Source organism: Schistocerca serialis, chromosome 9, assembly GCF_023864345.2.
Source record: "Schistocerca serialis cubense isolate TAMUIC-IGC-003099 chromosome 9, iqSchSeri2.2, whole genome shotgun sequence".
Lineage (NCBI taxonomy): Eukaryota > Metazoa > Arthropoda > Insecta > Orthoptera > Acrididae > Schistocerca > Schistocerca serialis.
In genome coordinates, this window is record NC_064646.1 from 504574009 (window position 1) to 504718187 (window position 144179).

Below are 144179 nucleotides of genomic sequence, written 5' to 3' on the forward strand. Positions count from 1 at the left end.
GCCCATGAGGTATGAGTGTCGTGGCAATATGTGCGGCAAAACCTACCAATCTCTTTCATTACTCTTCCACAAGGGTTCGAAGATGGACTATAGTTGGATATTGAAATGTGTTGTATATTTTCCGAGGCTAAAAATTCCTTAACTTCATGGCTGGTAAACTGAGGTCCATTATCAGAAAGAAAACGCATAAGTGTACTTGTAGGTATAAAATATTCTTGCAAACACTTGATCAGGGTTTGCGCATTAGCCATCTTAATTACGTATTTCGACCAACATTCTATAAGTACTAATATATAAGCCACGCCTCCCTTCCCTTTGGGTATGGGTCCAAAAAAATCGGCAGCTGTGACATCATGTAATGCTTTAGCAATAATCGGATACATCTTATACTTTACATGGGTGTTATTCTCCTTAGCTTTCTGACAGATGTCACACGTTTCAATAGTAGCAGTTACCTTACGTCCTAATCGCTTAAAATAATAAAACTTATTCATGTGAGGTATACACTTTTTCACTTCAAAGTGGCCATATCCACTAGTTTAGACTCTGCTATTTGTGGTAGACACAGCCGCCAATAGCTTGACTCTTTGCTGTTTCTCCAGAACAAGTTGTGATTTGTTACCTTCCACTGTTCCCTTTTGTTTACCGGTAATGACTTTCTTATACACATGCCATAGATCTCTGTAAAATAAGGGTCATGTTTAATATTTTCCGTTATCGTTTGGGCTAACTCGTGTACTTCCCTTGTTGGATATTCTGTTGTTATCAAATTGATCGCAAGAACTACCACAGGTCCTTCTGTACGTTGTAGATCTTTCATGTTTTGAGGTAGTCGCGACAAAGCATCGGGTACTATATTCTCTGATCCTTTTATATATTGTCTTTTAATATCATATTCTTGTAAAAACAACATCCACATCATTAGTCTACTGTGTAACAACCTACTACTCATTAGGAATGACAAAGCCTGGTGGTCGGTATGAATGTAGATTTCCCAACCCCATATCAAAGTTTGGAACTTTTGTATACTCCACACCATCGCTAGCAATTCCTTCTCGGTAGCTGTATAATTTCGTTCATGCTTATTTAAGCTTCGACTAATAAACGCTATAGATCTATGATCATATGTTTTTATCTCCCACTCCCCTTGGAATAATTATGCTGCAATACCGTAATCTGAGACATCAGTTGCTATCTTAAAAGGTTCATTAATTACGGGATGTTGTAAGATAGGCGCATTTACTAAAGCTTGTTTTAGTTTGTCAAAGGCTTCTTGGGTCCCTTGGTCCCAATTCCATGATATACCTTTACGTAATAATCTTAAAAGTCTAGGGTCGTTCATTTCTTGGCTTTGCATCTAGCGTCGTAATAACCTGCCATTCCCAGAAACCATTTTAGTTGTTTAGCGTTTCGAGGAGATGGACAGTTTTTAATACCCTCGATTCTCTTGTGGTCTAATTTAATGCCTTTTACTCCCAAGACGTGTCCTAAAAACTTTAATTCCTGCCTCGCAAAGTAAGTTTTGCTTAACTTTAAGGTGATACCCTTTTCCTTAAATTGCTCCAAAGTTTTTTCAATGTCCTACAATGTTCTTCCCAAGTAGGTGAAATAATCAAGATGTCATCCACATAACTAACTAGTTCTTTCAGTAACTCTCGTCCAATAGCCTTATCAAGAGCTCTTATAAATACCGATACTGATATATTTAGTCCAAAAGGTAGTACATTAAAGTGGTAAGATTTCGCATCGAACAAAACAGCAGTATACTTGTTTGAATCGGGATGTAACCGGATTTGCCAGTTCTCAGCCGTCAGATCAACGGAGCTAAAATACTGGTCATCCTTAAATTTAGTTAATAATTTATCTATACTAACCGATCTCTTTCGGTTTCAATATGACGGTTGAGAGTGCGTGCATCTACCACCAATTTCATTCCACCTACTAAGGGATTATTATAGACACTCATACTCCATTCTATTATATCTTGTCAATCATTTTATTAATCTCCTCCCTAACTGCTTCTTTAAGACTTATAGGTATAGGGTACGGTCGGCAAAAAAAAAAAAAAAAAAAAAAAAAAAAAAAGCGTTGTCATGTCCTTAATCTTAAATTTGCAAACATAATCGCTAACGGTGCCCGGATTCTCTGAAAATACTGAATGGTATTTAGGCAAATCCTCACTAAATCCGTTTGCTGTTCAATATTTAACACTTCAGACTCACTTACCTTTTTGTGAAAGTCGTCTCGTGGACATGCAATATTAGTTATCTGTATCTCTGGAGACAACCGAGCTGACGCGGTTAATTGGAATCTTTGGTGTTCAGATGTTTGTTTATACACATCGCTGTCCGTCACAAACTTAATGCAATGTTTGTTCTCGGGATCCCCCACATAAATGCAGTTCTCGTCGAAATTTAGTATAACATTAAAATCGGTTAACCAGTCTATACCGAACAATACGTCTCTATTTATGTCTTCCACTACCAGCAATGGTTGTCGAAACGTCATATCACTTATACGGCAGTGTGCCAATGTTTCGTATTTAACAATCTTACATTTCTTTCCAGTTATACCAACTATGTATACCCCAGCTACTGGTAAAACAGGTAAATTACTTTTAGTTTTTAATGTATTAAAGTATTCCTTGGAAATAAGAGATACTTCACTACCAGAATCGATGAATATGTCTACTTTGTGGTTTTCTGTCTCTCCTGTTATAATAGGTTGTGGTGGCGTAGTTATTTTGTTCGTTTCCTCCAGCAGTAGCCCCTCCTTGGTAGGTGCTTCATCCATAAAGGAAACCTGTACCCTCTTATTTAGGCCTCTCAATGTACTTCGACGAGCTGGGCCCCGGCCCTGGGTTCAGATCGCTCCACGTTTTCCTCATGGGTAGCAACCATGGGACGATTTCCAAACGTTGGAACTGCGTTACTCCCTGTTCCACAGCTGTTGCTGGGCACGAATTCCTGCGTAGTTACCGGACCGAGGTTGGGCGTTAATGGTCCTCTTGAGCAGCCCCCTCTATTTACATTCCTGCTAGGTCGGTGGACTCGGGCAAGATTGGATTCATAATGCTTTGACTGATCCTCCTAAAAAAATGGTTCAAATGGCTCTGAGCACTATGGGACTTAACGTCTGAGGTCATCAGTCCCCTACAACTTAGAACTACTTAAACCTTACTAACCTAAAGACATCACAAACGTCCATGCCCGAGGCTGAATTCGAACCTGCGACCGTAGCGGTCACGTGGTTCCAGACTGTAGCGCCTAGAACCGGTCGGCCACTCCGGCCGGCATTCCTCCTAAAATTTGGATTTTCTTGCGCATGCACGTTCTCGTTCCTGTTTTTATTGATTGCATCGAGTGCATATACAAAGAATAACAGTTCCTCCACAGTTTTCCACCCACTGCATAGAATATCTTTTCTAGCGTAAGTCTTATTAAAATTCTAACTAATCCTCTTCTTCCATTGGTCGATCTAAATATTTCGCCCTTGTCCAATGCCAGTCAAAATACTTGTGCAATTTACCCCAGGCATTACTATAGTACACTCCTGTAAATTGAAATAAGAACACCGTGAACTCATTGTCCCAGGAAGGGGAAACTTTATTGACACATTCCTGGGGTCAGATATATCACATGATCACACTGACAGAACCACAGGCACATAGACCACAGGCAACAGAGCATGCACAATGATGGCACTAGTACAGTGTATATCCACCTTTCGCAGCAATGCAGGCTGCTATTCTCCCATGGAGACGATCGTAGAGATGCTGGATGTAGTCCTGTGGAACGGCTTGCCATGCCATTTCCACCTGATGCCTCAGTTGGACCAGCGTTCGTGCTGGACGTGCAGACTGCGTGAGACGACGCTTCATCCAGTCCCAAACATGCTCAATGGGGGACAGATCCGGAGATCTTGCTGGCCAGGGTAGTTGACTTACACCTTCTAGAGCACGTTGGGTGGCACGGGATACATGCGGACGTGCATTGTCCTGTTGGAACAGCAAGTTCCCTTGCCGGTCTAGGAATGGTAGAACGATGGGTTCGATGACGGTTTGGATGTACCGTGCACTATTCAGTGTCCCCTCGACGATCACCAGTGGTGTACGGCCAGTGTAGGAGATCGCTCCCCACACCATGATGCCGGGTGTTGGCCCTGTGTGCCTCGGTCGTATGCAGTCCTGATTGTGGCGCTCACCTGCACGGCGCCAAACACGCATACGACCATCATTGGCACCAAGGCAGAAGCGACACTCATCGCTGAAGACGACACGTCTCCATTCGTCCCTCCATTCACGCCTGTCGCGACACCACTGGAGGCGGGCTGCACGATGTTGGGGCGTGAGCGGAAGACGGCCTAACGGTGTGCGGGACCGTAGCCCAGCTTCATGGAGACGGTTGCGAATGGTCCTCGCCGATACCCCAGGAGCAACAGTGTCCCTAATTTGCTGGGAAGTGGCGGTGCGGTCCCCTACGGCACTGCGTAGGATCCTACGGTCTTGGCGTGCATCCGTGCGTCGCTGCGGTCCGGTCCCAGGTCGACGGGCACGTGCACCTTCCGCCGACCACTGGCGACAACATCGATGTACTGTGGAGACCTCACGCCCCACGTGTTGAGCAATTCGGCGGTACGTCCACCCGGCCTCCCGCATGCCCACTATACGCCCTCGCTCAAAGTCCGTCAACTGCACATACGGTTCACGTCCACGCTGTCGCGGCATGCTACCAGTGTTAAAGACTGCGATGGAGCTCCGTATGCCACGGCAAACTGGCTGACACTGACGGCGGCGGTGCACAAATGCTGCGCAGCTAGCGCCATTCGACGGCCAACACCGCGGTTCCAGGTGTGTCCGCTGTGCCGTGCGTGTGATCATTGCTTGTACAGCCCTCTCGCAGTGTCCGGAGCAAGTATGGTGGGTCTGACACACCGGTGTCAATGTGTTCTTTTTTCCATTTCCAGGAGTGTATTTAGGATCCCACAAATCTAAAATCAACTTCTATTGTGCACTTGACGACCAATATTTTTCTTTAAACTTTTCAATATTTAGTGTGCCCCATTCTGAAGCTTCACCCCCCAAATAACCTACCGCAAACCCTATTTTCTTAGCATCCTCCCAACTTTAAAGGTATGTCTTAGTTAAACCGTTTTAAGAAATGGATGGGTTGAACCTCCCCGTCTGTTTTGCATTTAGGAAATTGTCTCGACAAGCCTGAGATTGATCCCCATTGCAAATCAGTTATCATGTCCTTATTTAGTATAATATTTTGGGAAAATGTGCCTTTCTCTACTTTCTCCTGCATAAGTTTGAATTCTTTCCTCAAAGTTTCTAAGTCTTTCTTGGTGTTATATAAATCGGAAGTTATTATAGGCGAAGAGATATCAACAATTAGTTTCTCTTCAGCCTTTCGTCCTATTAATTCTTCTACTTGTTCTTCTAAGCCATTCAAATTAATAAGCTCTGCAATCATTAATTTTTCTTTGAAGTTCTGTTCTACGGTTTCCAACCGTGATTTGACCCCTGAAATTTGCGCCTCTACTAGGGGGAGCAACTTATCTTGTTTCTGGACATTGGCTTTTAGCGTAGTTAATTCTCGTTCGACCACATCAAATGTAACATTACATACATTTTTCAAAGAGTCTATACAGCTTAAGCGTTTTCTTTGACTTACTTGTTGAAGAATGCTGGTTCTGCTTTCTTGCAGCGCCGATGTCTTCTGCTAGCACCGGACGCTTCTCCGAAGATTTCACCGTTAGGAAGGGGAAATTTTCGCTCTCTCGCTCTCTCTCCTCTTCTTATTTAAAAAATACGCTAGTCTTGGAATAACATTCAATGCGCCAGAACATGTTTAATTCCAATTTGTACAAAAAAAAAAAACAACTAAACTCTATGACGTAAGCCCACACTTTACCGGGCACCCAGAATCAGTTAATTACACATTTATGAACACAATTAATACATAGGCATTTATCGTGGCTAACTATCCACGTCCAGTCCACGTACTCTCAACAGCAGTTCAGTATCTAATAAACAGTCACTATTTCGAGCCTCACCACTTGTTTTTTAACAATACAATGCTACATTACTCTTTGCAGTCGGCCACGGAGCTTCCGGGCCGTATTTGCTTATTCTTGGCAGGTCGCGCTGAACACTTGCCAGCGCCGACGAATTATCTCCCTTCCAGTTTCACCTGCACAAACAATAAATGGGTGCAGTATCCCATGCTCATCCTTAAGCCCTGCTTTAAAATTACGCGTGTTCTAAACGGCTGGAACACTAGTGTCTCCAGACTTTCGTAAGATTCTGGGGCGCTACAGTGAGTCACCCATGAAGTGGCTCCACGGGCCTCTCTTTCCCGGTGGCCTGCCCTCCGGTGGCTATTGAATGGTATTCATGCTTATTATTATTATTATTATTGTTGTTGTTATTATCATAATATGCATCAATTACAGTAATACACATTTAGCAAAACAAAGAAATACGTATATATAAACATGAACATGTGAACTTATATACAGTACACAAGTTTTAAAACTGCTCACACTACACTCGAATGTTGATGGACTCGATCCAGCAGAGTGCCTCATAGGATGCTTGATGGTGCTTCTCGATGCCACCACAGAAGCGTCTGATTGGATATCCATTCACAATGCGGTTCATTGTTTGGTTGTCACCACAGCCACACACACTGTCACTTGAAAAAGCCCCACTTGTTCTTGTTGTATTTGCACCTACCCTCTTCAGTAAGATATCTGTTTAACTGCTCCCACACCTTCCTTGGTTGGTGGAAGCCTGGAACTGGAACTGTGGGACTGTCTACAAGTTCGTGGTTTTGGGTTCTTGTAGCTTGCCACTCACGTTTCTACTGCGTCCTGGTCGAATCCTGTGGATAGCATCTGGACTCCCATTTTATATGCTCGTCTTCTAGATTTGAGGCGATTCCTGGGCAGTGATAGCAAATTGTCATGAAGAGGGATGGAGTTGTTTTCAGAAACTTGCTGACAGAAGTTGTAAAGAGCAGTCTTTCGACGGAGGTCGGGTGGACAGATATTTGAAAGCACTGGTAGCCAGCAAGTCGGTGTAGACCGAACTGTACCACCAATTGCTCTCATAACTGAGTTCAGTTGGACGTCTACTTTCACTGCGTGAGCGCTTCAGAGCCAAACTGGTGTGCATTATTCTGCTGCAGGGTATACTAGTGCAAGGGATGCTGCTCGGAGGACTGATGTGGTTGCTAGCCATGTACTGCCTGTCAGCTTTTTCACAAGGTTCTCTCGTGTTCGTATCTTCTTGGCCAAGTTGTGTATTTTGTATGTTATTGTTCTGTCCAGAGTGACTCCCAGGTATCTTAGACTTTCGTTTTATCTGACTGTGCCAAGAGGGCCGAACTGTGGACTGATCCTTGCTGATGAAAGGCGATTAGAGAAGTGGAAAAGGCTTACCTCGGTTTTAGAAACACTTGGTATCAGTCGCCGTCTCAAAATACTCATAAAGTGTAGTAAGGTTGGTCGTTAGGTGTTCTTCACATTCAGAAAGGTCTTCACTCTGATATGAAATTGCCAGGTCATCTGCATATTGAAATTTTCGGCAGGTCAAATTCGGCAGGTCAGCTGTGTAGAGGTTGAATAACACAGGAGCAAGAACAGAGCCCTGAGGTAATCCGTCGTTGAGTACATGCCATCTGTTTTCTCTTCTCCTTGATGTGCTTTAAACCGCCTATTGCTTAACATGTTACTTAAGAAGTCTGCCTAGAGTTTTGGAAGGTCCTGCTCTTAAAAATTTCAATAATAGCATCACACCTTGTCATAAGCTGCTGACAGGTCAATGAACACTACTCCAGTTTTAAGTTTCTTTTGGTATCCAGATTCTATATGTGTAGTCAAGGAGAGCACTTGTTCGCAGCAGCTTCTATAAGGTTTGAATCCAGCTTGTTCGGTTGGTATCATAGCATTAATTTGACCTTGGATTCGGTTTAGAATCATTCTTTCCAATAGCTTGTAAGCACAGGTAAGTAGAGATATTGGGCGGAAGTGTTCTTCAGCTGTTCCCTCTTTCCCTGGCTTTTTGATAGCGATAATTTCTGCTCTTTTAATTTTTTTTTTTTTGGTAATGTTGCTGTGCATTGAATTTCGTTAAAAATGCAAACTAGCATCTTGAAGGTAATTCATGTTGATATTGTGGGTCGGTTTCTTAACTCCTTTTGGCTTGTAGACGTTCATTCTTTCTTAAAATTTCTTAATATGGTTTGTTGACCATTCACATGCATGTTCGCTATGGTCATGCCTTCTCAAAGTGTTTTTTCTTAGAAGGATTGCCATATACACTTTTGATGGACAATGGCCCACAAGTTATGTCTCAAGATTTTCAAGATTTTTGTACAAAGAGTGGCATCTGGCATGTTATGGCCCTTCCCTTTAATCCCCTGTCCAATGGAGAAGTGGAGCAGCTGATCCATACATTGAAAACCAAGATGAAAAAATATATCACTCAATCTTATCCTGAGGAAGCCCTTGATAGATTCTCGAGTTAATACAGGTTCACTCCAGTCAGCAAACGAAGCTGTTTCATGAATGCAGGCCCTGTACGTTGCTTCATCTGCTCTGGACGATGCTCAGTCACCCACTGCCGCCCATCTCACAATGGTTCCACCTGCACTCCACCGTATGGCCTCGAAGATTGGCCATCGTCCTAAGGGTATACCAGTAGTCGTCTGTAGCAATAGAGGCCACTACCTCTGCATCATGTGCACATACAATTGCTTGGTGTGAGGAAACTATGACCAGCTCCACTAAATCCATCCAAATATGATCGACAGCATACTGGAGAGTCCTCTGACCCACAGCCACCTCTGTTAAGGGCGCTGGCCCTGCAACACAGTGAAGGCCTAATTTCATTCGTGCACTGTCTTTTCTCCGGGTGCTGTTGCTGCCGTTCAGAATAGTCGGTGCTGGATCACTTCTATCTCTGCAGCCCCGGATGCTGCCGCCATCTTCCCCACTGCCTCCATCCCTTACATGGACACTGCAGAGGTGTCACAAGTGCTCCCTTACAGCCTCTCACTGGTAAGTGGACACAGCACCTGCCTGCAGCTGCACCTCCACCACTATTTCTTGGTCTCTATAATGCAAGTTCGTTCTCTTCATCAGGTATGTAACCTAGACAATCAGTTTAATTGAAGTAAGTTTTGTTCCTTTACTTATTTTATGCCCTCAATAAATGTGGAATTTAACTAAAGAAATTGCTGTATGCGCTATTTCTTTGTCACATGGCATTTGGTATATTATATTCGCTTATACACAAGCACACGTGATATAGTCTTATGTTGCCTTCCTTACCTGTCTTACCCTCACCTCTATTTTCCTCCCCACATCGTGAATAGAGTGTTGCACTTGCCCATTCCACCTCCTGTAATTACAGTATTCCTTTTATAGCCCGTGGCGCTTTTGGGCACCCCTCCCCCCACTTCACCTCCTCCACCCGCCTCCCCAGACGCTTGGTTCCGTTACTGTGACAGCTTTTCCAATACTTACCTGGTATCTTCTCCACCACTTCATCTCTGATTCCATGTCATCCCCTTACCACGTCCCACTCCCTCCTTTTACTTGTTATAGTTATCCTTGACAACTTTTCCAGCACTTTCCTAGCACAAGTCCCACATGCTTTATTCCTGATTCCATTCCACCCCCTTCCCTGCCCACCCTGCCACACAACTCTGCTCCACATTTATAAACATCCAATCATTATTTGAATCGTGCATTTAATACCTTATATTTCATGCAGTATATATCTTCTACAACATATTGGTTACGGTACATAATATTTTAATGGAAAAGTTCAGTAATTTTCTGTACCATGATTATGTATGACACATAGAGTTACTTTATAATAAGATTCGACAGATGGTTGTGTTCTGTTGTGGTTACAATTGTTCTGTAATTCTTTGATGTGTGGGTCTTGCTCGTTTGACATTGATCTTTTGGGACTGAAGGTCGCCGTAGTGGCGTCAAATTGAAAGACGGGCACCTGGTGAAAGGTCTGCCCGACGGGGGGTCCTAGCCATACGATTAAATAAATTAATGTAATTTCCTGTTAGATTTTTAGCTATTGTGTAGTTATAGTCTGTATATTTTAACACTAAATTTTTCAGAATCGTTACGTACTGAATCTTATGTGTTGTATGTTTCTGTGGGGAAGTAGGGGTGTAAGTAGTGGAAAAAGAAATGAGCGTCAGATCTCTACATTTTCCTTTTTTGCTTCTCCACAGTCTCGAATCACCTTAGTATTATCGCTGATGATCTCTGTGACGAGTGTCCTTATACTGGTAACTACCAAGCAACAAAGGAAAGTTAATGTTTGTTTTCATTATCTGAACCTGTATACCATTACCGTATCTTCACTGTCTCATTGAGAATGTTAGAAATTTAATAATTATTCATTACACAAACATTATTTCACTACAAGAAAAAGTCAATATATTTCGTAAGCTACATTCTGTCTTCTGAAATGATACATCACGAGAATTTGAGGCTGGATATTTTTATTCATTCGACATTCTCGTTTCTGGGATCACTACGATTGTGTACTGCATCAAGGAGCAGCAGCACTTCAGTGTTTCTGGAGGTTTCTTGCATAAATAAATCAACACCATGACAATAAGCAGCTTGAAGAAAGTATTAATTTATTGTAATTAACATCACTTATAAACTAAACAGAAATTAATTTGTATTTTTTGTTAGAATACAAACAAATGTGAAAAAACTTCTACAACTGGAATACCAAATATTATTAGTGTCTTATAATAACTACATCATGAAGTAGATACCTCGGAATGTGCTTCTGCCAAATATTGGCAAATCACTTGTATAAGATAAAAAAAGCTACAGTGTGCCCACAGAGGCCATTAGTGAAAGAATTTCAGAAAATCTGTGAAGGAACACCTCTGAAATTCTTTTGAGTTATAAAAATAACACACCACTCTTGCTTACTGGAGTGCAGATGCTTCACTAAAGCCAGTTTCAGTTTCGCTCAAATATTCACTGAAGGTCAATCGTTTATGAGAGTATCCTTGATTACTCCCATCACAGGCAGAAATGTTTCGCTAAAGATGGTTGCCCATCAGATAAAGTAGTAGCAAATGAATCAGTCTGTTTTGCACGGACACAAAAAGATTCTGTGGTTGACTTACTCTGGTAAAATGATATCAAAATGCTTTATGTAGATCACATAAAATGTGTAAAGTAACAGGAGATTTATTATAGTTCTCTTTCGACCTTTTGTATTTTGTTACTGTCAATCTTTAGATGCATGTTTATGACGACAAAACTCACTGTCTTTTAGATCCAATGGTGTTAATTGGCTGAATTTCACTCATACATTCTAAACGCTATTAATGATTTGGCTCAACCAATTAAAAAATATTGGACATCGTGAATCTACATTCAGTTTGATAATACAATTGTCAATGATTCAACAACACGTTTCACAGAAATTGTGTATATATATATTTCTTAGTTCATATTAAAAATTCGAACAAGCAGAAAAATGAAGGCACATTCTGCTAAAAAAATGCACATTATAGCTTTCATTTGGTTGATAAAACCGATTGCCTAATAATGCGGATCAGGGGAGACAATGCCTCTCAGATGTTACACTGAAAATGGTGACACACTTCGCTAGAAATGTCTTTTACGTGACTAATCTTTTTTCACTGTCTTCATAGCATTTAATATTGGTGTCGTAGTTTAGTGTTGTAAATAGGAGGCCTAGCATCACCCTAAGAGAACAAAAGCTGAAAAAATGAGTACAAGGTATAGCTCAAAGGTATATTGCTGTGGGTAGCGTCTGTAATCAGTGCTACCTGCTGCCAGTAATTCAGTCATCTGAAATAAAGTGATTATTTTAACAAGATCTTATGACTAATTTGCGTAGTATTTCTCTGTCACACGACTCCGATGTACGTGGCTGATCGTGATCCTGTAAGATGGATCAGACGACAATATTATTTTACGCCTTTCCCCGTGATTTCGTCGATGGTTTCTGATATGTAGTATTTCACTTTCCAGTGAATTTTACGGGATGCAAAGGTCTAAAAGACATTCACTGAACCTCGTGGGTCGGAATGAAAGCTTTCTGCATATACAGGATGTAATGAGTATATAAGTGCCGATTGTTTACATGTGCCATCTTAATATCAGCGTGTCGGCTGTGTGATTTTTTTTTTTTTTTTTTTTTTTTGCATCGATCAGTCTTCCCACAAGCATGTTTGCAAACTTTACGACCTGATGTTTTCTGCACGGTCGTAACTGAGCCTGTAAGTGGATTACGCCTGTCAGTATAGACTAACCATTTTGCGTCCACTGTGCAGGGAAAAATTAAGCGTTAATGGTTGGCTCTTGCCTCACGTACATGGTGGTACTAACGAAACTAAAAACACACGACTTGTAATGGCTATAGCTGTAAGACTTCAAATGAGGTCAATACAGATATTTGCTTCAGTATCCAACAGAAATACCAGCACTTATTCCCGTTACCCTTGTATTACAAGCACACAAACCATGAAGTTGGTGCTAAGTGGAAACTATTTCACCCGGCTGGGATGAACACAACATTACATTAATAGACATTATGGACAGAGAAAGCACTTCCTCTCCATTGATTCGAGTGCTGCAGTTTGCCACTACTGAGGCGTTACTTGACTGAGAGGACATTGTAGATATCTTCGGTTGCCAGAATAGGCGCATTGTGGGTAATACTTTGGTGAGAGTGCTGGCGGAGCCGTGGCAGACCCACTCAGAATAAGAGTTCCCATCCCAACCGGATTCATCGTGCACAGTGAGTCGTTCGCTAGTGCGACTGGATTATGGGAACATATTACATTGCCGTCAATAGTGAACATAAGTAGCACGTTCTCATCAATACCCATTGCTCGTGGTGCCTAATACGGCAACGAACAGGGCTCTGCTATAGATGTTAGGTACCACGGATGGTCAGAATAAACACTGCCTAGGGAACAGAGTTGACTTGTCAGTGGCTAGTACAGTACTCAGTCTAAATAGTAACAATATGTTAGGTACAGTGAGCTTAAAGAATAAATACAACAATTTCAACCGTGCACACTGTATGTTGGTATCATAGTACCAGTATTCCTGGACAGAATAACCAAAGCAGAATTGGTATTCAGTTAAGGTTCGGTCTCCAACGATTTCATTGTACTTCGTTGGCACTGCACCGCTGATACTCGATCAGGAGACTGCTGTAGATCCCTCAGATATTGAGTAAGTCCTCCCTGACGGAAAGTAATGTTTAAGGAAGTCATAGGCCCCGTCATGGCGGGTACTGGAGGTACAGACAGGTAGCCCTCAGTTCTCGACACACCCTCCGGGTGTTGTCGGTGGGCACTGCTTCAGCTGACGACGACACTAGGCCTCTCGGACAGTCAGAGTAAAGGCGCCGGCGACACCTGCAGGTGTCTGCCATGCCTACGGAGAGGCTCCGGCGCGGCTGTGCTGCGCGCTCGGCGTCAGTGCCTGCCGAAAGCGCGGCCGGCGCAGTGCTGCTGGAACCAGACGGTGTGGCGGTAGTCGGGCTCGTAGACGTCGGGGATGAGGGCGCCGGGCGCGGCCGGGTGGCGCACCATGGCGACGGAGGCGGCGCCCAGCGCGGCGCGCTCGAAGTCGATGAGCTGGCGGAAGAAGGCGGCGCTGGGCCGCGCGGCGGGGCGGCGGGCGCGCAGGTGCGCGAAGGCGGCGCGCAGCGGCAGCCCGCAGTGCTTGACCAGGTGCGCCAGGCACAGCGCCGCAGACCGGCTCACGCCCGCCACGCAGTGCACCAGCGTGCGCCCGCCCGACTGCCGCTCCTGCGGGCACAAGAGCGGCGCGTCCGGCGAAACTGCAACTACAACATACTCCGCAATACACCTAATCCTGTGTGGCCGAGGGTATTTCCGGTACCACTTCCTGAAATTTCAATACCAAATACACTACTGGCCATTAAAATTGCTACACAAAGAAGAAATGGAGATGATAAACGGCTACTCGTTGGACAAATGTATCATACTAGAACTCACATGTGATTACATTTTCCCGCAATTTGGCTGCATAGATCCTGCGAAATCAGTACCCACAGCAACCACCTCTGGCAATAATAACGGCCTTTATACGCCTGGGCATTGAGTCAAACAGAGCTAGGATGGCGTCTACAAGTACAGCAAATGCAGCTTCAACACGATACCATAGTTCATCAAGAGCAGTGACTGGCTTATTGTGACGAGCCAGTTGCTCGGCCACCATTGACCAGACCTTTCAGTTTCTCAGAGACATGGAGAATGTGCTGGCCAGGGCAGCAGTCGAACATTTTCTGTATCCAGGAAGGTCCGTACAGGACCTGCAACATGCGGTAGTGCATTATCCTCCCGAAATGTAGGGTTTCGCAGGCATCGAATGAAGGGTAGAGCCACGGGTCGTAACACATCTGAAATGTAACGTCCACTGTTCAAAATGCCGTCGATGCGGACAAGAGGTGACCGAGACGTGTAACCAATGGCACCCCATACCATAACACCGGGTGATACGCCATTATGGCGATGACGAATACACGATTCCAAAGTGTGTTCATGATGCTGTAAACACAACCTGGATTCCTCCGAAAAAATGACGTTTTGCCATTCGTGTACTCAGGTTCGTCGTTGAGTACACCATCGCAGGCGCTCCTGTCTGTGATGCAGCGTCAATGGTAACCGCAGCCGTGGTCTCCGAGCTGATTGTCCGTGCAGCTGCAAACGTCGTCAAACTGTTCGTGCAGATGGTTGTTATCTTGCAAATGTTCCCATCTGTTGACTCAGGGATCGAGACGTGGCTGCAAGATCCGTTACAGCAATGCAGATTAGATGCCTGTCATCTCGACTGCTACTGATACGAGGCCGTTGGGATCCAGCACGGCGTTCCGTATTACCCTCCTGAACCCACTGATACCATATTCTGCTAACAGTCATTGGATCTCGACCAACGCGAACAGTAATGTCGCGATACGATAAACCGCAATCGCGATAGGCTACAATCCGACCTTTATCAAAGTCGGAAACGTGATGGTACGCATTTCTCCTCCTTACACGAGGTATCACAACAACGTTTCACCAGGCAAGGCCGGTCAACTGCTCTTTGTGTATGAGAAATCTGTTGGAAACTTTCCCCATGTCAGCAGGTTGTAGGTGTCGCCAACGGCGCCAACCTTGTGTCTATGCTCTGAAAAGCTAATCATTTGCATATCACAGCATCTTCTTCCTGTCGGTTAAATTTCGCGTCTGTAGCACGTCATCCTCGTGGTGTAGCAATTTTAATGGCCAGTAGTGTATCAAAAATGGTTCAAATTGCTCTGAGCACTATGGGGCTTAACTTCTAAGGTCATCAATCCCCTGGAATTTAGAATTGCTTAAACCTAACTAACCTAAGGACGTCATACACATCCATGCCCGAGGCAGGATTCGAACCTGCCTCCGCAGCGGTCGCGCGGTTCCAGACTGCAGCGCCTAGAACCGCTCGGCCACCCCGGCCGGCAGTAGTGTATCTCCGTGATGCACAAGTCTTCTCTTGTAACGTTTGCCAGTGGAGTTTGTTTAGCATCTCCGTAACGGTCTCTCGGCAGCTAAACTATCCCGTGACGAAACGCGCCGCTCTTCGTTGGATCTTCTCTCTCCCCTCTATCAGTCCTATCTGATAGGAATCCCAGATACATGATCAATACTCAAGAATGGGGCGAACAAGCGCCGTACAAGCCACTTCTGTCGGAACTACTTGGTTCGCTACTCGGAGAAAGAACAGTTAAATAGTAAGATAATTGGGTGTTAAAGCACATTTAAAAAACGTATAACACGAATCACTTACCAATACGATACTTAAAGTTAAATATAAGGGACAAGCATCTCAACCATTTGAAATAAAAACGCGTTAAACGATCATTCAGCATAGTGGACGTCCATTAATTACGCTAGCTGAGAATGCGGGGGAGGAAGGTGGTATAAAGCAGTATCTCACCAAATCTCATTTAAAACGGAAGGAGACAATGAAAATCTCACATCAATTCACGGAATATAGGATACAGCATATCACTTGGTTTTATGTAATTAATCCCGAGCATACGCAGTACGGAACTCTTTATGGCCTCTCTGGACTGGACTGAGCTCTTCACAAACGCGCATGCCTCGGATTCCCCGATTTGAAACAAGCATCTTTCGAATTCACTCGTGGAATTCTCTCCCGCGCTAATCGAACTCAGTGCGTGTCAGTCAACCAGCTATTCGTGACATTCTGCAAAGCATGTAATGCCGATGTTATAATGCTCAACACCAATTTGTGTCAAAACTTTCACAACGCGTCTGTTAAGCCGCTTGGAGCGCACACGTGCAAACAAGAACTTCGTCATTTGTGGAAAGAAGCGAAGTGAAGTTCACCCACAAGAATTCTCTTAGTCACTATTCAAATTAAGGGACTGGAAACCTACATAATCATACAGTTCAAAGCAAGGTACAAACTGTGTTGTCTTTCTTCTGTAAAGTAAGTAAAGAATCAGTGACATGTAATGGATATAATATACCAATAAAAGCTCAACTGTTTAAGGAATCCGTCGAAAGGTTAAAACATTTTTCGTACAGCCTTCTTGACTGTCTATCCGCCTGTCTGTATGAATATTACTCAGGACTGGCATGTTTAAAATGCTATTTTGAATCACGTGTTAAAAACACTGGTAATACACTGCGTAGTTTTATTAGTCTTAATAAATGCTTGGAACAAATTTTAAAAATTTTATTCTTACGTGTCTTTACCCACCTACGGGTATACCTCACATGAAGGGGATGGGTGAGGAGTACCACCACACCTCATCAACGGGGGAGGGGCGCTCCAGATTTTAAGAAAACCTCTCACATAGTTAATGGACGTCTCATTATCATCTTTACTCTTTAACTCTGCTTTACAAAAAACTTGGTATTTACTATTTAACTGTCTTTTGTAAAAATATTGCATGCATCTGACATTTGGAGCTAAGAAGTAACAGAACTGCACCAGTAACTCTGGCGAGGAAACCAAATGAAACTAATGTAAACTGCGTCGCTTTTTCAGACGATTTTGCGCTACTTTCAGAAAATACTACACAAATAGTTACTCAAAGAAATCTTCAAGAAAAACAACAAATACAACTGTTCTGAAAACTTCAGCTGAAAAAGTAAAATTCGTGACAAATATAAAAAAAAAAAAAAATGCTCAACAATTCACGGAAACACAAATAAACAAACTGGAATGGGTTAATTAATTTACACCTTGGTGAAACTAGACGGAACAGGAAAATTAGCAATATATGCAATAGATGCAAGAGCATATAGTTTGATCAAAAATATCTGCAGCAAGAAATGCGTATCCCGAAAACAGAACTAAAATATTATACCACTGTGTTAAGACCAGGATTTTTTAAGTGGTGTGATACTTAACGATGAACCATATGCCGGACATAATAGAGGCGCTTTAGTGACGGATTATTAGTAAATTACTGGAGCAATATAAACCACAGTTTGATCAGCATCTGGTACATTGTATAAGGAAGACAATGTATATTCATTAACACAGCTTGGGCTACAACATTTTGTGCTGATATATGGGAGTTAAATGTAACCTAGGAAAGAACTCCAAGGAAACCGATGCACCATTTAGCACTTTAGGCTTCTTTGTCTGTTCACAGAGCTGCACCCAAACTCAGATTGAAACATTGATAACTAACGTTTAAGGAATGGGTTAGATTGTGTCCAGCAAACGGAACCTTCACGGTCACTATGGGATACTGCCCCACTATGGGATACTGCGCAACTCCAGCTACAACACCTGTGTTACGTATGAAACACCGTGTCAGTATATAGGGTGTCCCAGAAACGTTGTGGCAAATTTCGAGTAGTTGTAGGGGATGTCTTGAGGACCAAAATGAGGATAGGAACCGGTGTCCGGAAACATCATGTAGCGACGCTACATAACGTAGACGTATATGCGCCTGCGCCTGCGCCTGCCACTAGGCTATAAATTTGTCAGCAAACGTAATCATAGGAGACGAGGGCTTTCCACACAGCAGCTAGCTCCATCGTGGCAATCGGTAGCGATCACTGAATAACAAACAACACTGAGAGACGTTCCGTCTACGGTTCGTCAGCGTACAAAGTCACGTTCGTTGCGGAACGGGCGGCTTAGCGGCAAGCGCCGGCGCCTATAACGTCGACGCTCTGTACTGTCTTGCATGGCGTTTCTGGACATCATTCCTATCCTCTATTTGTTCCTCAGGACACCCTCTAAAACCTCTCGAACTGCGTCGCAACACTTCTGGGACATTCAGTAGGTATGTTAATTAGCAGAGTGGGCGTAACAACCTTGTTTCCGGAAACGAATCGAAGATTCTATTTATTCTGACGAGCCTTCATCAGTGAGGTCTACTGATTTTGGTTTTCCCTCAACAGAACGCTCGTCCGTCCTGCTTCGACCAGCCGTGTATCTTATGAGCTGTAGGCCCACTATTTTGCAATTAAAATATCTTTATTGCTGCCAAAGGAGTTGACTATGGGTGTTCAAAAAGGACAGAGAAGCAATTCCGCAAAAAACAGATCGACAGAGAGTTAAATAACAAGAGCTTTGCTCGACAGTGAAGTGCAGGCAACGCAGCTGTTTCGACACTTCCAGTGAGTGGCGTCATCAGAGGCGACGTAACGCTGTGCCGCTGCCACAAAGCGGCGGGTTGCGTCAGCGGGGCAAACGGCGGTCTTTCAGTAATTTGCCGGCAGTCAATTATCTGGCCTGGCGCTGCCCTCACACTGCAGTGCGCGGCTACTCTACTTCTGTTCCAGCACGGCCGTCGCCGATGGCATCTCCCCGCGCTCGTACCAACACTCTGGAAGGAACTGTTGCCATACGAATCTGTTCACTTTGGTTATTTGCCTTTCTACACACCAAAAATGAAATGGACTGCCTCAGTTTATTCGTACTACTGTGTAACACTTCCTCAGTAGAACATATGGCAACCGTCAATTACATAATTACATTAAATGTATGCATATCCGAAGAAACATTGCATCGTATTCAGAATAACTGTGATACTGTAATATCGTAATTATATGATTGTGTTTTTACCTTTATCTACGATTAATTTTCTTTTTCAGGATGGTGATTTATATTACGAGGTTTGACTGAAAAGTAATCCCTCCACGTTCATAACCGTTCAACAGTTGGCAGCATTGGTATGCGACAGGTACTGGCTTGTTCCGTAGCCCCATCTCTACATCTCCAGTTGGCGAGAAGCCTTACCATTGAGCGGTAGGAATATGTTACAGTGTAAAGTATGGAGCCATGCGCAGACGGTTGGTCAATGGGATTAAAGCAACGTGCAGTCATTGAATTCTTGAGAGCAGAATGTGTAACCCCAAAGGAGATTCATCAGAGAATGAAAGCAGTTTATGATGATTGTGTTGATGTAAGTACTGTGCGTCTTTATTCTCGTAACGCAAGAGGAGTTCCTGGCAAATTTCAAGTCTGTGCGCTTTCATTTCAGGAGTCACCATTCGGGGTACCCATCGTGCACAGATCTTCCGATAGCCAAGAAAAGCAATAATGTCACCCACACGTTCCTGTGAAATGCCGATTGTGCTTGCAATTTCTCTCTGAGTGATACCACGATCGTCCTGAATGAATCTGTCAATATTTTGCCTGTGGAACTCGGTGGTTGCTGTCACAGGACGTCCAACTCTTTGTCACGTAGGCCAGACGTTCCTGCTTCAACATCTTTAAAATTACTCCCCCAACGACGCACAGCCATGCGTCAGACCCCTCGACTAACCAGGCGGGCTTGTGGCGGTGTTACTTTTCATCAGTCAACCCTCGTGTATCCAATGCCTGCCTCTGTCTCTCTCGTTTTCTCTCTCGCTCTCTCTCCCTCTCTCACTCATTTTCTGTCTCTCTCTCTCTCACCCACTAAAACACACACACACACGCACACACACAGACACACACACACACACAAACAAACACCTCCCCCCGCGCGCAGACACACGTACTATAAAGGTGTTTAAAAAAGTGTCACATATTCCTACAGGAGGTAGCACTGGTGAAACTAGAAAAAAAGTTCCTTTAATGACATCTCCGTAAAAAAAAAAAAAAAAAAAAAAAAATGGCTCTGAGCACTATGGGACTTAACTTCTGTGGTCATCAGTCCCCTAGAACTTGAACTACTTAAACCTAACTAACCTAAGGACATCACACACATCCATGCCTGAGGCAGGATTCGAACCTGCGACCATAGCAGTCACACGGTTCCGGACTGAGCGCCTTAACCGCGAGACCACCGCGGCCGGCGACATGTCCCTAAACAAATACCTGTTCAGCTATGGCCGAATCTGTCCTCTTATACCTAACTGTCTGCTACACAGTAGTAGACACTATACATATGGCTACTACCCATCCTGCCGTCGTGCCCAAAGCACAGTCGTTGTCTCTCTGCCAGGGAAACACTCATCGCGCACAAATCATGGTACACAGCACCTTCTCAATCTGTTTTGTAAAGTGGATGGCAGTATGAATCTGCCATCGACAGTTCCAACCCATATACTGGTAGTCAAGCAAACCTGATGTCTCATCTCAATGACTTGCATGGGCCCACACGTGCGTGTTGTGGTAGTTTACTATGCCGTCTCTTGTGAATGCTGCCTACACCACCGAATACTACACATTTCTTGTCGGAAGTAAGACGGCCTGTACCTCAACAGGTACTGTTTTCCAGGCGTATCACTACAGAAACTTCCTTTCCAGGTTTGATTAATACTACATCCTGCAAGAATATGTGACACTTTTTAAACAGCGTGTATAGTTTGTAATTACTGTAATGATGGGTGTGTATTGTATATATTGTCAGGTTATGAGACACGTAACTAACTAATGTTATCTGTTCCATATTTAATTGGCACTTGGAGTGACTTCTCGTGGCAATCATGGGAAAACAGGAAACTAAACAGGCGCCTCAGCTCCAAACAACAACCAAACAAGACCAGCATCAACTCATATCTTCTCTACACATTATAAATTAAAGCCACTGCCGCATTTTTTGTTGTTGTCAGTATGTGGAAGATTACCGTAGGAACTACTGTAGGTATTTTGACACGGTTACACTAATAGAATGATTCATGAGGAAGGTACGTGCGTGTAACATAATATCGTTACCCCCAGACAAGACGTTCTGTCACAGATACGAAGCGTCGCCACTATATTGACATATTTTTTAGTGTTCCGTATTTGAATTGGTAAAAACGCAACCCTTATAGGATCATTGTGAGTACGTCACCTTACTAACTAATTTTTCGCCAAAAGATATATATATATATATATATATATATATATATATGTCAACACAAGGAATTTTTAGTAAATATATGGAATTGTCATTGGCAATCTGAAACATCACAGAGATATAAAATTCTACAGTATATGCTGTGAATAACTTATTATAAGGAATATGCGTCTTTTGTGTGATACGGATGCCGTTAATGATGGGAAATGCCCGGAACTTCTCCAGTGAAGTGAAACACTGCAACAAGCCAGTTCTCGTCGAAAAATTAGTTAGTCAAGCGACATATATACAAATGGTACACGCTGAAGAGCACGACACCCTTACACTATCACTTTGTTGTCCGTCCGTGTGCTACGATCCCTTTCCCTAAGAAACAGGCAGGGCTATGAAGTTGGATATATATATATATATATATATATATATATATATATATATATATAGGGTGTGTCACCTAACGTTACCACTGGATATATTTCGTAACCCACATCAAATACTGACGAACCGATTCCACAGACCGAACGTGAGGAGAGGGGCTAGTGTAATTGTTTAACACCAACCATACAAAAATGCACGGAAGTATGTTTTTTTACACAGACCTACGTTTTTTTAAATGGAACCACGTTAGTTTTGTTAGCACATCTGAACATATAAACAAACACGTAATCAGTGCCGTTTGTTGCATTGTAAAATGTTAATCACATCCGGAGATATTGTAACCTAAAGCTGACGCTTGAAACCTCCGACGTTCAGTTGCGTGTTGTAACAAACACAGGCCACGGTCGGCGAGCAGCATCTGCAGGAACATGTTTACGATGACGACCGTGTTTACGAGTGTGGCTGTAGAGCACTGTTGTGGTTTGAGAGAGAGAGAGAGAGAGAGAGGAAGAGAGAGAGGGGTGGGGGGGAGAGAGTGTAAACATTAGTAAAACCAATGGGGGACTAAAGGTTCTACGAATATGTGTCCGAAAACGCTTCGTTGCCACGGTAGATGGCGCTGACGGATGAAAGTTCCTATGACCATGTACCATTTGTTCCTTGTGTGTTGCAGGTTGTGTGATTGACGCATCGTACTGTAAGGAGCAGAATTGTCCGGTATTGATGTCGGCACCAAGTCGAGATGATGTTTGTGTACTGCAAAGCGGATGGTAACGATCGAGAGGCGGTACGGCTATACCAAAACAAGTGCCCTCATGGACAAGCACGTCACACAACATTGCAAGACGTTTTTGGGCGTTGTGTGATCGTGGGTCCTCTCTGGCAGGTGAACGTGCGCGGATGCGGTGGACTATGAGTGCACCAGATGTGGAGGACCGGGTTCGACAGGATATTGAGACGAACCCTAGCACAAGCTCCACGTGAGTGGACAGCTAACGTGGTATAAGTCGAATTACGATTACGTGTATCATGCACGACAATCGCATCCAATGGAGGTCACCTTAATCATCTGTTGTGACGTGGATGCGATGCAGCTCTGTACCCCGTGCCGAGAAGATTTGTTGTTGTTGCACACATTTCCGGTCACATGTTCATAGGACCATTTTTCCTCAATTTCCAGTCAGGAATCCTTCCCTGCAGTTTTTGGGTTTTATTAATGTTCACTCCGTGTATTATTGCTATTACAATACATTTTACCCTTAAGACAGTGATGTTGAATATTACATGTTTATTCAGTTTTCCCCTTTTTCGCCTTCTTCTTCTTTTTATCTTCCGAAAACCTCTTTGTGTTTCCTTTGTTCTGTCCATATTTTTCCTGGTCTCTTCCTTCCTTTTACTTCAAATTTAATGTTCATAATGTTGTTTCTGAATTTCTCTCTTTCATCTATCATTTCTTTATTGATTCCTGCTTTTTATAGGTCTTCTTCTATTTCATGAAACCAGTTGGTTTTTTGATTGAGCTATTGAATACATAAAAATTCCTCTTTGTGAGTCTAGTGTTGTTCAGTCTGTGTATCTCCCCAAAAAATGTTAATCGACGTTTTCTGATTATGTCTCTGAGTTTGTCTGTATGTTCATATAGTTCTTTGGTTGGCCTCTTCATCGATATATCTGTATGTACTGCTCCAAAAATTTTTCGAAGGATTTTACATTGTATCTTGTCTGTGTCTGTGATGCATGATGCCCCGGTTGTGGTCGTTTCTGATGCACAGTGGGCTTCAGGTAGTACAACTGTATTGTACTGCCTGAGTTTCGCCTGTCTTGAGATGCTTCTTTTATTGTGGTGCGTCCATGTAAATTTGTACGCTTTCTGAAGTTTTTCTGTTCGTTCCGTATTGGATGCCTTATTTGATCCTCCTGTTTGTATGTATTCTCCAAGATACTTGCATTTTTCCACTCTGTTAACCAATCTGTATTTTGAGTGCGTGTCTTATGTACTGTTGCTCTTTTTTTCCACACATTGTGTTTTCTCGTTTTAGCAGAGACTTCATGTAAATATTTCAGGGCATCTTCTCAATTGTTACTGACTGTTGCCAAGTCATCTGCAAATGATATGCGTTTTATGATTGTCGTCTTTGCACATGTCCTTCGTAACTGAATTACTTTTACTTTTTATTCCCACTGCTCGATAATTTTGTCTAGGACTATGTTGAATAGAAGTGGTGAGAGACAATCTCCTTGTCTGACCCCTGTATGTATCTCAAATGGTTCTGAGATTTCCCAATAAATTTTTTTTTGGATGTGGTATCTGTGAGCGTCTGTCCTATCAGCTTCCTAGTTTTTCTGTCTATTTCATATTGTTCTAGTGTGTCAAAGAGAATCTGCCTATCAATAGAGTAATAGGCATTCTTAAGGCCCACAAGTGTAACTACAGTGCTGTTCTCTTGTCTGACTTCCAAGGGTGTTCGCAGGTTCCAAATTTGTTCAATACAGGACATTCCCTTTCGGAACCCTGCCTGCTATTCACCTATCTTTGTATCCACTTGTGGTTCCCGTCTGTTCAGTAACACCTTGGACAGAATTTGGTAAGTGACCGGTAATAATGAGATCCCTCTTTATTTATTAGGGTTGTCCTGTCTCCCTTTTTGTGGAGTGGGTGAATCAGCGCGCATCTCCATTCCCGTGGAATTTTCTATATCATATTTCCAAGAGAATTTTATGAGTTTACATATATATGTATTATGGAGCCACATCAACTTCAACTTGTCCGTTTGTCTCCCCCTTGAAAGTACCGTAAGCTTTGGTATTGTAGTATTGTTTTTACTACAAGGTAGCTTGGCCATGGCGAAGATGGCGAAACTTCCTAATCGCTAAGTTGTGTAGTAAGGTACGTTCCTCCCCCCCTCCCCCCACCCCTGGCCGGCTGTCGGCAGCAGGTGCGCGATGCAGCCCCGCCCACAGCAGAGTACAGCCCAACAGCGCGAAGGCGGGCTGGACAGGCAGGCGTGTGTTTGGCCGCGCCGTCCGTCAGCCGCGACCTCGCCCAACCTGGATGCATCAGCGGATCCGAAATAGCCGCGCGCCGCGTCGCTCCACTGCACCCCTCCTTCTCTGCGCGCCCACTACCCGAGCAGTTGGTCGGCTTCCAGGTCGTTAAACCGCCGACCGGAAGCGCCCGCCGTTTCTGCAAACAGTGCTACTCATCAGCTGTCTCCCATCGGCATTCAAATCTGAAACAGTTTACCCATCTGCGTTCGGCATCCACATGTGCCGCACGGCGGTGGCACGGTTCTCGTTTTTGTCCAGTGAGTCACCAGCCGAGAAAAGCCCGCACGGAGTTTCAAAGTGAAATCGAGGCGGTTGTCACTGTCGCTGTGCACAGAACCGACATTTGGCCGACGATTCCGGGAGCGACGGCCTTGTCAGCAGGGGCACGGCAGCACGCCACTGCCTTTGAGCAAGTTTCACTAGGAATAACGTTTCGTAATGACACTTGCACCAGGTGTTTAGAAAGTGTTGTCTACATAGTTCCGCGTAGTCAGCGCGTACACAACTTTCCCAATAGAGCGCGCCCCGCTAAGCACAACAGCGCAGGCGCAGCGCTCGTCCGTCTCCGCACTACGAGACGGCGCTGTCTTAGAGACGGACCAAATTCTGCTTCCGCCGATCCGCGTATTAATATGTAACGCAGCCAATGAGATTGCTGCTAACGTAGAACCTTTTCTCCTCGCGGATCACACTCGCGCAGTGACACATGAACGCGCGAGGTATTATAAGGAGTGTTCAGACCTCCGATTAGTCAGTCTGCATTTGTCTGCACCAGTCTGCATTTGTCTGCATTAGTCTGTACCAGTCTATAGTCAAGTTTCAGTCTGCGCCTAATAAGATTACCATATTCCTGTACATAGCCATGAAGATCAATGTATAAACACTTTTGTCAAGTATCAGAATACCAAAGGAACTTCAGATTGTCAATTGTAAATAGCATCCAGAACCAAGTTAAGTAATTTTTATGCTTGTTATTATTGTAATAAATGTGTGTGAAAATTAATCAAGTTCTGTTTAAAGTTGGTCACCGTCAATCTGCTACTCTAAGCGTGAAAGTGGCATTTCTATCGTCTGTCCCAACGGCAGAAGATAAACACGCCACGATAAGACCACGAGACATATTGCTGACACTCGCCTACTTCGTTACAGCGAGAAGTCAAATAATCTGATGGTTTGTGTACTGAAGGTCTTACAGTACGCACACCACAAAAAGTAACCATACAGTTCCATGTTATGGTGTGCTAAGTAATGACTGACATGATTGTCAATTATTAATACAACATTTTCCATTGTTTAACATATTTCAACAATAATTGACGAGGTATTTGTATTTGGCCGGCCGAAGTGGCCGAGCGGTTCTAGGCGCTACAGTCTGGAACCGCGCGACCGCTACGGTCGTACGTACGAATCCTGCCTCGGGCATGGATGTGTGTGATGTCTTCAGGTTAGTTATGTTTAAGTAGTTCTAAGTTCTAGGGGACCGATGACCTCAGAAGTTAAGTCCCATAGTGCTCAGAGCCATTTGAACCATTTTTATTTGTTCGCAAGTGCGGTTTGATTGACATCATTGATAACATTGTGATCCAGGTCATCATGCTGACCATTGAAAGGAGAGTGTTTCTCGAGAGCATGGGTTCCTCAATGGAGACAAGTTTACGTCAGCAGTAGAAGCTGCATTTGCAGGAATGTTCCCAGGAATGAAGATGCCTAACCGCAATGCTGTGCGGAATCTCATCACCAGGTTTCGAAAGGCCGGAAGCATTCATAATGGTCCAAAATCAGGCAGGCCATCCACATTGACATCCGAAGAGAAGATGCTGCAAAGTCCAAAGAAAAGCAGGACCACGTGTCCGTCGGTTCCGCTTACGAGATTCTCCGGAATTCACAGTCCGTGTATCCGTACAAAACGTCGGTCGTGCTTGAACTGGGACACACCGATCGCCCGGCGCGTGTGAACTTTTGCATCTGTTTTCTGTCCTTCCTGCAGGACAATGGTGAGGGGATTCTCGACACAACGTTTTCCACGCATGCGGCATGGTTTCACCTCTCCATTTACGTGAATAGCCAGAATAGTCGTGTGTTGACTACGGACAATCTGCATAAATTCAAGGTGTTCCCACTGCATGATCGAAAGGTTCGTGTTTGATGCGCGGTGACTCGTAAACGCATCATTGGACCGATCTCCTTTCACGACACCATCAATGCAGAGCGGTACCGCATTTGCAATCGGGCCCTTCCTAGGTGAACTGAATGAGAACGAAATTGGGAATGCCTGGTTCAAGCAGGATGGAGCAACTGCAGATACCGCCCACAAGGCGATGAACTTTCTTAAGGACATCTTCGGTGACCGCATCATCTCTCGACGACTCTGGCCTCCTCGTTCGTCCGACTTGTCTCCACCGGATTACTTATTATTGGGTATGTTGAAGGGAAAGGCCTATGAAGGCAATCTGCACACCATACAAGAACTCCAGGCTGCACTCACACGTCACGTCCGGGACATAACTCCCGATGTTCTGCACAACGTCTTCAAGAACATGCAGAAGCTTGTGTAAGTATGTCTTCAAGTTCAAGGGGGTCACTTCCACGACTTTAATATGGCAAGTTACGAGTTACATAGTTATTTATTGAACACCCTGTAGTATGATGAGCAGTTTAGCAGATTCTCACAGCAGATTCTATTCACGGGTGATCTGTTGCTGCATAAAGGGCGGAAACTTTTATCAAACCATATCAATAAGCTTAGCGATCTAAAATCGTGAGTGATATTGGAGGTGAGAACCAGAAAATATGTTTAAGTTTAGCGCTCACTTACCCTTTGTTTGAGAGGCTTATTTTGAGGTCAAGAAATGTCACTGACATATTCCGAAAGTCTCCCGTGTGATCCATAACATAAGTTATAATGCCGCTCTAAATCGAATTTTATATTTTGTATTTAGTGGGACATAAAAAACGTTCCGATAAAAATATCACAATCGGCAAAAATATAGAGACGTTCTCATGTGGCATTAATAATAGTTGGGGCTGGCGATCTCCTAACGGAGCTGCTCGCTTAGCCATCCGTTATTTGATAACATGTTCCACAGGCCATGTGAATGATTCTTTTATCTAAGCGTCAAGGAACGAGTCTGTTTAGGGGATTCGTATGTATCATTATTATAACCGTCAGAGAACGTATTACTTTTTAGTGCTACTCATGGAACTACACATAGAAACTAGCGATTTGTTTTTACACGCATCCTGTCTTGAAATACAAATTTGTCCACGGTTTGTAAAGATCTGTGAAATGAAATGATTTGAGGTTAGATTTAAAACTGGTTTTGCTACCTAGCAGACACTGGACATATGGTCAAAAAAATTTATTAATTAAAACTTCCGGCCTGAATTGCCGTGGTCCATATATAAAACTGACGTTTCGTTGCCTACTGCGGGTAACATCTTCTATGGACCACGGCAATTCAACCCCGAAGATTTACCTAATGAAGACGCCAGCCGTGAAAGCTTACATGTTATGATCAGAAATTTTTGTTGCTATACACTGAACTCCTTTCTAAGCCGGCGACAGGGGGGTGATAAAGGCCAATTTTTCCCTCTAGTTTTGTGCATATGGACATCATTATCTTTTAAATTGTGATGGATTGTTTATGACGGATTTTACAGCGAAGATATGTACTGTGATGATGCAATTAAAATGCCCAACTCCAGAAGAGGTATCTCCATTTCGTACGCAAGTGATCACTACGTATCTGAAAGGTGCCAGGCCGTGCGGCTTCTCTCTTTTCACAAAGTATTTATAGTTATGCAGATTCATTGCGAAACTGGTAATCAGTATGTTGCACAGGTACTGAATTTTTAGGAAGCAGAGAAATTATTTATTCGCATTACTCTGGTCGGACATCTCATTTTTATTGTTTCTAATTAACACACTAGAACTTCGTTCTAGACATTTCTTTTGTTTGTAGAGGCGAGTGCTGGAGAGTTAGAGAGGAAGGGCCTCGCTGGTCCGTGAAGGAGAAGACTGCCCGGCCAGCCTGCAGTGCAGTGAGTGCTAGGTGTGCAGACTGCAGCACGGCGCGCCAGCTTCGCCTACAGCTCTGTCAGGCGCGAGAGCACGCGTCTTTGTGCGACGGCTACTGTTTCAACTGCAGTCTCCTTCAGTGCCGTACTCCATCACAACCAGTCACGGCGACGCCAGTCAGATCATATGAGGGAAAGGATTAGTCCAGCACCTGCGTGTTAAAGAAGGCAGGAATTAAAGTTTCCTCAGACATCGTAGGATGCTAATTTCAGTGTATCAGCACGTACTCAAACCCATGGGCTCATTGATAGCTTTTTATTGCGGTCTTCCAATCACTGTAACAATGTGTATGGGACACTACCAACGTTCACATTTTAAATTCGCAATGAGCAGTAAAATTCCAATTCCCTCCAATTACTTTGTCAATCGGTAGCTTCATTAATGACTTCAGGTGCTTGTTTTGCAGATCGACATTACTCGAATGTTATGTTGATTTGCAAATTCTTTTATGTGATGCAGATTTTGTGCTAAACCAACTACTTCATTTAACTTGCTTTTGAAATGATGTTCATAGCCACCTCCTCACTTCTATTTTATGCTTTTGTTTAATAACAACGTGTTCCCCCATCTAAAGGCTCACTGCTAGAGATGCGACTTTCACAGCGTTTAAATCCACTACGCGCCTTTTTAGCAGCACGGAATCTTACGGGTCTGTCTGCGTTATGATAAGGTCTAGTTCAGTTAACTTCACTTATCTCACACAAGGGGGATTTCGCATATTATTCTTACTGCCGCTTTTTTGCAATCAGCACTTTCTGAAAAAGTGATTTACTATCCACGAAGATTATTATATAAGAAATTATTGAGTGGAAATATTGAAGGAGGTTCATTCACTTTTTTCCAAGAATGGGAATTATACGAGGATTGTATTGTATTGTATGTTAACCGGGGACCTAGAAACGACGGAGAGGCTCCGTCCCCGCCGCAGCCGCAGTGGTCCACTTCGGGGAACGTCTCACACCAGACGAGTGTGACCCCTATGTTTGCGTGGTAGAGTAATTGTGGTGTACGCGTACGTGGAGAACTTGTTTGCGCAGTAATCGCCGACATAGTGTAACAGAGGCAGAATAAGGGGAACCAGCCCGCATTCGCCGAAGCAGATGGAAAACCGCCTAAAAACCATCGACAGACTGGCCGGTTCACCGGACCTCGACACAAATCCGCGCGGGCGGATTCGTGCCGGGGAACAGGCGCTCCTTCCCGCCCGGAAAGCCGTGCGTTAGATCGCACGGCCAACCGGGCGGGCCTATACAAGGATTAAAAGTAGCTTAACGTAAATATTTCAGCGGTTCAGTAATATGCTTCTTCCAATTTTCTTCAGTATCGAAAACCAAGAAATTTACAGCATTCGACTGTTTGCTGACTGCTGTTGGTATGCTACATAAGTTATCGGTATAATTCTGTTCTTTCGTACAGAACTGAAAATAGTGCATTTTCCCAAAATTTACGGAAAGTCCCACAGCTTTTATAAATCGTGGAAATTGTAATTTGTAACACCTTAACATCGAAACCGGCCGCTCGTAAAGAAAAAGTGAAATGCAGCTTAAGGTAATTTATTTAGTTGAAAGTGTTCGTTATCCAAGATGACATGGTAGGTGGAGGAAACAACAGGACGTTTAGGAGAACGCCTCCAGGACGCTAAAGTCGCCACCTCTTCCGCGGCCGGATCTGCCGTTACGGGGAACTGGTCGGTTTAGTGTGGCACCACGGACCAGATCCAGGGTCATGTACATACTCGTGTTTTCTTACACGCATTGCTTTACATCTGTACGTTGTGCTAACTTAACCTATGCGAACTAATCTGACCTGACCTAAGCTAATGTAACAGAAGCCAGAGATAAATTCTGCCGAAATTTTTACAAAGGTACAGATGGTGTTTAGAAACTATAGAGTGCATGCAACCGGTGGTGGAGTGTTCGTCGCTGTTAGTAGTAGCTTATCCTGTAGTGAAGTAGAAGTGGATAGTTCCTGTGAATTATTATGGGTCGAGGTTACACTCAACAACCGAGCTAGGTTAATAATTGGCTCCTTTTACCGACCTCCAGACTCAGCAGCATTAGTGGCAGAACAACTGAGAGAAAATTTGGAATACATATCACATAAATTTTCTCAGCATGTTATAGTCTTAGGTGGAGATTTCAATTTACCAGATATAGACTGGGACACTCAGATGTTTAGGACGGGTGGTAGGGACAGAGCATCGAGTGACATTATACTGAGTGCACTATCCGAAAATTACCTCGAGCAATTAAACAGAGAACCGGCTCGTGGAGATAACATTTTGGACCTACTGATAACAAACAGACTAGAACTTTTCGACTCTGTATGTACAGAACAGAGAATCAGTGATCATAAGGCTGTTGCAGCATCCCTGAATATGGAAGTTAATAGGAATATAAAAAAAGGGAGGAAGGTTTATCTGTTTAGCAAGAGTAATAGAAGGCAGATTTCAGACTACCTAACAGATCAAAACGAAAATTTCTGTTCCGACACTGACAATGTTGAGTGTTTATGGAAAAAGTTCAAGGCAACCGTAAAATGCGTTTTAGAAAGGTACGTGCCGAGTAAAACTGTGAGGGACGGGAAAAACCCACCGTGGTACAACAACAAAGTTAGGAAACTACTGCGAAAGCAAAGAGAGCTTCACTCTAAATTTAAACGCAGCCAAAACCTCTCAGACAAACAGAAGCTAAACGATGTCAAAGTTAGCGTAAGGAGGGCTATCCGTGAAGCGTTCAGTGAATTCGAAAGTAAAATTCTATGTACCGACTTGACAGAAAATCCTAGGAAGTTCTGGTCTTACGTTAAATCAGTAAGTGGCTCGAAACAGCATATCCAGACACTCCGGCATGATGATGGCATTGAAACAGAGGATGACACGCGTAAAGCTGAAATACTAAACACCATTTTCCAAAGCTGTTTCACGGAGGAAGACCGCACTGCAGTTCCTTCTCTAAATCCTCACACAAACGGAAAAATGGCTGACATCGAAATAAGTGTCCAAGGAATAGAAAAGCAACTAGAATCACTCAACAGAGGAAAGTCTACTGGACCTGACGGGATACCAATTCGATTCTACACAGAGTACGCGAAAGAAATTGGCCCCCTTCTAACATCCGTGTACCGCAAGTCTCTAGAGGAACGGAAGGTTCCAAATGATTGGAAAAGAACACAGATAGTCCCAGTCTTCAAGAAGGGTCGTCGAGCAGATGCGCAAAACTATAGACCAATATCTCTGACGTCGATCTGTTGTAGAATTTTAGAACATGTTTTTTGCTCTAGTATCATGTCGTTTTTGGAAACCCAGAATCTACTCTGTAGGAATCAACATGGATTCCGGAAACAGCGATCGTGTGAGACCCAACTCGCTTTATTTGTTCATGAGACCCAGAAAATATTAGATACAGGCTCCCAGGTAGATGCTATTTTTCTTGACTTCCGGAAGGCGTTCGATACAGTTCCGCACTGTCGCCTGATAAACAAAGTAAGAGCCTACGGAATATCAGACCAGCTGTGTGGCTGGATTGAAGAGTTTTTAGCAAACAGAACACAGCATGTTGTTGTCAATGGAGAGACGTCTACAGACGTCAAAGTAACCTCTGGCGTGCCACAGGGGAGTGTTATGGGACCATTGCTTTTCAGAATATATATAAATGACCCAGTAGATAGTGTCGGAAGTCCCATGCGGCTTTTCGCGGATGATGCTGTAGTATACAGAGAAGTTGCAGCATTAGAAAATTGTAGCGAAATGTAGGAAGATCTGCAGCGGATAGGCACTTGGTGCAGGGAGTGGCAACTGACCCTTAACATAGAAAAATGTAATGTATTGCGAATACATAGAAAGAAGGATCCTTTATTGTATGATTATATGATAGCGGAACAAACACTGGTAGCAGTTACTTCTGTAAAATATCTGGGAGTATGTGTGCGGAACGATTTGAAGTGGAATGATCATATAAAATTAATTGTTGGTAAGGCGGGTACCAGGTTGAGATTCATTGGGAGATTCCTTAGAAAATGTAGTCCCTCAACAAAGGAGGTTGCTTACAAAACACTCGTTCGACCTATACTTGAGTATTGCTCATCAGTGTGGGATCCGTACCAGATCGGGTTGACGGAGGAGATAGAGAAGATCCAAAGAAGAGCGGCGCGTGTCGTCACAGGGTTATTTGGTAACCGTGATAGCGTTACGGAGATGTTTAACAAACTCAAGTGGCAGACTCTGCAAGAGAGGCGCTGTGCATCGCGGTGTAGCTTGCTCGCCAGGTTTCGAGAGGGTGCGTTTCTGGATGAGGTATCGAATATATTGCTTCCCCCTATTTATACCTCCCGAGGAGATCACGAATGTAAAATTAGAGAGATTAGAGCGCGCACGGAGGCTTTCAGACAGTCGTTCTTCCCGCGAACCATACGCGACTGGAACAGAAAAGGGAGGTAATGACAGGGGACGTAAAGTGCCCTCCGCCACACACCGTTGGGTGGCTTGCGGAGAATAAATGTAGATGTAGATGTAGATGTAACCTAACCTAATCTAATGCAACCTGTTAATGTCTGCTAAAATTTTATTCCAATAGTTCAAGTACTAGTCGATGCAACGCTCTTCGTTTTTTGACCAATTAATCATCATATCAATATAATAAATGTCATTCAAGACGAAAACGACGTGTTGCAACCGATTTTTTAACTCTTTACACTTCAACCAAAACCACTGTTTAACAAGTACATAGTTAAATGTCACTCGCGTTGAGTGGCTGGTTTTAGTAGGTCTTCTAAGAGGTCTGATGACCGTCAGATCGTGGGGGCGAGTTTCGTCTCGATTCTGTCACAGGTCACTCCAGTGTGCCGGTTTGCTGGTGAGGCACAAATCAGAATGTGATTATCCGGTCTCATCTGGGCCCTTATGGGCTGGACTACTGTTCCCGTTTACTAACAATAATATCATGAAAATATTACTAATCCATAGCTACATTTCAGCGCTCATAAATCCACTCTATATGGAGCAGAAAGTGACAGTTAGTGTATAAAACGACGAAACTGAAGCGTGGGGTATTGAAAGGGGTGTGAGAAAGTATCGCCGTATGTCACAAGCATATTTCGTTATACATACTGAAAACGTAGTCTGTTACGCCTTGCAAAAATAAAGACGGCTTACAATGGGAGGAGAAAGAATAAAAACTATCAAATACGTTGATGATATGACTGTCCTTGCAGAAACGGGGGAAGAGCTGAAAGTAACAATGGTCCATAAGCTGGTCAAGTAACTAAACCGTATCATTCGTTTGGATTAGAAAGCACAAACAATTAATGTTACAAAAAAATTGGGCAGTGGAGGTGTGGGGCTGTTGATAGCATGAGGCTATCAGTACGTGGTGCATGAGCTACACGGATAAATCACTGATTAAACGTCCGAAACCATTCACTTGGCCAACTAAAATGGTTTTCCCCAACAGGATATCAACTTCATACAATAGCCTCATATCTACCTCGAACAATTTGCGAAATCAAACATATTAACAGTTCGATTAAAAAAATAATGTTTTTCTGGCGCATTTCTAATTGAGTATTGTCAAATGTCCACCGGGGTCACTTCGTAAGCTGCTCGCGATATCTCGGCAAGCACACTCATTGCCATCTTCTGGTAGTTCCCTTTTTTTGCCTCGGTTCATTCCTTCCGCTAAAGGAGGAAGGGAGGCTATTTCACTGCTTCACTGCATTATTCACCCAAAGGCTATAACTAGTTTACTCTGTTGGGATACAATTTGGTTTAATGTGTTGCCAAGATGAAAAAAGTTCTTTAAGTCCCAGTTGGCAATGGTTCCTGATGACTGCGTCCCATACACGTGGAACGCTAGCCCCCCGTCAGTCGGCTGCCGTGGCCTTGGGTGGTGGTGGGGGTGGAGAGCCCAGTCTCCTCGATATCGCCGGTGAGCGCGGGCCTCACTGCACGGGAACTCTGCGCTCTTTCTCGGTTGCGTGAAGGGCTCCTGGTCTGGGTGCTTGGAGGCCGCCGTCTTCCTTAGTTGCACCGTCATGGGTCAAAATTTCAATGGCGTCTTTAATAATCACGGAATCCCAGAAGCTGCAAGGCTGGCTAAGTACGTCGGTTCTGTTGTACATGACAGAGTGACCAGTTTTTATTGGGGCTGCGTAAACGATACGCGCTTTCGACATAGCCCAAGATTTCTCGAAGCGCCACTGCGTTCGATACAGCATAGAGCGTATTCGAACAATCATCAATCGTTTGACTTGGGTAGTACGTGTGCAAAGGATACGCAAGCAACTACGTACTAGCCACAACGATACGCTATGGCGCTGCATAACTTTGGCGATTTGGTGAAACTGTGGAGGAAACAGCATTAAATCCTAACACAGCAAATACTGTTGCCTTTGAGCAAATTTACGAGTTCTCACACAGTACCGTTATGTATCGATGTATAAACGTTTATGCTGAATTGTAAGTGAAGGTAACAGACAAAGACAAAAATGTCGTCCAAAGAATATTGCTCACCTGAACTCAGTATAATATTTCGTTCGTTTATGACAGGCTTTACGAAGTAGGTGGTTAATGAGCAATTCAATCCCTGCTCACATATTTGATAAAATCTTTACCGGATTTTAATCAGTCTGAAAACAAGAAGGCAACATTCACGTGAAACAGTTGAGACAATTACTCAAGAATTAAATGCGGTAGATAGAAAATGTACCGTAATAAACTGACTACTTTTTGTCGAGAGAATAAATTGCAGCGGATTCACCCGTCTTCCACATAGTACCGACACAACTAAAAAGCCCGCGGAACGAGCAAAAGCTCGAACATAGCACAGATTAACGATTTCCATCTTTTATTTATTAAGTAATTGTGATTGCTACGCGTAACCTGCACGCAAGAAGATATTTCAATCCGCGTTTCAGTTATTTTTATTGTTAAAGTCCACACTGCATTAAAAAGGCCGAGACAGGTCATTATCATAGTACCAGCGAAACACACTAGATAGCAGGCCGATCAAAAGGTGGAACAAAACCCGAGACTACCCGATCTGTGACGGACACTGCTGGAAGAGTTGGAATCTGTTTCGGCGTAGAAGTCAACCGCCGGCACGCCTGTAGGGAACGTTAGAGCAGAGAGGGCTGTGAAGAAGATGTCAGCCAATAGCACACGGACCGACCTCTTTCTACACTACTGGCCATTAAAATTGCTACACCATGAAGATGAATTGCTACAGACGCGAAATTTAACCGACAGGAAGAAGGTGCTGTGATATGCAAATGATTAGCTTTTCAGAGCATTCACACAAGGTTGGCGCCGGTGGCGACACCTACAACGTGCTGACATGAGGAAAGTTTCCAAACGATTTCTCATACACAAAGAGCAGTTGACCGGCCTTGCCTGGTGAAACGTTGTTGTGATACCTCGTGTAAGGAGGAGAAATGCGTACCATCACGTTTCCGACTTTGATAAAGGTCGGATTGTAGCCGACTTTGATAAAGGTCGGATTGTAGCCTATCGCTATTGCGGTTTATCGTATCGTGACATTGCTGCTCGCGTTGGTCGAGATCCAATGACTGTTAGCAGAATATGGAATCGGTGGGTTCAGGACGCTAATACGGAACGCCGTGCTGGATCCCAACAGCCTCGTATCACTAGCAGTCGAGATGACAGGCATCTTATCCACATGGCTGTAACGGATCGTGCAGCCACGTCTCGATCCCTGAGTCAACAGATGGGGACGTTTGCAAGACAACAACCATCTGCACAAATAGTTCGACGACGTTTGCAGCAGCATGGACTATCAGCTAGGCGACCATGGCTGAGGTTACCGTTGACGCTACATCACACACAGGAGCACCTGCGATGGTGTACTCAACGACGGACCTGGGTGCACGAATGGCAAAAGTCATTTTTTCGGATGAATCCAGGTTCTGTTTACAGCATCATGATGGTCGCATCCGTGTTTGGCGACATCGCGGTGAACGCACATTGGAAGCGTGTATTCGTCATCGCCATACTGGCGTATCACCCGACGTAATGGCATGGGGTGGCATCGATTACACGTCTCGGTCACCTCTTGTTCGCATTGACGGCAGTTTGAACATTCGACGTTACATTTCAGATGTGTTACGACCCGTGGCTCTACCCTTCATTCGATCCCTGCGAAACCCTACATTTCAGCAGGATAATGCACGACCACACGCTGGAGTTTCTGTACGGGTCTTTCTGGATACAGAATATGTTCGACTGCTGCCCTGGCCAGCACATTCTCCATATCTCTCACCAACTGAAAACGTCTGCTCAATGGTGGCCGAGCAACTGGCTCGTCACAATACGCCTGTCGCTACTCTTGATGAAATGCGATGTCGTGTTGAAGCTGCATGGGCAGCTGTACCTGTACACCCCATCACAGCTCTGTTTGACTCAATGTCCAGTCGTATCAAAGCCGTTGTTGCGGCCAGAGGTGGTTGTCATGGGTACTGAATTCTTAGGATCTATGCAGCCAAATTGCGTGAAAATATAATCACATGTCAGTTCTAGTATGATATATTTGTCCCATGAATACTCGTTTATCATCTGCATTTCTTCTTGGTGTAGCAATTTTAATGGGCATTAGTGTAGTACGAGAACCTGAGGGCAACGCATTTGACACGAGGAGGACATATGCGCCGGGCAGCTTCGTCGGCGCCCAGTTGAAGACTAGCAATTGGCCGACTTCCATAGCGGGATCAAGAACAGGCACTTGTATAGCACCGACTTAGGGACGGTATTACTTCTCTTGTATTAGGAATTGTATACACTGGAGAGAGTTCTTACTTGTGTCTCACCATTTGCTTGCGACACATCGTTGTAAATTTTCCAAAATTATTGTCATTTATTTTCAGTAGGAATTCCATATTTGACGGGTGGGCAGGACACAACAATTCCGTCTTCAAATACAGCCCTAATTTTTTTACTAAAGTCGGGCGCGGCTGCTCTGGCGTCTATTTTTACGGCACCTTTACAATTTCACACTGTGCACATTGGCGCAATGGTCCGAGAAGGTCTAATTAACAACGACGGCGGCCTAGAGCTCAGCCAGGTGTGGAGTCCAGATCTAAGCCTAGCGCATTCGGGAGGACGACGGTTCAATTCCGCGTCCGGCCATCCTGATTTAGGTTTTCCATGATTTCCCTAAATCGGGAAAATGCCGGGATGGTTCCTTTGAAAGGGCACTGCCGATTTCCTTTCCCACGCTTCCCTAATCCGATGCTTCCCTAATCCGATGAGACCAATGACCTCGCTGTTTGGTCTCTTCTCAGAAAATCCATCCATCCATCTAAGCCTAGAAAACTAAAAGCGTTCCGTGCAGTGAGGTTCGCTCCCGACGGCGATAGAGCGGGTACTGGGGACTGCAGTTAGCAACCGGGCGTCGCCACACCCACCGACGCCGATACATACACACACACACACACACAATCAGCTGCCGCTGCACTGACAGCGAAAGGAGCGGAGCCACGGAGGGTGTAGAGCAGTGCGGCAGTCATCACGAAACACCTGAAGACGGCAACGAGTGTATTTGCCGCAACATCGCCACAGACGAGTGCCGGGGCAGTTAGGAGCGGCAGCGGCGCGCACCTGCTCGATGGCGTCGGCGGCGGCGTCGAGGTGCGGCGCCAGGTCCTCGGAGGGGGCGTCGAGCAGCGCGACGCGCTGGAAGGCGACGCCGGCGGGCAGCGGCGTGTCGGGCAGCTCGGGCGCGGCGCTGAGCACGCGCGTGACGGCGAGGGCGCGCACGCGCTCCGGGCGCACGGCCGCCGCCGCCGCCACCAGCAGCCAGGGCAGCACCTCGCTGACGCCCGCCGCCGCGCTGCAGACAACACGAGCGCGTGAGGCCGCCGCACCGTCTGGCGTCGCGACGACCGCTGCCGCACACAGACAGTGAAACGTCCGGAAGGGAAATGGAGCTTCCCTCGTTGACGGTGTACGTAGCGCTATTTTTGTGGTTACAGAACAGAATCAAATTTGCAAAGAGCTTGTCAGTGTGAGCCCAGTACGACAAGTATCCTGGACACACGCACTGATACGGTCGCATCCTCTTCTCACTCAAGTTGACCCACAACTGTTGTGAACGGCCCTCCATATCGTGGTTACTAGCGCTGAGGTTTGACGTCCGAGCTGGTACCACACACCTATCGCGGACAGGTCTCAGGTTCTTTGCTCGCGCCGAGGACACCTCAGCATCCCACGGACAGTCCACAGAGACACGGGTCACTTGTGGAGGACAATTGTACTCACGCGAAATGCCACCACAATGATGTCGTCTGTGACGAAATACACGAGGACGCAGTATTTCCTTCACGTACTGTTGTTCCATCGTGTACGTTTCCACTGCTTCCACTCCGATGCTTTGTTTGTAAAGCCCCATCTTGAACACACAAATTTTACCGTTCATAATTACCAATATCGGCTACTGCTATCTTCAGATCTATTACATGTACAAAAATGGTGGTGTAACCGGCGAAGCTCAATTAGCTCAAGGAAAACCTATAATAGGCCTACTGATACATAAGAAAAATAAAAAAAGTATTTACATTATTGACAGTCATGCATACTAGCCATATATACCATAAAATATTCTGATGTAGATATCGTCAAAATCCATGCATATAGGTACATAGTCAGTGCTGGATGGATACATCTGCTGCCGGCCGCTCTTGCCGAGCAGTTCTAGCCACTTCAGTCCTGGACCGCGCTTCTGCTAAGGTCGGAGGTTCGAATCCTGCCTCAGGCATGGATGTCTGTGCTGTCCTTAGGTTAGTTACGCCTATGTAGTTCTAAGTCCAGGGGACTGATGAACTCAGATGTTAAGTCCCATGGTCCTCAGAGCCATTTGAACCATTTGATACATCTGCTATTTATGCAAATAACTGAGGCCAGCAAAGGGCACTATAGCTGTGACACGAGACTAATCAGTATTCTTAATTGACACTTAAAATGCAGTATGAGTTCTTAATTAAAGTTGCTTCGTATGGCACAATGAGCGTCTGACAATAAAACGTGAAATGGATACAATATGTGGATTTAGATCCATAGTTACAACCTACATAAAAAGTGTAATGAGCAGTGATGGGAACCTCTTAGCCTCGCAAAGGGTGTGAAAATCCAGAATAGAAACTTTAAAAATAACATCACATACATAAATCGAAACTTTTCACCATGACAAAACAATTAAACCAAAACCTTAACTCTAAGGCAACTAATAAAACAGTGACTATTAATTAAAAACTCCCTAGTCGATAACACATCCTGAGTGGGATCTCAGTGGTGCAGCCTCGTGGCTCCTCTGTATGAATTTTTTGTTTTCCTGTGGCGGAGCTGGAAGAGGAAGCCCCACTTTCAAATGGTGCAAATGGCTCTGAGCACTATGGGACTTAACATCTCAGGTCATCAGTCCCCTAGAACTTAGAACTACTTAAACCTAACTAACCTAAGTACATCACACACATCCATGCCCGAGGCAGGATTCAAACCTGTGACCGAAGCGATAAGTCCCACTTTTCTCGTCGCTGTAATCGATTATCGAGATTTCCATTAGTAGTCTCTGTTTTGTTGATTGTCTTACACTGGCGGTTATGTTTAACTGTTTTGACAAGCTGAAAGTTTTCGATTTATAGATATGTTACTTCTAAACTTTTTATTATTGCTTTTGCAGAATTGTGTTATTTACTTTGCCAGGCTAAGAGCTTCCCATTACTACTCTTTACGCTTTTTTGTGGATTTTACGTACGGATCTCATTCCACATATTGTATGTCAGTTCATGCTTTATTGTCATACGCTCATTGGGCCACACGTAGTAATTTTAAGTAATGACTATGCACGCTGCATTTTAATTATTAAATTTACGAAATTCGTTACGCATATACTTTACCTATAGTGCCCTCTGATGGCCTCAATTACTTCCATAGATACTGGACTCACCCAGGCCTTTAGGAACACTTAGTATGTACATACATGTATAGATTTTTACGGTTATACTACATCAGAATATTTTATGGTATGTATGACTGAATTGCAAGGCTGTTAATCACCTAATTTTTTTTTCACTTTTCTTATGTAGCACTAGTCCAGTTATAGATTTTTCTCTAGCCAATTGAACTTAGTTGCTTACACCACTGACTTCTTATTTGTAACACAGTCAGAAGGGTGTAAGTTGGAGTAGTTACTTGAAGATGAAGAAGCTTGCACAGGATAGAGTAGCATGGAGAGCTGCCTCAAACCAGTCTCTGGACTGAAGACCACAACAGCAACAACAGATCTGAAGATGGCATTAGCCGAAATCGATAATTACGAATTGCCAAATTTGTGTGATCGAGACGGACCTTTGCAAACAAAGTGCCATAGCATTTAAAGACTTTATCTCTTCAATTAATCATGGCTCATGGCAAGATACAGTGACGCCAAGGCTAACACCACTGTGCCTCTCCAAAAGATTAGAAGAATGGGACCTGTCGTTAGAATGCCGGCATACTGACAGTCGTCGAACATCCGGTGTAGTGCAGAACCGCGACTGATTGCCGATCACAATGCGTTGCCGTTTGTCTACTGTCCACGCTCCCCGGTAACAGAGCCAGTTCAGACGCAGCCGTTTGGGGTTGTGGCATTAACGGCAGCCTCCGCATTGGCAGTAATTCCCTAACTCAGCTCTTGCTAGTCTATTCTCTGACCAGTGATGAGGAATGATAGAGTGTCCCAGGGAGTTAGTTAGTTGTTCCGGTGAGAGAGGGTCAGATGTGAAGGAGTGGTTAGGATGTGCTTCGGGCACAGTACGGCGAACGTTGCTTATGGTGCTCGTACGTGATCGACCTCAACCTCGACGACGACTATGACCACTCTCACTTTCCCATACGGTCCTGTCACATTAGGACGCACCATGAATCTGGATATTGCACGACATATGGAGACTCACAACGAGGCTTCTTTCAAACTCTGGCAGGTGCTGACATCGCTTTCTCACACGAGTACGCGGCATCGCCGCGCCCGTCGCCGGCATCACTGTGCATCTGGCGCTCCTCACGGCCCTTACGTACCCCGCCAACCCGGCAACCCGGCAACAACTCTAAAGCACTCTGGCGGGCGTTCTACCTGTCACAGAGAATTTCAACACTAATCATATTCAGATCTTGTCGGTGCTGTATATGCTCATTAAGCTACATTCAGCCAGACCGTGTCTTTTGGGTGCTTCACATTCTTTTGTAAGGCAGTGGATCTTTACGAAACAAAATAATGGCAGATTCCATGTGAAATTTATAAATGACAAAAGCGAGCTGATATTTTTCCATGAATAATTCAATTCATACAAAAATGAGCCACAAAGAAATTGGTTTCTCTCCATTTTCTCTGAACGCTATGATACTGTGTTAAGCGTTTCAGAAGTACAAGTATTATTAATTGTTAGGCAGTGGAAATAGGCAAATAATTCAGTTCAAGGGGAATTGATAGTTAATAACACAGAAATTCTGCTACCTTGATTGTGTGCTATACAATAATCGTAGATTTTTCATGTATTGTTGATTTTCACACGTTTAAAACGGTATTAAAATTCATTACAGAACACCTACTAAAATTCTCTGCTTACAAGAGCCAGCAAATGCGATGCTAGAAGGCCGAGAGCATGGTTAAAGCCCTGGGATAATTAGGCAATTAGACGTGCAGTACAAAGAGGAAATCGTACCGTAATTTACAACTATATTTTCACGTTGGCAGTCTGTGGAAATTTGTTGCTGCAATGTATACAAGTCCTGTTTACAATCCTGAAACCAGCTTAAACAGCAGATGGATGGAGTCGTGAAAGAGCCGCGGTCCATGCTATCCGAGGGAAGATCTGGGCCAGTAGCCGTTGCCAGCATGGGACAGCTGCCGACTCCACAAATCTCATTCCAATAGGCTGCCTCCCCGGTCTTATCGCTGGACATCAGCATCCATATCCGCTACACTGATGCAGCGCTGTGCACCCAACAATTCGAAACATGTGTGATCGAATTCCGATAGTCAGAATGAAACACAGTTGTGAAAGACGTAAAACAGATGACACGTACCTGCGTTTTCATCTTCTCACTTAACGCAGCATGCGACCCTAGAACAATATTTCTCAGGACCAATGCAAGAACAGAAATAAACCGTTGTATATTTTGGCTGATTTCCTACTCCACTCCATTCTTTCAGATATGCACTGATTAATACATCTCTGACGCGCAAGGTGGACTGTTTCATTTTTTCCCATCCGCAATGATATTTTTGTTACGTGACCCTTATATCATTAAGCTGCTACTCATACTAATATATTACACTCCTCACACCGTTTGAAGATTAATAAATACCAAAAGGCTTATTTGCATTTAGCGAGTGGGCGGTAGTGTCGTAGAGTGTTGAACTAAATAGTTATAACGACTCCGCGCCGCGATGTTGAATGCGACCTGCTAGCGATGCAGACTCGCTATAAAGGAGGTGTAAAGCACTCCGTCTTCAGGCCACGAGTGGCCCATCGGGACCATCCGACCGCCGTATCGTCCTCATTTGATGATGCGGATAGGAGGGGCGTGTGGTCAGCATACCGCTCTCCCGGTCGTTATGTTGGTTTTCTGTGACCGGAGCCGCTACTATTCCGTCGAGTAGCTCATAAATTGGCATCACGAAGCTGAGTGCACCCCCAAAAATGGCAACAGCGCATGGTGGCCCGAACGGTCACCCAACCAACGCTCGACAGCGCTTAACTTTGGTGATATGACGGGAACCGGTGTATCCACTGAGGTCAGGCCGTTGGCTAAAGGAGGTGTGCAGGTTGTTTAAAAAAAAGTATCGAATATTTTGAGAGGCGGTGGTATCCAACAAACAAGGAAAAAAGTTTTTAACACCATGAAATAGCGGAGCAGTGTGAATTGGCAATCTTTTTCACGATGATAGGTCTAGCGAATGCGGAAATCCACTAATAGAGGGCACTTCGTTATGGCACTGCATGTCTGAAACAGCGAAGTTAGGCAGGTGTTCGCGTACAACAGTCGTGAACATGTGTGGAAAGTGGTTGAAGGGAGATGAAAGCACAAATAGGCTACACGTTAAACAGCGTGGAGACCGGGGGCATGCTGTGTAAAACAGGACGGGCGACTACCTGTGGCAGATGCGACGACAAACGTCGGTGCGAGGATGACTCTTTCGGAGCTGACCGTTCAGTGCACATCGTCGAACATGGAGCTCCACAGAAGACGACTCGTACGTCGACCCTACACTATCAGTTACGGTAGTAATCAGCGTGGGGATCCCCGGGATTGGAATGAGGGTGAATAGAATCGTATCACCTAGTCGAACGAATCACATTTATTGTGCTGCACTGAGGCAGGATGGTGGGGGCAGTACTGTGCTACAGAGGTAATTCACCTGGCTTCCTCGGGGCATAAGGAACTAATCGAAGGCACTATGGCACCTGTGTACTACACGACTGTTATTTCAGGCCACCTTCGGGGCTGATTTGTGTAACGACGGCGATGGAATCTACCAACAAGATAGCTGCCCATGTCACACAAGAGTAGAATCGTGATACATTGGTTTGAAGAAAGTGATAGTGGACTCACACTGAAGTCTTCGTCATCAAATTCGCCCGATAGGACCCAGATGGGCAAGTGGGACGCTGTTCGGTGCCGGCTCTGAGCCCGCAAACCACCGGCCTGCTAATTGTTTTTCCTGTAAGTAGACGTGGCCACGTACCTCCGAGCAGTTACCAAGCACTAGGAGAACCCAGGCCATGCGGAATAGGCCCTCTATTGCGAGGGGCGTTCATTAAGTAGTGCAACACTTTCTTATCTCGGCCAATTTATGTTGGATACAATGCGAAATTTGTTCTGCGACGTCGTGGAACATTCTCGCTTCACCCCAAAAGCATCATGAAGTTCAGATAGGTGGCGGCGCTATAGGTGGCTTTCAAAATGACGTCTGTAACGGGGGTGGGTCCGAAGCAAAGAGCTATCACTGAATTAGTTTTGGAGAGAAACCAGAGCATCGCAAATATTCGAAGGCGCTTCCAGAATGTCGACGGAGAATTGGAGATGAACAAAAGCACGGAGAGTCGTTGACCGATGAGTGTGTCATCATCGCAAACAGGTCGCGCAACTCTGTCCGATTTTCCGCGTGCCGGTCGGCCGTACGCAGCTGTGACTCGTGCATACAGTCTCATCTGAGGTGATCGACAGATCACAATCAAACACCTCACTGCTCAACCGGACGTCTCAGTTCGTAGGGCTGATGCACTCGTCCACCAGTTGAGGCACTCGAAGGTGCGTAGCACCTGGGTTCCTCGCCATCTAACAGAAGACCATAGAGAGCAGCGGAGTTCCTCGAGCGTTACGAGGCTGATCGTAACAGCTTTTCATCCAACATCGTCACAGGTGATGGAAGATGCGACCATCACTTCGAACGGCAGTCCTCCAAAGAAACAGTGAAACCTGCACCCTCAGCCGTTGAAGTCATGGCGACGGTCTTCTGGGACTCTGAAGGGGTTGCTCTGTTTGACGTCTTCATGGCTCAACCATCAACTCTGGAGAGTATTGTGCTACCCTCAGGAAATTGTGTTCGTAGCCATAGAAATGCATATGAACTTCTTCGTGACAACCCAAGGCCTCTCGCCAGTATGTGCAGCCGAGAGGAGAACACAACTTCACTGGACTCTTCTTCCTCATTTATCTTACAGCGGTGATCTCGCACCGTTCGACTTCCACCTGTTTGGTTCCACGAAGGATGCACATTCACTCGACGGGGAGCAGTACGTACATGGCGCAGCAGGATGATGGCTCCGACGTCGGCCAGCAGAGTGGTACCATGCGTACACACATTCCCTCCCAGTTAGGTAGCGTAAAAAAAAATAAGCCCGTCGTATCTAACGGAGTTTAAGTTGAAAATTAGGATTTTGTAGGCAAAAGACCGGGGAACGGGGATTATGTCGAAAAATAAGATTTTTTAGGAAAAATAGTAGGGAATGATTTGGTCTGCTGGAATCCTGAGTAAAAACAACACTGTTTCAGAAAAAAAATTGTGTTGCATTACTTATTGCACACCCCCCGTTCGTTCTAAAGGTGGGTCAAAACGCAACTAAGCAGACTTTGATAACGGTTCTATCAGTGTAGTTCTTACGTATACAGCAATAAAAATTGCCTTATTGCCACTATATTTCACTCGACGCACCGCGATAATCCACGAATCGGTTGACGTCGTAGTGGACGACTGGTAGACTTTAATGCAGCGCATCTAGACATGGGCAAACTCGTTCATTCTTGGGAACTAGTTCACTGCTGATCGTTCTTTTTTGGGAACCGTTCATTTTTACTCGTTAACCGTTCATTTGTGCTTGGTATATGGTTCTTATGAAAAACTGAAAACTGGTAGTGTAGGTGACTGAAGGATGGAGGGCACCAAGAGGGGGCTCTAGCCTCCCCCCTGCAGTACAGAGTTTTTATTCATTACAGAATTATTACACACTTTTAGAAGTAATTTCTGTGATTCTGTCGTTTAGCCAACTGTGGTCTTGTGTGGCTGATCGCAGGGAAATAATATAGGGTGGCGAACGGAAAACCGGCCCCGAGTACAGACTGCTCGCCAATTACCGACTATGTGTTGCCCCTTACGAGCAGATACAACAAACAGACAAACATATAACAATTAGGCAGTGAAGAAATAAAAGGCTAATGCAAGCAACAATTGCGAAACAATCGATGGCGATGTGTAGAGAGCTGGAGAAGAGATCATGAAAGTCTCACGCGACGCGCATGGACTATAGCTTATGTAGTCTTGTAAAGCTGTTGGTGGCTGTTTCCCAACGTAATAGACCACAAGTGTGTTGTATAAAATTCTTCGTTTCGACTTCCACTACATAGCTATGCTACGTTGTAAACAATAATCGTTTACATCCTATATATACTTCACGTTGTGTCTGAGTTCGTAGGTGAAGTAGATACTTTATGGAAGCATAAAATAAAGTGCAGTTTTATCATACTTGCGTCACACGCTTAGTAAAAATTAGGTTTTTATGTTACACTATTGAAGTTAATGCAGCAATAATAGTAATAATTAAGTTCGCAGTAATAAAGTTTTTGCGCCGGCCGCGGTGGTCTAGTGGTTCTAGGCGCGCAGTCCGGAACCGCGGGACTGCTACGGTCGCAGGTTCGAATCCTGCCTTGGGCATGGATGTGTGTGATGTCTTTAGGTTAGTTAGGTTTAAGTAGTTCTAAGTTCTAGGGGACTGATGACCACAGAAGTTAAGTCCCATAGTGCTCAGAGCCATTTGAATAAAGTTTTTGGTCTGAAAGCTCCTTCTCAACAAATGTTTTTGAGAAAATGAGTAAATACGATTTTATGGCAATCTATGTCTTTTCAAATGGAGTGGCACCGCTTTTCCTACTGAGCCAAAATGACCCACAACCCAACTTTTTTTTTTTCAAAGAAACCAAACTAGGAGGTAATGCAAATTGGAAACAACCAACTTAAAAATAATTAGAGCCTTCCTAAATGTAATGTTTTGTATATGAAAGATACACGAAAACCGTTTTATATGAATTTTCTTACACTCGAAATTAAGCAAATTATTGAAAGTTAGCTGCTAAATCAAGTCGATGAATCCAAAAAATATATGAATAACAAAAAAAAAGAACATGCCTTTTTATGTCTTCTGCTGTTCATCGATATAATGAAATGATCTGATATGCCCTTTTGTTACCTGAAAAGACGTACCTGTTACATACAACGTAATTTTTATGTAATTTACGTAACTATAAAAGAACGAAGGGCAAGAACAGTTTGTAACACATGTAAAATGGGCGAGTGCAGTGAACGAAACGAACAACTGGATACTGAACTAACTAGGAGCAGTCGGCAGTGGAACTGAGACAGGTGGTCATGCGAAGAACGGCCAGTGCGGCCGAGGGAGACCGGGACTGAGACGAGCACGCGACCGAGGCTGGAACGAGAACTGACTAAGTGACCGCCGCGATCGAAGTGAACTAGTGAACTATGAACCGATCGTCCTTCGTTCCCGGGAACTATAAGTAGACCGCCGCAACCGAAGTGAAATACGAACCGATCGTTCCTTGGAATTCGTTCCTCGGTCCTTTCGTTCATATTGGTGAACCGTTCCTTTGGACCCGTTCGTTCGCGAACTATCCATCTCTAGTCGCATCGCTTGGCGTCCCCGTTCAGACGGCGCGTCCCTCGCCTAGTGGCAGAGGCGGACTGGACGGCGTCCTGAGGCGGCCGTATCGGAGCGGCATCTCGCGGCACAGCCTCGCCGGCCCACGAAACGTTGGCGTAGGCCAGCCGGAACGACGGCCGAGCTTCCACCACGCACTGCTGCAGCCGTCTGCCTGCTGACACTCGCACAGGGACAGCTTAGCTGCACGTCGTACAACTTTGTTACAAAATTGCTATGTTCATCAGCTGCACGTTGTCTGTCTAACAGCTGCCAGGGGCAATAAAAATTTGAGTCACGTTTCCACCTGAAATTACTTTGAAATCGTTAAGCACATTTGTGCCGGAATGAGCATCTGGGACAAAGTTGAAATCTTGTCGTACATTGTTGTGGTTCTTCGTCTTAAGAGGTAAAATTATGGTGACCTAAAAGGCGTCTACTGTCTAAATGTGTAGGATGTGCGTAGGTCGTAATATGTTGTATTCCGTTTTGATGTGGTCAGTTGAGGTTACAGAGTTGTTGAAATTTAGGACCGGGATTCCAAGGTAATGAAACAAGGTTTCCCTAAGTCAATTGTGTAGAACGTAGAGTGGTCCCAATTTTTCTTTTTTTTCCCATCGTGACCACAGCTTCCTTCCTTGTACGGACATAGTTTGCCCTGTGTTGTCTCCGCGTGGACGGGATGTTAAACTCGATATGTATTGTTACTTGTTGTCTAAATGTGCCACTGTTGGCACCACACGTCATTCCTGAAGAATTGTGATAATGTGGTATAACAGTGACATTCTTTTCTTGGGGATCTCGTAAATGGCAATGAAGTCTTATCTACTGGTGCACCACTTACATTCAAGTTCCCTCCAACACAGTCCTGACATCGGCTGCAGCCGCTTCTTCGCTCGAGGTCCGTGGTCACGCGCTGACGTACCCGGAAAGTCTGCGAGCTCAACTATCTCACTCAGCGCAAGCTGAGTGTATTTAGCACTTTTCACATTCTCCAGATTTGGCACTGGAGACTTCTTTTTGTTTCCTCTCCTTAAATTACCCCTGAGGGGCTCACAGTTCGCAGACATTACACATGACGACAGTGCTTCGAGCGATTCCACAGGAAGCCGTTGCTGGCACTTTCCATCTTTAGAACCAATGCCACAACTGTGTTGTAGCTAATGCTGATTTCTGTGAAGGCCAGTAAAGGTATTTTGTTTTTGAATCTTGTTCTCTTTAATCTGTGAGATCTTCCAGTCAACTTTCCAGATGCAAGTTTCAACAAATGCCTAAATTAAACTCCATCCGAACAGGCTTCGGAAAGCCCAACGCTACCGACCGACCGCCGTCTCATCTTCAGATGATAGGCATCACTAGATGCGGATATGGGGGAGCATGTGGACAGCATATCGCTCTCCCTGCCGTCGCCAGCTTTCGAGACCGGAGTTTCTACTTGTCAGTCAGGTAGCTCCTCAATTGACATCAAAAGGGTTGAGTGCACCCAGTTCTGCCGACCAGAACGGTCACCCATCCAAGTGCTGTCAGTCCCGACAGTGCTGAATTTCGGCGATGTGGAATGAACCGGTATTACCACTGCAGCAAGGGTGTTGTCTTAACAAATGCCTGGGGAATTGTTTTACATGTTAGAAAAAGTAGTGGACGTTTCACATATGGATGGTCTCAATTAATCTATTTAACATTGATCAAAGGCTCGACACATTTATTAGTCTTACTAGTATTTTGCTTTTGGATACCTGACAACAACTGAGGACAGCGTCAGTATCTTTTCGAATTCCGAGACTGATTACCCGAGCGAAAGCAGCCCTTACATAACGCACACATATAGCGCAATTATCCAGACCATCAGGTTACGCGCACCAAACAGACGATCGCGTTCGATGTAGGTCCCAGCAGGAGCCCGTTACATCTTTGTAACCATTCTGCACTGATGAGAAGACCACTTGGTTGTGTTGATCCATCCGCGGAACAGAATACATCACTTATTCTCCGTGGCATGGATTCGACAAGTCCTTGGTAGGTCTTCAGAAACGCATGACAGCAGATGTCAAAACAGAAGTTGCACAATTCTCATAAATGATGGCCAATAGTTTGTGGATGTGGGGCTGTGGTGTCCGATAGCGCCACGAAATGTATTTCACTGGGTTCATATCAGGCAAATTTCGTATCCAAGACATGAACGTGAGTCCACTCTCATGCTCCGCAAATCACTTTAGCACGATTCGGGACCTGTAGCATGAACAGTTGTCCTGCTGGAAGATTCCGTCGCCGTCGGTGAAAACATCAACCATGAAGCTATGCAGGTAGTCCGAAATAAAGTTCACGTACTCCACAGTTGTCAGTTTGCGTTAGATTACTACAAGAAACGTAATTCGTCTGAACTCGTCATACTTTTCCGTTGATCCTGTGCCCAACCACATTCATCCCGTAGCAACTGTAACGGTAACTGACGATGTCGTTAGGTCAACATGGGAATATGAAGATGTCGTCTGCTGGGGAACGGCACGTTCAAGTATTGTGTGCTGAACGGCGTGCTGCTAAACACTTCTGCCTGCATCAGCACTGTACAGTGCCATCAGATGTCACAGACCGCGACCTATCACACTTTACAGAGGGCATAATACTCCGGCCTCCATGGACCTTGTCGTAGCGTGGACGTGCAACATGTTGTCGCCTATTCGTGGTTTCAGGCTCATTCAACCGTTTTCCGGGCATCCTCACGACAATAGTAGGAGAACAACATCGGCGTTTCGATGCTGGTTCCCAGGTGCCACGCCATAGCAGTATGCCCTTACTCAGAGTCGCTTATGCCAGTTGAATTCCCCCATCTGCGTGGCTCGAATGATTCCCCATTCGTCTCTGCTCCTATACTTCCCTTACTGTGTCAACTGCCTGCAACGCCACCAGGTTGATCTTACTGAAATATGCCAAGGCTATTACGAAACAGTTTCCAGAAATTAACAGGCTATGGAATGCAGTAACAAATTATAGACGAAGGCTGACTTTTCAGGAAAACTTCGGTTCCTGGTGAGTCACCCAGGTTAAAATTTTCCATGACTTCGCTAAATCGCTGAAGCTGAATGCTGGGCTGGCTTTTCGAAAGAGAAAGGCCGATTTCCTCTCTAATTCTGCCCTACTGCTAATGTGGTAAACGGGACGTTAAGTGCTAACCTGCTGTATCGTGGTCTTATGCCTATTCTACCAGCAACGCGCATTGCATCCGTGTTACACGGAGAGCTGGCTTCTCAGGAGACGAAACACAAGGACGCCGACCTAGCGGGGACAGAGGTATCGCGGCCCCGCAGAGCTCTCTCCTAGACCAGCCACGTGAGAGGAAGCAAGAGCCGCCTGTATCTTGGGCCCGTGGGCTGTACTTGGGTTGGTGCACGGGCACTGGGAGGTCAGTTCACTCCGTGTGAACTTCCCAGGTCAGGTGCTGAATGCACTCGCATTTCATCCATCAGGAACTCACAGCCGGCAAGCACTACACTATCACCGCAGTCTGTACCAGTCTCCTCAACCCGGCACCTCCGACTTGGCATTCCCGACAAATGACGCAGACACTATCGCCGGGACCGGCCTTTGGGCTCCGTAATATTTCCTCCTGTTAACCACTGAGACCACGCCATATCTTGCGAACATTGACTGCGGCCCGTTCTCTAGGGTCGTTAGCCAAGCACACGTTTCTTAGTGACAGTGGCAGTGTGATTTCCGTACTAGAAGTGCTTGCACGTGACGTTCTAACTATCCAAGATACTGTGTCAGTGGCAATGACCTAATTTTCTTTAATTATACAACAAGTCTCTTGGTTCCGTAAGTGTATCACCACAAACTTACGTGAAGATAGTTGCCGGCATTGAGCCTTATGTTGTTCTGTTAAGCGAACGTAAGTAACGTATTGAAGTCAGTTTGTTCATTAACACTTAGCGTGCTCTGGCGTAATATTACTGCGCTTGCGGGAAATGGAAATGTGCGGCCGACGTTTCGTAGGCGTTAGCGGACGTTCACGTTCTCTTTGTTTCGTTCGTTTCGTGTACTTTTGTGACGTTTATCGTATTACTTTCGGAGTCTGTGTTGCTATGAAGCATTTTCCTACGGGTAAATCAGGAAATCAGACCGAGAATATGATTTCAGTGAATCTTTCCATGTTTCAATTTACATAACGCTGTGCTTCACAAAGAACGCTAAATTTTGCTTTATTCTTGTGTTCTTTAGATGTAAATGAGCTTTAAAAGAAATTTAAACAGAAGGATCACTTGTTTTCTCTGAATACCAGAACATCTTGTCAGTTTCTTTCAGCCACATTAAATTGAAGTTCCTCCTATGGATTCAGACTTAACACTAGCAACACCAGAATACATATAATTAAAGCGCAAAGTCCAATGAACGCAAAAATATTTTGAAATTCCAACTACATATTTGTACATACGAGTTGGTACTCCAAAAAAACGATATATTTTACCCAGTCCATAAGTAATGGCAGCTACGTACATGAGCAGCTCTGTAAGTGTTAAATATCCAAGTCTTACAACAATGAAAGTCAGTGTTTTTGTGTCAGATACATATTCGAGGCTTCGCCTTATTGAAGTACGTGTATTCAATATTCCCTCAAAATTTTTTGAGTTTATAAAATTTTTGAGCTTATTCTGCCTGGGTGTGATTTTTCTGTGCCGCCTTCGGTGGGTGAATAATAACCATTGTCCCTAATCGGGAAGAGACCCTTACGTATCCAGTCCTGTAATGTACGCACTAAGCGCTGCAGCAGTGACCACGTCCTACTCCCCCCACTTGGATACTCGTCTGAACACTGCTGTCTGTCGACTGTTAGTCCTGTCAGAAGAAGCCGAAATTACTCCATTACTCAGCGGCAACATTTCGAAAGGCAGCTGCAGAGCTCCTTTTAACCTGAGGAAATTGCCACAAGCTATGGGAGTATTTCGGGCCGCGCACCTGTCGCTGCCAGGAGAGAAGACGTTACGGCGGGTGAGCGGCCAGAAAGTCACTCACAGCGAAGCGGCCCTATTGTCGTATACGGCTTAAAAAGTACCGCACAATGGACGGCACGGCACGCCGCAGCTGTCCCGCTAATCTGCTGCTGCTAATTGCGGTCAATTACGCCCACCTGCGGCGGGGCGGGATTTAGTGCGCCTACACCTGCCAGCAGCGCCCGCCGGCGTCTCCTCTGTGACTGCCCGGGGCGGGCGTCGAGCCTCGGCGCCTGCATTCCGACCACTGAGGAGCCAGCCACCAGCCGACTGAGCACGTGTGTGTGCCCCAGGACTGAGCCTCCGCAGTGTTTACCACGTTTCACGGTAGGACCTGTAGGAAGCAGACCACAGTGTCGCTCCGTTACGACCGTCTGTTACAGTTAGAGCTGTTTGGAGTTAGTCGAGGCGAAGGTGACACAGTCAAGCGCTAACAGGTCTTGGCTGCTTTCCTGACTCTTGCTGTACGCAATACTTTCAACAACCAGGGTAGGTCCGGGAGAGCACAGACGGACCAGTGGCGTTTTTCACAAATGCGCCGCTAGAGAGCAGCTCCCTCTACTTGCGAGGAAGCTCTTTCGTGAACAAATATATTACAGGAGTGTTGCTGTCATTTTCGAGTTCTGCAGAAAAGTCACTTTCTCTGTTCTGGTAGGCCGAAAAGTTTTATTATGTAGTTTCATAATTTTAGTATTAACACCTAGTTTGTACAACACTGATGGAGTATTTTTACTACGAGCTTGACAAGTGTATAGGCATGAATGTAACCTAAAATGGCCACTGAGTTGTCTACGTATAGAAGTCGGAGTGGTCCATCTCTCCGAGACAATCGGCAGAGATCGACCACAATTAAATTTAACTTCAAGGCATGTGTGATAATCCCACTGAAGATGGTCGCAACAACATACTATGCTTATTTGTTGGAAGATACGTCTCTGCCAAGGAAATGGAGAGCAGAATCTCATACACTGGCTGAGCAACCACTCCAACCTCATCAAAAGACCTACTAAGCACGAGCACATCAAACGAGCAGAATTACCTGTACAAGTCAAATTCCTTCACTTACACAAATTCTGACGCCGCTTCTTCTAAACGTAAAACTCCTGATTACCATCTCAAAACTAACTGCTCGTAATCCAATTTACCCAAAACTTTTGGATAAAAGATCACCCGTTTCTTTTGTTGATAAAACCAAAATTTTAAAAGGGAAGGCAGCAGTTGTATCTAAATGGCTACACTCTGCTGAAAATACTGAGGCTATAAAGAAAAAGAGCCGTAAGAAGACAGGAAACAAAAAGTGCACGAAAAGAGCACCAACAGGAGATATTAGTGAAGAGAAAAGTACAATGAAGAATCTAAAAAGGAAAAATACTGCAAATACCTCCCCGCTTTCATCAGACGCAGACATTGTAGAAGATTTCGAAATAACTTTGCTGAATAGGATGAAGAGTGTAAACTTTTTCATTACTAGCGACCTGCCCTGGCTGTGCACAGGCACAGGCACAGGCACCAGCCCGCAGCTGTAAGTCTCGTTCACAGCCGTCCCTCCAAGCAAGCTGCCCTTTCTCACACACTCATTCGGCCCGACTCATTGTAATTATATCTCTGTCTCTCCCTGTCCTTGTCTCCTGTGTCATAAGCACAGTCCCATTCATCCTGACCTACTGCTACGGTCACAGGTTCGAATCCTGCCTCGGGCGTGGATGTGTATGATGTCCTTAGGTTAGTTAGGTTTAAGTAGTTCTGGGGGGCTAAAGACAGATGTTAAGTCCCATAGTGCTCAGAGCCATTTGAACCTGACCTGCTACTACAATCTCTTCACTGTCTCCCTCTTGCTCTCTCTTACTGTTACTATCTCATTCCTCTCTTCCTAATGCTGCTGTCTCTTCTCGCTGCCACTTCTTCTCTCTTCCTCATTGTACTATATATGTCGTTGTCGACGGCTCTGGCCTGCTTCCACTTTTTCGTTCTCTCACTCTCTATTCCTCCTCCCGTCTCCTTCATCCTTTTCCTCAACTATGTTCCAGTGACAATGTGCTCCTCTTTTTTTCACACATTGTTATTGTCTCCTTCACTCTTTCCATAGCACGACCAATATCTAATGTCTTCCGGTATTTTTACGTCTCTTTGACACCACCATTATCTTCTTCTCTTTCTCTGCATGAAGAAGTGCAAATATGCTCGCAGGTCAAAATTTTTAAAGGAACTGAGAAATCTGATTCTCCACTTTTCAGTCACAGCCTTTTAAAATAGACAGGAACATACTCGCATTTTTTGTGCTCCGTTAGGAGCGTTTTTCCGTTGTTCTCTTCTTTTGAGTGCCAGAGCAGGGCATGTCACTAATACGATAAGAATTTGATAGGTCAGTGAAATTTAGGTAGTTTAATTATGTGAAACTGAAATAACGCAAAAGTAATTTTACGCCTCATACTGTATTTTAATAGAATATCGTCTTCCCAAATGATAAAGGAAACACTTTACAGCATATGTCTCCGTACTACGCCACTTCATAAACTACGTTTTCGCCTCACACCGGATTTTACGTGTACTTTGCGTGTAGAAGTAGGGTAGTTTTGAACTTCTTTATCCCGGAAACGAATAGGATATGAAAATATGTTTTCAAAATAGCTCGATGTCGCGATCTTAGAAACACATATTAAAAATTTCAGCCATTTGCTGTACATAACCATCTCGGAACCCGCGGTAGAACTTTGATACCAAAACAACATGTGAAACACGTATGTAACATAGCAGCGATGGCGAGGCATTGTAGCATCTGTGACCAGAGAGTTTGCGCTTGACCGCGCGAGTGTTGCGAGCGGTTCTCAGTACTCTGTTGTCAGTCGTTGCGAGTCTGTAGCTCTGTGTAGTCGTGCAGTGCAGTACGCTAATAGTCGTCATGCAGAGCGGTCGGTCAGTAGTAGCAGCCCAGTGCGGTTGTGTGATGTAGGCGGTCGGCAACACTGGTCAAGATGCTGAATGAGGTATACTGTTAATTAATATAATTATTAGATAATGTAAAAATTTATTTATTGTAATTATTCTCCAACAAGTGCCCCAATAATAATTTTTAATTTCAAAAGCATTTTTTCAAAAATTTTATTTTTTATTGAACTAAAGATTTCGTTGCACTTCCCATTTCATTCCACTTCTTTTAAAGAAAATTTTCAGTAAAATTACAGAAAAAAGGAATATTATTATTTGCAATGCAGTTCCTCCAAGCCGTGCGCAAAGATAAGAGCAGAAATTTGACATCCAGTTATTCTGAGGTAAGACTTTAATTGTGATTGATTTACACAGGGCCAAAGACCGATGTTTCGGTTTAATTGAATTTTCTTATCACTGAATAGACTTTAATTTTTTGTGAGGAATTTATATTTGAGTCAGATTGCGAATTTCACATTTTTGTTGCCATTGTCAGTACATTTCATTGTGGGCAGGTTACGCATAGAGCAATGTCCATTAGTATTCTTAAATAATATTGTCATTCATGTAAATTTTTGTGGGGAGGTTACACTCGGCTCCCATTTCTATTAAGTATTGTCATTACATTCCTTTTAAAATTTTTGTGGGGAGGTTACACTTGGCGACCCTGCCAGGATCGTATTTCGTTGAGAGTCTTTTGAGCGACAGTCAGATATCTGCTCTTATTTGCTTAGATATAATTAGGATTTGGCGCAACGCTTTTATTAACTTGTGACTTTCTTTCTACAGGTCAACGGCAATTCGTTGCTCTGTTGTATTTGTGTGTTGCTTTTGCATTGTGCTTATTTGTTTTGTGAATAATTGTGACTATTGCAAAAATGCCGCGAAAGACTGTGAATAGTGTATCGCGAGGTATTTTGAATGAAATTACCGACTTAAACAGCGTGACCGATAGTAATTATGACACGCAGTGTGATGATGACAATCCTGCGTCCACTAACAATCAGTGCAACCTCCCCACAAAAATTTTAAAAGGAATGTAATGACAATACTTAATAGAAATGGGAGCCGAGTGTAACCTCCCCACAAAAATTTACATGAATGACAATATTATTTAAGAATACTAATGGACATTGCTCTATGCGTAACCTGCCCACACTGAAATGTACTGACAATGGCAACAAAAATGTGAAATTCGCAATCTGACTCAAATATAAATTCCTCACAAAAAATTAAAGTCTATTCAGTGATAAGAAAATTCAATTAAACCGAAACATCGGTCTTTGGCCCTGTGTAAATCAATCACAATTAAAGTCTTACCTCAGAATAACTGGATGTCAAATTTCTGCTCTTATCTTTGCGCACGGCTTGGAGGAACTGCATTGCAAATAATAATATTCCTTTTTTCTGTAATTTTACTGAAAATTTTCTTTAAAAGAAGTGGAATGAAATGGGAAGTGCAACGAAATCTTTAGTTCAATAAAAAATAAAATTTTTGAAAAAATGCTTTTGAAATTAAAAATTATTATTGGGGCACTTGTTGGAGAATAATTACAATAAATAAATTTTTACATTATCTAATAATTATATTAATTAACAGTATACCTCATTCAGCATCTTGACCAGTGTTGCCGACCGCCTACATCACACAACCGCACTGGGCTGCTACTACTGACCGACCGCTCTGCATGACGACTATTAGCGTACTGCACTGCACGACTACACAGAGCTACAGACTCGCAACGACTGACAACAGAGTACTGAGAACCGCTCGCAACACTCGCGCGGTCAAGCGCAAACTCTCTGGTCACAGATGCTACAATGCCTCGCCATCGCTGCTATGTTAAATACGTGTTTCACATGTTTTCGGGGTGTTTCTAGAAAAGGGTGAAGATATTTCAAAAGGGGGAAACGATTGTTCTAGATAAGTGCCTAGAGAATATACCGTTTAAATTTAAGCAATTTGATATGGTTATTTATTATTTAGATCGTGGCTCAGACCTGATTTTACATGTAGAAATAGGGTATTTTTGAATCCCTGTATCTTGGAAACAGATAAAGATATCAAGAAAATTTTCAAGGTAGTTCGAGATCGGAAACTTAGAAATACATCTATTGTAAAAATGTCATTCATTTGCTGTGCACAGCCGTCTTGAAATCTTCGGCTGTGTTCTGGTGCACTGCTGATGTAAAAATGGCAAAAACGTTTTTATGAGTTTTTCCAAGGAACTGCCCATGATCTGATGGTACCCTATAGGTTCTATCAACACCACCATGAACCACATGAAATGGAAAGAGAATCCACTGGTTTCCTAAATTTGCCTAAGTAGGAGGAGGTGTGTAATGGTCATAACTTGACCATGTACTTTAGCATAGTGACACAGAGACAATCGTTCTGTCGGATATGCAAATGGTCCCTAGTCCAAGGGATATCCAAAACACTTGACCCTACCTCTTAATCACCAATAGAACCTGAAGTATGAGCACCGAAAAAGCCCCTTTTTATGCATGGTATTCTGGAGCATACACTGACGGAAAAAAATCGCCACACCAAGAAGTTGTGCGACATAACCGAATATTAGTAGGCGTTTTTCTACATCTGAAAGATGACGGCTGTATAAATTTCGCTCCAGGTGCATAAGAGTGGTCCTAGAAGTGCTAGTACGAGTATGCGGAGCAGGTTTGCTTTAAGTACACGTTGTAACGCTCGTGATGTGATGTTAGGAGTGCCTTTAAGGTGACAAAGACACCATTGTCAACATCTCACTGAATTTTAACAACGTTGTGTAATAGGCCTACTGGTAGCTGGACGTTCCCTCTACCATACTGCACAAAGACTTGTCAGGAATGCAGCCACGGTACATGATAGCTGGCGGCGGTGGTCACGAGAATGTAAGGTCGCAAGAAGACAGAGCTCCGGAGGGCCACGTGGCACTAGGGAGAGGGAAGACCGCCGTGTTCGGCGTATGGCTGTGGCGCATAATACTCCATCTGCAGCAATACTCTGAGCAGCAGTTGCAACCACAGTGACGCAACGAATTGTTACAAATCGGTTACTTCACGGACAGCTTCGAGCCAGACGCCCTGTAGCATGCATTCGACGACCCCAAACTACTGCCATTCGCGACTTCAGTGGTGTCAAATGAGAGCTGATTGGAGATATGTAGTGTTTTCTAAGGAAAGCTGGTTCTCTCTCGGTCCCAGTGAGGCTTGGTTTGTAGGAGGCTAGCTGGGGGCCAGCAACCAACCTGTCTGCATGCTAGACACACTCAACCTACACCTGGAGTTATGGTCTGGGGTTCGATTTCGTACGACAGCAGGAGGACTCTCTTGGTTATGCTATGTACCGCATCTCCAAATTTGCACGTACATCTGGTGATTCGACCTGTGCTGCCATTTATGAACAGGGAGCGTTTTCCAGCAGGTTAACGCTCGCCTATGTACCACTGTTGCAAACCAACGTGGTCTAGAGAGTGTTGTCATTTTGCTCGTCCAGCTCGATCATCAGGTCTGTCTCTAATTCAGCACTCGTGGAACATCGTTGGACGACAATTCCAGCGTCATCCACAAACGGCATTAAACGTTCCTGTACTGACTGACCAAGTTCAACAGGGATGGAATTCCATCCTACAACCTGACATCCAGCGCCTATACAATGCATGCACGTTTGCGTTCTTGCGTTCAGCATTCTGGCTTTTAAGCCGATTATTGATGTAGCAGGATTTCGCTTTTGTAATGGCCTATTTCACGCTTACATTAACCTGTAATCTTGCAATGTTACCGATACAAATGTATTCCCGAAATTTCACTACTGTACATTAATTGTTTTTTGAAGTTGCGATTTTTCCGTCAGTGTATTAGTGCTCTCCGAGGAATACCAATACGCAATTTAGCATCTCAGCTCGAATAACGTAGCAAACGCACCAGCAGTACTGGCAGCTTGCGAAGGTTAGGTTAGTGTGGTGCAACAGTGAGAGCTGAGGGCCCACCGACCTGCCACCGGCTGGCGGGCTGCGCGCTCATCGGCGGAGGTGCAGCAGCGACAGGTAGAGCAGCGAGAAGGCGGCGACGGCGAGCACCAGGCCGGCCGCCAGCCCGGCCGCGCTGAGGGCGGGGCTGTGCTGCTGCGCGCGGCGGCTCCTGGGGCACATGGCGGCGGCGCGCACGTCGCCCCTCAACTGCCGCGGCCGCCACCCGCCGCCCTGGCGCGCCCGCTGTCGCTAATGTTAGCCCAGCGTCGCTCCTGAGCGGCGCCAGCTACAGCGCAGAGGCGGTGCGCCGGTACCGAGGGAGATCCTACCACGCTAATCCACTCGGAGTGAAGAACCGTTATCCGTTCTCCCACTTCCCAGGTGTGTGGCGATTATTTCACTAAATATACGAACACTGAAAAATCCCTTAACGTTTCCTTGAAACTGCTGACCGATGCTTCTAATTTTTTTGCAGATACTCCTGAAGAATGCTCACAATTGGAGAAAGAATAGCCGTTGTTTCGTCTCGACTGAGAGCGGTTGACATACCGACAGGTCCAAAGGGACTGCTGAGGGAGTTCGGAAAGTCAGGTCCATCTAGACAAGCTGTAAGAGATTTTGCGAATAAGTTCAAAAGAACAGGCACTGTTGCTGATCGAGTATGTTCTGGGAGGCCAGTAACATGACCAGAGTCCACAGACGCCATACAGAATCCTAACAACCACAGTCCAACTGCCTCAAAAAACATGTTCAAATGTGTGTGAAATCTTATGGGACTTAACTGCTAAGGTCAACAGTCCCTAAGCTTACACACTACTTAACCTAAATTATCCTAAGGACAAACACACACACACACACACCCATGCCTGAGGGAGGATTCCAACCTCCACCGGGACCAGCCGCACAGTCCATGACTGCAGCGCCTTTGATCACTCGGCTAATCCTGTGCGTCACCAACCGCCTCAACAAGACGGATCAGTAGGGAGTTAAATGTCCCGTGAACGACTCTGTGGCAGACAGTGAAATCCACGTTGAATTGACCCTGAAGACAGTGCTGCTCGTGTTGCCATGTGTGCAGACCTGCTACAAGCAATTGGGGACAAAAATTTAATAAAAAATGTTCTATTCAGTGTGCAATTCATATTTCACACGTGTGGCAATGTGAATTGTGGGATGAACAGCCAAACGCAGTTCAGGACTGGGAAAAAATCGTTCAAATGACTCTAAGCACTATGGGACTTAACATCTGAGGTCATCAGTCCCCTAGACTTAGAACTACTTAAACCTAACTAACCTAAAGACACCACACAAGCATCCATGCCCACGGCAGGATTCGAACCCGCGACCATAGCAGCAGCGCGGTTTCGAACTGAAGCGCCTATAACCGCTCGGCCACAACGACCGGCTGTACTGGGAAAGTGAGACACCTAAAGTGATTGTATGGGAACACCAAAAGAAAGGTAAACGGATCTTCATGTTAGCCAAAAATTACAGGGACAAATTATCCAGGCACTCTTCAACACTATCTGCAATTACAACTGGAACTGGATGGGATAAAAGACTGTGTTGTTTTCCAACAAGATGGCGCACCTCCGCACTTCGCAATCATTGTTCGGGAGCAAGCTCGTCCACAACCGGCCTTTGATATCCTGAATACCAGCACTGGTCTGAACTTTTCGTCCGAGCTGGCCCCACTTGTGTTCTCTCGGGCACAGATCTGGGAATCCTATTAGGCTCTGGAGGGTGACAACGTTAATGCGTGTTCCGTCAGAATTTACTCAATTCCAGCCAGTCGTAAGTTGAAAATGGAAGTCGGAGACCTCTGCCAGGTCGCCACTACACTCGCCGACAGTGGCCAACCGCGTAGGGCGGACAGGAGAGCGGTTAACCGCTGTGCACAACGCTACGCCGCCCGTCGTCGTTCCATACTTCCCAGACGAATCCAGTTGTGTTGTAATTTTAACGGTAGCCTACACACGCAGCGGTAATTCTTTAGTCTGGTTGCCAACAATCTCTGACCAGTGATGTAGGATGATACAGAATGTTGCAGGGAGTACTTGTTCTCAGATGACTCGTCCAGATGCGAAATTTTGCGACTCTCCGCTGTGGCGGTAAGATCCAGTCGACTAGAACCTTGACGACGCACATCCCTGCCCTCACGTTCCCATGCAGCCCACCATTTGGCTACTGTCGCATCTGAATGGCGCGTAAATCTGGACATTGAACGATTCGACCAGATGGCCAAGTGAAGACGTGCAATGAGGTCCCTTTCAGACTCTGTCAGGTCCTGATAACAGTGTCTCACACGAGTACACGGCATCTCTGTGTCATTCACACTGATCATTCAACATCTGACGCTGTTCACGTCCCGTATGTAACTTACCAAGCGTGGTAACAACAGTAACGCGACGAACCCTAATGTACTCTGCAGCCAATTCTACCTCACACATAGGACTACAAGACTAGTTATTTACATATCCGTCGATGGTGCGTACATGTACCATGTTGTATTAACATCTGGCCATGTCTCCTAGGTGCATCAATTTTTTCTCTCAGGCCGTACATTATGACCTGACATGACATGGAACTTTTTAGATATCGAGAAACTATAAATTACTCAAGATTCTTACAGTATCGCGAAAGAAGGACGACAAACAACAGCAAGAAAATTTGTTAAAAATAATGCTGTTAATGGGATAAAGAATTTTAACTGTATAACGAGGTGTAGGGACACACGCAGACAGAAATAACCTCAGAATACCAGCAAAGACTCGCACTACCAGTGGTGCGGAGCCATACGTAAGGCACCTCAGTGACTGCTGTAAGAACGCGGGTAATGACTGCTGCCGGCGCCACAGGGTCGGCCCAGTCCAGGCTGCTGGCGCGCCACAGAGTGCTGTCGACGCCCACGCAGTGCCACAGCCGCCACTGACTTGACTTAACGTAACCACTTGCTGATAAATGTAATGCACTGCAACACTCCCGTAACTGTACAAAGGCGATCCTTATATGATTTTTAACACAGTGGCCACATTACTTTTCATTTTTTTTTCTATGTATACTGAAAACCAGCGTTACTTTTCTCTTGTAATTCTCTACCAATATCATATGTCATAAAATCCCCTTTCCATTTGAAAATCACGAATTGTAGCCAACATGGCGGCTTCCAAAATGGTCCCCATCATGCCCCCCCCCCCCCTCCCCTCTCCTTTCCAGTCTCATACCGCTTCAAATTTCGGTTTTACAGTGGTGCTGCCACATCTATGTACCACAGTATACATGAACGATGTATCAGGTAGGGTCAACAGTAGTATCAGATTTTTACTGACTAATATTTCGCCGAACGATCGTGAGCAAATGCAGACGGAATTGGACATAAATTACGGTTGGGATAATGAATGACAAATTGATGAAGGAATGTAAGCTCCAAAACAAATGGAAATAAATCGAAAGAGTCCGATTTCAAGATTATCGGTGAATACCTGGAGGACATCACGTCGTATCAACATTTAGGAGTATTTGACTTTGTACATCTTGACGTAGCTCTGATTGCAGACAAAATTACTGGATTTCAAGTTCGCTTGTCATACAAACAACTGTTTTAAGAGGAAGCCCCGAAATCCAGTAGTTTAGCAGTAAAAGTGAGAGGCGATGTGAAATGGGACGATCACATCAAATGTATAGAAAGAAAGGTGAATGGAAGACATAGTTTGTTGCGAGGGATTTTGGGAAGGCGGGAAAGCGTACTGGACTGTACAGCAATACACAAGGCGGGAGAGAACCAGTCATACAGTATAGCTCCAGCATATGCAGTTCTTATCAAGAAGGCATGAGAAAAGATATCCAGTGAAGTGAGAGACGCGCTGTTGGGGTCGAAACGGATCGCAGCAGCCCGTACGAAAGTGTAGCACAGATGCTCGTGGAGCTGAGATGAGAATCTTTGGAATAAACCCGACGATGATGCTTATGAAACCCTGTTGGGTAAATTTCCAGAAACTACTGGTACATTCAAAAAAACACTGAGCGACGATTCTGATTGAAGATCGTACATGTCACGAAAAATAATGAAAATAAAATTAGATGACTACAGAGTAATCCCTTAGAACAATACGCGAATAAAGTAGAATAAAAAATAGTTAATACTGGTTCTAAGTGCTGTCCCCTACGCAATCTACAATGACTTGCGTATTGTAGATGTAGATGCATGTTGTCCATACCAGTTATCAGTTGTAATTTATCGCCGAAAGGAGTATATTGTCTTCGAATCTCAAAAATTGGATTTATTACCCTCATATCACTATCTGAAAATTTCTTTCCTTCTTCGTACTTCTCCTTCAGCTCAAAATGCAAATAAGCGTTACAAAAATGTGTAATCCTGTCTTTCATAGTTATTTAAAAAATAAATAAGCACATAATTTTCTCGGTTAACTAATTCCATTTTTGATTTATGTAGCTGTTGCAGATTTCTCACCACTGTCGCTGTCATGTGTCGATTGTTTTAAGTGGAGCAAATTGTGTCATTCCATCTTTATAGAAAGCTTAAAATTTTAGTAATTTATTTTTCTGGTAGCTGTACTTGTTCAGAATTAAAGTGATGTTCTTCTTGTTTTCTTCAAGTTCTTCTTTTTCTATTATTCTCATTTTAGCTCGCAAATTTGAAGCTCGTTCATTCATTGTCTAAAACGGCCGCGTGTCCTCAAAGAGGCGTATGTGTCCCCAGGACGCACGTGGCGATCTCCAGGATAAGGTATCACCGACTGTAACGGCTAATTCCACCAGTCTACAGTAAGGTGTCAGGCTTGCAAGGCCTTTTTGTGTGTTTACTTTAAAGTTTGGAAAACTATTGAAAACTGCGTTCACAAGATTTCGACTGGTCGTAATCGCATTCTTTTGGAGAATGAAAACTACGAGACACAAAACAAAAATCTTTACAGTAAGGAAGGTAGCAAGGCTAGGTTTTAATAACCCCTTGACCACAAAGTCATTAGAGGTGGAGCAGAAGATGAAGTTGGGAATGATGGGAAAGGAAATGACACTTCTTCAAAGGAAACATCCACACATTTGCCTTGTGTGATCTAACAAAACAATGAATGGCCAGTCCATTGTCTAACCATTGCCTCAGCCGCCTAACACCTCACAGGTGTACCCACATGCTGTCGTCCACAGCGAAGTAAAATGCGACGTAAATTAATTATTGAATAACAGCAGGGTGTCACGTAGAATTACTGTAACTGTTTGTGCTACACCGAGCGAGGTGTACAAACTGATCAGATGTTACTTGAGCATTACTCTCCGCAACTCATTTTTTTTCCTACCGTAAAATTTACGGAACGTATACAGGGTAAATATTATTACGACCGACAAACTGCAGAGACGGATTTCGGACTGGAAATGGAGGAAAAATGTTGTATGAACATGTGTCCGGAAATGCATTGTTGCCACGGTAGATGACGCTGGCGAATGAAAGTTCCTCAGACAACGTGTGGTGTCTGTAGCCCACAGATGACGATCAAGCAAACTGATGATGCCATTTCTGGTAAAGGCTACTTTTTGGTGAAGAAGTCTGATGACAGAAATATCATAAATGTGTCAGTTTGATGAAAAAGCCTCGACAAAATTCTTCCCGTAGGGGGAAATCCACTGTTGGTAATCCTTGTCCTTGTTGCAGGTGAAAGTGATAGTAGCAGTTCTCATGCTGGATGCACATAATCGTACTTTGGCACACACCGCGCTGCGGGCCACCTTCCCAGGGCTTAAACTAGTGTTCGTCTCAATATGCCATGGACCCTGTCCTCGAATCCGGTGTATGCACAGTCTGTCTGTCTGAAAGGATCCATGATCTCACACAAACGCCCAAAAAGGGCTTCAAATGTGTTGGTTGGAGTCTGTGACGGACCTTGTTTTTGTATATCCGTGCTGCTTCTCGAACGTTTCCTTCTGCTTGGCCACACACAAACACCATTTCGGCTAGTTCCCACCATGAACACCGGACCTTCTTGCTGCTTACAGTACGCTGTGTCAGTTACACAACCTGTAGCAAACAAAGAACACATGGCACTTGGTCACAGGAAATTTCATTCCTGAGCTCCATCTCCTGCGGCAAAGATGCATTCCCGGAAGACCGTAGCACCTTTTTCCTTACATTTCCGGTCTTGAATCCGTCCCTGGAGCTTGTCAGTTTTATTAATGTTCACCCTACATATCTTTCAGAATTATTGCTACTTCGTGATTCTTCTCTACAGCTTGGAAAACAGTGCGGGTATTGTAAGTATAAGGACTGAATGGGACTGTAGAACTATATGTTAAGAGATTTTGGGTGTATGAACGGAATGACAGCAATCTAGAGACATATGTTTGAGAAAAATTGCATTAGCTGCAAGCAAAGAACTTTTATAAATACAAGAGGGTACATCCCTTGAGAAATTTGATCTGCTGGAAACAAAAGTAAGCAAGAACGTCCATCCAGACACTCAGGCATGCATTGGAAGTGGAGCAAATTTCCTACAAATTCCACTTGCGTAGAGGCTGAAAATGACTGACACACACGAGGAACCCAGCTCTCTTTCCTAGACGCTCTCCGAAGCTTCCACTGCGATTCCCACCTCCAGTTCCTCCCACTGTGTGGCGCTGTTCTGCCCTGCGAGACGGCGGACTGGCAGGAGGTGGCTGGAGCCAGCCAGCACGCAGCACCTCTTGGCGGGTGGCGCCGGCAAACCGACGCCAGCCACCGTCGCGCCGCCTTTGATGTCTTCTGGCGAGAATCTATTACTCAATTAGCTCCTTCAAGTCGCCTGTGTAAACCAATTCGTTTCCTCGTGAACTCAGCCGAAAACCTGACACATGCTCAACACTGGTAGGAAAAGACAGAAAAAATAGCACTAACGTAATTCCCTCGACACGTTTTGTTTTAATGTGGTTGTAACTCCATTGGTTCTCGCCTTTGTAGTGTTCCACTTTATAGTTCTTGCTTGTCATTCCAGATGATGAAAATTACAGCCACAAGTCGATACCCTAGCCAAGTTTACGACACTCCTCAGGTCGTGTCTGAATTGTCGCGTAAAGATCGTAGGAAAGCTATGGCAGAGCAACAGAGGAGATAATATCGTAATGTATTTTCGGTCTGTGGGCCCTGTGCTCATTCGAATCTTCTTTCATGATGAAGTAAGTACACACAAATGTAACACGTATTTTTCTCTACATGCTGTACTTTAGCATAACACCGTCTGCAGAAATAATAGCTGTCCAGAGCTACATCTACCGATCCTGATTTTTCGTTTATGTCAGCAAGACTCTATTACACTCCGGCAGTTATCAGCGAACAACATTATTAGAGAAACAAATTATCAAAAAGTCAATAATGTCAAACAGTCCTGGAATAAATGCGATGTTCATGCCTATAAAAACCATACATACAAATAACTAACAAGCCGCTGCTCAGTGAAGACGATATTGCAGTTTTTTGCCATGGCCAAGCTAAAACTGCACTCACCCCCCCTCCCCCTCCCCGCACACACACGGGAGCGCGGGCGCAGACACTAATTCTAGCGAAATCCAGACATGTGCAGTAAAACACTACATGTGTAGAAGATTTTAATCTGAACCATGGAATGTAGTACAAACGAGAAAGAAGATATCAGTTCATTTGCCATTAATTTTTTGGTTTTTTAAGCACGGTTTTCGAGTAATGTTTTGCGTTGCGTGAGTAATCCACATAGTTACCAGATTATGCAGTGTGTAAAAGAGTAAATGGTAAATTGAGCACGCTACTGAAAGTGAAGCACTGGTTGTGGGAAGGGGAGAGGGAGGGGTGTAGGACGAGGTAAATGAATCGAAGCAAGATACAAACGGTCGTAAGTGAACAGTGTTTGCTGGCAGTCCCGACCGGTCATTTACTAGCCTAATCATAAAGATTTTTCTTCCTCTGCACACGGTAAGGTGGGCTGAGTTGCGTCTTGAACGTATCTGTTGATTGTAGATGAGTGTATAGTGTGGTGTGATATTTGTGTTGTTAGGATATGGATGAAACCCGGGGCTGCCACACAGGATAATTCTGTCGAGCAGAAACAAGGGGGCCTGCAAGCTTATCTGACGGGCGAGTCACTATCAACAGTGTCCCACGCCCTTACATGATGTGATGATGTGGAGCGGTTTGGGATTTAATCCAAGGCGTTGGCTCAAAGTGTGGTGATGAACTTTGCGGCTGCACCTCTCCTCCTAGTTGTGGAAACATCTTCGCCACCAGGATTCGAACTAGCCACCATCATGTCGAGCCTCACTGCACGGACCTGCAGCCTAATAGTTACTGCGACCCGACAAGGCAACGAATTCTGTCTAAAATTTATGATACACACATCAAAAGAAGTTTTGCGTCACCCTTGTTCCCAGAACTCCTGAAGACAGATGTCAACTGTGGATATTGTATCACAGACATAGTCCCTTTGACTGTTAAGAGATGTCACTAAACCCGCCCATAGATGTAAACAACCATGCATGAGCAGCGCCTACTAGATGGAGGGGGTCCGACAGCCGATCAGTTCCAGTCATTCCACCAGGAAGGAGGTACACGGCTCGTGTTGTCTGTAGTTCAACCATGCCTAGACGGTCAATACCGCGGTTCGATCACATGCGCATCGTGACTTTGTACCATGAAGGGCTCTCAACAAGGGAAGGCGTCTCAGAGTGAACCAAAGCGATGTTGTTCGGACACGGAGGAGATACAAAGAAACAGGAACTGTCGATGACTTGCCACGCTCAGGCTGCCCAAGGGCAACTACTGCAGTGGATGACTGCTACCTTCGGATTATGGCTCAGAGGAAACCTGGCAGCAACACCACCATGTTGAATAATGCTTTTCGTGCAGCCAGAGGACGTCGTGTTCCGACGCAAACTGTGTTAAATAGACTGCATGATGCAAAACTTCACTCCTGGCGTCCATGGCGAGGTCCGTCTTTGCAACCACGACACCATGCAGTGTGGTACAGATGGGGCCAACTACATGGTGAATGGACCGATCAGGATTGGTATCACGTGCTCTTCACCGATGAGTGTCGCATATGTCTTCAACCAGACAAACGTCGGAGACGTGTTTGGAACCAACCCGGTTAGGCTGAACGCCTTGGACACACTGTCCAGCGAGTGCAGCAAGGTGGAGGTTCCCTGCTGTTTTGGGGTGGCATTATGTGGGGCCGACGTACGCCACTCGGGGTTATGGAAGGCGCTGTAATGGCTGTACGACACGTGAATGGCATCCTCCGATAGTGCAACCATATCGGTAGCATATTGGCGAGGCATCCGTCTTCATGGACGACAATTCGCACCCCCATCATGCACATCTTGTGTATGACTTCCTTCAGGATAACGACGTCTCTTGTGGCCAGCACGTGCCCCAGTCGAACATGCCTGGGATAGATTGACAAGGGCTGTTTATGGACGATGTGACACACCAACCACTCAGAGGCATCTGCACTGAATCGCTGTACAGTGCCTCGATAGCATGCCATGACAAATACAGGCTTGCATCAATGTAAGAGGACGTGCTACTGTGTATTAAAGATATCGGTGTGAGTAGTGGAGCTAGGCTGTTGCGAGCGCATTTTGTTAATGCGGATTGCCTATGTGAGGAGCAGGTATGCACTCAGGGGCAAACTTACTGTTCTCCTTTGATTGACAGGTACTTAACCTATTGTTCTCTTTTGATTGACAGGTACTTCAATTATTGTTCTGTTAAGGGCTTTTCCTTGTCATACCCATTTCCTTTTCATCGACAGGCATTTAACCTGTCGCCCCCCCCCCCCCACCTCATCCCCCTCTCACAATCCTCTTACCCCCTTGTTGCTACAGGTACACTTTCAGGTTCGCATGACTGCACAGGCTTTTTAGCAGTGTCAACGTTTAACGTTTCTGAGATGTATATTGCCGAGGACGAACATTTCGCTGCAAAATGTCAGTATAACAGTCTAAGGACTTTCACATGCCGTCGGCAGTGCTCCTGTGGTGGCTCACGCTGGCTGGCCCTGATAGCTGCTTTGATGATAGTTCTAAAGCGTTCTTTACAGGCACTGAATGTTTGTGCACTGGACTTTTTCCCTGCTGTTTAAGTGCTGTGAGCATTAGTCATGAAATATGGTTTGAGGATTTAGTAGTTGTTTTGGTGTTTGTTGCATTATTTAGTGAACGGGTGTGCAGTGAATGATTTCGAAAGCAGACAATTAGCAAGCATGTTTGGGGAGTCTTTTAGATGGAGTGGAGGTGCACACGCCCTTGGGTCATCTCTGCTCTGCAAATATGTCCTCGCTCGCGTGAAGTCACGTCAGCAACGTTGCCTAGGTGATCACGTATTTCGAGAGTGATTTCTGGGGTGTCAAGTATGAAAAGGGTGCCACCGCCTCATGTTCGCAGCTCCTGTGCATCATTTCGCAGTGGCTGCTAGTGCATCTCGAATTCTGGGAGTGTGTGTGGTCCAGTGGACATTGGGCGGCGGGCAGTGCCTGTGGGTGACTGTTGCATTATTTTGCCAGCTGGTCTGTAGGCTGCACTATGTGTTATTTGGACAGGTTACAAGTACTGAGTGTGTCTACACGTCAGTGTGCTGCATTATATAGAAGCAGTTTCCAGGTCTGTACCGAAATTATTTTGGTAATTTAGGAGTTGTTTGTAGTGCATTATTTAGGAGTAGTTCACAGGTCCATGGGTTATGTGGCATGACCCCAAGCATGTCAGAGCTTGTGTTTTGTATCAGTGTGATACTACTATCCCTCAAAATCCATCCCTAAATAATTGGTTCCATGATAAATAAAGTACACTCCTTCCTCTCTCTAGCAGCCCACCACTGGCTGAGACATTTCCCCTCCAAACAGCCATCTTGGTTTATGTAATGGAACAGACGGAAGTGCTCTCTGGTGGCAGTACTGTGTAGGCCTTATGGCAACCACACTGTTTTCCACCATTTTCACCCACTGTCTTGGGTTACATCACGGAAGGTCTGACATGCCCTCTAGTGGTGGTACTGTGTACTAGGCCTGGACCTTGTGGTGAAGCGTCCTGACTTTCCAGCCATTTTCTTAGGTTTATAGAGATAGCCCTAGTGACCTATCTTCGCTCGAAAATCAGACTTCCCGCCAATCCCTAGGAAGAGGTGGTGGTCGGATGACTTAGGTTAGTGGATGTACCCCAATTGATCTATCTTCCCGCCATTTTTCTTAGGTTGCATTATCCTGATGGAGTTTGAACTTCTCGCCAGGAGTAGGGGTGTGGCAGGGCGGTATGTCACTTTCCCGATAGAGAGTTTAAATAATTGATCAATTTAATTAAGTAGTTAATAAAATTGATAAGAATGAGAGGGGGCCTATTCCAATAACTGATAGCTGAAAGTGTACTTGTAGCAGCGACAGGGGGAAGGATTTGGAGGAGGGGAGGGGATTGGGGGATACTAGATTAAGTGCCTGTCAATCAAAAGGAAATGCGGTGACAAGAAAAAGCACTTAACAGAACAATAGGTTAAGTACCTGTCAATCAAAGGAGAGCAATAGGTTTGCCCCTGAGTGTATACCTGCCTTTCATGTAGGCAACCCGCACTAACGAAATGCGCTCACACTGGTCTAGCTCCACTACTGGTGTGTACAGCAGTGAATGGCTCTGAGCACTATGGGACTCAACTACTGAGGTCATTAGTCCCCTAGAACTTAGAACTAGTTAAACCTAACTAACCTAAGGACATCACAAACATCCATGCCCGAGGCAGGATTCGAACCTGCGACCGTAGCGGTCTTGCGGTTCCAGACTGCAGCGCCTTTAACCGCACGGCCACTTCGTCCGGCAGTACAGCAGTCTCGATTGCCACCTCTGTATAGTGGTACAACATGCAATGTGTGGTTTTCTTGAGCAGTAAAAAGGGTGGAAATGATGTTTGTGCTTATCTGTATTCCAGTTTTCTGTATAGGTTCTGGAACTCTCAGAACTGAGTTGATGCAAAACTTTTTTTGATGTGTGGATATGTGGGCTATTTTTTCCACCTCTTATGAGTCACGAAGTTAAAACCACATTGAAAATATGGTGAAGCTTTGCATGGACGTGTTGCACAGTGCCCCTAATATGTTTGTCTGTCGCGTCACGTGAGTGCACAGTGAGTCACGTGAGTGCACAGTGGACACATAAAGATGCCTAGAAAATAACATCTCGCACTAAGTACGAGTTCCTGCTTAGAGGTTTCGTTTGATTTCATGCAGTACACATAACGTAACTGCCGCACGTTTTCTGCTTCGCGATAATTTTCGGCAGCACACAATGCTTTCGACGGGAAGTCTTCATCACTCACCATACAGGTCGAAACTGGTTCCCTCTGATTTTCACCTGTCGATCACATGAATCCCTGGCTATGAGGACAACATTTTGGCACCGATAAACGACATGCAGACCAGTGAAGGGAATTGCCCATAATCGTAGTCGGCTGTCTTCTACGACGAGGGTAGTGGAAAGCTGGTACCACACTACGACAAATGTCTAAGATGGAGCGGCGATTATGTAGAGTAACAGACGCAAGATGCTGACGTTGCAAATAACAGAATGACATACAAATAAAACACAAACGTAGGAATGAAGTTACTGGGATGACGAGTAGAAGAAACATCAGTATAAAAATGTTATCATGCTAACTCATAATATGATTGAAAAATGAGTTGTTGAACTGCGTCATGGAGAGGATGCAGCATCACACTAAAGTCTGTGTGACAATTACGGTCCCCCATATCAACATTTTACCATTTACTTGTGAAATTTTTGATGTTTCTTTATTAATATGAAATAAGTTTCTTTACTGTCAGTCCTTGATAACCTTTTTCTATGATTTTCTGAATAAGCTTTAGATTGCTGCGTAGCACTTCTGATATGTCGTGCAGTAAGTATACTCCGGTTTTTTGACTACGCTCATTTGTTCCTGAGTAGTGTGAGGCAGACAGAATGTGATCGACCTTCAGCTTATTACTCCCAAAAGAGTAGCGTTTCTAGGCGTGTCAACGATGTGCATACTTCTCCATAAAATTTATTCTTGTCTATCGATTCCGTGTCAACGTTGTTCAAAACACAATTATCTGAAAATAGAAGAACGTTGTGCCGCTTTCCGTGTGCTTAATAAGCTTTATTACTTCTCTATGTAATCAGCATGCCACCCTCCTCCATAGCGGAGATCCGTAACGGACGCCTATGCAGTGGAGATGGGCTAGGAGGGAAGCGGTTGAAATCCAGCTGCTCTATGGTATTTTCACATCTAGCATTTGGCCGGATAGTGGAGGACACAGAAAGTGGAGGATAATCATAAGAATTAGTGCCAAATATCTCTACAGTGTGTCATAGTAGGTTAGCACGTGAACCTGTTGATACTATTGTGCACATCAGATTGGGTCTTTAAAGCTAGGCTACTTCCTTCGTGCTATGAAGAAAAACACGCAATGTATTGGGACCGAGTTTTATTCTCTTCCTTCTCTCATCAACATACAACACAAATATGATAGCACATACTCCACAGTCACTTACATCAATGATCCCTTGGACCACCTGCTAGAATAGTATGCTGGTCCACCTAAGGAACACATTACAGGAGGGATTCCGCGTGGCAAGGATTTGACAAGTCCTCAGTAGTTTCTGGAGGTACGTGGCGCCATATATTTACGTACAGGTTACGCAATTCCCGTAAATTACGGACCGCTGGTCTGTAGCATCGCAGACGTGGTGCATCTGGTTCAGTTCAGGCGAATTTGGTGTCCAAGATACCAACCTGTGTTGAGTATCAAGCTCCTCACCCTTTACTGCGGATGATCGCTATAGGAAGTAGAAGTCTACTAATACAGGTTTTACGGCCCCTGTTTTGATCACAACCGAGGTAGCATCTTCCTGCACGTCGGGCAGGGGCCTGAAGATGGCGTAGTAAAACGCTGAAACTGATAGCCAAATAAAATAAGTTTAATTTTACATCGTGTATCGAACAGCCGAGTCCCGCAACCGTCTCAAAAAACATGGACATAGTGAAGAGACTTTAGTGCAGAAGGTGGCCATGTAGCACAGTCAGTTATGCTGCTGGAATGTAGTTGCCACTGGGGGAAGTCATCAAGCATGGATGGATGCAAGTGGTCCGGAATAGTGTTCGTGTCGTCCACAAGCATCACAGTACCTTTGATTATTACCACAGTCCTACTGAAGCCCAATCGAATGTCCCCCAATACTGCCTCCACCAGCGTGCGTGCACGTTTCGATAAACTGTGCGCCAGGATGACGGCGTGCCTGGACACGATGGTCAAAGTAGTGTTACAAGAAACCTGAGTCCTCCCATCAGGCGTCAAGTTAACACTGATCCACGGTCATATCTCTAGAATTCCTTGTCCACTGCAGTCGGAATTCTCCAAGTTCCAGGTCAACATAAGAACATATAGGCTAGGAGTCTTTGCTGTGGAACCCCCACGTTCAGTGACTCAGCCGAACAGTCTGCTCCGAAAGACACGTGTCTACACCAGCAATATTCCCTGTCGTCAGGTCTGCCGCAAACATCTCCTGTCTTCCTCCACAGAGCGTGTAAACCTCCGACCTCTAAGTTCTGTGATTAGGCGTGGAATTCCAAGACTGTCGCCTATTCGTAGTTATGATGTCCTTCAACCAATTTTCATCGACACCACAGCATCACGCAAATGGCCGACCTGCTTCTAGGTTTCCAAAATGCTCAGTCCCAGGCGCTTGGACATACAGCGTTTCCACTCAAAGTGGATTTTCGCGCACGGGCCTCGTATTATACTGGAATTATTGCCGATTCCTCCCTGCTCTGCTTGTACAGAGTGATTCGCGCGCCCCTACCCCTAGGTTTTATGCAACCCTCAAGGCCTTCAAACGCCATAAGCAAGATTTTCATATTCTCTCGCTCACTATGTGCACTGTTAGTCCTGCAGAAGAAAATAAACACTACCTTTTTGTATGAAATCTAATGCAGGTGAATTTTGTAGAGTGGTATGTTTTCGCTAGAGACTGTAGTTGTCGAATTATCGAAGAAAAACAGGCAAAAGTGACCCCCAAACGAGGTTTTCTTGAATAACTCGAAAACTGGACCTCCAGCGAAAACGTATGCAAGGGGCAAATGTTAGCTACATTAAATCTCCTACGAAAAGGTTCGGCTCATTTTTTGCAGTAATAATACACTTAGTGGGCCAACACGACGTGACATGGACTGGAAATGACACCATGAATCCTGCAGGGGTGTCCATAAATCCGTAAGAGTACGACGAGGTTGCAAGGCATCCCAGATATAATCAATAATGTACATGTCTGAGGAGTTTTGTGGCGAGCGGAAGTGTTTAAACTCAAAAGACTGCCCGTGGAGCCACTCTGCAGCGATTCTGGAGACGTGTGGGATGTCGCATCGTCCTGCTGGAAATGCCCAAGCCTGTCGGAATGCGCAATTGACATGAATGGATGCAGGTGATCAGACAGGATGCTTACGAATGTGTCACCTGTCAGAGTCGTATCTAGACGTATAAGGGGCCTCATTTTACTCCAATTGCACAACCATTATAGACCCTCCACCAGCTTTAACAGTCCGCTGTTGACATGCAGGGTCCATGGATCCATGAGGTTGTCTCCATACCCGTGCACATCCATCCGCTTGATACAATTTGAAACGAGACTCGATCGCCAGGCAACATGTTTCCAGTAAGCAACAGTCTAATGTCAGTGTTGACTGACCCAGGTGAGACGTAAAGCTTTGTGTAGTGCAGTCATCAACGGCATATGAATGGGCCTTCGGCTTTGAAAGCCCATATTGATGATGTTTCGTTGACTGGTTCGCACGCTGACACTAGTTGATGGCCCAGCATTGAAATTTGCAGCAATTTCTTAAAGAAGACAGAGCAAAGAGGAATACAAACGGACACAAGGTAGGTAGTTGAGAACGGGGCGTGCAGCACTGGCTCTAAATGCAGCCGGCGTCCTTTGCGACTCTCCGTGCCCGGCGTGCGTCGGGAACTTGGCCGCCGTATCGATAGGCTCTCTGATTTCGCGCGCGCGCTTTTAGCGGTGCAGAGATAGGCAGCCGTGACCAATTAGACGGCGGTACAAATCAGCTCGCCAACAGGCGGAGACGGGCCGGCGAAGGTCCTCCTGAGGGCGGCTGGCGGGCTGCCAGCGGCAAGGCCGGCCGCTGCCGAAACGTGGCCGGTGTCTGGGACCGACTTGCCAGCGCCGAGTGCGCTGGCTAACCACCAGAGGTCCCCAGCACCGGGGTCCGCTTCTTGAAACTGTCTGTATGCTGATGTAAGTTAAGGTCCCTGCAAACATGGTTTGCGAGCAACTGTCGAAAATAATTTCGGAATTTTCGGTGATACTTTAAGTTTTAAAATTGGGCTGATCTGATTGTAGTGCTAGAGGATGTTGGTTCTAAATTTTTATCGAAACGTTTCTTATAAATTGTTTCATTGAGTTGACTGGTTTAAATGCAATTTTCTAAATTTCTGTTTCTTTGTCAAGTTATTTAAATCACAGTATTAACTTGTCCATTTGCTCTGACTGATAATTCCCATCATTCGTTTTTCCTTTAGATTGTTAGTGCATGTGAAGTTAATTATTTAAATATTGTTATTCATCTATGACATTATCTAAACATTTGAAAATGCCAAACTGTCGGTTAAGAAACCAAAGTCGACGTAACGTATTTGTATGGGCAGTGATGTGTGTAAATTTTCATGGATGGTAATCATCATGCAAGCATTTAAAACGTAAATGCTTACTGGACAGCGGACAAAATAACACAGATGAAGATTCAAATGGTTCAAATGGCTCTGAGCACTATGGGACTTAACTTCTAAGGTCATCAGTCCCCTAGAACTTAGAACTACTTAAACCTAACTAACCTAAGGACATCACACACATCCATGCCCGAGGCAGGATTCGAACCTGCGACCGTAGCGATCGCGCGGTTCCAGACTGTAGCGCCTTTAACCGCTTGGCCACCACGGCCGGCACAGATGAAGATTTAAATGAAAGAAGGGATTATACTTACAGCGAAATTCAAGCAAAACGAAGAGTGTAAATAATGAATGCAATAACATGAATGAAAACACAGCATGACGAAACAGTGGAAATTAAATCGACGTTAGTACATAGTGATCGTTAAAATCACGTACACAAAGTGCCCCCCTCCCTGGAAAACGAATGATGGTAATTAAAAATGAAAGCAACCGAATAATTTAATACGGTGATCAAAATTACATGACAAAGCAATAACGATAAAAAACCACATTTAAACCAATTAACTGAATAAAAATAATTATCGAAGTCATTTCTACATTTTAAAAATGAACGATTTCAAACTACCTAATGAGATTCGAACCCATAACGCCTCCTGCAGACGAGTCTCGTACTACAACCATTACACTACGCTTTCACCTTGCGACTAATTCCTATTTTCAAGCATCACGCAAAATTCCAAACTATTTTTTCGTCAATTACTCGCAAGCGGTGCCCGACCAGGGCAAATGATTGCAGAGAGTAATACCAGGACCTGAACCTACATCACTGTATGGACTATTCTGAAAAGTCTATCCCAGCGCTTGGGACCTCTCCTAGTAAGTGTCTGACTTGCTCGGATATGCCAGCACAAAGTAGATAAGGGCAACACCAACCACATTCAATACACAACAGCCGGTTTCTCATTCAAGAATCGCATCTGGATGCTGATTTTTGCGAGACAATCATGGAAGGCCTCGTGTAACGAGGAGAAGCGTCTGCCGGCTCGTGTGTCCCACTGACACGGCTGGTTGTGCTTCCGCGGCATTGTCCTCACGGTAGTCATCTTCCGACGAGGGTCGCGTCAATACGGAACCAATGCATTCAGGACGGCCACAACGCCATACGGGATCTCAACCGCCCCTCGCGACTAGCGCCCGAAAGGACACACATGCTATTCGTTCGTCACATGTTTTGAACTAGAAAATGTGTTTCTTTGCGGCTGACATCTCCGAAGAATGTCTTGTCTCTGCCATTTCGGATCTAGTTCAGCTTTTCTCCTACTCTCTCTTCTTCATAAACTTCATTTTTTTCTCTATGTCTTTGATGTGAACCTTTTAATTACTGTCCACTAAGTGGCAGAGTATCAAGAGAGCGAATATTCACATTTGGATTTAATTTATTTCTGGAACCTTTTGCTATTCTGCTGGTTTCATTTAAGTTTGTAAATATACTGTCTTCTGTATATTTTATTGCTGATAATGTGCTGCTGTTTGCTTGACTCGATTAGGCTTTCGATTCATTCCATTGTCTGTAGTATTTCCTCCCCGAATAAGATCTGATAACGTAAACACGTACAGTTATACTGATAACTGAAGCTAAAGACCACAGACTGTCTTAACAATGCCCAGAACATTTAATCAACAGCAGATTCTATTGAAACCCCAGTAAGACAAGGTGATGGACGGCGAAGTGGCCAGTGGACGTGTGGTATTATTAGTGGAAAAAGTAATTCCCACACTTTAACCTCAGTGAGACAGTGTGCAAGGGCATGGGGAGAATGTCTTGAACGAAGCCTGTTGATTCTGAGTCAGGCATGTCACAATGCTCCAGTAGTCCAGTGTTTGTTGTATTCCTTGATGTAAACTTCATTCCTCCGGAAATTATGGGATAGTATGTGATTCAGGATAGGACATCAGATCTCTGTTGATCCATTGTGGACATGGTACAGCGACTGGTCAAGTATTTAACAATGCAATGCGCCAACAGCTATGCAGTTGAGATGTTATTTCATGTTACTTTTGCTATCAGTTTCGATATTCCATTACGCCTTATTCAGACCCCATATACATCCCTCAAAAATAAACTCAGTACCATATGGCCCAGTATACCAATATCGTTTATTTTTCAGAGATGCCTATGAGGCCTGAAGATGTTGATATTATTGTGGTCTTCAGTCCAGAGACTGGTTTGGTGTAGCTCTCCATGCAACTCTATCCTGTGCAAGCTTCTTCATATCCCCATACCTACTGCAACCTACATCCTTCTGAATTTGGTTAGTGTATTCATCTCTTGGTCTCCCTTTACTATTTTTAGCCCCCACACTGCCCTTCAATACTAAATTGGTGATCCCTTGATGCCTCAGATATGTCCTACCAACCGACCTGTTCTTCAGTCAAGTTGTGCCACAATTTTCTCTTCTCCCCAATTCTATTCATTAACCTCCACATTAGTTATGTGATCTACCCACCTAATCTTCAGCAATCTTCTGTAGCACCACATTTCGAAAGCTTCTATTCCCTTCTTGTCTAAACTTTTTATTGTCCACGTTTCGCTTCCATACATGGCCACACTCCATACAAATACTTTCAGAAAAGACTTCCTGATGCTTAAATCTACACTCGATGTTAACAAATTTCTCTTCTTCAAAAACGCGTTCCTTGCTATTGCCAGTCTACATTTTATATCCTCTCTACTTCGACCATCATCAGTTATTTTTCTCCCAAAATAGCAAAACGCATTTACAACTTTAAGCGTCTCATTTCCTAATGTGATACCCTCAGCATCACCTGATTTAATTCGACTACATTCCATTATCCTCGTTTTGCTTTTGTTGATGTTCATCTTATATCCTCCTTTCAAGACACTGTCCATTCCGTTCAGCTGCTCTTCCAGTCTGTGACTGAATTACAGTGTCATAGGCGAACCTCAAAGTTTTTAATTCTTCTCCATGGAATTTTAATTCCTCCTCCGAATTTTTCTTTAGTTTCCTTTGCTGCTTGCTGAATATATTGATTGAATAACATCGGGGATAGGCTACAACCCTATCTCACTCCCTTCCCAACCACTGCTTCCCTTTCGTGCCCCTCGACTCTTACAACTGCCATCTGGCTTCTGTACAAATTGTAAATAGCCTTTCGCTCCTTGTATTTTACCCGTGCCACCTTCAGAATTTGAAACAGAGTATTCCAGTCAACATTGTCCTAAGCTTTCCCTAAGTCTACAAATGCTAGAAACATACGTTTCCCTTTCCTTAATCTTTCTTCTAACATAAGTCGTAGGGTCAATATTGCCTCACGTGTTCCAACATTTCTACGGGATCAAAACAGATCTTCCCCGAGGTCGGCTTCTACCAGTTTTTCCACTCGTCTGTAAAGAATTCGTGTTAGTATTTTGCAGCTGTGACTTATAAAACTGACAGTTCGGTAATTTTCACATCTGTCAACACCTGCTTTCTTTGGGATTGGAATTATTATATTCTTCTTGAAGTGTGAGGTCATTTCGCCTGTCTCGTGCATCTTGCTCACCAGATGGTAGAGCTTTGCCAGGGCTGGCTCTCCCGAAGCTGTGAGTAGTTCTAATGGAATGTTGTCTACTCCCGGGGCCTTGTTTCGATTTAGATCTTTCAGTGCTCTGTCAAACACTTCCCGCAGTATTATAGCTCCCATTTTATCTTTGTCTACGTCCTCTTCCATTTTCATAATATTGTCCTCAAGTACATCGCCCTTGTATAGACCCTCTATGTACTCCTTCCACCTTTCTGCTTTCCCTTCTTTGCTTAGAACTGGGTTTCCATCTCAGCTCTTGATATTCATCCAGTCGTTCTCTTTTCTCCGAAGATCTCATTAATTTTCCTGTAGGCAGTATCTGTCTTACCCCTAGTGAGATAAGCCTCTACATCCTTACATTTGTCCTCTAGCCATCCCCGCTTAGCCATTTTTCCCTTCCTGTCGATCTCATTTTTGAGTCGTTTGTATTCCTTTTTGCCTGCTTCATTTGTTGCATTTTTGTATTTTCTCCATTCAACAATCAAATACAGTATCTCTTCTGTTATCCAAGGATTTCTATCAGACATCGTCTTTTTACAGACTTGATTCTCTGCTGGCATCACTATTTCATCTCTCAAAGCTACCCATTCTTCTTCTACTGTATTTCTTTCCCCCATTCCTGTCAATCGTTCCCTAATGCTCTCCCTGAAACTCTGAACAACCTCTGGTTCTGTCAGTTTATCCAGATCCCATCTCCTTAAATTCTCACCTTTTTGCAATTTATTCAGTTTTAATCTACAATTCATAACCAATAGATTGTGGTCAGAGTCCACATCTGCCCCTGGAAATGTCTTACGATCCTGGTTCCTAAATCTCTATCTTACCATTATATAGTCTATCTGAAACCTTTCAGTATGTCCAGGCTTCTTCCATGTATACAACCTTCTTTTATGACTTAACCAAGTGTGAGCTATGATTAAGTTATGCTCTGTGCAAAATTCTTCCAAGCGGCTTCCTCTTTCAATCCTTACCTCCATTCCATATTCACCTACTACGTTTCCTTCTCTTCCTTTTCCTACTATCGAATTCCAGTTACCCATTAAATTTCCGTCTCCCTTCACTGTCTGATAATTTATTTTATCTCATCATACATCTCATCAATCTCTTCGTCATCAGCGGAGCTAGTTGGCATATAAACTTGTACTACTGTGATAGGCATGGGCTTCGTATCTATCTTGGCCACAATAATGCGTTCGCTATGCTGTTTGTAGTAGCTTACCCGCATTCCTATTTTTTTTTCATTATTGAACCTACTCCTGCATTACGCCTATTTGATTCTGTATTTATAACCCTGTATTCACCTGACCAAAAGTCTTGTTCCTCCTGCCACCGAACTTCGCTAATTCCCACTATATCTAACTCTAACCTATCCATTTCCCTTTTTAAATTTTCTAACCTACCTGCCCGATTAAGGGATCTGACATTCCATTCTCCGATCCGTAGAACGCCAGTTTTCTTTTTTCTGATAACAACGTCCTCCTGAGTAGTCCCCGGCCGCAGATCCAAATGGGGGATTATTTTACCTCCGGAATATTTTACCCAAGAGGACGCCATCATCATTTAACCATACAGTAAAGCTGCATGCCCTCGGTAAAAATTACGGCCGTAGTTTCCCCTTGCTTGCAGCCGTTCGCAGTACCACAACAGGAAGGCCGTTTTGGTTACAAGGCCAGATCAGTCAATCATCCAAACTGTTGCCCCTGCAACTACTGAAAAGGCTGCTGCTCCTCTTCAGGAACCACACGTTTGTCTGGCCTCTCAACAGATACCCCTCCGTTGTGGTTGCACCTACGGTACGGCTATCTGTATCGCTGAGGCACGCAAGCCTCCCTATCATGGGGGGGGGGGGGGGGCGGAGGAATCTGTGTTGACTATTTGTCAATAAATCGTCTTCTCCGAGATAGTTGATAATGTTGGAACAAGTATATTCTTCCAAATATTACTGCAAATCGACCCTATCAAAATGGGTCTGCAATTGAGTGGATTACTCCTATTTCCTTTCATAAGTATTGGTGTGACACATGTAAGTTTCCGGTTTTTACGAAGGGATCATTCGACGTGCAAGCGGCTGTATATGGTTGCTAACCATTTATCTATTGTACCAGCGTATCTCATATAGCATCTGGAATGGCCGCCTTGCGTTTATTAAATGATTTAAGCTGCTTCATTGAACAGTGGAGTCTCCGTCTAAGTTACTCATGTTGGCAGTTGTTCTTGCTTCGTATTCTGGAACAGTTACTTCGTCTTCTTTGCTGAAGGAATTTCGGAAAATTCTGTTAAGTAACTCATCTTTAGAGCCGCTGGCATCAGTAACATTTCATTGTTATCACACGGTGAAGGCATCGATTGCATCTTACTGCTGGTGTACCTTGCGTACGGGAAGAATGTCTTTGGGATTTTGCAGGATTTAGAGACATAGTTTCATTGTGGTAAGTTTGTGTGTAAGATTCAAGCTTCTTTAAATCTTTGCCGGATTTTACAGGCATTTTCTCGGAGTGTTTTAGGGAAACCACGGAAAACCTAAATCTGGATTGCCAGATGATGGCTAAAGGGATCTTAATGCTTTCAACTACGACAGAATTGGCTTATTAGTTTAACCACGAAAATTTTACAATTTCTCTTCCGCATCCTTTTCGCAGTCACTCCTCGCAGCAGTTCATTTTCATTCACCCTTCGTTCTCTACGTTTCTCAGAAAAATGACTCTGCGGCCACGGTGCACGCGTTCCGAGCAGCTGACTCTGGCTCTCCGCATCCATCAGTCTTTCCGCATTGGTTCACTACAGTTGTCTGAACGAACTTTCCGTCACTATCGGAGGGCCACGGGACCAGTTCTGCTCTATCTACAGCGTCTCCCAGCTAATATTTCAACTGGTGAGCTTACAATCACAGGAGCAGATACTCTGCATAGAGTAAAATAATTATTTCCAAAGAGAAAATTATCAGTGGAAGCATTATGGCCATCGACCAAAGTTAGTCGCTTCCACACATGACAGATGCTGTTCACGGAAGAAATATTCTACATTTTCTCGGTATAGGTTAGCGGGTGCATCCAGAAAAAAAATCAGACATCTGCTCTCAAAACACCAAAATCTAGCAGATTTGTGAGCTTCAAGCTGACCGTCAGTGACAAACCAGATGTAGTCGAAGGGGTCGACATACGGTGAATGTTGTCGGCACCGGCTGAGGCATACTTCTGCGGCCGGCCGGTGTGGCCGAGCGGTTCTAGGCGCTACAGTGGAAAAGGACTGTAAGGAAGCAGAGGATTTCTATCGTCGAGGAATTGGACGATTAGCAGAAAGTTTCGACCATTGTTTACAGAGATTTGGTGACTATGTCGAATTTTTGGTGTCACGTATCTCTGTCACTTTCAACTGTAGTGCAGCTTTCAATAAAAGCTACTTTGCCCGCAACAGTAATATGTGATTTATTTTATGGAGTCCCCTAATAACCATATTCACTGTGTAGTATAGCAAAAGTAGTACGAATATCCTTTTCTTCCTCGTGACGCAATGAAATTACGATGTCATTATCTTCTTGTTGTTGTAAAGTGCGTAAGTACTTTACAGCAAATTCCAATTTTGCATGTTATCCTCCATCATGTTACGCAATACCAGCAGGGTCTCGGCTGAGCCCAGGTCTCCTGCTGAGGGACATACAGAGAGTCAGTCAGTGTGGTCAATGATGTACGGTTTGAGCAGCGACTGTACCTCGGCCTCCTACGTCGCCCAAACTCAGTTCTCTGGATTTTTCTGCCTGGAAAGGAAGTCTACAGCACGTCCATTGGTTAGGTTGAAGAACTGGAGCACCGAATTGTGCAGTCTTGACAACATTTGCGAGATCAGCTGGGGTAATCTGAAAGTATTGCTAACTCAACTGCAGAGACTAGTGAAGTATTGAATCCAAATTCTTGAGAGGATTTTGGACTCTTGCATTCCATTTTGACCTGCTCAACGCAGCGAAATCTGGGTCTCCATCTAAAATGTTTAGGCCCACACTTCCATCCATTACCAATCTGACATTAGCATGTTGCCTCACGATGTTTCCTGTCAACCGACCCCTTCTTTCAGTCAAGTTCTATTAATGTATTTTCCCCAATTCGATTCAGTATTAGTTATTCGATCTAGCCATCTTCAACATTCATATGTAGCACCACATTCTAAAAGCTTGTAGTCTCTTCGTGTTGACATCTCACTTCTGGACGCAGAAACCATCAAAAACAAATTCTGCCAGGGTACTCTCCAAGATTTAAATTTGCACTACATCTTAACCTCTTTCTCGGAAACATTTTTCTTGCTACTGCCATTCTGCATTTTATATCCTTTTTACATTGGTCATCTTCAGTTATTTTTATGCCGAAACAGCAAAACTCTTCAATGAATTGTAGTGTCTCATTTCCTAATCCAGTTCTGTCAGCAACACCTGATTTAATTCGACTACATGCCGTTACCCACGTTTTACTTTTGCTGATGTTTATCATGTAGCTCATTCCCAAGGTACTGCCAATTAAGATGAACTGATATTCCATGTCCTTCGCCTTCTCTGACGGAATTGTAATGCCATCATCAAAACTCAGTGTTTTTATTTAAACACTAGTCCAGTTTCCTAAGTTCTCCTTGGTTCCCTTTACCGCTGGACAATGGTACAGACTGAATAACATGGGGACGAAGATACAGTCACACCTTACCGTCCTGGACTACTGCTCCTCTTTCGTGGACTTCGACTCATACAACTGCAGTTTAGTTTCAATACAAAAAAAAAAAAAAAAAAACACTTCGTCTTCAGGCCACAAGTGGCCCATCGGGACCAGCCGACCTCCGTATCATCCTCAGCTTAGGATGCGGATAGGAGGGGCGTGTGGTCAGCACACCGCTCTCCCGGTCGTTATGATGGTTTTCTTTGACCGGAGCCACTACTATTCGGTCGATTAGCTCCTCAATTGGCATCACGAGGCTGAATGCACCCCGAGAAATGGGAACAGCAAGTGCCGGCAACGCCCGACAGCGCTTAACTTCGGTGATCTGACGGGAACCGGTGTATCCACTGCGGCAAGGCCGTTGCCAGTTTCTATACAGCTGTAGTTAATTTTTTACTTCCTATACTTTATTCCAGAAGCCTTCCGAGTTTCAGTTAAAATATTCCAGTCAACAAAGCTTTCTCTAAGCTACAAATGCTATAAACTAAGGTTTGCCTTTTTTCAATCTACTTGTACGATATTGTTTACAATGTATAACACGTATCTATCATTAAAAAGAGAAGGGAAAAGAAATGTTCTAATTTGTATCTCACTGCCCGCAAAAGACGTTTAAGTCCGGTAGAAGGATTTACGAAAAATAATGTCTCTCAGCAATTTATCAAATGTTTTGTGCGACTACTACTCTTATACTGCTGGTAATTGAGTTCAAGCGTAAAGCCACTGTCAGACAGCGTAATCGATGATGGCAGATATACAGAATCTGCTACGAGAGTCGAGGAGCCATTCGGTGTCAGTCACAGTTCGTTAGCTGGAGGACTAAAGTGGCGATGCAGACCTAGACGTGCGGCAGTGCGGGCCTCGACTGGATGATGCGCGGTAGCTTCGAAACCAACCACTCACAGTGTTTCTACATACATAAATATTACTGAAGGGAAAGCTAATATTTCTCTACTTGTGAGATAAATATTTTAGCTGACTGGTGGAATAGACGCAGTATCCTTAGTGACTTGTTGGTACAACTCAGCAATAAATTTTCGATACGGCTAAAACTTTTCCTGCACCGTACTTTACCAGAAATTTTAAGACATATCTGGTGCTGTGCCGTTCTCAAGACCAACACTGGCAAGCGTCAACTCAGGTGACTGGTTCAAATGGCTCTGAGCACTATGGGACTTAACTTCTGAGGTCATCAGTCCCATAGAACTTAGAACTACTTAAACCTAACTAACCTAAGGACATCACACAATTCCATGCCCGAGGCAGGATTCGAACCTGCGACCGTAGCGGTCGCGCGGTTCCAGACTGTAGTGGCTAGAAGCGCTCGGCCACTGCGGCCGGCGGGACAAGGTCTGAGGTCATCAGTCCCATGGACTTAGAACTTCTTAAACCTAACTGACCTAAGGACACCACACACATCCATGCCCGAGGCAGTATTCGAACCTGCGACCGTAGCGGTCGCGCGATTCCAGAGTGAAGCGCCTAGAATCGCTCGGCCACTGCGGCCGGCCTCAGCTAACTGCTTCACATTATTTTTTTTTAACGAGGTTTATAAAACCTTATTGGACAGGACTGTACGCAGATGTACGGATTACATTTAACATAGGCGTCCAGCTGAAATGTCAAATTTGTAAACAAACCATGGAAACTTAATCTAAGTTAAAAGACTTCCTTGACATTATTCCCAACAGTTTCCAGTCTTTCGCTATTCATGTACTACCAACCTATGTATGTCTGTGTGTGTGTGTGTGTGTGTGTGTGTGTGTGTAAACTGCAAATGCTTTATTTCTGCGTTTTTTCTCCATCTGAGTGCTGAGCAGCTACTGCCAGACGATTTACTCAATCTAAACCCTCTAATGAAAGAAGACCAAGACTGAGATCCTGTCGATGACGAGGTCACCAGCGGCACAACGCAATCTCGGATTAGGGACGGACGGGACAGGTAACCGGCCGCGTCCAATTCAAATGCACCGTCCCAGTATCGGCCTTAAGCGATTCAGGGAAACCATAGCAAATCGAAATATGAGTAACCGGACTAAGATCGGAACCACCGTCCTCCCAAAGGTACTTCATGAAATTTTGAAACGTTGTGGGACCCCACTTGGACACAGTTTATCTCAGGAAGCGATGGGAGCTTCTACTGTTCCCCTATGTTAGAAGCGTACGTTGTGGAACACAGAGAGAGGGAAATCGGAATGAAAGGGAAAGCCGATTTGCGCGCCTGGGAAAAGCGAGCGCTTGAGCGTGGCGCACTGTGTAGCGAGGATATCGATTGCCGATGGCGCGGCGGTAGCAGCCGACGTAACAACGCGACGCGGGCGTGCCTACACGTGAGCGCCGGTTCTCAGGCTTCGCTCGCACTGTAATCACCAGCTGTGCGTCCAGTGCGAAGTCTGAGTCAGTGTGCGTGATACAATTGCGTGGGCACTGTAGCACGGCCGTACGATACACGTATTACAAGTAGAGCCCAAACATATTGCTCGACCTGCGCGCAGGAATTTGTCTACACGGACATTGCTCTGCTTGCCTGCGTAATGCGTAATGCAGCTAAGCCTACATGTAGGAGGGCTTCACAACCGTGCCCTAGACAATTTGCTGCGAGTTTTCGCAGCTTGTTGGAATTTGACGCTATGTGTAATTTACTGTTTAGTATACTGTCTGATTACAATATAAGAACCGTGAGGTGTTTTATTACCACTGACCACTCACGACTGCGCTCTAAATTCAGCAATGCCAGACGTAACTTCTTTTCATACATCAGCATTCAGCATGAAAGTCATTTCTGTTCAAAGTAACACGTTTATAAACAGAACACGCGAGGCAAGACATTGTCATGGGAAACTTGTTTGTAATAAATACGTATCGACAGTTTTCCTACACTATCTCTATGCAGATTGAGCCACTATTGTCAGTCTAATAAGAAACACTTGCCACCACAATGTGCAAACTAAATAAGACAGACAAAGCAGCCTCAATTTAATGTGGCCTGCAGGCATACTTTTGAAATAATGTAATACTACAAGTTAGGGAAGAAAGTAGTCCTTTGGACAGGTAGCAACACGGCACATATGTTACGGAGGCAACCAAGTAATGAAGCGCCACATCTATGTACATTTTCCACTGGCAACCGCAACTTTTTCTGTACGTGATTATTGATCGATCAGATATCAAGAAAAAAATGAGACATTCTGAACTCGTAATATTACTTTCAAACACATAGACAAATATTGTTTTACTACGTGAAACCCATAATATATACGTAGATGTTATCAAAAACAAGACAGCATTCGTAACGAGTTTAGCTATATTTCGTACAGTGTGCCCGTAATTGTTTAAGTGAAAATTGCCCCAGAACACGCTGGGCGTGTATTGGTTGGAGGCAGTAAGCTCTTTCCAATATGGAAGCAGCGTGATTCTGATATTTTGGTTTAAGCATTACTTCCAGACCGCTTTAATTCTACATAGAAATCAATGACAGGCACAACACGAAGATTGATGTACCAGTAGGCCACATGTTACAACACTATTCTGCGGCTAGAACCGCTTATGAGATTGAAACGAAAGGTAGAAACGCAGAGAGCTGGATTGCCGAAGTGTCCGGCGTCTCTTGAAGCTGGCGCAACTTACTTGTCAGACTCGCCAGCTGCGGACACGCCGAGCCGCAGCAGGCCGTTCTGGTCCTTGGCGATGATGCAGGCGTCCGCATCTTCTATCTTCAGCACGTCCTCCTGTAGTACTTTCATCGTGGCGGACAACGACGCTCACTTTAGCCTAGGGAGTACACCGTGTGGCCAACTCTTCTCAAGACTCCGGCGACTGGACTGGGCTATAATCCCAGATCCAGCGATGGCGAAGGTGTAGCAACTAGTTAATTCAGTTATACCCGATGGTGAATTAAGTGTTTACGGCACTGCGGATTGATGGAAACCGTGACTTTACCGCCGTGCTCTCTAGACAGAAACGATCCGCAGCTCCTGGTGTTTCAGCTGTACGCGTTCCCGCAACGGCGAGGAACCCTGGACTGAGCAGAGCGAGTACTTGTTAGAAGCGCCAGGACCGCTGCGGGGGACTGCGGCTCCCTGAACACGTGGACGCAGCTAGCACGAGCTCTGTGGCGTCTCACGCTGGCTGCCGTTCGCTTCGCGACTGGGGGGCGTCTGACTCAGTCATTGCGGCGCTCACCTGTTTTCTCGCTGACGCGGGGATTCCTTTCCCCCTCCACCGCGGCCGCGCCGCCCAGCCAACCACGGCCGCCCCCCCCCCCCCTCCCAACCCAAAACCCGCCCGCAATGTCACACAGCCGCGAGCAGTCAGTCGGTTTGCGGCAGCCGTGGGGTCCAGGTCTCTCCGGCTGTCCCTCGTTCCGATTGCGCAGGCTCTCGGCTGCGTAAACATCTCTCGACGAAGGCGGCTTTCGGAAGCGTGGCTATTCTGGCACGGCGTTGTCGGCCGGCAACGAGAAACATTTGGTGCCGTGCTAGTGCTCTCCCGACTGGAATGCGCATCATCTTTTTCTCGCACACGTTTGCGAAATAACACGCGTAAACAACTGTGACGTAATCACGTGGCACAGTTGGCCGGCATTCTCTTTCTGTACAGCCGGTGTACACTATTCTGTGTTTGTGATTTGTTAATATCACCAACAATAAAGGGATTCTTATGATAAAAGATCTGTTGGTAACAAAATATCGGAAGCAAAATTTTTCCATCATCTTCGATTCGGAGCAAACCATCTGCCAACAGAAATTATGTTGCCTATGGCATGATAAACTGAGCAGGAAAGGAACAACAGCATGTAAATACTGGAATTAAAAATTGGGTTGCGATTTTCTTGTATTAATTTTGAAAAATATTGCTTATATTCTGGAGGTATTCTGTTCTGCACTTTCAGGAAATACTATTACGCTTTTGTTTAAACAGCCTATTTATTGACTGTTTGTATGATGCGTGTAAAAATATGACTGAACTTACCATGGCCGGCCGAAGTGGCCGTGCGGTTCTCGGCGCTGCAGTCTGGAACCGTGAGACCGCGACGGTCGCAGGTTCGAATCCTGCCTCGGGCATGGATGTGTGTGATGTCCTTAGGTTAGTTAGGTTTAACTAGATCTAATTTCTAGGGGACTAATGACCTCAGAAGTTGAGTCCCATAGTGCTCAGAGCCATTTGAACCATTTCGAAACTTACCATGATTCATGGTTCATGACCAGAATCTTTAACTGAATGCTGAACCTACGTATATTAGATTATTATATTTATTAAATTTTTCATAGCTGCCGTTCTAGATTACTATAACTAACTCAGCAATGAGATATGCTTCACTGTGTTTCTGATTTCTGCTCTTTGTCACATTCTCGTTTTCAAAATGTTAAGCTAAATACGTTGTTTAATATGAACACAACGAAACAATAAATGATTCCGTTATCTATGGCGAGAGTGTGCCGCGACAGTCAATAGGTAAATGCAACACTGAAAATCTAAAGGCTGAAGTGATTGACTCACAGTGTGGCCTGACATTATACGTGTCACGTACCGCTTCTTTCAGCGCTAGCAATGTCTGTTAACCTTGAGCTGTAGGTCCTACTGTAACTGGCTCGGCGAGTCAGTGCAGAGGTTGGCAGAGAACAAGCAAGTACCCACACCCCGTAGTGGAGTCTCAGCTGGTAAAGCAGTGCCGATCAGTTGTAAACCTTATGGCAAGAGTAATAATATGATAAGTGATACAGTCCGTGGACTGTGGCGTATACAATGAGATGAACAACTGCTTTGATATGTCAAAAACGACTAAATAAAACGAATGTACAATGTGGAGCCGCATTCCATCAATAACATCGAAGTTTTTCAGGGATAGTTCAAAAATGGCTCTGAGCACTATGGGACTTAACATCTATGGTCATCAGTCCCCTAGAACTTAGAACTACTTAAACCTAACTAGCCTAAGGATAGCACACAACACCCAGCCATCACGAGGCAGAGAAAATCGCTCACTCCGCCGGGAATCGAACCCGGACGTGGGAAGCGAGAACGCTACCGCACGACCGCGAGATGCGGGCATCAGGGATAGTTTTGAATAATCTTCTATAAGGGACCTGAGAGCTCTTGTGGCTCCTTGCAGGGTAATAATGTAATGATTTGTTTTGTTTGTTACCCCCACTACTTCTGTTTCTGTGAAAACAGCTTCACAACAGCCAAAAAATGCGTAATACGCAATCAGAGAAACGTACTATTCAAGACACAGACTGATGCTGTGGTGTGGTTGCCCTGCTTTCCGGGAACAGCTGGCATTTCATTTCATGAAGGCAACCAAAAGTGTACGAGGTGCGCTTCCGTCAACTGGTCAATACGAAGTTAACCATGCTGGTGCGTATTAACATAAACCTAGCACCAGCATTGTCGGATAAAGAAAACCGAGACAGAACAGAGCAGTCGCTAATGTAAGCTTAAATAAGAAGAGTACAGTGGCCATTCTGTTGCCAACAGCAAGTAACCTCAGTGAATGGAACAAGTCAGTTTCCAAAAAGGACGTACTGCGCATTCCACTGACGTATACAAAAATAAATGACTCTAAGAAATCAGACGTAACGGAATTGCCCTGTAACGACCGACAGGTGACAACGTGTTTGTCACACCAAGATAATCAGAAAATGTTTATGAAAAGCCATCGAAATGTTGTCGTCAGCCTTAGGGTTCTCCCTGTGCAGCTCTACAGTGAAGTGACAGCCGTAGAGAAACTTCTCAACAGATTAAAACCCTGCGCTGTTGCGGGTCTCATGCTCAGACCCAGACCCACACCCTTGCCTTGCTTGAGAAGAGCCCTCACCACGTGAACTATCCAGGCAATGCTCGCCACTTGGGTGAGCCAGTGCCTGTCTGTCCTACTCCTCACTCACTATAATGTTTTTGTGCACTTTCCTAAATCACACTCCATGCCTTCCACACTCTCATCGATGGTGTTGTCACAATCTATGAAAAGTTGCTCTACCTGATGGTAGCTCAACCATGAAACATAACAAATCCAGGTGGGTTGAACGAAATTTATGACAAGATATCTGTAACCCAGTGGATCAGAAGGACATCGTTATAAAAAAAATCCACACTTTAATAATGAATAAATAATTATATTAATAAATTACTTGTTGGAGCTTAGAACGTTATTAAAGTGGATAGTCGAGATGAGGTTGGCACAGAAGGGTAATTCGTGGCAGGCAGCATCAAACCAGTCAGAAGATCGATGTTGGTCCGCAGCTCGTGGTCGTGCGGTAGCGTTCTCGCTTCCCGCGCGCGGGTTCCCGGGTTCGATTCCCGGCGGGGTCAGGGATTTTCTCTGCCGCGTGATGACTGGGTGTTGTGTGATGTCCTTAAGTTACTTAGGTTTAAGTAGTTCTAAGTTTAGGGGACTGATGACCATAGATGTTAAGTCCCATAGTGCTCAGAGCCATATGAACCATTTTTTGATCGATGTTGAAAAAAAGGTTGAGATCGGACCCTCCTCTGTATCCTAGGTTTGTGAGCGAGATATTTTATTGTTTAAAATTAAATGTTTGCTGTCTAACACATCGAGATATATGTGTACTGCACAGCATGCTGAAGCTCAGTTCACGTCGCTATAGATGAGGCATTGCGATGTAGCTTTCCCTTCGTTAACCAAAATTATTCGTGATGAATGCAGGGACAGCCCCTTTGACCATTCGCTAATCACATGTTTCTGTTAGTTGCAACGGTGAACAATGTTTTTCTTCTGCGCTAAATCATTAGGGCTGCATGCTGTGCTGGTTCCTTTGACTTGGCCACTAATGCTTATCATTCTTTATGTTATCACAATATTTTCAAAATTTAACCTCTCTCCTTGAGCTTAACGCGTTCTAAACAACTAACTGACTCCCACCAGAGATGGCTGAGCTCGCTAACGCGAAATACGAGAAAAACGGAACAAAAAAATGCAGGACTCGGCGAGGCGCTCCAGGCCCGAATCGATTCCGTCCCACCGATTAACGACGAAGGCTGGTGAGTCTGGTAGCCAGGGCGTGGTTTTTAGGCGTTCTTTCACATCCCACTAGGCGAATAACGCGCTGGTACCCACGTTCTGCCTCAGTTACACGATTCCCAAACACTTAAAAAAGATTACCACACTTGAGCTCTAACACTGGACGGAGGGGCATCCGACTACCAAATACTACTAGCTTTGCTGTGTTAACGAAACGGCAAAAGGCAGCAGGGAAAGAAGAAGACTACCAACCAGAGATCACCATAGAACATATACGTACAAAGATTTAGCTGAGGTCATATCAAACTAACAGTTCCACAACTCGCCTGCAGATCTTCTTGAGGGAAGACTTTTCCTGTAGAGATTGTAGAAATCGTAAGAACCTTTCATTAAGGTCACCACAGATGCTTCTTTTTCAGACATATGTGTAGAATGTAAGATGTTATACGATCACAGTCTTTCTGTGCGACTCTAGCAAGAGAGGCACTTTCAAAATGCCCAAGGTGACGATATTAACCAATAGCTAAAGCATGAATTATTTCAATAAATTCAGGAAAATGTATTCCGTCAATAAATTCGCTGCGGCCGTGGACCCACGTTTGCATCAGACTATTGCCTGGAGAAGTCTGTGCCCGCCCACGGATCCAGAAGAATCGAATTTCGACGCCTGGAGTTGACAGTGAGAGAGGCGGCGGCGGCGGCGCCGGCAGCGGCGGCACCTGCCTCTGGAATGTGTCGATATTGCGTAAGCCGCCGCGCCGCCCCCCTACTGGCTGTTGGGAAACGAACGGCGGCAAAAATACGGCGCCTCCGGAACGCGGACGACTTCCCCTCCGCGGCCGGCGTCCAAGTGCGCGAAAACACGGCCCGGGGGGCGCAGGTTGCGCGCGCCCGCCGACCTTGCCTCTGGCTCTGCGGCTGTCGCAACAGCGACGGAACGGGACCGGCACAAAACTACAGAAAATATAAAAATAAAGGCCGTTCGCAACACTATCGCTGACTGGTGTGCCGCAGGCGTTTCGGGTAATCTAGGAGATATCGTTGAGTCAACGCTATGTCCTAGAAGGCTAGCACGTCTCGCAGGCCGTAAGTAAATAAATAAGGGTAATTTCCTAGACAGATTAAACTAAGGCGTTGTTGTGTCTACCTGTAGACAGGGGGGATACCGGGCTTGCCAGGAACCAGCAACATTATAATACTAACATCACCGGTCTATAGTACTTTTCGTACAAAAAATGTGAATGGTGTTCTTTGCTACGTTGTATGTGGTGAGTTCGAAAATAAAATCGGTTTTTGGTCATCTTTCTCAGTTTTCGTGTGACATACTACCCCGTTTATATGCTATCCATCAAAGAATGTCCCAGCTTCAACATTACATTATAACAGTTTAATCTAATATATGAAAATTAATGTTTGTTTATCTGTTCATTCGTATTTTATGTGCTGCCATGCGTTAATGCTATTACGATAAAACTTTGTAAATTTATTGCTTGGACTTGTGCAAAGGTTATAGGCATAGTGCAGTTAACTTTTAGTTGGTGGCGCGTATGTGGTAGTGGCAAATGTATTTAAATGACGTTTTTGAATGTGACGAAACAAACAGATCAGCGTTTTATTGTGTCTTATTTACCCATATCAACACCAGCTGATGAGCTCCATGTTTGGCTCAAAACACAGCATCTTTGGAGACACATGCGAAATCTCACACTGAAGACCAATGCGCGAGTGCATCTGCAGCGCGATGCGTCGGTAGCCAAATTTTAAAACATCAAATGGAACATTACTGAAGGAAAAGTATTTAATTTAATTTCCATCGAACTTTTGCGTTATTGTGTCATCTATCGAAAAACTCATTCAGAAAGTTTTTCCGTGAATCGTCATCAATTTGCGAGCGTGTTATTTTGGCAGCAAAAAAAAAGAGACGTCAATGCGATCGAGCACGCAATTCAAGAACAAAATGCAGGCATTTCTGTTAGCAACAAATCGATTGACAACCTAATGAATGCGGACGAATTTATTAATTATAAAATCGAGTTTCTAAATTCATTGGTGCTTCCTGATGTTCCACCACACAAATTGCCACTCGAAGTCGGCCTGCCAATTATTCTCTTGCAGAGCATTGATTCACCCCGATTGTGTGATGAAACAAGACTCGCTGTGAAGAAACTGATGCTGAGTGTCGCCGAGGCAACTGCTCTGAACGGGAAGTCGAAAGGAGGAAGTGCGCTCATTCGACGCATTCCCATCATTCCAATCGACATGCCATTTGATTTCAAACGACTGTTGATCGCCATTCGACTTCCATTCTCAATGACTATTAACATGCCACACTGTCAATCACTTCAAGTCTGCGGATTGAATTTAGGAAATCCATGTTTTTCACATGGCCAGTTGTATGTTGCATGCTCAAGAGTCGGACAACCAAGAAATTTATTTCCTTTTGCTGAAGACAGAAAAAAAGTATTGCCCACCATAAAACACTTGAATAATAAAGTCAATAAAATAAAATTAATATCATTTATACTTTTCCGTTATACATCATTCAATTTCAGTAAATATATTAATTGTCGACATACCATAAACATCATTCCATCAATCCTAGTTAAACAAGATAACTCTTTCAAATTTCAAACGATATTTCTGCAATTATTTCTGGTGCGGCAACAAAGTGCTGGGTACCAGCTACTTTAGAATGTGTACAACAAATCACACTTCAAATAGAAGGTAAATTGACCTATTTTTTCTAACAACCTTTTACAAAGCTACAAAGGAAAAATCGGATGTCGTGACGCCATGTGAACGTGGAGACCAACGGAAAAGTAGCTCTGTCGTATTGACCACCACGGCCAAACTAGTGTCTGGGGCTTGACCGCTCAACAACTCTTCTACAGAAAGACGGTTATGAGGAAGGGCTCCATCTTGGGTCAAAATAGAGTTTCGGGTGGCTCTTTTGAATGAGGAAAGAGCCATCTTGCAACACATCCCGATAAGTCACCTCTGTTACAGTAACTTTGGCGAAAAAATTATTCCGTACGCTTGACGTCTGTACTCAGCGCAGAAAACGTTTAATTAAAGTTCATGAGAAAGTCCTGACCCCGGGATACGAACGTTGTGTTACATCCCACTTAAACGAAGATTTCCCTCGTGACCGAATGCCACACAATCAAGTAACTCATCTTCGCGCTGCAACATTTCAATTACAGAGTTGCAACGTACACTACGGTCATCTACCTTTATGTCATGTACCGACTGTAACCGGTACGGACACATGGTTAAACGTTTTCGTGAAACCCTCCACACTCGCAGCTGAAGTTGAAGACCTGCTTTCCGAACGGACTTCTTAGGGCCACGGAGGTAGGATGCTCTCACACAGTCAACATCCTCTTCACGCGCTTTGGGCGTTCCGTGCTTTTACACACACATCCAGTAGTTGTGAACTGACTGTATCATTAGCGGATGTTTTTGCCACATGGTAGATTTCAATTAAACTTTAAACAAAACGCACAATAAAATGAAATTACAGATTCACTGCTGAACACTTCACGCTTTACACCCAGGAATCACCGTTTTTAGGTATGCAAGCGAGAAAACAACAATACAGAAAGCAGTACTCGAGCATGCTGTTATCTAGAAGTGCTCGAGTTACTCTTCAGTTGTAACATCGAAGCAACACTCTACAACGCTTGCAGTTGATCTGAAATTTATAGCTGGGACCTTCCTTTTATGGACACCCTGTGTATTGAAAACCTTGAAAGCAATGCAATTCGGTTATTCTTCCGTGGCTCAAACATTGTGCAGATTTAGGTGTTGAAAAATAATCGAAATATTTGCAACGACTTACAACATACGACTTTCAGTTGAGAAAAGCAGAAACAGAGATTTAAGAAGACCGAAACGCGGATGGATAGAAAACTCTGTGTAACCACCGAGCGGAAGTGACACAATTTAACGGATAGCGATGGCCGTGGAAGCAGTGCTGGTGACAGTTGACCTGCTACTCAGACTGGTCTTTCTTTTTTAACCCAGAATGTAATGGGTGTGTCAAAGGGAACGAGATTAAATTTTGTAGTGTTCGGCAACGTGTACACTGAATTCCAGACTGTCAATCAGTTATACAGCTGGAGGAGCTACCTTGTGATTGAATACGAAGTTTAGCACATGCCTGATCTGGTTGTTACTAGAGAAAGCTGTGCAGGGAGCTATAACAAGTAGGCGACATAATACACGCCCAAGCGTTACATTATCCGGACGGAGAGAGAAAGAGGGTTGCCACGAGCTTCAATAATTTGCCTGTGGCGAATTTTCGCCTCATGAACTGTACCAAACATGAATCCTTGAACATCTGTGTATAGTGAATATGATAAATGGAAAATGCATCTTGTGGCTACCGATGAAATGTCTTTTAAACTTTATCTAGTTGCTATATTTTTAAAAAAGGATGTTTTTCGCAAGATAAATACATATGATTTAATAGAGTACATATTCGACTCCTACTGAGAAACCGCCAGCAGCTAACCAGCAATACAAGGTCTTCGGAAATTCCCATTACAAACTTCTAGGACTTGTAGAGGGGAGTAAGTACGTAATATTCTGAATGGGAACCTACGTCAGGAAACGTACAGCTTCCGTGCTACAGCCGATGTTCGCTAAGTAGGTACGCAACAAGGTAGTTGTGGTGAGTGGTCATTACGTAGGATCGGCTGATGTCATCTGCAGTATGTATACTACCCCTCTTACCTGGTTTGAGCCTCATTGATGTACGTGTGAGTGTCAGAGCAACACGGCTAAGTACGTGTTTGCAGAATACAACGACATGATAGTTGTGAATGGGGGAGCTAGTAGGTGGGCAAGGCAGTTTGTGGCGCATTTTGTTAGTCAGGGGCAGGTATGCAATCAGGAGCAAACCAATTGTCTTCGTTTGATTGACAGGTACTTAACCTATTGTTCTCCTTTGATTGACAGGTACTTAACCTATTGTTCTGTTAAGTGCTTTTCCATGTCACTCCCATTTCCTTTTCACTGACAGGCACTTATCCTATTGTCCCCCTGTCCCACTGCAACCCCCCTCACTGCTACAAGTACACTTTCAGGTCTGAGTTATTGGAATAGACCCCCTCTCACTATTATCAATTTGATTGACAACTTAATTAAATTGATCAATTCTCTCTGGTGGGAAACTGCCAAGCCCCCCTGCCACTTCCCACTGACGGGAAGTTCAAATTCCATCAGGACAATGCAACCACTAGTAACCTAAGAAAATAGCGGGAAAATAGGTTACTTTGGCTACCTCCACTAACCTAAGTCATCTGACTTCCATATCTTCCTAGGGATTGGAGGGAAATTTGAATTTTGGTGGTAAAGAAAGGTCACTTGGGGTATCTCTACTAACCTAAGAAAATGGCAGCAACCAGGCTACTCGCAGCAGCCCGATTCCGAAGTGTCTCCTTCTCTGCCGTCACGTCCTCGCCCGTCACGTGAGGTACAGCACTTGGGCTACCTCCATTAACCTAAGTCATCCAACCACCACCTCTACCTAGGAAATGGTGGGAAGAGGACTCGACCTGTGCTGGACATAAGTCTTTATTTTCAGTCTTCATTTAAACAACTAGAAGCAGCACCTCCATCCCATGTGTTAACCACAAGATCTGGAGTCCAACTGACATAGTACACAGTACTGACACCAGAGGGGTCTGTCATCCATTCTGTGATGTAATCCTAGATGGTGGTCTGGTGGTGGAGAGGAAGGGTCTCATAACAGGTAATTCAAGGGTATATTGTTTATTTATAAAGAAATCTGTTTGTGGGGGTTGGATTTCTCTTGCTCATCATTCTCTGCTGTTTGGAAACATGTAGGTCTTGTAAGAAGTAATTACATGGAGCAAACATGTTGCATAACCGAATGTTTCGCACTGTATTTTGTGTGTCTTAACCTAATATTTTCCCCTTTGCCGACACTTAACCTATCGTTCTGTTAAGTGGTTTTCCATGTCATCCCCATTTTCTTAAAATATTGTACAGCCATTCATACCAAATTAAGTAATTAGTTATGTCCTCCCACCACTTTCTGGTACACTTTTCGAATTTCACATACTTTTGAACGCCATTTCTGGCACATTCTTCTTTGTCACGCATCCCCTTAAACTACTATACTGCCTTTTAAATAAAAGTTATGCAAATTAACGTAGAGTTCTGCACATAACCTGCTGTTCTGCTCTATGTCATCCGCTCACACACAACCTCCCCTTAACTGTTGTACCACTAACACCACGTTGATATAAAAAAATTATGCAAATTAATTATATCGATATTTTTCACATGTATGGGATATTTTCTTTAATATGCAGCGTCCTATTGGTCGGTGAAATCGATTGAATGCAGTTTAAACAAAAGATCGCTGATAAAAAACATATCCTGCCACTCGACGCCCGACGCTGCCCCCGCCGCCTCCCCTGCAGCTGCCGCTGCCCCTGGCCTCGACCCTGCCCTGGCCGCGGCTGCCACAGCATTGCTCTGGCGTCCATGGGCCGCCCTTCCTCAGGCTAGCAGGTTAGAGCTGCAGCGACCAGGCTACTCGCAGCAGCCTGATTCCGAAGTGTCTCCTTCTCCGCCGTCACGTCCTCGCCGATCACGTGAGGTACAGCACACACCCCTGTCAATCTCGCCAGAGAACTCCAAGGTGCACTCATACGCCAATGCCAGACGCGAAACACCTCCAGGCAGCACATGTGTTAACCATTGCTGACGCTCTACCTGTGGATACTGACGTTACAGATCGCGCTATAGAAATCTGTTTCAGAATAGCACAGGCTGCTTTCTCCCTAGCGATCCTAACGGGACATATGAGCTGCGTCCAGCCATGCTTACTTGCCCCAGCGCGAGTGACGCCTCGATGTGGAACGGCCGTGTGTGCGACTTGCCATCTAAAAGATTCTCAGTGTTATACTAACATCATATGGCTACGTAAAATGAGAGCCAAGTCGACCTCTCGGAAATTGTATAGTGTCCCAGAAATAGTTAACGCTTGCTTTTATGACGTCTCATGTTGTCCACATGGAAATTCTTGTCCTAACAGAACCTTTTTACGAAAATAGCGCGGAATAACGCCGAATGCATTCCCCCTGATGGTCCTTACGTGGCACCACGTCCATCACTTCTTACCCTTCCTGCTTTCAACATACACATACGGTTTTCACCACTATGTAGAGACTTCTACATCCCAGCACAAAGGTTGTCTCGTGAATGAATGTGGGATTATGATTGGCTCCTATCGAATTTACCCGCCGAATTACTGATGCCACAGGTGTGGCAGCACCACCCGCCTATCTTTTCCTTTCTGCAGATGAGACTTTCAACTGCAAAAAGCTATCTTATACAGACAACCATATTGCACCCACAGCAATACCTTGCAAAGTGCCCTACATATTGTCAAATACAGAAGAACTCTTGCTCAATTACACTGCTATCTGGCTGAGGACAGGAGCTTGATTATTAGAGTGCAAAACCGATCTCCAACCCAGCAATGTATCACCACATACCGTATCGATGTAATAAACATACAGATCGTACTTTGAGTCATATAAAATCACCCCTTTTACATAATTCTTACATATACAGTGAAGACAGACAGCACAAGCACAGGGACCATGGGTAAACTCATAGCAATAGATATTTCCTGTGAGGTCGGGCAGTCATTCAATCCCAACGTGTGACCAGAGCACACTCAGTGGATCTAAGTCACTCTCAGAACTGTTGTGCAAAGACTGACTCGCTTCCCCAACGGCACAAACGCGTTACTGTTTCTGGTCTGGACCTGCTTGCTTGCTCGCTTTTCTATGCACATCTACAGACTCGTTGATTGCAAGAACACATGTATTTTCGCATGCTTTGTCATTATATCATATCATTTTCGCGGTACTTCTCGATATCAAACACGTATCTATATCACTGGTATAGCAGTATCATTCGCACAATATAATTCCGAAGATATTGGTTGGAAATTATTTCTCAACAAAACTGAAACTTTAGCTATGTGGAGCGTCCTGTAAGCCACAGAGTAATTAGAAACGTATCCCATCCGTAAGACATTTATGCGAAGAAGCCCGACAAAAGAATAATAGATTAAACTGATATTTCCACTCGCTAATAACGATGTCGGTGATGTAACAGATTCCAAATCATCCCTATAATTTACAAAGAACGTGTTTCTCATGTCTAGAGAACCAGCAAAAATGTCTTCCACCTGCTAGATGCACACACCACAATCGATGTACTCGCTTCTAAATGTTGTTGTTGTGGTCTTCAGTCCTGAGACTGGTTTGATGCAGCTCTCCATGCTACTTTATTCTGTGCAAGCTCCTTCATATATCAGTACCTACTGCAACCTACACCCTTCTGAATCTGCTTAGTGTATTCATCTCTTGGTCTCCCTCTACGATTTTTACCCTCCACGGTGACCTCCAATGCTAAATTTGTGATCCCTTGATGCCTCAAAACATGTCCTACCAACCGATCCCTTCTTCTAGTCAAGTTGTGCCACAAACTTCTCTTCTCCCCAATTCTATTCAATATCTCCTCATTAGTTACGTGATCTACCCACCTTATCTTCAGCATTCTTCTGTAGCACCACATTTCGAAAGCTTCTATTCTCTTCTTGTCCAAACTAGTTATCGCCCATGTTTCACTTCCATACATGGCTACACTCCATACAAATACTTTCAGAAACGACTTCCTGACGCTTAAATCTATACTCGATGTTAACAAATTTCTCTTCTTCAGAAACGCTTTCCTTGCCATTGCCAGTCTACATTTTATATCCTCTCTACTTCGACCATCATCAGTTATTTTGCTCCCTAAATAGCAAAACTCCTTTACTACTTTAAGTGTCTCATTTCCTAATCTAATTCCCTCAGCATCACCTAATTTAATTTGACTACATTCCATTATCCTCGTTTTGCTTTTGTTGATGTTCATCTTATATCCTCCTTTCAAGACACTGTCCATTCCGTTCAACTGCTCTTCCAAGTCCTTTGCTGTCTCTGACAGAATTACAATGTCATCGGCGAACCTCAAAGTTTTTACTTCTTCTCCATGAATTTTAATACCTACTCCGAATTTTTCTTTTGTTTCCTTTACTGCTTGCTCAATATACAGATTGAATAACATCGGGGAGAGGCTACAACCCTGTCTCACTCCTTTCCCAACCACTGCTTCCCTTTCATGCCCCTCGACTCTTATAACTGCCATCTGGTTTCTGAACAAATTGTAAATAGCCTTTCGCTCCCTGTATTTTACCCCTGCCACCTTCAGAATTTGAAAGAGAGTATTCCAGTCAACATTGTCCTAAGCTTTCTCTAAGTCTACAAATGCTTGAAACGTAGGTTTGCCTTTTCTTAATCTTTCTTCTAAGGTAAGTCTTAAGGTTAGTATTGCCTCACGTGTTCCAACATTTCTACGGAATCCAAACTGATCTTCCCCGAGGTCCGCTTCTACCAGTTTTTCCATTCGTCTGTAAAGAATTCGCGTTAGTATTTTGCAGCTGTGACTTATTAAACTGATAGTTCGGTAATTTTCACATCTGTCAACGCCTGCTTTCTTTGGGATTGGAATTATTATATTCTTCTTGATGTCTGAGGGTATTTCGCCTCTCTCATACATCTTCATCACCAGATGGTAGAGTTTTGTCATGAATGGCTCTCCCAAGGCCATCAGTAGTTCTAATGGAATGTTGTCTACTCCCGGGGCCTTGATTCGACTCAGGTCTTTCAGTGCTCTGTCAAACTCTTCATGCAGTGTCTTATCTCCCATTTCGTCTTCATCTACATCCTCTTCCATTTCCATAATATTGTCCTCAAGTACATCGCCCTTGTATACACCCTCTATATACTCCTTCCACCTTTCTGCCTAAACTTCTTTGCTTAGAACTGGGTTTCCATCTGAGATCTTGATATTCATACAAGTGGTTCTCTTCTCTCCAAAGGTCTCTTTAATTTTCCTCTAGGCAGTATCTGTCTTACCCCTAGTGAGACAAGCCTCTACATCCTTACATTTGTCCTCTAGCCAACCCTGCTTAGCCATTTTGCACTTCCTGTCGATCTCATTTTTGAGACGTTTGTATTCCTTTTTGCCTGCCTCATTTACTGCATTTTTATATTTTCTTCTTTCATCAATTAAATTCAATATTTCTTCTGTTACCCAAGGATTTCTATCAGCCCTCGTCTTTTTACCTACTTGATCGTCTGCTGCCTTCACTATTTGATCCCTCAGAGCTGCCCATTCTTCTTCTACTGTATTTCTTTCCCCCGTTCCTGTCAATTGTTCCCTTATGCTCTCCCTGAAACTCTCTACAACCTCTGGTTCTTTCAGTTTATCCAGGTCCCATCTCCTTAAATTCCCACCTTTTTGCAGTTTCTTCAGTTTCAATCTGCAGTTCATAACCAATAGATTGTGGTCAGAATCCACATCTGCCGCTGGAAATGTCTTACAGTTTAAAACCTGGTTCCTAAATCTCTGTCTTACCATTGTATAATCTATCTGATACCTTTTAGTATCTCCAGGATTTTTCCAGGTATACAACCTTCTTTTATGATTCTTGAACCAAGTGTTAGTTATGATTAAGTTATGCTCTGTGCAAAATTCTACAAGGCGGCTTCCTCTTTCATTTCTTCCCCCCAATCCGTATTCACCTACTAGGTTTCCTTCTCTCTCTTTTCCTACTGACGAATTCCAGTCACCCATGACTATTAAATTTTCGTCTCCCTTCACTACCTGAATAATTTCTTTTATCTCATCATACATTTCATCTATTTCTTCATCATCTGCCGAGTTAGTTGGCATATAAACTTGTACTACTGTAGTAGGCATGGGCTTTGTGTCTATCTTGGCCACAATAATGCGTTCACTATGCTGTTTGTAGTAGCTAACCAGCACTCCTATTTTTTTATTCATTATTAAACCTACTCCTGCATTACCCCTATTTGATTTTGTATTTATAACCCTGTAATCACCTGATCAAAAGTCTTGTTCCTCCTGCCATCGAACTTCACTAATTCCCACTATATCTAACTTTAACCTATCCATTTCCCTTTTTAAATTTTGTAACCTACCTGCCCGATTAAGGAATCTGACATTCCACGCTCCGATCCGTAGAACGCTTCTAAATAAAGATGCGAAATGTGAAGAAGCAGTCAACCAAATAATTTACATCCATATTGAATCTTCTCAAATTTCCACACGATCATGAAAGCTGTCCAACACACAGACTGTTCGGTCGTCTAGAGGACTACATGGTTAATTCAACTACATTCCTGCACATCAACAGCCCTCTCGATTCGGACGCTTCCTGCCGTTAGCGGGAAACGTGAATCATTCCCACCATAGGCCATGCATAGACAGAATCATCCTAGGAAAGAAACCGGCCTCATATATATTTGATCGCTATACTTACAGTTAAAAGTTACATTCGCGGTCTCAATTGAACGACATTCGACTACGAGTGAAGTATCGGAAATACATCCTGTTTACAGCTGTGGCTCTGAAAATAGCTGTGGCTTTACCAATCTTATGACTTGACATACTCTCCCCTTTGCTATCACAATATTCCACAGTCATTTCCTTTGCACATGTCGGAACACATACACATACTTATTAAGCATCATTCTCAAGGTAAACCTACCACGCATTGCCTACTACTAAGTATAACATTTCGCTGATTGCAGACGACACAAAATAATACTGACCGAAAATCAGTGATTGGGGAGGGGGGGACAGGTCTCATAAGTTTTCTTGCGAGTGGTACCACTGTGTCTTAGAAAGAGAGGCCAGATGCTAAGAAACGCGATAGCAACATCTACTCCATGTTACTGTCGCAAGAGCTCTTGGTTCTACAGGTGCTCACAAGTATCCATGTTGAAAGCTATACTGGCTTTATAAATGGATGTACGACACTAGCTCTGAATGAGGTAGTTTTTGTCCAGACAAATACCGTGATACTGAATACAGACGGTGATCGCTGGAGTATTAGTATCAGACCATCAGTGCGGTTACACGTCGCCGACGGTACAACCTTGCATAAAATTACCCAATTTAGAAAGTGATTCAGTTGAGGAACGTAGTATGAAACCGGTATTTCCTGCTCCGTCACGCCACAACAGATAGATATTTCTAAAGTACTTGTAACGCATTCTGTCTCGATGCGGGGTCAGAGGAAACTCTACCTACCACCTCTTGCAACCCGCGTAGATACAGGCGAAGCTGACTTACTGCGACAGAAGTGTGTTTTGACTATTCGACGGAAACGAAGCCTGATCCTGCAACACGAGGTAGTGTAAAGGACAGTACGGGAACTGGGGGAAGGACTTGGAGTTTGCTACTGCATTGTGGTGCTTCTCCAAACTACAAGCAGGTACCATAGATCCAAATCCCTCAGGGCCCATTCACGTCTATCACTCCAACATTCTATCATAGTTATTCTATTCCATCTACCAGAGAAAAATTACGAACTATGAAAGATTCACTAACATCATTCGATAGGGAACTCGACAAGATTTTTACCACATCTCTCTCTCCTCCCATATATAGAAAACAAATACCGCAAGTGTGCTGGCATCGAACACATGTGACGATCCTATTAAATGTACATGTGTTGATCCACTGCTCAGACCAGTTTAAACTTTCATCACCTGTACTGTAGGAGGATGACCGTATCCCACAGACCACACCGTAAGTCGCAAGAGACGCTCACTGTCAGCCTGTGTCGTTGTCTGAAACATTGTTTTTTTCTGCTGTATCACGCTTTTTACACTGCCATATATTTTGTTTTTCCATCATGACTTCGAGGTCTGTATCAGGTTCTAAACTGACATTAACACGTTATGATATATTGCTCCTCAGAGAAAACTAGACGTCGGACGGTGTAAATCATCTTGTTACTCCAGTTACCAAAACACTCCAATCACACTGGATGATTTTAAGTAAAAGACAATTAAGGAAACTGGAGGAGTTTGGCGGCTTTGTGAAGAGTTTCCAAACTGCTTTCCGAAAATAATTGACGACCTCTACATTTAAACTCATATGTCACACTGACGGAATAGCTGATGGCTGTGTGTTCCGTTTCGACTGATTCCTCACATTGCAGACATGTACGCGACCGCTGTTTCGGTGCTATCCATCCCCAGAAAGTGTTGTCCCTCCACCAAATCTCTTCCTTCAACTCAAACAAGCGATGCCAGTCAATCATTATGTGGTAACCTACAGCGTACCAGTGGACGGATGGGGTGGAAAAGACACAACCAATGACTCGAATAATAAGCATTACAGTTGATACTGCGAACAATTTTAGCAATTGTACCGTAATTTCAAAACTGGGCAATGCTGTGACAGCGTGCTTCCCAATTTCAGTATCATAGCTAAACCGCCCCCTCTCTACTTTACGAGTATCATTGCGAATGTAGATAGAGGACTGCGCAGTACGTGCATTCATTGATAATTGACGAACACACACATCATCAAAGTATAGCAGACTGTGCTCTAAATATTTCTAACACCTCGAGCATAGTGCTTAATTTACGATCAATCTCTATGCTGATGGGGGTCACAGAGCATTCTCACAGTCTGATGGAAAAATTAGAGACTGCAAGACCCCTGACACTGCCATTAACCAACCCGCCCTGAACCGACCAGAAGTAGACCGTTGCATTCAACGTCTCGTGAATAAATGGAGCTAGCCAAGTCCTCACCCATCCAACTACACAAGATTTCTCCAGATGCACCCATGTCGAGTAGGTTAGCACCGCTTATCGGTGTATAGTAACAGATTTGAAAGTGTTTTGACGTAATAGCAGACAGTTAAGAACAAGAAACGGGTGATTTTTATGCATGGTGGAGATCCAGACAGATGTTCTTCGAAGCATTTTACGTAAATCAACTACGCTATCAACTCTAAAGAATTGTTCTAGTGTCTAGGGTTTGTACCTGGAAGGTATTGGTAAGAGAGAACGTAAACATACGCATTCCTAAGGCTACAACGTTCTGCACTTAAAACAGGCTATAATGTTAGATCGCTTTAGTTTCCGACCTGTCAGTCATGTGGAATGCAGCACTGTTAATATTCCAGTGTAAGAAATATATTTCCAGCGCATGACACACATACTTTTTGCAGGTTCCTCTACGATAAACTATGGTATCGAACCGTAAAACGAGTAAACTACTGCCTTAAAACAGTGGCTCTGTGTGATGCATGCACGATATAGTTTACCAGAGATGTGTAGCGTCCAATGTCCACATCCGATCACGGTTCAGGAAGTATGCCATGCCCACATCAGTTCTATATGAATAGATCATCAGTAACGGAGAATACCTCTTTTAATGAAACAAATAAACGCATAGCACCGGCTTCCGACATGTGAAATGCATGTCATGTCGCCACTAACTTAGTAAACAGCATATCTGTCAAGCAGATGTATAAACAGGGGATTTCAGTGTCTCACAAACACCTAGCCGCGCGGTATTAGCCGAGCGGTCTGAGGCGCTGCAGTCATACACTATACAGCTGGTCCCGCCAGAGGTTCGAGTCCTCCCTCGGGCATGGGTGTGTGTGTTTGTCCTTAGGACAATTTAGGTTAAGTAGTACGTAAGTTAAGGGACTGATGACCTTAGCACTTAAGTCCCATAATGTTTCACACACATTTGAACATTTTTTGAACAAACACAGTTATAAAAGTGAAGTATCGATTTTACACTTGCGACAGTTGAATGAAGTACATCGTATAAATCTTCGTTCGTTTAGAGGAATGTGTCACGTTTTATCACACGTGAATAGAAGTCCTCTGATGACCGAGAGGTTTACTGTTAACGGTAGCAAGTAGACACTGCTCTATGACCCACACAGAACAAGCGGTTGTATACGAGTCGAACGCAGGCTATGTTACACATCTAATGCATCCTGACGGAACATCAGGGAAGAAATGGTCAAATGACCTGCAGCAACTTCCCCTCCCCCTCCCTTCTCTCTCTCTAGAATGCATCATCAGTCTACCATTAAATCGCACCTTGTTACAACTCGATATCAACCGACCAATCCATCCTCTCTATGTCGTTCTTTAACGCAGATGCAAGTGAGTTTAGAGGCAGGAGGTTCTCTGTCTTCCTGAAAAGCGTCAAATACAGTAGTCAACTCGCGTGTATTACTGTTACCTCAATAGACATGCAGTAGAATGCTGCCTCGACGGGAAAAAAAAGTGACTGTGTACCTGGTTTCCTTCGGTTCCATGTCGATGTTTTCTCGGATTCCTCTTGCTGTCGGATGCTTGTTCCCATGTACAAATTGTTGTGCGTCAAGCAAAAGATTCGTAAGCACTTCCTCAATTTCCCCGCATTTCGGTGTATATTCGGCCTATTGATACCTATCCTCCCGTAATTTTTCGCAATTCTATCGATTTTTTTGTCTGAGTTCCATCCATGCGATCATGACATAACCTCTCTTTCTGCGTTCTATAGCCGGCCGGTGTGGTCGTGCGGTTCTAAGCGCGTCAGTTTGGAACCGCGTGACCGCTACGGTCGCAGGTTCGAATCCTGCCTCGGGCATGGATGTGTGTGATGTCCTTAGGTTAGTTAGGTTTAAGTAGTTCTAAGTTCTAGGGGACTGATGACCTCAGCAGTTAAGTCCCATAGTGCTCAGAGCCATTTGAACCATTTTTTTTTGCGTTCTATATTTGATTGTAAATGTAGAACATCTGCCAACAACTAGCCGAAATGCACTTATCGGGAGGCGTAGTACTGCACTGTACTCGACTGTATCCAGTCTCCTCCTCATTCGGAGAGCGTTTGCTCTGTTTTCTGTATGTCTGTTCGTGGGCGGCTATATATTGCTGTTTGCAGTCCTGAACATTCACAGGCTCGACGTGTTACACTTTTTTCTTCTGTTTTTCTTCTACCATCCTTCCACGCACAGCAGCATGGTTGTGTCTTCAGTCTTGAGAGCTGTTCCCCAGTGAAGACGTTATCGAACTTTTGCAGCCTTACCAATGAGCCGCAAGAGTCAGTGGAAGTGTTGCCATTGTAGAAACGGCATACATTTTATTTTAAACGGATGTACACTCTTGCGAGCAGATATTCTCACAACCAGTGTAACTTGGTGACAAGGCTGACTGGCGTAACAGACCGAACTTTTTTTTTAAGGAGTTACTGAATGACAAGGGTTCCTTTGTTTTAAAGGAGTCTACGAACAACCCAGAACCATCGTTCAAATCTTGTCTATGGAGAAGTGGCCCAGTATGACAGCTCATATTTGCAGATTGTAAACGGGCGATTACCACCTCGCCGCCGGCAGATGTGACCGAGCGGTTCTAGGGGCTTCAGTCTGGTACCGCGCGGCCGTTACGGTCGCAGTTTCGAATCCTGCCTCGGGCATGGATGTGTGTGATGTCCTTAGTTTAGTTAGGTTTAAGTGGTTCTAAGTTTTAGGGGACTGGTGACCTCAGATGTTAAGTCCCATAGTGCTCAGAGCCATTCGAACCACCTCGCCCATTCTGATTTTAGAGAGAGTTTCAGGTCTCGGTCCTTTTGAAGAGTCAGTATAGATAAAAGTACTATCGAGAACATTGATATCATTATCAGTACTATCTTTCCGATGGTAATGCTAATGTATTTGGCAATATGGCTCTCGCCCAGAGTTGCACGATTTCTGATTCTTAGGGTCGATGTATCATCGTTTTCTTTTGTCTGTTCATTGTGTGTGTGTGTGTGTGTGTGTGTGTGTGTGTGTGTGTGAGTGTGTGTGTCTGAGCTTATGTGCGCGTACGTGCTGCAACTGGAGGTTGACAGCATATGATTTAAAAGAAACTGTTTCGTTTCAGCAGGTGATATTGTACAGCTGTTTTGGTGTGAAGAATATTGTTTTCCTTGTTCAGTCACTAAACGGAGAAGTCTGCGAACCTGAATAACTCCATTTTCGGCCATGCACTTTCGCGCTGATCTCGTTTCGACAGCCTTGCGTACTTAGTATAATTTACCTTCTGTGAGAAAACTACGGAATTTATAATATAAGGGCTTTACAAAACACTCTTATGTTTGTGTAATCACTCTTATGTTGCATGCAAATACAAAAATTGTAGAGCAACAGTGCTGTTAAACTTGTAGCAACTGCAAGAGGTTGGCGAGGAGAGCGACGGCCTGTGATTGAGGTCCCTTTCATTTAATATGTCGCTGCGCAACAAACACTTGGCCCGCGTTCAGTGGGGCAGAATTTATCTTCATTTTCACGCGCTCTGGTCCTACGCATTTCGTGTGCGGGGCTGCACAAACACGACTTAAAAATGGACCACCAACGAAAAATGAGACAAGCGTACTTGCGTCCCGCCGCGTAAGTGCTGGCTTCCAAATGCGATGACTCATACACGACGGCATTTAAAACATACAGCAAATTAAACTCGGCTGTTGACACATGTGCTACTCGTGTTAATAAACTTCCTTGATTTATTTTAGACACCCACAGACATGTTTTCATACACGTGCGTCACTACCTTGCTCATTACTTTTATAGATGCAAGATATCTGATTATATAGTTCCCCTTGTATTTTCTGCCCTTTTAAAAACAGTTATGCGGGTTTAAACCATTCTCATCTAAAATCTTGCTAATGGAGCAATTTAGGGAAATTACGGAAAACGTAAGTCTGGATGATCAGACGGGTATTTGCACCGTCATCCTCCCGAATGAGCGCAACTGCTGTAGCTCGGTCGCTTCTTTCAGTCGCTGGTTGTGGATATTTAGATGCTGGCTCGGATTAGAACGATGGCACTGGTCGTACAAAGGGCTGGAAGCTTGTACCATTGTGAAAATTCAAGAAATTTCCAGGGGCCTGTCATTCTGACTGGGGCACGGTTCGGCAGATCGGATAATGAAGACGTGTTGACAACTGCAACCAAGCCGTATAGTCCGAATACGGTGGTGTCAGAATGGATAGTGTGAGCGAGAGAGTAACCCAATGTTATGGATTCCTTACCGTATTTAGAAAAAGCCTTCTTTAACGCTGATGTGCTCGTCAGTCAGCACGACTGTCTTTACCTCGCAGGGCCTCATCGAGATCAGCTTCAGCTCACCAGCAGAATTTATAACGATTGACATGCAAGGCATGCCAACAAATCAATTAATATATCAGAGGTGACGAATACGTTTCGAAAATCTCAGAAGTTCGGGCCATTTTATTCTAATTTTATACAATTATTTCAAACTATTTTAACCAAGTGGACAGAATGTTAGTAACCCTTCAAAGGAGGAGAGAATACCAAGCGGTCAGCTGCTCTAAGTGATGACGGTGTGGTGGTGGTAGTATATATATATATATATATATATATATATATATATATATATATATATATATATGTGTGTGTGTGTGTGTGTGTGTGTGTGTGTGTGTGTGTGTGTGTGTGTGCGTACCACTCGGTGGTAGGGAAGCATCAAAGTAAGATGGTTCGACGTGGAGACCCGACAGAATAGTGAAAAGCAGCTACCGCGTTTAAAGAAGCCCACGACTCCACCGTGAATGAGGTTGGCCAATTTGATAATGTGTCAGCGGGGACTGTCCATCGTGTCTACAACGAATGGTGCACCACTCACGGTCGTGCAGTAGGCTGTAAGAATGAAAAAGCTCTCAACCGAGAAGGTCATAGAGGGATATAGAGGTTTGTTAGCGACAATTTGTTTCCAACCCAACAAAAATTGCTGCTATGAGTGAATGTAGATCCATCTCAACCAATTTCCTGTCAAACAAAGTACAGGAAATTGCGTACAATGGACATTTGAATCATGTGCTTCGCAGTTCGCTATTTCTCACAGTGACACACAAACTGAGCGTTTTCCAGGGGAAAAACAGCGCCGAGACTGGGCAGCATCTGAATGAAATTGCGCACTGCGACGAATTGTTTGTTTTTTCCCCTCTTTTCAAATGATTCAAGTTGTAGAGCGCAGCTAAAAGCCAATACGACATTCAGTCCGTAGAGAGAGGAAAGTGCGCTCCAGACCACAAGTGGTGATTCGTTGTTCTTCATACTATGACTTGGATCCACACGTTCAGATTGCGGTGACCATTAGCCAGGATCGTAATCTCAAAATCCTCAGTGACAAAGTGTTTCTATTTCTTCTGCACGTTGATGATGAGCATTCTGTCGACACTCCAGTGTTTACGAGGCTGTACGCACTTGTTCCTGGTTTTTACGAACACTCAGACGCGCTACCGCACTACGATTTGTCTGCTAAGTCATCCGGTCAGAATCCCACGTAAAGTCTGTGGCACTGTTTGGAACAGCAGGCGAAAGATAGCAGTCAACATCACCGTAATTTGGTGCCTCTCTGGGATCCAGTCATCGGCTACAAAATGGTTCAAATGGCTTGAAGCACTATGGGTCTTAACATGTGAGGTCATGAGTCCCCTACACTTAGAACTACTTAAACCTAACTAACCTAGGGACATTACACAGATCCATTCCCAAGGCAGGATTCGAACCTGCCACCGTAGCAGCAGCGCGGTTCCGGACTGAAGCGCTTAGAACCGCTCGGCCACAGCGGCCGGCTCATAAGCTACAGTTTCAACAGAGCCATACCTGACGAGACTTACGGACTCTGTTCCTAGCGTCTTCACTCCTGAGCACTTATTCAAAGTTTAAGTGAGCTACATTTTTGTTAACTGCCTTGAATTAATGGTAGTTAACAGCTAATCACTATAAAAAAAATTTGAAACCATAGTGAAGTTTTTGTAGATTGTATCATATATGATACATCGGGATTTTAGCCGGGCAATCGTACACGAAACTGTACAGTTTCATGTTGCTTTGTTATCAAAAAATCAGTCATTGATATTACCCATATTGTTCAAATTTGCTGTAGATTTTGAGCTAAGTCAAAACTACAAATTTGGTATGTAAACTGTCAAAAAACGTAAGTCGTCAAATAAGTTTAGATAATTCCTCAGAAGGTAAAGCTCGCCCATTGAAACATTGCCTGGAATTATTGGGTGCTTAGCTTTCGTCCTCCAGCACCTTATTTGTCGTGGTACACTTAAACGAGCTACAGAAATACTGACTCCTTAAAACTTATACGTTTCTCCTACAGTAGACTGCAACCATTTTCCTGTTCTACTGACGTGCCTAATTATCATGAAAATATGAACTACAAAATGTTTGGAAAAAAATTCTAACGACTTCTTGCATACGTTAGTAGCTGCTCAATTGCCGGCAGCAGTGTTACATTGGTGTTTACAGGAAGTGACACTCACCTGAAAAGTAAAAATGGCAAATAAGTTTTCTAAGTAAACTATATAACTCATTCATTTCTCGATTTTGAGCAAGAGGCACAGTTTCCTCTTCTGATGCACTTTATTCACTTTAATCTCTCTCCTTTAAAGCCTCATTTTCATCACCAGATTCATCAAACTCTATGTGAGTCTCACCTGGATTAGTTCTCTTGACGACTCAATGATCTCGTCATCAGCCAAGTCTGGAAGTCAAGAGGAAAAAAGATACGACCATACTTTGTTGTTGTTGTTCTGGTCTTCAGTCCTGAGACTGGTTTGATGCAGCTCTCCATGCTACTCTATCCTGTGCAAGCTTTTTCATCTCCCAGTACCTACTGCAACCTACATCCTTCTGAATCTGCTTAGTGTATTCATCTCTTGGTCTCCCTCTACGATTTTTACCCTCCACGCTGCCCTCCAATACTAAATTGGTGATCCCTTGATGCCTCAGAACATGTCCTACCAACCGATCCCTTCTTCTGGTCAAGTTGTGCCACAAACTTCTCTTCTCCCCAATCCTATTCAATACTTCCTCATTAGTTATGTGATCTACCCATCTAATCTTCAGCATTCTTCTGTAGCACCACATTTCGAAAGCTTCTATTCTCTTCTTGTCCAAACTATTTATCGTTCATGTTTCTCTTCCATACATGGCTACACTCCATACGAATATTTTCAGAAATGACTTCCTGACACTTAAATCAATACTGGATGTTAACAAATTTCTCTTCTTCAGAAACGCTTTCCTTGCCATTGCCAGCCTACATTTTATATCCTCTCTACTTCGACCATCATCAGTTATTTTGCTCCCCAAATAGCAAAACTCCTTTACTACTTTAAGTGCCTCATTTCCTAATCTAATTCCCTCAGCATCACCCGACTTAATTAGACTACATTCCATTATCCTTGTTTTGCTTTTGTTTATGTTCATCTTATATCCTCCTTTCAAGACACTGTCCATTCCATTCAACTGCTCTTCCAAGTCCTTTGCTGTCTCTGACAGAATTACAATGTCATCGGCGAACCTCAAAGTTTTTATTTCTTCTCCTTGAATTTTAATACCTACTCCGAATTTTTCTTTTGTTTCCTTTACTGCTTGCTCAATATACAGATTGAACAACATCGGGGAGAGGCTACAACCCTGTCATACTCCTTTCCCAACCACTGCTTCCCTTTCATGCCCCTCGACTCTTATAACTGCCATCTGGTTCCTGTACAAATTGTAAATAGCCTTTCGCTCCCTGTATTTTACCCCTGCCACCTTTAGAATTTGAAAGAGAGTATTCCAGTCAACATTGTCAAAAGCTTTCTCTAAGTCTACAAATGCTAGAAACGTAGGTTTGCCTTTCCTTAATCTTTCTTCTAAGATAAGTCGTAAGGTCAGTATTGCCTCCCGTGTTCCAGTGTTTCTACGGAATCCAAACTGATCTTCCCCGAGGTTGGCTTCTACTAGTTTTTCCATTCGTCTGTAAAGAATTCGTGTTAGTATTTTGCAGCTGTGACTTATTAAGCTGATAGTTCGGTAATTTTCACATCTGTCAACACCTGCTTTCTTTGGGATTGGAATTATTATATTCTTCTTGAAGTCTGAGGGTATTTCGCCTGTTTCATAGATCTTGCTCACCAGATGGTAGAGTTTTGTTAGGACTGGCTCTCCCACGGCCGTCAGTAGTTCCAATGGAATATTGTCTACTCCGGGGGCCTTGTTTCGACTCAGTTCTTTCAGTGCTCTGTCAAACTCTTCATGCAGTATCAAATCTCCCATTTCATCTTCATTTACATCCTCTTCCATTTCCATAATATTGTCTTCAAGTACATCGCCCTTGTATAGACCCTCTATATACTCCTTCCACCTTTCTGCTTTCCCTTCTTTGCTTAGAATTGGGTTTCCATCTGAGCTCTTGATATTCATACAAGTCGTTCTCTTATCTCCAAAGGTCTCTTTAATTTTCCTGTAGGCGGTATCTATCTTACCCCTAGTGAGATAGGCCTCTACATCCTTACATTTGTCCTCTAGCCATCCCTGCTTAGCCATTTTGCACTTCCTGTCGATCTCATTTTTGAGACGTTTGTATTCCTTTTTGCCTGTTTCACTTACTGCATTTTTATATTTTCTCCTTTCATCAATTAAATTCAATATTTTTTCTGTTACCCAAGGATTTCTACTAGCCCTCGTCTTTTTACCTACCTGATCCTCTGCTGCCTTCACTACTTCATCCCTCAAAGCTACCCATTCTTCTTCTACTGTATTTATTTCCCCCATTCCTGTCAATTGCTCCCTTATGCTCTCCCTGAATCTCTGTACAACCTCTGGTTCTTTCAGTTTATCCAGGTCCCATCTCCTTAAATTCCCACCTTTTTGCAGTTTCTTCAGTTTTAATATACGGGTCATAACCAATAGATTGTGGTCAGAGTCCACATCTGCCCCTGGAAATGTCTTACAATTTAAAACCTGGTTCCTAAATCTCTGTCTTACCATTATATAATCTATCTGATACCTTTTAGTATCTCCAGGGTTCTTCCATGTATACAACCTTCTTTCATGATTCTTAAACCAAGTGTTAGTTATGATTATGTTGTGCTCTGCGCAAAATTCTACCAGGCGGCTTCCTCTTTCATTTCTGTCCCCCAATCCATATTCACCTACTATGTTTCCTTCTCTCCCTTTTCCTACACTCGAATTCCAGTCACCCATGACTATTAAATTTTCGTCTCCCTTCACAATCTGAATAATTTCTTTTATTTCATCATACATTTCTTCAATTTCTTCGTCATCTGCAGAGCTAGTTGGCATATAAATTTGTACTACTGTAGTAGGTGTGGGCTTCGTATCTATCTTGGCCACAATAATGCGTTCACTATGCTGTTTGTAGTAGCTTACCCGCATTCCTATTTTCCTATTCATTATTAAACCTACTCCTGCATTACCCCTATTTGATTTTGTGTTTATAATCCTGTAGTCACCTGACCAGAAGTCTTGTTCCTCCTGCCACCGAACTTCACTAATTCCCACTATATCTAACTTCAACCTATCCATTTCCCTTTTTAAATTTTCTAACCTACCTGCCCGATTAAGGGATCCGACATTCCACTCTCCGATCCGTAGAACGCCAGCTTTCTTTCTCCTGATAACGACATCCTCTTGAGTAGTCCCCGCTCGGAGATCCGAATGGGGGACTATTTTACCTCCGGATATTTTACCCAAGAGGACGCCATCATCATGTAATCACACAGTAAAGCTGCATGCCCTCGGGAAAAATTACGGCTGTAGTTTCCCATTGCTTTCGGCCGTTCGCAGTACCAGCACAGCAAGGCCGTTTTGGTTATTGTTACAAGGCCAGATCAGTCAATCATCCAGACTGTTGCCCTTGCAACTACTGAAAATGCTGCCCCTCTTCAGGAACCACATGTTTGTCTGGCCTCTCAACAGATACCCCTCCGTTGTGGTTGCACCTACGGTACGGCTATCTGTATCGCTGAGGCACGCAAGCCTCCCCACCAACGGCAAGGTCCATGGTTCATGGGGGGGGGGGGGGACCATACTTTACCTGACGTAAAAAAGTCGGCATTGAGTCGCGAGGTATCTTATGTGATACCTAAAAGTTTGAATGTTATAAATACGTCAAAACGTTAATTTATAGTTCACTATTAACTGAGGATATTTGTGCGGTTTAAATACATAATCAGAAAAACACACGTAAATATAAAAAGGCGTTTTGACCGTTATTTCGACGAGACATGCCGTGCAGTTGCATAATCCGAAATTTGCAATCAGTGCCGACACGCGATGGTCCTCGGGAGAAGAACGAACAGGCGAGCTGCAGCAGGCCCGATGCCTACGGCACAGGACAGAAAAAGTTCAGCTCCGAACGCACCTTCAGACCTTCCCGTCTCCTCCTCTATACCTCTTTTCTTATTACGCAATAACCGTCTCCTCTATATCTCTTTTGTTCATGATAACCGTCGCTTTTACAATAACCTATGTAACCTTCCCTTAGGATTTCTATCTCTTTCTTAATAATAACAAATGAAATCTTCCCTTTCAAAATTTATTCTCTTTCTCAATCTTCGCATACAAATTTTTGCTGCTTATTAAAAGAGATTTTCTGATTATTTCGATGAAACATAGCATGTGTCGCCGTCGTGGCCCTCAGTTGTTATCTGCAATAACCCAAAACTCTTCCTTACCCTTTTTTTACTGTTACCGGATCGCCATCTGACTGCTACATCGAACTGCGACATGAATATACTTACTCTGGTTTACTATACTCTATTAGCTGCTGGTGGACTTTCATAACTATTGGCTGTATTTATTACCAAAACTGACGTTATTCTTTAATAGCAAAGTTGACGTTATTCTTTAATTAATTTGACTGAAGTTACGTAATTCATAGTTAAACATTTTCTTGACAACAATAAAATTTTTGCAAAGTTTTATGTTGATGGTTTTTGGGATGGATTATAATCAGTAATGTAACATTACTGGCAAAAATTAATTGTATTCTGAAAACGCTTCAAATATTTACTGTTGGTAATGAAATTATTTTACAAACGTTCAAATGGGACTTACTTTTTACAATAATCTTACAACTAGCAATGCACAAACGTACCTTCAGTAGTCCTGAGTTTCTCAAAAAATTAATTCAATAATGTTAGTTCCTCTTATTATAACAGTTAGCTGATGTCTCTGTACATCCGTTTATAATCTCTTGCAAATCATAGTTGGTGGCTGGCAGGCACACAGCTCCTATCAACCTCTCGCTTCAGACCTGCTACCGACTCGCTTCACTTCTCGCTTACTACTGACTTCCTACGAACGCTAAAGTGCCGATTCTACCGCCAACAATGCTTTCTGGTGCAGACAATCCCTGCTACCATTACAAAATGTATCAATGCGCGGTCTTTCCCGCTCTTTTCTTAAAATGTATCCGTACGCGGTTTCTCCCGCCCTTTTTAAAATTATATCAACAATACTTTGGTGCAGATATTCCCTGCTATCACAATTATTTCCAACATGACGGATATTAAATATTCCTACTTAATCCTAGTAATAAAATATAAACATCTTTCATAAATTGTGGTTTGAAAATAGGCAACAGAAATATACACGTCTTACAACCTAAGAAAAAAATAAAACCGGCAGGAATCATATGTGGTACCTCGGGACAGAAGAGGCTAGGGGCAGTGTTACGCGGTGGGGTTAATTTTTTGTCCGGTGTGATTAATTGCTATTGCTTTGTGACGAGACAAGCTCCGTGCCCGCCCGCTCACCCGCAGCCGCAGCCGCAGCCGCAGGTTGCCGCGGGCCGCTTGTCGGCGGCTGAGCGGCGGCGGTCGCGCCGGCTGGGCTCTGGCCGCTCTCCAGCCACTCCTCCGCCCCCGGCTACGCCCGCCTGTTACAAACTGCTCCCAGATGGGGGGCCGGGCCCGTGCTCGGCCGCACGTAGCTTCCTCGTTCCACCGGGCGAGCCTCCACACGATTAAGTGCGGCCATCTGCGTGGGCGGTCGCGACTGGTCGCTCACTACGGCGCCAGCGCACCCCAGCAGCCGATACGATGAAGCGTCGGGTAAGCAAACAACCGATTAAGTGTGACACTGTAGGTTTCTCCGACCGTCAGCAGTGACTCGTATATACTGGTGCCCATCAATATTGCATTACCGTGGAGCCAGCATGCAACGAACTTCAGATTCGCGTGGAGTGTACTAAGTGCTTTTTGGAGTATACAAATGGTCAGCATTTGAACCAAACAAAACAGGCGGGAATTCCATACGATTGCCTGTCTCAGGTTCAGTGCTCATATGTTGAATATACAATCGGTTTACTCAGTCACAAAGCTTAGAATCGTTGTCTTTTTCAGTAGGAATTTCTGAGGTCTCATATTGCGATTTGAGTTAACTGAATGTAATTTTGTGAGGTGACACAATGACACTGCTATTCACAATAATCGCAAAGTTAATACAGATAAAATTTATCAATTGTTTCCCTGTCTGTTTTTCATGAGTACATTAATCAGTGTTTTAATGAAATAAACCAATGTTCAGACGAAAGGTTGTTTTTGACAGGTAGCCTACTGTCACGTTAATTATTATGCAAATCTCCCGCTTCAGGGCCTATAACTATGACCTCATTTCTCGTTAAGCACCTGAAATTGTATGTATGTAAATTCAGAGATAAGCTCTTAGAGAAGTGGCAAGCCCACAGCAATTTTCTGGATAGGGGACATAAAACAACAAAGGGCGGATTTTGCACTGTATAAGGAAATTGTGTGCAGTGGGTTTTTAAATCAAAACCGTTGTTGTTTGCGTGTCGATCGTCTTACGCTTCGTATAAGAAAAAAAATCACCCACTAGCACATGTCCGTATTCGACAGCGAAACGATCTTTCTCTATCGACTCTGCAGAAAATGATTCCGCCATATTTTTGGTTGCGTCTTTTTTTTTTTTTTTTTAGTTCCGCGGGAATCACACAAATAAGGAAGTAATTAGATAATTTGGATTGCACTTAATATCTTTTAGGATGTCAAAGGCGCCACTAGGTTGGCACCCTAGGGGATAGACCTATCACTCACACAGCCGTGCTGGATCGTACAGCCACGACATACAGGCAGGTCAGGAAATGGGCTTGTTCACAGCAAGGCAATTATCCACCCCCCACTGTACGACGACACATGCAGCAGCCCACACTGTCAGCACAGATCCCACCCGCACAGTGCGACGACATTTGCAGCTGACCACATGGTCAGCCTCGGATACTGAACTCCACCGTGCGACGACATTTACAGCGACATGCACTGTCAGGACAGATACGAACCAACACAGTGTGACAACTTATTCAGCAGAGACCCATCGGCACGGATGTCCACATGCACAGCGCGACAACATTTGCGGCACCATGGGGATCTCCGTTGAAGTCTCCTTTGACGTTGAAAGATGGCAGCCCTTCTAACTCTTCTACAGCCATACAGGCTGATCCCTCTTCTACATTTATCGATAAACGAATTTCTTTTTATATCAAACTACGATTTGCACAATGCGATCAGGTCAGTCTAATAGGGTAGTAGCAGTGAGCGAACGCTACGAATTTGCATGTGAGGGATATACAGGGTGGTCCATTGATAGTGAACGCTACGAATTTGCATGTCAGGGGTATACAGGGTGGTCCATTGATAGTGAACGCTACGAATTTGCATGTCAGGGATATACAGGGTGGTCCATCGATAGTGACCGGGCCAAATATCCCACGAAATAAGCGTCAAACGAAAAAACTACAAAGAACGAAACTTGTATAGATTGAAGGAGGAAATCAGATGCCGCTATGGGTGGGCCGCTAGATGACACTGCCATAGGTCAAACGGACATAACTGCGTTTTTTTTAAAATAGGAACCACGATTTTTTATTACGTATTCGTGTAGTACGTAAAGAAAAGTGAATGTTTTAGTTGGACCACTTTTTTCGCTTTGTGATAGATGGCGCTGTAATAGTCACAGACATATGGCTCACAATTTTAGACGAACAGTTGGTAACAGGTAGCTTTTTTTAAAGTAAAATACAGAATGTAGGTACGTTTGAACACTATTTCGGTTGTTCCAGTGTGATACATGTACCTTTGTGATCATTTCTGAAGACGCATGCTGTTACAGCGTGATTATCTGTAAATGGCACATGAATGCAATAATCAAATAATCAAAATTATGTTCGTCAACCTCAATACATTTCTGCAATACGTGTAACGACATTCTTCTCAACATCAAGCAGTTCGCCTTCCGTAATGTTCGCACATCCATTGACAATGCGCTGACGCATGCTGTCAGGCGTTGTCGGTGGATCACGATAGCAAATATCCTTCAACTTTCCCCACAGAAAGAAATCCTCGGACGTCAGATCCGGTGAACGTTCGGGCCATGGTATGGTGCTTCGACGACCAATCCACCTGTCATAAAATATGCTATTCAATACCGCTTCAACCGCATGCGCACTATGTGCCGGACATCCATCATGTTGGAAGTACATCGCCATTCTGTCATGCAGTGAAACATCTTGTAGTAACATCTTGTAGAACATTACGTAGGAAATCAGCATACATTGCACCATTTAGATTGCCATCGATGAAATGGGGGCCAATTATCCTTCCTCCCATAATGCCGCACCAGACATTTACCCGCCAAGGTCGCTGATGTTCCACTTGTCGCAGCCATCGTGGATTTTCCGCTGCCCAATAGTGCATATTATGCCGGTTTACGTTACCGCTGTTGGTGAATGACGCATCGTCGCTAAATAGAACGCGTGCAAAAAATCTGTCATCGTCCCGTAATATCTCTTGTGCCCAGTGGCAGAACTGTACACGACGTTCAAAGTCGTCGCCATGCAATTGCTGGTGCATAGAAATATGATAAGGGTGCAATCGATGTTGATGTAGCATTCTCAACAGCGACGTTTTTGATATGCCCGATTCTCGCGCAATTTGTCTGCTACTGCTGTGCGGATTAGCAGCGACAGCAGGTAAAGCACCTACTTGGGCATCATCATTTGTTGCAGGTCGTGGCTGACGTTTCACATGTGGCTGAACATTTCCTCTCTCCTTAAATAACGTAACTATCCGGCGAACAATCCGGACGCTTGGATGATGTCGTCCAGGATACCGAGCAGCATTCATATCACACGCCCGTTGGGCATTTTGATCACAATAGCCATACATAAACAAGATATCGACCTTTTCCGCAATTGGTAAACGGTCCATTTTAACAAGGGTAATGTATCACGAAGCAAATACCGTCCGCACTGGCGGAATGTTACGTGATGCGTACTTAAACGTTTGTGACTATTACAACGCCATCTATCACAAAGCGAAAAAAGTGGTCCAACTATAACATTCGTATTTCTTTACGTACTACACGAATATGTAATAAAAATGGTGTTTCCAATTTAAAAAAACGCAGTTGATATCCGTTTGGCCTATGGCAGCCCCATCTAGCGGTCCAACCATAGCACCATCTGATTTCCCCCTTCAAGCTAGACAAGTTTCGTTCTTTGTAGTTTTTTCGTTTGATGCTTATTTCGTGAGATATTTGGCCCGGTCACTATCATTGGACCACCCTATTGAAAGGGTCCTGTAGCCACCTTTCATTAGTCCGGTAGCCCATTTTCATTACCATTTCTCTTTCTTTTCCTCGTTTCTCTATTCTCTTTACTCTCATAGTAGTGTGATTGAATGAATGTGATTGTGTGTCACGTTGCTAGACGGTGGCGTAGTCTGCTGCAGAAAGTCTGCGATAGTCGTACAGATTCAGCAGCACTGGTACAGAATAGCCAACTCTCGTAGTGGTCAAGTAGGCAAAGAGGTTTTCGCTACTTGTGAGAAATCAACCTGCGTTAGGTTGGTGGCGGAAATGGCATCTTTGGGTTTTCCGGGCCATGCGGAGCGTGGAAGAGGCTGGAGGAGCGAAAGGCAGTCTGCCGCCGGTACGGGAAGCGTCCACAGCTGTGCTCCAGTCGAAGAAGGGTGAGTTAGACTGACCGCGTTGCGCGTTGTTACTTGGCGAGGGGAGAGCTGTTAGCCTTTGGTCTCGCTTTTCAAATCTGGAAGATTGCTTTGCCTTGTCGCAGCAAGGAATGCAAACTTTGGCAGATTTTTCTTTTAGCAAATTTCTGTAGCAGATTTGGATCCGCTGGAAGAGCGCCACACAAAGGTGTCGATAAGAAGTGAGCACTCGCTTCTGTATGAATGTCTGTTTGCCTTCAGCTGTGCCTGCATAAGCTTTCACCTTTCTAAATATTTAGAGCCTTGCCTTATCGTAAATTTTCCTTGCTTTATGTGTCTTTCGTCCGTGGGGAGCCAACCACGTGGTAGAACATTATAGTCGTTGGGCTACCGGCATCACTAACTGTCCGATCGCATGTTTGTTTTAGATAATGTTAACATGATTGTGTGATGTGATATTGTTGGAATTTGGCACTATAACTAGAAATTGTGTCTCCACAAACCACGTATTATCAGGAATCGTGTACATTCCTCATATCCTTATCTTAGGAATACATGATTTTATCTAGAATTTTGTCTTGTGTTCCGAGATTACGTTCTTGCGCCTAAACCACTCACCTCGTAGCTTTCCCGTTAGCACACTCAATGCATCTCCTTATGCACAGGTCCAGTGATTAGTCTCCCATTTTATTTTATAACAAATGCTGTAGATTAAGTCTTATTTTCAGGTGTGTTGCTGGGAGCTGATCTTCTGCACAGTGTTCTTGCATGTGCTATTTTATTTTAAATGTTTGATTGTCGTGAACAGTGCACAGGGAACACTGTTAATTACATCGTATCCCCTATGAGCGACATAACAACATATGCAAGTTTGTGAGTCTTTGGTCTGTGATCAAATTAATTTATTTTCCGACTCGACCAAATCTTTGATTAGTTGTATGGTTTGAGTCGGTGGCGACCCTATTCTTCTCACGTTGATTTCATAAGCAATAAGTATTTCCATTCCCAGTAATAAGGAATAACCCGTAGTAACCGGTTAGTTATATATATGTGCATGAGTAGGAAAATCCGTCTCTTGTTCAGAAGAATATTTCTTGTGGCACTGCAGCAAAGCCAGAGAGACGAGACGGGTGGACTCTGAGCAGGTGGCTGCGGTCTGCATTCTGAACGTGCAGCCGCCCCCTGGCCGGACAGTGGACAGAGGCACCCAAGTGTCGGCCGTGTGGCGTGGTGGCTGCCAACTCCTGCACCCGTCGGCAGTATCTTTAAGGGTCTGCTGCCTGCAGTCACGGCGCCTCGGAAAACAGCCTTCCATTCACACTGCAGACGCTGTGAAACCGCGGCTTGTGTTAAAGAAGTGCAATGGGGAACGCCGCTCGAGTCGGCCAGGTACAGTGGTACGGGTTCAAGGAAGTCCGTCTCACGCGGCCACGTGTCGCACGGAGCGTTCAAGGGGAAGTCTTCCGCGCGCGCTTCCAGCTCAGGTCGATATTGGCCCCTTTGACTTACATGACAGTTCTAGAACCGGGCCGCCGGCGCGAAAGGCGGGAAGAGGTTCCATCGGTAGAAAATTTGTTGCACAACACCTCTCTTGGGGAAAACAAAAGACACAAATAAAAATAAATAAAAACCACCACCAGAGAAGCTGCTCGTTGTGCGGAGATCTATCGTGGTCGTCACAGGAGACGATCGTTTTAGGCAGTCTTTTGCACTTTGCGTAAGAACTTGCGTTTTCGGTTTTGTTTCGGTAAAGTCGGGATCGCTCATCAGCTGTCGCCGTCTATGGAAGCGGCAGCACGCAGAAATCAACGTCGCAGCTTCGTCTGGAAACGGTAATATACGCTGCACGGGCTTGCAGGCGTTTCCATCACGATTCCAACCTGCCGTCGCATAGCTCACGTGAAGCAGCAGACCTCCAGAGTAGCACCTTGTAGTCACAACAGACCGTAGAGGAGCCTTCGATCACTTCACTATCACTGTCAATCGCTAACTGTCCGTTTAGATTAATAGTATGGTGTGTTAGCACCTTACCGAGCACTCGTGATGTTCATACTCGCCCAAGTAGCAGTACTGCCAGTGTATTTGAGGTCTCAAACTTTCATTATTTAATAAATTGTCATTCTAGAAAATATTCAAATCATAACCAATTTTATCTACAGCTTGTGTAAAAATGTCGTTTCGTCAATAAATCACTGTTTATTAATGAATTATAGAATTTCTGAAATCTGCATCTGCTATTCGCTGACACTCCCACTTACCACTTTCTTTTTGGAGGCGAGAATCAATCAGGTAGGCAGTACGTAAATTAAATAACTCATACTTGTTTTGTTAAGTTAGCCAGCTCACCCAGAACTGTACTGGGGGTTAGCTGACAGTCCACATCACCGTGTGCAATAGAGGTGCACTCTGAGTGAGTGTGGAACGTGGCCCACAATAGCTTATATAGACAAGTGGCGCCACATACCAACAATAGGCTGCATCACACCGTGGCAGGAAAGAGGGGCATCCCATCCCAGCGATCGTACCGGGCACACGAGGCTCTGTCTTCGAGAACTCTGTGACTATACGTTTGGACAAGATAACGCGAGACCACATATTGCCCGTGCTGACCTGACTGCCTCAGTACACACGGCGTTCGACTCTTTCCATGGCCAGCACATTGTCCAGATCTCTCAACCAATAAAAACTTCCACTCGCTTCGAGCCACTACCTCCCAACCTGACTACGACTGACGAACTCCAGCACAGAGAGGAAGCAGCTAACTTATGTGTCATCCAAACTCTGGTCGACTCTATGATAAGCCTGATTAGAGCAATATTTGCTGTCAGAGATGGTGGCTCCATGTACTAAATTTCACAATATGTACATCCCCAAATCACTTTGAAAGTTAATAAATTAAACTTCCTACTTTACTGCATCTGCACGGGTAAAATTTCGTTATTCGCTAACCTTCGTGGTGCTCCAGTTCTAATGTCCAGTATTGTACTCCCCAGAAGGAGTCATTCACTGTACAGTGGAGTACGTGGTGTCGTGAAACTTGAGGAGTGATGAAAGCTCTGTTCCGAACCACGACGCAGGGAGAATGAAACACTGTCATTCGTCAGAAATTCTCATTCATACTCAGCTGCCCAAGCACAGTTCACGACATATCTTCACAGCTGTGAAACAGGTAAGACATATAATTCTCCAGTATCAAGAGCAGGAGTGAAAATATGATAACTGCATAGAGTATTCTTTATGTTTACCAAACGGCAAACAGCACTCTTATCACTTGTTTCTTATATACAGCTAATCATGAAAAAATAAACAGAAGCGAGCTCAGTTTTGTCTCCTAGGAAGAGAGCGTCTAGGTTTTTGTAGCGCACCAAATACTTTTATAATTACATCTAAAAGGGTTTAACAACAACTGGAAGATCCTACCAATGTTTGCTGTATGAAATTGATGAGAATAAACTAGAAGAAGCTTGGATTCTAAAAGAGAACAATTTATCTTCCACCTGGACAAATGAGAGAGGATAAGCTACTCTCTGACCTGTTTTTCAGACACGGGAAATTTTTTAAGATTTTGTTAGAACCTGACGCACCTCGAGCAAGACTCTAGAAAAATAACGACCTGAACAGATGTTGATGAAGCCTGGTAGGGCGCTAAAAGCATGAGGTATTTTTATAGTTCTTAGCTCATAGAAACAGCATGTTGGGAGTTGGAAGCAATTGCCGGTGAGCCCATCCCTCAGTAAATCTTGCCGGACAGGCATACAGCCATACAGGGCAGACAGAGCAGCCAATTGTCGAGACAGGTCTCCAGCAGAACAATGCCGCTATACCTGCATTGGCGTCAGCTGAAGGCTGGGCTGCAGGCGACAGACTGAAGGGACATGTCTACACAGTGGAGTCATACGCCAGGCATTGTGTGCAGAGCCATGCATGATAATAATTCACAAGTTTCATGTTCACCGATACTGCAAATAGGACTGTGACCCACTTCCATTGGCTGCTTTGGTTGTATAAGAAACTCCGGCATCTGAGAAGCTTTACAATCTTTATTACACCTCATAGCTAGGACTAACAAGCTCCAAGGCACAGACGATTTAGATAAATATCTTTAAGATTGTATCTGTTCGCTTGTTGCTGTGGGAAGCGATGCGACTTCAGAGAAAAACGTCTTCCCCCTCTGCAAAAACTTAAAAACAGCCAGTAATTGGCGTTTCATAACTCTTGTTCGGGTTCGACAGGAGTTTGTGCTGTCATGTTGTAAGGCAACACATAAAATGTTGGAAAAATAGACCGGAAAATACTTGTTCTGTGTTTTGATGGGCGTTGTATTTCCGTTGAATAGTGTTTTGGTTTTCTATTAATTGCAATGAATTATAAAAGTGTGGTGATAATTTGTAAAATTATATAATATATTAAATTTAAGTATTTAAATACTATAAAATATTGTAAACGAATTGTGGCCATATTTAGCGGTTATTTTAACTACTGTGGTGTCGTGTGACCCGACTCAGGCCTGTGGATATGAGCGGGAAAATCGGGGTCTTTGGTCGTTGTCCGTTGTGGTGGCTAGTTGGGAGCGGCAAAATGCCGCGAGTGCAAGCATGGACGCCAGTGTATGCGAAGGAACAAAGTGAAAATGTCTGGGTGTGAGACAAACAGTGTACGAATTGTACCGATTATTATTTGTGAACTGAAAAATGCATGGCCACAACGTTAAAGTGTTTCTTTTGAATAAATAAGTTTCAATCTGAACGTGTATAGTTCAATTCACTGCTGTTCAAAAGCCAGCAAATATCTAACTCAATAATAGGGGCGCAAATGCAACAGTTTACTAACAACCCCTTTTGCAGATGAGCCACGTGAAAAATAGATAGTAAACGAGCCCGAGTTCGATTGCAATTGGGGGATCGTCCGGGATAGGACTTTCTTCCATATTCCATAGTATTTTGGAATCGGATGTCCGTCTGACGTTAGGCTTTTGAACAGTCAATGTGGGGGCTCTGAGCTAAATCGGTGCATTAGCAGTAGCGGAGTGTTTCTGCTTGACAAGATACGCGCTGTCCCTTTGTTACGCCGATATAAGGCCACCACGCTTGTGAGGCCGTCAGTTAAACAGTCTAATGAGTCGACCACGGGTTGCCGAGGGAAAAACCGCCGTGCGTGCCGTGTCCACGTGTTGCCGCGGGTAAAAATGTCGTCCGTGCCGTGACCACGTGTTGCCGCCAGAGAAAACCGTCGTCCGTGCCACGTCCGTGTGTTGCTACGGGTAAAGCAGTCGAAGCTGGATCCACGTGCTGCCGACGATCAACGCTGTCGTCCGTGCCACCGACCAACGACTGCATGCTACCAGGGGCCTACGCGACGGGTTCTCGCTCCTGATCGAGTTTGCTCTGTGTCCACGCCGCCGATTACGTTTCGTTGCATAGCTGTGCTGCGGAGCTCACTGCAGACGTCGCGTCACACAAGGATCTAAACGATAAGTACAGCCAGCAGCTACACTGCAAAATTGTGCCCTTTCACTAGCCAAGGCCGATGACGCGCGTGAATCTCAAAGTGAAGGTGAATCAATGGATGTTAGGAGTAACTGTAGTAGCCCTAGCATGCCAAAAGAAATAGGCTAGATACCAGGAAGTGACCTGAGTACATTTTTTGTAAAACGTACTAGTAAATTGGGAGAAACAGACTCAAAAATAGGGAATATAAAAACTGCAATAGTTGGAGAAATGGATTGGAAAATAGGGAATGTGGAATTGAGGCTTAGTGATAAAATAAAGACAGTGAGTGAAAAATTTGATCAGCTAGATCTCAGATTCACTCAAATTACAGATAAAGTCGAGAAGACAGTTAAAATTGTTGAGGGAATTATTGAGAGAGTTGATGAGGTTGAAAGAGGACTAGTAGCAAAGGTGGACACTGTGCAAAGTAATCTTGTGAGGCAGATTCAAGTACAGGAACAGAAATGCACATTCTTTCAAAAAAAAAAACCAGAGGCAGACATTGAATCCATTAAGATAGGAGTGCTGCATTGCCATAAGGGAATTACTGACCATAAGAAGGAATTAGAAGGGGAAATAAATGTCTTGAGGGAAACAGTTAATACTGTGGCAGCAGGGAATGGAAATTTATTGTTGGGATATCCTCTGGGGCATGGATTTCAGTCAAAACCTTCTAGTGGGGAGAATAAATACCATGCAGTTGACTTTCTAGCTGCGTGTAAGGATAACTTTGTGACAGGGATGAGTGAGCAGGCAAAAATTAAATATGTTAAGAGGCAGTTGGAAGGGGGAGCTCAAACCTGGGCGAACCAAAATTATGATAAATTTTGTGATTTTAAAACCTTTGAAAACCTGTTCTTGAACAAATACTGGGGCTAGGCAAAACAATTAAGATTGCAAAACGATTTTTTGAATGGACCCAGTTACAAGAGTGGAAAGGAAAGTATGAGAGAGTTCTGTGTTAGGGAACTGAATAAATTAAATCATCTGGATAGGCCACTGGGTGTATTAACAGAAATATCTACACTAAAGAGAAGATTACAGGAGCATTTTCAATGGGATTTGACTGACAGTGCAACAGATTCAGTGGAAGAATTTCTTAAATTGTGGAAAATATGGACAGGGCATTGTGTTACAGACCTAAATACATGGAAGGTACAGAGAGTGGAAGGTATCATGAAAGGGGAAACAGTATTAATTATGAATACAGTAATAATCATAACAGGTGGAGAGAAGATAGAAGTGATCAGAATTAATCAGGATAGAGATTGGAGAAGCAGGCCACAAAGGTATAACAGTAATTTTGGGGGGAGAAGAGACAATTTTGATCAGATGAGGAGTGATAGAGAAGGCATGAGAATAGGAATACCAGATGCAAATGGACAGGGTAGGCAATCAAAAAACTAATTGATGCCTCACTTAAGGTCTGCAGGGGGGCTGGTAATTATGTGAACAGGGCCAGACAAGGACATGATGGGATGAGTAATAAAGTCAGCATGGAAAATAGGGAAATTGGGATGTGTCATGTGGATGCTGTCTTGGGAAATGAAAATCTATGGGGAGGGTTTAACAATTATAGAAATACAAATAAAAGGTATAAGAGGAATAAATGGAACAAGGCTAATATCAGCAATGGACAGTGTGAGTTTAACATTGATGACGTTTAAAAGGGGAGAGAAATTACAAGCAGAGGAGGACAACATTGGTTTGTGTGCAGCAAAATTCATTGAAAGATCAAAGACAGAGGTAATTTCATCAAAAGGGGAAACAGAAGTGGATATGGAATTAAGGGGCAATGTTCACAGTAATAATGAATGTGATGAATGGATAGAGATTTCTGTTGGAAATAGTATGGAGAATTGTGGAAAAGGTGTGGAGAGAGTTATTCAGTGTGATGTAAAGGTTAATATGAGTGGTGTATTTGACAATGTAGAAAATGCTGGTAAATTACCTACTGATAATGTTACTGTGCTTGTGGGAGCAGGTGTTAACTGTGGTAGTGATAATGACTTCAATGTGGATATGGAAATATGTAATGATATGACAATGTTGCTGTAGGATGCCCAGAAGATAAAATTGAAACCTATGTTTTCTTAACTGATGATGCAAGCCTGAAAGATGTTAATTGTGGATGGTTAGGAAAGGAGGAGTCTGACTATTATTTGAGTGATTGGATGTCCTATGCAAAATTACACAAAGCTTTGATGCCTGGAGAATGGGGTAAAATAAAATTTAAAATTGCCAGAAAATTGGAAGAATTAAGTGACGAAGAGAATGTTGAGTTTGCTATTAAGGATCTGTTTGATGGGGATACTGATGTATGTTTTGGAGAAAGACCTAAAGATATTTGCATTATGCAAGAGGAAAGCAGGATTGAAGTAGAAAGAGATTTATTACAGGAATCAGGGCTGAACAGAATAGAAATAGATGTGATACAGCCAATAATTGATATCAATGTGGGAGGAGTTACATTATTAGACTCTGGCTCAAGTTTATCTGCAATCTCTGAATCTTTCTGGCAGCAAATTAAAGGTTTAGGATTAATAGAATTACCAGTTACAGGAGTCAAAATGAAGACAGCAACTGGGACATGTAGCAAGCCCATCAGCAGAGAAGTATTACTGGAATTTAATAGTAATGAGTATTGTTTTGATATTAGTTGCTTTATAGTGAAGGGTTTGGAATTGAATGTAATTTTGGGTATGGACTTCTTGTACAAGTATGACTGTAGCATTTTTGTGAAGGACAGAGTGGTAGAATTTGATGCTGGTGGAAACAGACGAAGAATAAAATTTAAAGGGGAATTAAAAGGAGGTGAGACAATTACTCATTTACAAAGGATAGATGATGTAGGTGATGAAATGTGCGCTGAACAGCAGATATATGAGAAAGTAAATGAAATGGGACATTTAAATGAGGAACAAAAGGTGCAGCTTACAGATTTATTGTGTAAACATAAGTATGTGTTCTCTGACAGACCTGGAAAAGTCGCACATTTCAGTTATGTTTTGAGGGTATTGCCACATGAAGTGATAAGGGCCAAACCTTATCCTATAGCAATAGCTATAGGATAAGGCTGAGAGGCTATAAGGGCAAGGATACAGATGATGTTGAAGTGGGGCATTCTGGAAATGGGGAGGACTGAGTATTGTAATCCAGTAGTAGTGGTGAAAAGAGGGATGGTTCTATAAGAATAGTATTTGATGCAAGAAAGCTAAATAAAATAATAGTCAAAGAAAATGATCAGCCAGAGAACATGGATGAGCTGTTGCAAAAATTTCATAATGTTAAAATTCTGTCAAGTGTTGATTTGACTTCAGGGTTCTGGCAGGTGCAATTGGCTGAAGAGAGCAGAAAGTACACTGCTTTCTTATTTGAGGGCAGGACATATACGTTTACAGTTGTACCATTTGGTTTATCAATATCTGTTGCAGATTTTGTAAGGGCTTTAAGTCACGTGTTGGGTGATGAACTAATGAGAAAATTGGCAGTGTATGTATATGACATTTTGATTATGAGTAGCAATTGGCAAGAGCACTGTCAGCTGTTGGAGGATGTATTCAAGGCTATATCTAAAGGGGCTATGACCCTTAAGTTAAGTAAGTGTGAATTTTTTCAAGCAACATTACTATTTCTCGGTCATCAGTTAACTCCTGATGGCATTCTGCCGAATAAAGAGAAAATCAAGGCTATTGTCGGCTGCAAGGTGCCAACGAACAGTGTAACATCTCCGATTTTTGTATCCCGCTCGATCGGGATCTGAATAGCAGCCCAAATAATAATTAATTAATGTGACCATGTACCTAATGGGGCTGGCAATCGGAATGGACTGCTGCGGAGTTGTTACATTCCATTTTGTCCTTCTCAATGCTGTAATAATGAAAGGTCTGGTGACAAGAAGAACGCCAACACAGCTTCACTAATCAAGGCCTATATTCGTCTCAAAAACACAAGAAAAAGGAGACAGCCACTGCCTTCGTCATACATAATTAATTACAGTTAATCACAGCACAGGCCTCTTCGTTATTCATTATTGTCACACGCAAATTCAATCACTGCAATCCAACACTGCAATCCAAATGATGCCAGCGCGGTAGACGCGAAACCAAAAATATCGGCACAGAAATATCACTGATCACTCTAGTAATTTTACTTCTTCACTTTCCCGTATTATTCTAACACAAAGGGGTTAAACCGTGGCGATGGCCACTCCCTTTGTCGGTCAGCCTTGTATCACAGCAACCGGTCTCCGCACGGCTCAGCCCGCTACCTGGGAACTGACTGACTCAACTCTCACTCACTCTCGCGACCCGACACTATTGATTGTTTGCCCTTTCGACCTGTGCCGAGTGCAAACTTATAGTAAGGGCCTACGGACCCCTTACATCCCCGCCCTCGAAAACTTCTTTGGAGCCACTGGCGTAAAGGAATCGGCAAGGGAATTAGACATTGCTACATCTGAACAAAACACTTAGTGTAAATAAGTAATGAAATTACAATTCACCAGATAATCCCTCGACTCCGGTAGTGGGCTGCCTCCACAATAATATTCTGCAAAAGGTTATTACATCTCATAAACATGGCATTGTCTAAATTACAATTTTTTATCAAGCAGCAATAGTCCTCTATAGTCCAATATTGAATGAAACACACAACATACAATCACAAATTATTATGTGAACACATGACATATGAATTATTATATTACAAATTAGTTGTTACAGGTTTTATACTCATTCTCAGGTAATCGTCGATATGAAATAAGCAAATCTAATTTAATACCTCAGAAAACACAATGTAAATAAACATTTCCCTTTTTCAAATGTCCGTTTAACAACTAAATGTTCTAAACATGTACTACCCAACTACATCAAGGAGCTTGAACACTCTAATTTCAGACATTCGCCCTAATCGAGTTCCCCTTCTTCATCTGGGTTATCCCTGTTCTCGTGTGAGTAGTACCTTTTTATGTTTTCCACATGTTCCTTACCATGCACTCTCTTTGTCGGTGCATATTACAACTCCACAGTGTTAGGATGACCAATTTTTATAATCCTGTATGGTCCCTTATAAACGTGGTTAAATTTATGTATTTCAGAGTTTATTTTCTTTGATTTTGCATGAACCTTTACGAGTACCAGGTCTCCCACTCGGTAAGTTATCGGTTTCAGTAGCTTCTCGTGTCTTTCCTGTCTTTTTCTAGCCTTCTCCTTCATACTTAATTCCACTAGCTCCAATTTCCTTTCCCAAGTCAATGAACTTCCTGGTGGGTAGACTACCAACTCACGAAAAATACTGTCGGGTTCTTGATTGAGCAATACTTCACATGGTGCAAACCCTGTAGAATCATGTGGGAGGTGATTCCTGACCCGCTCAAATTCTTCCAGATATTCTTTCCATGAACCATGCTTCCTATGTCAGTATGTTCGGCATAAACGGTTCAATTCCTTCATTGTTCGTTCTGCTGGGTTAGAAGCTGGCCTATACCTAGAAATGGCAATTTGCTCTATTCTGTGCTCATTTAGCATCTCTGTCCACTCCTTTGACCTAAATTGTGACCCATTATCACTCAAAATTCGCTTACGAATACACACCTTTTGAAAATACTCTTTCTCAAAATGGTTAATGATGGCTCTACTAGTGGCTTTCTTCAACGGGTAAAATTTTATGTATTTGGAAACCAGTTCTTCCACTACTAAGATTTGTGTGTAATTCCCTCGTGAGGCAGGAAATGGCCCAAAAAGATCCACCGCAACTATGTCCTTAAATGCTGTTGGTACAATTGGATGCATATATCCTTTGTGCTGTACTGTAGTCATTTTAGATTTTTGACAGGTGTCACATGTACTCAGTATCTTACGTATATGCCTTCCCATGTTGTTGAATGCACAACCTAACTTCAACTTTTCCAGACACTTTTTTGGTCCATAATGCGCATTACTATAGTGCTACCAAATTAATTTTTCTACCACATGCTCAGGCACACAGAGTTTCCAGTTCTCCTCACTCTCCTTCTTTTATAAAGTATCCCATTATGAATATAATAAAATGTGCGAATTTCATTCTCTCCTACACACATGTATTTGTTTTTAATTGTCTTTAATTTCTCGTCCTCGTTCTGTTCCCTGCGCACATTCTTTAGGAACTTCCTTATGAATTCTTCATACTGTACTCCCTTCATCAGGTTAATTCTAACTCCTTCTCCTTCTGGCCTATCCACCAACATTCCTCTCGAGTCAGCTGGTAATCTTGATAAAGCATCAGGTATTATATGCGTTGCTTCTGGTTCATAAATTATCTCGAAGTCATAGTCTTGTAATGCCAGGGCCTATCGCGTTAATCTGCTATGCATCAACTTGCTTGTGGTCAGAAATGTAAGGGCCTTATGGTCAGTCACTACTTTCACATGTCTTCTGGCCAAATAATACCGGAAACGCTTAAACCCCCACACAATTGCCAATGCCTCCCTTTCAGTAATCGAATATTTCCTCTCCCAAGCATTTAAACTTCTGCTACCGAACGCTATTGTTCTTACACTCTCTCCATTTCCGCTCCTCTCCATTTGGTGCAAATGTATTCCTACATAGTCAGAGCTGTCTGCTCCTAATTAAAAATCCTTGGAAAAATCCGGGTAGTACAATATGTCTGCACTATATAGTGCTTCCTTGATATTCTCAAACTCGGTTTGGCACTCTGCACTCCAATGCCACGGCATCCTCGCCTTGGTCAATTCCCTCATACTTGGGGCATTAAGTACAGATCCTTTGACAAATTTTCTATAAAACTCACAAACGCCAAAGAATGCTCGCAACTGCTTCTTACTATGGGGGGCCGGAAAATTTCTAATAGCCTACATTTTACTAGGATCAGGATAGATACGCTCCTTGGATATTATATGGCCCAGGAATTTTATCTTTGATTTGCCAAATTCCGACTTGTCCAGGTTTACAGTTACCCCTGCGGTTTCAAAAGCTGCCAATATTACATCCAATCTATTCAAATGTTCTTCCCATGATTTGCTTGCTATCAAGAGGTCATCCACGTAGACGGTGACCTTTTTAAGTAACTCCTCGCCTAGTATCTTACCGATCACTCTTATGAATTCAGACACTGACACATTAAGCCCAAATGGCAACACTCTAAATTGATAGCACATTCCTCCATAAGTAATGCGGTATACTGGCGGGACTCTGCGGCCAATGGTATTTGCCAGTAACCAGCAGTTAAGTCGATACTACTAAGCACCTTTGCTCCTCGGAATTTTTGAATCAGTTCTTCTATAGTCTCAGGTTTGTCCCGCTCCGGCTCGATGATTTTGTTTACTGTTCGTGCATCCAAAACTATCCACACCTTTCCATCCTTCTTATCAACAACAAATAGGGGGTTGTTATATTGACTGTTGGCCCTTTCTATAACACCAAGGTCCATCATCCTCTGTATCTCTTCATCTACTGCTCTTCGTTTCGCCTGGGGAATGGAGTACTGTTTTATATTGAACGGTTTATGGTTCTTTATCTTTAGTTTACACTCCACCCCTTTCATGATACCTGGCCGTTGAGAAAATACCTTACAACGCCTGTATAATACTGTGGCTAATTTCCTCTTAGTCCCCTCATCTAGGTGTGTCACATCCTCCAATTTTTACTGATCTTATCCTCTTTATATCCTCTCGTGCTAATCCCTCAAGGTATATCAACACTTCTTCTCCTAGTTCCTCTTCCCCATATCCCTTGGTGGGTTCCTCTTCATGACACAAATTTATCCTTCTGAATTCCTCCTCTTCTTCGATTGCACTCCCCTCAGCAAACTTTAATCTCTTCTCTTCTCCCTTTCTTCTTTTGACCTTGATAGTACCTTCATCAAAACTCACTACTGCATCAACTTCATTCAAGCAATCTATCCCTAAAATAATTGATGTGTTCAATCCAGCCACCACCAAAAATGTTGCTTCGTATTCTTCTCCCTCTATCTCGAAGGTAATCAACACTTGTTCTTTAATAGGTTTTCTCCTTGCACCCAACGCATTCACAATTCTCACTCCACTCATCGGGAAACTAGGCAAGCTAATATTTGCTTTTAGTATCTGTTCATATAACCTTTTGGATACTGCACATGCTTCACTTCCTGTATCGACTAATGCCTCGATATACAGTCCACATAGCTTGATCCCTATCGTGGGAATCCTACTTCTTTCCTCCAGTAGATCTTCTCTCAGATCTCCACCATTGTCGTGTCTTAGTAGGTTTACTCTGATCCTTGTAGCTCTCACTCCTGACCGGACCTCATCGGGAGTGTCTTTCAGTTTTCCGGTCTCTCCGCCTCTTCTATATGCACTATGTCATTCCTTCGCCTATCCCATCCTCTCTCATAATCTCTTGGTTCTTCACTCCTTCTCCAATCATTTCTCCATTGCCGTTCACCACCATGCTTCCTGTACCTATGGGCACCACCTCTTCCTCTATAATTAGACGAATTACCAAAATGATTCCTTGGGTCATTACTTCCCCCTCGGTTTTGATCATTAGCTTGATTGTGTTCCTGTGATCGAACAGATTCCAACTGTTCCAGTATTTCCATCAAGGCCTCCCTATCTTTAATTAGGCTCACAGATAGAGTTTCTTGCATTCTCCGGCTCATTCTTCTCTTTATCGCTGATATCATTACGTCATCACTCAGGGGTTGTTCCAAGGTCTCGTTCAATTCCCACAAATGTTCAGCAAACTCTCTCAACATTCCTCTCCATGTACTAAGTGACTTGCGGTGGAGTAGGTCCTCAATTGCTGCACACTGATAACTTTTGGACCAGTATTTCTTCAAGAATTCCTCTTCAAACTGATCATAACCAATAGTCCCTTCCTTTTTCCTGACTCCCCAAGTGAAGGCCTCACCTTCCATTCTATCTATTGCAAATTGAATCTTGTCTGAGTCTTTAAGATGTGCTGGGAAAACTCCTTTTAACCATTTCATAAATATCATTGGGTGCAGCCATCCTTTCGGTCTAAATTTCTGCCCTGTATTATTTTGGACATACCGATTATCACTGCTCACCAAGGTAACGACTCTACCTTCCCAAACGGTTAAAGTGGCATTGCTAATTCGTTTATCAATTTCTTCTCTCTTGCTCTCCAATTGCTGCACTCCCTGTTGTAATTGCCTGACCACCATTGCAACCCTTTTGTTATCCGCTTCTCGTTGCACGGTTATAGCATTTCTCAGATTGACAGCCAGTTGGTTTTGCCTATCTCCTATCCCCTTAACCACATCATTGCATTGTTTCTGCATCTGCGTCACCTCGGCGATTCGATGATTGCAATTTCTTTCCACTTCGTTGATTCTTTCTCCCAACTCGGCTTTCGTTTCTTCAATATCGTCTGTTGTGGCGTAGTAAGACAGCCACGCCACTCAGAAGTAGCCGAAAGGCACGTGTTACGCTCACGCAGATTGGCGTGAGGTCTGAAACAGGATACGTAATGAATGCTATAAAGAAAAGTATGTAGCTTCTGGAATACTTAACTTTAATCCATCATTTGTATACATCGTTCTTGATGAGACATGCTTCATACGATAACTATCAATTGCTATGGCGCCTTGCTAGGTCGTAGCCATGAACTTAGCTGAAGGCTATTCTAACTATCTGCTCGGCCAAGGAGCGAGGCTTCGTCAGTGTAGTCGCTAGCAAAGTCGTCCGTACAACTGGGCGAGTGCTAGTACGTCTCTCTAGACCTGCCGTGTGGTGGCGCTCGGTCTGCTATCACTGAAAGTGGCGACACGCGGGTCCGACATGTACTAATGGACCGCGGCCGATTTAAAGCTACCACCTAGCAAGTGTGGTGTCTGGCGGTGACACCACATCGTCTTCTATCTTTTTTGTTAAGTTACCTTCCATCCTCTCCACGTCTCCCTGGACTTGGTCTATATTCTTCTGTAGCTTACTCTCTCTCTCGTTGATGTCCAGTCGTTCTTCTAATTCCTGTATTTCCTTCTTCAGATTATATTCGATCTTTCTTTCTGATGTTTTGAGCTCTTGTGTTAGGGTTTCCTTAAATGACTTTTCTAAGCTTTCTCTAGTCTCTTGTAAACCCTTCTCTAACGATGCGTTAGCTTCTTGTAAACCCTTCTCTAATGATGCGCTAGTTTCTTGTAAATCTTCCTTCAATGATTCTCTGAGACCTTTCTCTAATGATGCGTTATTTTCTTGTAAACTTTTCTCTACTGATTTGTGGAACTTTTCTTCCCTCTCTCTAGTGTCTTTTAGCAAGGCTGCCAACATCGATCGTATATCTACATCCTCTGAAACTGGCTTATTTCTCGTCGTTTGTCCCGGTGTCTCAGGATAACTAGTTGAATGTGCTAATGGGCTATCTAATTACAATCCATAACCACTGATTCCTGAATCATCTCTGTCTTCCTGTCCTATCCCTTTCCTTTCAACTACTGCCTCACAAACCTGCTTATCATCAGTAGACATGTTTGGTTTATTTTTCATGCACAGGCAAGTAATATAAAATAACTTCTAGTAATCCAAAACACTCCTAATTACCACGAAACTAATCAAACAGTACCTGCAGTATTTTCAGTTAATCCCAAACTTGATACACTACGTATGAATACCGAACATAACAACTCTCAAAACCTAATAACTTCAAATATCAATTCTCACATACACAGCTTATGTAAAATGTTCTAAACAATATAAATCACACCACTCATAAAATCTATAAATGTAAAATCCCCAAAAACAATAAGCATATCTGTATAACTACCATTTACACAATGCAGTATGCATAAATAAGTATGCTATATTTCAGAGTATGTTTCGCAAACTTTTCGGAAATTACTGCAATTGGGCACTTTTCCTAATGTGAAATTTCATTTACAATTGTTTATTTACTGTGAAGACTGCACACTGCAATTTAATGTTATGCTAACCAGTCGTCTTCACTCACCAACTGACATTATCACGAGTCGCGATGTTTTGACGTTTGAAGTGGGCATGGCGTTGTACTGCCGCCGGAGCCGCGTGATGTCGCGCTGAAGAACTGTGGGGAGTCGTCATAGTTCTCCGTCGGCCGCTCCATGGCGCTGCAGGTAGGCGTAGTTTGTAGTTCGGCTGCTAGATGCCGGGTCGACGCTCGGTGTCTCGAAGGCGCGCTGCTCGCTGTGGCGGGAGGTCGTAGTTCTTAGCCGGCCGCTCCGTGGCGCTGCAGGCGGGTGTAGTTCTGGTTCAGCCACTAGATGCCGGGTCGGCGCTCAGTGTAGTGCGTCTGTGCTTGAACTACTCCATGCACCGGTAGTTGGGATGACGTGTGAAATCACCTCGCAGATCGAAGCTCTTTGGCGCAGCTGCTACACGGGTCTGCGTGACGTCACTCAACTATTGCATTGCCACAATAAATTGTCGTCCGCATAACAGTTTATAGGGTCCACATGAAGCTGCCCGATTTTCACTATTCAAAAGGCAATTCAAATCACAATATTACTATTAAACACATCTGTAAAAGCTTTAGTGACGAATTCTTGGCTCGTTTTGCTATTTTAAAGTTCACACGTGTCTTTCTTTAGAGTTCACTTTTCACAGTTTTTCGCGCGGATTTTCGCATTTGCACATTATAGCACAGTTTATTGGCACTATTATTCTTATCTAATATGGCAAGGAAAAAGTTTAGTCACAATCGTAAGATGCTATTACTTCGTATTGTTCAAAAATGCACTGATTCTTGTCGCGATTTTAAAGTTTATGCTCTGTCTCGATCCAACATTGAAAAATATTTTCTCACATTAAGCAAGGTAAAATTACCTATTGTTCTTTACTATTCGTCCGAAAATTGCACTTGTCCTTTCACGGTAAGCCAAGGGTGTAACACCTCCGATTTTTGTATCCTGCTCGATCGGGATCTGAATAGCAGCCCAAATAATAATTAATTAATGTGACCGTGTACCTAATGGGGCTGGCAATCGGAATGGACTGCTGCGGAGTTGTTACATTCCATTTTGTCCTTCTCAATGCTGTAATAATGAAAGGTCTGGTGACAAGAAGAACGCCAACACAGCTTCACTAATGAAGACCTATATTCGTCTCAAACACACAAGAAAAAGGAGACAGCCACTGCCTTCGTCATACATAATTAATTACAGCTAATCTCAGCACAGGCCTCTTCGTTATTCATTATTGTCACACGCAAATTCAATCACTGCAATCCAACACTGCAATCCAACACTGCAATCCAAATGATGCCGGCGCGGTAGACGATAAACCAAAAATATCGGCACAGAAATATCACTGATCACTCTAGTAATTATACTTCTTCACTTTCCTGTATTATTCTAACACAAAGGGGTTAAACCGCGGCGATGGCCACTCCCTTTGTCGGTCAGCCTTGTATCACAGCAACCGGCCTCCGCACGGCTCGGCCCGCAACCTGGGAACTGACTGACTCAACTCTCACTCACTCTCGCGACCCGACTCTATCGATTGTTTGCCCTTTCGACCTGTGCCGAGTGCAAACTTATAGCAAGGGCCTACGGACCCCTTACAACAGGAAGTAATTGAAATCATTTATATGACTATGTTCATTCTACAGGAAGTATATAAGTGATTATAGCCTGAATTCACCTAACTTATGTAGACTATTAAAGAAAAGTGTAACCTGGTGCTGGACATCTGAGTGTGACAGGGAATTTGAAGCCATCAAGACTAGCGTAAAAAATATCAAAATTTTGTTCTGTCCAGATTTGTCTTTGCCTTTCTGTATTAGGGCAGACAGCTCAGATTATGGCATAGGGGCAGTGCTATTTCAGGAGAGGGTAGTAGATGGGAAGACTAAGCACAGGGAAATCGCTTTTGCAAGCAGAATGCTGTCCAAACATGAATTAATGTATGGTATCTCAGGGAAGGAGCTTTTAGCCATAGTTTTTGGATTTCAGAAGTTCAGGATATATGTGGAAGGTAGGGAAGTGATTGTTTACACAGACCATAAGGCTCTGAGCTATTTGCAAGAATGTAAGCTGTTAAATAATAGACTCATGAGATGGGCCATGTTTCTGCAGCAGTTTAACTATGAGATAAAATATGTTAAAGGCACAGACAACAATGTGGCTGATGCCTTATCAAGGTTACCTTTCATTGGAGAAGAACATGAAGGGAATGGAGACGAGAGAGAAGTACAGATATTGCATATGAAAGGAGTGGGTGGAGAGAAGGAAATCAGATCCATCTGTAAGGACATGAGGAGATTTCAGAATGGGGACCAAACCTTGAAGTTTATCAAAACAAACTTTGGAAGTAAAGAACATGAAAAAATAGCTAAATATTATAGAATTTAAAAGGGTATTTTATTTAGACGATGAAATTTGGACAAAGAGGAGTGGAAGGTATGTTTTCCAGATGAGCATGGGGAAAAATTAATCAATTACGTCCACCTTAGCCATGGGCATTATGGGGCTCAGAAATGTTTGGAAATACTGCAGGACTATGTTAGTTTAAAAAACATGGCCAGGAGAGTAAAGAGATAGTTGGCTTCTTGTGACAAATGTCAAAAAGTGAAGTATAATACTATTGCAGTACAAGGAGAGATGCAGAATATTGTTCCTAAAAGAAATGGTGAACTGCTGGCTATTGATTTATTTGGGAGGCTGCCAACAGGTCGAGGGGGTGTAAAATATGTTCTTTTAGCTGTTGATGTATTCTCAAAGTTTGTAAGGCTGTATCCACTGAAAAAGGCCACTAGCCAGAATATAATTAAGAAGCTAGAGAAAGATTACTTTGTGAATGTTATAAAACCAGAGAATGTTCTGTCTGATAATGGAGCACAATTTGTATCTAGTGTGTGGGGGAAGTTTATGCAAAGATCTGGGATAAAGCATATAAGGATTTCAGCGTGTCACCCTGCGGGAAACCTGGCTGAGAGGTATATGAGGGAGCTGGGTAGGCTATGTAGGACATATTGCAGTAAAAAGCATAGTACTTGGGCAGAATACATAACTGTGTTTGAGGATCTTATGAACACAGTGAAGAGTTGTGCAACAGGATTCTCACCCTATGAGCTCATGAAAGATATCAAGCCAGACAATATAATAGCGGAACACATAGATTTTCCTCCATCTCAAGGCTTGACAAGTCAAGAGAAGATGCAGATGGCCAGACAGCAAATGTTAAAGAAAGGGCATGAGAGACAGAGGAGGCATGGAGAAAGGTATAAGACAACAAAGATCAAGGAGGGAGATAACGTGCTGGTGAGGAACAAGAAAAAATCCAGTGACATTGATGGCAAAATCAAAAAGTTATTTGATTATACCATGGGTTCTTTGAGATAACGGGTTGTCCACACCCTAATGCATATAGGTTGGTATATCCAGTGTCCAAAAAGCCATTTGGACTGAGAAATGTAATGGGGTTGAAAAAATATGTGGTGAAATAATAAAGGGTATGGATTGAGATTCTCATGTATACTATTGTCTGGTTAAAAAATAAAAGTGTGGTATGACTATTGTATGCAGCTACAAAAAAAATTATTGGGGGGGGGGGTGTATTTATAATTGGAGTATTATTTGTGTTACTGTGAATGTTGTGATGCCACTGTTGGTGGTCAACAAACTTCATTACTGTATGTATTTGCAATAAGGGAAACTGTTGTCCAATGGATATGCACAACTGGTGTGGGTGTGATAGAAGCCTTGTTGAAAGTCATACGGGAACTGAAACCTACTGTGTATATATGGTCTCTATTTCAGTACAAATGTGTGGAGAGTATAGGAGGGAGGAAATCTGCAAATAGTTTGTTTAAAATAATAGTTGAGATTTTATTAGAATTTCTAATGTATCAGTGGCACCTGGTGTTGATACTGGTGTGTGGGGGTAAGATTGTCGCTGTCATTTAGGGTGATCACTAAATATACAAATTGTAGAGGCATATGGGAAATAATTAACTTGCTTATTATAAGATGTTCATGAGGGCAGTGAGGGAAAGAACACTAATGGCTAAGTGGATGCTTGTAAAAGTTTGACCTTGGTGAGTTTGTTTGCCATTTATGATTGAATCTAGTTAGCCATGGAAATGGCATAAAAGAATGGATTTCAAGATGTTGCCAAATATTATGTGACAATATATGTAGGAATTCATGAAAAAAATTGAGCGTATTTATGGACAGTGATATAGCTGTATGCATGCTTGAAAAAAAATAAGAATCTGCATCTGGGAATAAATTCTCTTGGTGTGGGGGGTAGAAGTGTCGCAGCTCCTGATCTGGGAACATTTGAAGGGAGAAATAGAATATATTTAACTATGCCATGTTTGTGTTTAATTTTTGTGCATGTTTGTCATTTGTACAAACCTGAATAAGAACTGATCAGTGAAAACAGGATGTTCCAGGGAGGGCTTGGATAGCCTGACTCCTGGGAAATGTGGGTCTGCATGTCTAGGCAAGATTTATGAGGATTTGATTAAATTTTGATAGGATGGCTTGGCTAACGAGAGGAAGCACAGAACTGCTAGCTGACAAGTTTGGAAAGCCTGTATTTCAATGCATAAACCAGTGAACACAAGGATCTGGTTACAAAAACCTCGTGCAACTTACAGAAACAACTGTGTAAAAAGTGAAAGTGTTAATGCGCAGCGAGTGTGCAACCTACATATAGACTAACATGGGCATTTATATAAGTTTCTTTGCATTTTGCCTGCCCAATCAGACTCAATAGGAGGCTATATAATTGTATATTTTAGTTGGATACGACCAGTAAACGGGTGTGTCACACGCTGAAGTATACCATGATTTGAGTGCTCTGGTAGAGAGTAAATTTAGATCCATCTGCCTGATCGCCATACCGTGAGATTCGTACATTTAGTTTGTGGCTGCGATCGATTCACAGGTGCGGCCTCATGTCTCGTGTCCACTGCACGCATCTTTCCAGCTGCAAGTTACATCGCTGCACGAAGCAAACAGGGCCTTGTTAGAGCATATGGATCTCAATTGCCACTTGCTCTCAGCTGCACCTGTATTGAGAAACTTCTGTAGA

The 144179-nt window shown here is 43.8% G+C and overlaps 1 protein-coding gene across 1 annotated transcript; it reads right to left on the reverse strand.

The window, feature by feature from the left end:
* Positions 1-12188: 12188 nt before the first annotated feature.
* LOC126419003 (dual specificity protein phosphatase 14-like) lies at positions 12189-89080 on the reverse strand. The gene is made up of 3 exons (XM_050086055.1): positions 88562-89080; positions 38461-38701; positions 12189-13850 (listed from the first exon to the last, which is right to left on the reverse strand). The coding sequence occupies exons 1-3, from the start codon at positions 88675-88677 to the stop codon at positions 13524-13526; spliced, it is 684 nt and encodes a 227-aa protein (XP_049942012.1). The 5' UTR covers positions 88678-89080; the 3' UTR covers positions 12189-13523.
* Positions 89081-144179: the final 55099 nt, after the last annotated feature.

Bases quoted from the DNA above. Each gene is read 5' to 3' on its own strand.
- LOC126419003 (XM_050086055.1), bottom strand. From the start codon at position 88,677: ATGAAAGTACTACAGGAGGACGTGCTGAAGATAGAAGATGCGGACGCC. The intron at 38,702-88,561 runs GTAAGTTGCGCC...TGTTGTCTGCAG, and splicing joins GCAGCTGGCGAGTCTGACAA to CGCGGCGGCGGGCGTCAGCG. The intron at 13,851-38,460 runs GCTGCCGCTCCT...CAGGAGCGGCAG, and splicing joins CCATCGAGCAGGTGCGCGCC to TCGGGCGGGCGCACGCTGGT.